The 123,734-nt window shown below is 44.4% G+C and overlaps 5 protein-coding genes across 10 annotated transcripts; 3 read left to right on the top strand and 2 right to left on the bottom strand.

The window, feature by feature from the left end:
• Window positions 1-3,560: 3,560 nt before the first annotated feature.
• On the bottom strand, window positions 3,561-29,140 carry ELMOD3 (ELMO domain containing 3). 5 transcript variants are annotated; one of them, XM_033171862.1, is made up of 11 exons: window positions 29,045-29,140; window positions 26,750-26,827; window positions 24,760-24,829; window positions 22,214-22,279; window positions 17,479-17,570; window positions 15,981-16,104; window positions 14,086-14,208; window positions 12,469-12,599; window positions 7,962-8,038; window positions 6,218-6,345; window positions 3,561-4,912 (listed from the first exon to the last, which is right to left on the bottom strand). In XM_033171862.1, the coding sequence occupies exons 1-11, from the start codon at window positions 29,057-29,059 to the stop codon at window positions 4,689-4,691; spliced, it is 1,128 nt and encodes a 375-aa protein (XP_033027753.1). In that variant the 5' UTR covers window positions 29,060-29,140; the 3' UTR covers window positions 3,561-4,688. The 5 variants fall into 5 exon arrangements, with proteins under 5 accessions (XP_033027753.1, XP_033027751.1, XP_033027756.1 ...); XM_033171860.1 differs by lacking the exon at window positions 29,045-29,140 and adding an exon at window positions 28,838-28,958; XM_033171864.1 differs by lacking the exons at window positions 3,561-4,912; window positions 6,218-6,345; window positions 29,045-29,140 and adding exons at window positions 6,437-6,523; window positions 6,806-6,854; window positions 28,838-28,958.
• Window positions 29,141-35,555: 6,415 nt separating this feature from the next.
• On the top strand, window positions 35,556-63,261 carry LOC117059972 (all-trans-retinol 13,14-reductase-like). Of its 2 annotated transcripts, XM_033171954.1 has the most exons (11): window positions 35,556-35,772; window positions 39,324-39,506; window positions 40,316-40,557; window positions 42,057-42,258; window positions 43,394-43,591; window positions 46,079-46,198; window positions 54,997-55,135; window positions 57,595-57,704; window positions 58,568-58,734; window positions 59,735-59,894; window positions 62,644-63,259. In XM_033171954.1, exons 1-11 carry the CDS (start codon window positions 35,613-35,615, stop codon window positions 62,787-62,789), a joined length of 1,827 nt encoding a protein of 608 aa, XP_033027845.1. In that variant the 5' UTR covers window positions 35,556-35,612; the 3' UTR covers window positions 62,790-63,259. The 2 variants fall into 2 exon arrangements, with proteins under 2 accessions (XP_033027845.1, XP_033027846.1); XM_033171955.1 differs by lacking the exon at window positions 59,735-59,894 and having other exon boundaries at window positions 62,644-63,261.
• A 7,383-nt stretch (window positions 63,262-70,644) lies between these two features.
• On the top strand, window positions 70,645-91,064 carry LOC117059971 (all-trans-retinol 13,14-reductase-like). Its single transcript, XM_033171953.1, has 11 exons — window positions 70,645-70,876; window positions 74,636-74,818; window positions 77,004-77,245; window positions 79,732-79,933; window positions 80,602-80,799; window positions 81,789-81,908; window positions 82,840-82,978; window positions 84,389-84,498; window positions 86,357-86,523; window positions 89,526-89,685; window positions 90,789-91,064. The coding sequence occupies exons 1-11, from the start codon at window positions 70,651-70,653 to the stop codon at window positions 90,932-90,934; spliced, it is 1,893 nt and encodes a 630-aa protein (XP_033027844.1). The 5' UTR covers window positions 70,645-70,650; the 3' UTR covers window positions 90,935-91,064.
• A 4,014-nt stretch (window positions 91,065-95,078) lies between these two features.
• Window positions 95,079-101,171, top strand: LOC117060296 (caspase-3-like). Its single transcript, XM_033172511.1, has 4 exons — window positions 95,079-95,280; window positions 96,607-96,779; window positions 98,977-99,106; window positions 100,921-101,171. The coding sequence occupies exons 1-4, from the start codon at window positions 95,079-95,081 to the stop codon at window positions 101,169-101,171; spliced, it is 756 nt and encodes a 251-aa protein (XP_033028402.1).
• An 8,800-nt stretch (window positions 101,172-109,971) lies between these two features.
• On the bottom strand, window positions 109,972-117,938 carry TGOLN2 (trans-golgi network protein 2). Its single transcript, XM_033172030.1, has 4 exons — window positions 117,784-117,938; window positions 114,399-115,417; window positions 112,554-112,637; window positions 109,972-111,435 (listed from the first exon to the last, which is right to left on the bottom strand). The coding sequence occupies exons 1-4, from the start codon at window positions 117,896-117,898 to the stop codon at window positions 111,430-111,432; spliced, it is 1,224 nt and encodes a 407-aa protein (XP_033027921.1). The 5' UTR covers window positions 117,899-117,938; the 3' UTR covers window positions 109,972-111,429.
• Window positions 117,939-123,734: the final 5,796 nt, after the last annotated feature.

The raw sequence follows: 123,734 nt of genomic DNA, 5'->3' as shown, positions 1-123,734 counted from the left end.
CTGCAGGAGCCACCCAATCCAGCTCCAGGTGGAAGTGAATCCGCACTCTGATTGGCATACAGGAGTATCCCGGAAATTAGCCAATCACGTGGGGGCCCATTGTGTAAATAGTGTATATAAAGCAACGTTTTGGGGGAACTGCATTCCTCACTACTATGAGCTGAATAAGAGCATGAATTCACACTTGACTCTGAGTATATTTCAATTCAGCTTTACATGCTGGCAAAAAAAAAAAGTTTAAAAGTAGGTGGACATCCAGGAAGAGAGGACTTTGGCAATCCACCTGCCATTGCACCCAAGTGTTCTGACTTTACAGTGGTACCTCGGTTTAAGAGCAGCCCTGTTTACGACTATTCGGTATACGAGCCCCGCAAAACCGGAAGTAGTGTTCCGGTTAGCAAACTTTACGAACAGAACCGAATGGTGGAAGGGCACCCGGTGGTGGGAGGCCTCATTAGGGAAAGCGCGCCTCGGTTTAAGAATGGCTTTGGTTTAAGAACGGACTCCGGAACGGATTCTCGTAAACCAAGGTAATAGAAGGGCAGGGTAGGCAACTAGATCAGAGATCACATTGTTTCAGTGATCCCTTTGAGAAATGGAGGAAGTGTGGCCATGCCGCAGGAATAGATTTGGAGGAGGACGTCCCTCACACAAGTGTTGCAACTGTTCATTTTTTAATTCTGTTTCCTCCTGGAAGGAGGTTAGTGTGGAGACAACTTTCTTTATGCACATCAGAGATAAGAATATGGGTCTATATATACTATCAGCATGGCCTGTTAGCACGATAAGGCTCTGAATCTGATCAGCCTTGTACCAAAGTGTCATTCAAAGCTTGCATGCAATACTGAAGTTTGCAATGCCATCTGATCCCAAGCAAATCTCCTCCGAAACAAACCCTCCAGCGTGCAACTGTGCATTTAGGTGTTATATATTGTTGTTGTTCAGTCGTTCAGTCGTGTCCGACTCTTCGTGACCCCATGGACCAGAGCACGGTGTTATATATATATATATATATATATACTATATATATATATATATATATATATATATATATAACACCGTGCTCTGGTCCATGGGGTTATCTATATATAATATATTATATATATATATATATATATATATCTCTGCATATTCCAAATTAACTTAATTTACTCATTTATTCATCTACTTAATATATACCCCTATAAATCTGCAGGTTATTACAATAATCCTGCCAATGATCTTATCTGTTTACAGGGTTTTTTTTGTAAATATTCAATAAACTATTTCCATTCTTTTATGAAAAGTTTGCTATCTTGATTTCTTCATTTGCCATTTCTGCATATTCCGTTAAGTTTTTGTATCCATTCTTCTTTCCCTGGGACTTCTTCTTTCCAATTTTTGGGCAAGTAACACTCTTGCCACTGTAGCCGCATACATGAATAAATTTCTATACAGTTGGGTAGTTCTGTCCCTATTATTCCCAAAAGGAAGGTTTCTGGGTTTCTTTTACAAACATGATTTTAAAATCTTTTTCAATTCATTGTACAGTGGTACCTCGGTTTTCAAATGTAATCCGTTCTAGAACACTGTTCGAGCTCTGAAATTTTCGAAAACTCAATGTGGCATCTACACGTCTACAGGTTTTCCACACCTATCAGCTGATCATCCATTCCCACCCACCCTTCTGAGTAATACCCCTCCCCACTCCCTCACTATATTTAAGGGTCTGGTGACTTCCGTTTCAGTGTATCTGAAGAAGTGTGCATGCACACGAAAGCTCATACCAAGAACAAACTTAGTTGGTCTCTAAGGTGCCACTGGAAGGAATTTATTTTATTTTGTTTTGACTATGGCAGACCAAAACGGCTACCTACCTGTAACTGGATCAATGTGGCATGTTAGACTTCCGAGGCGTGTTCGAAAACTGAAGCATTTACTTCTAGGTTTACCAGCGTTTTGAAAACCGAAATGTTCATCAACAGAAACGTTCAAAAAACCGAGGTACACTGTATAACGAATATCATTCCCAGTAAGCTTTAACCTTACCACAAGACCATCACATATGATAAAAAGAACCTTCTTATTTTTTACATTTCCAACAACTTATTTGATTTGATTTATACTTTTTTGCCAATTTACTCGATGTTAGGTACCATCGATATAACGTTTTCATACAATTTTCTCTTGGACAATAACATGCTGTAAATTTTTATCCATATTCCACAATTGTTCCCATGCATCCCTATCTATATTATGACCAATATCTATTGCTCAATGTATTGCTGAGGATTTTATTTGCTCATCCTCTCTCTCCCATTCCAATCTCTTATTACATTTTAGATAGCAGTTTTACATTACATTCGAACAGATCTCTCTCCAGCTGTGATATCCCTTGTATCCTATCTTCTTAAATACTTCATTCAAATGATATTGTATCCATGTTGTTAATTTTCCTGATAATTCCTTAAATTCTTTTGATACTCTCCTCCTCTTGTTTTAATAAATTTCTGTAAGTTGCCCACCCTTCAATCATATTGTGTTCTTTACTGCTATAGCTTCCAACGGTGAGAGCCAAAGTGGTGCATTTCTTCTAATAGATTTTTTGTATTTATCCATACTTGGTACAATTTTTTTCCTAATTATATGATTTTGTAAATCCTTGATGTCTTTCCTTTTACCATAATAGAAGCGTGCTAACCGAAATATTATCGTGACGTCTAAGTCCTAAAATATGTGAATTCTCCAAGTCACCCATTCCTTTAACCAACAAAGAAAAGATGCTTCATAGTATAATCTCATATCTGGCAGAGAAACCTCCTCTCTCTTTTGCATCTATCAATATTTTATATTTTATTAATGGTTTTTTCCATTGCCAAATATATTTAGAAATATCTTTTTGCCATGTGTTGATGTTTTGGCCAATCTCCAAAACTGATTGAAACAAAAATAACCTTCTAGGTAATACATTTAGGCTTTTTTATATTTCGGACACCATCCTGACGGAGGGACACAAAGGAGCTGTGAGGGGTCGCGGGGGTTGGTGAGGTATAAAGGGACGATGGAAGTTGGCAGAGGGGTTGCAGGCAGGGTAGATGGAGTTGGTGAGCAATGTGGCAACCAGTGCCTCTATAAGTACATTTATTTAAACTCAAAGGTGACATGGGTGGCACTGTGGTCTAAATCACTGAGCCTACTGGGCTTGCCAATCAGAAGGTTGATGGTCTGAATCCCCACAATGGAGTGAACTCCTGTTGCTCTGTCCCAGCTCCTGCCAACCTAGCAGTTCGAAAGCACACCAGTGCAAGTAGATAAATAAGTACCACTGCGGCGGGAAGGTAAATGGCATTTCCATGCGCTCTGGTTTCTGTCAGTGTTCCATTGCGCCAGAAGCGGTTTAGTCATGCTGGTCACATGACCAGGAAAGCTGTCTGTGGTCAAACTCCAGCACCCTCGGCCTGAAAGCAAAGACGAGCACCACAACCCCATAGTCGCCTTTTACTGTCCAGGGGACCTTTACCTTCTTTTCTTTTTTTACCTTTTTATTTCAATGGCATGAAGAAAACAGACACATAGCTTAAGGTTGAAGATTGTAGTAAGTTTAATGGAAAAGCCCAGTATCAGTCAGGGCTACAACTTTACATACAATACAGCTGGTAAGCCGGACAGGATGTCCGAAGGAGATTATCGCAGAGTGAAAATGAGTCACTGGGCACCACATGGCAGCTGCTGAAAAGCTCAGTGTGGCCGTTTCAACCACATTACAAGAGTCATTCATATGTTAGCCAGTCATACGGTAAGCCTAGTAGTACCACTGCTACCATCCCTCCCCCCCCCCCAGCCATCTGGGGAAACCGAGGTGTAGTAACCACTGGGTTTTGCAGATGGTTGAAGGCCACATATTACAGTTGCAGCTGCCATATGGTACGTTTTCACACAACTACTGTGTCGTTGCTGGTTGTCTGTGACCACCCTCAATAGCATATAAGTCGGGTGCTCACAATTTCAGTACACATTCAGTGGTTCATGTTGACAATCCCATTTGAAAAACAAAAGTCACACACACACATACACATCCTGTGGGTTGATATGTCACAGCAGGTGCACATCAACTGAGAAATCAATGCTTCCCAGTTGACGGAAGTAAAAAGGATTCAACAGCTTTGTGTCTTGTATGTTCCCCAGTAATGATAATAATAATAATAATAATCCTAACTGAAGAAATTGTAGGCCCACAACTAGCCTCTGGTTGCAGCAGCTCAAGGCTCACATTAGCTCGCATTCAGCAATGCATAAACATAGGTTTCTTAGCTCTAACAAACCTCGGGAACCGGAAGAACGTTTTATTTTCAGTGTGCGAGAGGGATTTGGAAATTCAGATATACACTCCCGCAACAAAAGAAAGGTCAGCTTCACAGCTTTAGTGCTACTAACTGGGATGAATGGATCCTGCCCAGATTGCTTCATTCTAGAATTGAAGCAGTTTGCTCTTAATCCCAGACTCCACCCCTGGGGCTCTCGCTATACCTTGCTTAGCGCCTCTGGCCCAAACTGAAGCCCCCACACTTCTACTTTAGCAGCATTCCAAGACCTTCAGCCCTTCCTGTGAGCCTTTTTGCAGCCGGGCCACACAGCTACTAAGAGACCATATCAACCGGCTTTGTCGACTTATCATGTACAAGGACTTTCCCCATTTCCCTGGGACCAGATCAGCTGTCTTGCTCTCTCTCCGACGTCGGCAGGTCACCTACTCCAGTAAAATTCAGCTCCTTACTGTCAGCTCTCACAGAGTTCAGGTTCGAACCGAGAACCTCCGAGGTGAAAGCGTTGACCTGAAAGCCGTCTTCCCCCGCTGAAAGCGAAACCCCGTTCATGTAAGTCTCCAAATGTCTCAGCAGCTGCTTCGGGTTTCTTTTAGCAAATGCCTCCACTTCTGCAAAGAGAGAGAGAGAGAGAGAGAGAGAGAGAGAGAGAGAGAGAGATGATATCTGGTAGGAACATGTTCTGAAGAAGTCAAGACACCTTGGTGGTGCTGGTGCTGGAGGAGACTCTTGAGAGTCCCATGGACTGCAAGAAGATCAAACCTTTCCATTCTCAAAGAAATCAGCCCTGAGTGCTCACTAGAAGGACAGATCCTGAAGTTGAGGCTCCAGTACTTTGGCCACCTCATGAGAAGAGAAGACTCCCTAGAAAAGACCCTGATGTTGGGAAAGATGGAGGGCACAAGGAGAAGGGGACGACAGAGGGTGAGATGGTTGGACAGTGTTCTCGAAGCGACTAGAATGAGTTTGGCCAAACTGCGGGAGGCAGTGAAGGATAGGCGTGCCTGGCGTGCTCTGGTCCATGGGGTCACGAAGAGTCAGACACGACTGAACGACTGAACAACAACAAGGAACATGTTCTGAAGAAGTCAAGACACCTGGGTTAGAAAATGGTTAGCCAGTTTGACTTCCAGCTTACCTTCCCTGTGAGGAAAGGCCACTTTTGAGCTTTTTAAGCCAAGTGCGGGGTTGGTGGTGGTATCAAGGTAAAGGTTTATAAAGTTATGAAGAAGAGCATGGAAAAAATGTACTGCAAACTTGCACAGCTATGAAAATGACATTTTGGAGGGGAGTCTAGAAGCCAAGTAAAAGTTGCTTTCCAAATTCTTCCAGTCTCTCCAGAGTTTAAGCAGCCATGGTCAGGGGAGTGTTCTGCAGGTTCGCGATTGTATCTTACAAACACAGAATTCAGTACTGGGTGCAGAATTTGGCAATCCAAGAATCACATTTTGGAGTCCTGATTTTTAAAAGAAGGCAGGAGCTTTGAAGATGCACTAGCTTGAAGATGCAAGTACAACTGAAAGCTCAGAAATTTATTACATTTATATACCACCTTTTCCTTTTCCTAAAAAAAAACTGTGGAACTGTATAAGGAATATGCAAACTTAGGCACATTTATTTAATTAATTAAAACACCTGATTAATCAACTAGAATTTCTTTAATTAGGTGTCAGACCTAGCTTCAGTTATGCAAATTCAACAAAAGCCAGCACATTTGCTTTATTTGCCCAGTTATAAACTGACACATAGCATTTGCATGCAGAACCATATTAAATAATCAACGACACAAACATTTATCTCCGCACATGAGTCTGACCATGGCAATCAGCTCTCCCACAAAAGAATGTATATGCACGGAACAAGGAATTATTATACTGTATATTTTCTTTCTTTTGAACAGGACGAAAACAACCCACCTTTTAGAACAAAACCAGAGTCGGAAATAGTCTTTTGTTGTGCTTTCCAGATGTTGAAGAGGCGCAAAAATACAGCCACGTACAAATCATTTAGCACTGCAATGACCTGCTGCCTTCGATTACACTCTCTGAAAGAGACAAGTAAAACAAATTTACTCCCAGGGTCATCTTCCCTATCACTGGGCCTTATTAACAGGAAAAGACAAAAGGGGAAACAGCACACAAAGAGCTGCTTTATATCAAGTCAGACTTCTGGTCAATCCGGCTCAGTAACGTCACTCCATATTGGCTGGCAAAGACTTGCATTTCCGTCGTAGGATTGCAAGAAGCTTTGTAAGCTAAATTTCAAAAATCATTTTAGATATGAAAGTTTAGTGAGAAATCTAGATATTATAATTTTAAGCAGTGGTTAAGTAGCGAAAATATAGAAATTAGTAATGAATGTAAGAAAATCATAAGGAAGGTTTGATAGAAGCCAGGGCTTTAAAAAGCCAAAATGTATAAGATGAGAAGAGAAATTGTAACGGAGATTATTATTGTATTATTGTAAAATGAATAAAAATGATTTGGCAAAAAAAAGACTTCCATTTCCATCATTAAGAGCATGCTTTTGCTTGCCAAGAAACATTTCATTTTGCTGGGGGGAAAGACAACACTCCTCTGGAATTTAAGGTAAAACAAGGGGGAGTTCACATATACCCATGTCAAAAGAAATCCTGAGATGATGGCCCAGCGGGTGGCGCTGTTGTCTAAGCCACTGAGTGTCTTGGGCTTGCTGATCAGAAGGTCAGCGGTTCGAATCCCCACAACAGGGTGAGTTCCTGTTGCTCTGTCCCAGCTCCTGCCAACTTAGAAGTTAAAAAGCACGCCGATGCAAGTACCGCTGTGGCGGGAAGGTAAACAGCGTTTCCATGTGCTCTGGCTTCCGTTGCACCAGAAGTGGTTTTGTCCTGCTGGCCACATGACTTGGAAAGATGTCTGTGGACAAACAGCTCCCTCGGCCTGAAAGCAAGATGAGCACCGCAACCCCAGTCACCTTTGACTGGATTTAACTGCCATGGGGTCCTTTACCTTTTTATTATGTGTGCTAGCCATGGTCACTGTCCCTTCCCCCAGCATATGGGGATAATAATATGGGTCTACCTTGGAGGCTCACAGTAAGGGTCACTACAATACTAGGTGTACATGAAGCACTATGAAACCCATCCAACGCGTGGTACAATGCATGTATCCGAAGAAAGAAGATCTTGGCTTACAAAAAGCTTAGGCAACAATAAATGTGTTAGGTTTGAAGGTACCACCAGAATTCTAGGCTGGTTTTAATTTTGTAAGTGCCCTCCTGGCAATCTTTCCTCCTCCCCTTTTCCAGAATCGACAAAAAAACGGTCGCCAACTTCTGCAGTATGGACTGGCAAGGAGGAGGTAGCCTTTCCACATCTTGGAAGAGGATGAATAGGGTTGTCACATGTTGTTCTAAAAAAGTCTGGCATCTCAGGCACTGAGCATGTGTGAAATGTCCCCCCCCCCCCAGCAGAACAAAGCTTTAAAGCAAACGCACAAAGACCTAAAATGTATTCAATATATTCCCAACATTTTACAGAAGCGGTACTTAACTTCCACGCCAATGTAAATGTTTTCATTCTTCTTGAGTTGCATGGTTCTATATAGCAATGAAAACAGCGGCACAACTTGAACACAGCTCTACCATGCCATCCGTAATAAAAGAGATCTGCAACGAACTCACCTGGAAAGGCGTTCTTCCCTCAGCACTTGGATTACAATACGAGTAATATTGACAGACATCACACAGAAAGGGAAATTCTGTAAAGGAAATGGAAATACATTTTTTAAAAAGTGTGCCCTGCCCCTAATTAACGGGAAGTAAAATTCATACTACTTTTTTTTAGTTCACTTATACAGTATATGCCTGGAGGAAACCCCTACACAGAGATTTGGGTCAGTTTCTCTACTTGACCTTACATTTAAGAAGCGAGTCAAATTCAGGCAACATGTTCTGGTTTTAGATTATGACTCCGTTCAACAGATATGCAGATTTGATTTGCTGCTTTTATAAAAATCAAGTGTGGCCCATTTGACCTGAAGTTGTGGCATTTTCTCTGTTCAAACCATCTCAGAGCAAGGCTCTGGTCGCAGCTCTGGTTATCTTAGCTGCTGTCTCACTGGTGCTGTCTCAACCACAAACCCGACACATTGGTACTGCAACCTAAGTGGTGCCTTTAGAGTGCAGAACACAGCATCTTACAACATCCCGTCAGCTGACCCCAAGCACCAGTCCAGCTCAAAGGGCCTTTTAATGTTCTAGCCTCAGAACTTGCTTCTTGGTCCAAGCAACTCGAGTCCTCGGAGAAGACCTCGCTTGGCTAAGTTTTCTACTCTGTTCCTTTGCTCTGTTCCCTCTGCTTTTCAGAACCGAACTTTCGTTTTATTGATTTACATGCAGTATTTATTTTTTAAAATAATCATTAACAGTAAGAGTTGAACCCAGACATAGTCAATCTCACGGCAGACCCACTGAAATTGTTGTCAATTACGTTTTCAGTGTATCTAACTCTAAGCATAACTATGTCTGGATCAAACCCTTCGGAGCTTGGCTTTCTGTCATTCTTGCCCAATGTTTAGGGCCAGCTGTACCACTGGGCATGGTAAGACAGCGGCTTCAGGCGGCAGATGATGGGGGGCAGCAGCAAGGTGTTGGAAGCACACAACAGTGTGGAATGCCACCTCCTAAACTAACCTGCTGCCCTCAAGAACAAATCATGCCTGCCCTGGACTATACAAATGAAAAGAAAAAATCAACACCGTAAAAGATCCCTGGACTATACGGCATGCCCTTGACCATTCTGACTGACAAGCAAATAGCACTGTGGTCCCAAAACCTTACCCCTGCCATCCCTTACTGACTTTGCCTATTTGCACTCACAACATAGTAAAGTTGTAGTATACTGGAGAAGATCAGATATGTGATTAAAATCATGTTTTCACCCTTCATGATTATCGGTACTTCCTCAACTTGCTTAGAAACTAGAAAAGGGACTGGGGTGGGCCTTTGGAGGGAAAAGGGAGAGGAATTTCAGGCTCATCCAGCAGAGGTCCCAGGACCTCATTGTTCTTCTGCTTCCCTCCACTGGGGGACCCTGAACCAATTCTGCTTTCCTGACGAAGGATAAGTATTAAAAATGCAAACTCCCCTCACAAAACCCAAATCACATAGCCAAAAAGAAATCAAGAAAACTCTAGTACCCTGGTATAATTTATTGTAAATTAAAGAGCAGCAAGGCTCCAGTGGGGCTGATTGCAGAATACTAACTTCACGTCAATGGGAAAAGTAAGACAATTTGGAAAAATGCTGTTAAGAGCAGGGAATAAAGGTAAAGGTAAAGGGACCCCTGATCATTAGGTCCAATCGCAAACAACTCTGGGGTTGCGGCGCTCATCTCGCTTTATTGGCCGAGGGAGCCGGCGTACAGCTTCCAGGTCATGTGGCCAGCATGACTAAGCCGCTTCTGATGAACCAGAGCAACGAACGGAAACGCCGTTTACCTTCCCGCTGGAGCGGTACCTATTTATCTACTTGCACTTTGATGTGCTTTCAAACTGTTAGGTTGGCAGGAGCAGGGACTGAGCAACGGGAGCTCACCCCATTGCGGGGATTTGAACCGCCGACCTTCTGATCGACAAGCCCTAGGCTCTGTGGTTTACCCCACAGCGCCATCCACGTCCCAAGAGCAGGGAGTACCAAATCATAAATCCACCAAGCGCAGCTGACTAACCTGCCAAATAGAAACATAAAAAGATATGCTAGACCACCCTGACCTGACCTGATGACCTTCAGAAGTTTTGGACTGAAAAAGTAAAAGAGGTAAAACTCCCATCAGCACAGCTGGTCTGGAAGGCACCTGGTTCACAAAGCCTCCACCAGAGTGACAGCTGAGATGCTAATGGTTCTTTTTTCTGGACCTCCAAATGCCTCTGGTGGGACCAATTTTAGCAAATGCCTCTAGACACAATGGGAGCATCAGCTACATTTCACCATCTTATTATGCATTCAGTTTCCACCCTGTTTCCCAGAAATGCCTTTCTATGAGCTAATGGGAAAGGTGGTGCTTAAATTTATTTTATTCTCCCCCAATAATTTATTCATATTTTTATTTGGGGGGGGGGAGAAGAGAGAAACATAAGCAAGATCATTTCAGCATGAAATGTCGTTGCACTGAACATACAAATATCAACCAGCCTCTTCAATAAAGAAAAGGGAAAGAAATCTAATGCCACCTTTACTGCAAAAAGATCTCTGCTTCGGTCAATCTAAGATATACCAACTAATACCATATGACCATACTTTCCACAGCAAACTATGGAAATTTCTTAAAGAAATGGGAGTGCCGGATCACCTCATCTGTCTCCTGAGAAATCTCTATTTGGGACAAGAAGCTACAGTTAGAACTGGATATGGAATAACTGATTGGTTCAAAATTGGGAAAGGAGTACGACAAGGCTGTATATTGTCTCCCTGCTTATTTAACTTATATGCAGAATTCATCATGCGAAAGGCTGGGCTGGATGAATCCCAAACCGGAATTAAGATTGCCGGAAAAAATATCAACAACCTCAGATATGCTGATGATACAACCTTGATGGCAGAAAGTGAGGAGGAATTGAAGAACCTTTTAATGAGGGTGAAAGAGGAAAGCGCAAAATATGGTCTGAAGCTCAACATCAAAAAAACTAAGATCATGGCCACTGGTCCCATCACCTCCTGGCAAATAGAAGGGGAAGAAATGGAGGCAGTGAGAGATTTCACTTTCTTGGGTTCCATGATCACTGCAGATGGTGACAGCAGTCACGAAATTAGAAGACGCCTGCTTCTTGGGAGAAAAGCAATGACAAACCTAGACAGCATCTTAAAAAGCAAAGACATCACCTTGCCAACAAAGGTCCGTATAGTTAAAGCTATGGTTTTCCCAGTAGTAATGTACGGAAGTGAAAGCTGGACCATCAAGAAGGCTGATCGCCGAAGAATTGATGCTTTTGAATTATGGTGCTGGAGGAGACTCTTGAGAGTCCCATGGACTGCAAGAAGATCAAACCTATCCATTCTCAAGGAAATCGGCCCTGAGTGCTCACTAGAAGGACAGATCCTGAAGTTGAGGCTCCAGTACTTTGGCCACCTCATGAGAAGAGAAGACTCCCTGGAAAAGACCCTGATGTTGGGAAAGATGGAGGGCACAAGGAAAAGGGGACGACAAAGGATGAGATGGTTGGACAGTATTCTCGAAGCTACTAACATGAGTTTGGCCAAACTGCGGGAGGCAGTGAATGATAGGCGTGCCTGGCGTGCTCTGGTCCATGGGGTCACGAAGAGTCGGACACGACTGAACGACTGAACAACAACAACAACCATATGACCATTTGCATTTCTATGAAGACCTAGCCTGGATTCTCAAGGCCAATGCCCAAACTTCCACTCAAAAGAAAGCAGCATAACCCATCAAAATGTTATGCAAATACCATCAATCCTGGATCAGAAAGCTGTTCAAACAAGAAGGTTTCAGGCTGAAGGTTCAAGTTTTGGTAGTAAAATCTAAACTGGATAGTTAAAACAATGGTGGGACACCTGTGGCACCCCAAATGTTGCTGGACTTTAATCTCCACCATCCCTGAGTAGTTAGTCGCCATTCCGGCTGGGGCTGAGGCATCATCCAACAACATCTGGAGCGTCACAGGTTCATCATCCCTCTCATCTACAAGTCTTCCTAAAGCACAGCTAAAGGCTCATGAAAGATTCAGCCAGAGATTGTTTGGATACTGGACACGTTATTGGGGGTGCACAGTATGGCAGACAGGAATAAGATTATATTGGGGTGGGGAGGGAAGAGTAGAAGGAAAGGAGAGATGAAAAAAATTAAATGGCTGAATTCAGAGCCAATGACCAACTGTGCTTTGCCATTACAGGCATGGAATTTTTAGAGACTAAAATACCCTAATTATTAGAACATGAGATCTCCCAGCATGTAGTCCAAGGAGATGTAGTTAAAGAACCGAGCCATTTCTGGGAGGCAGTTCAGACACAAGCAGTCGACACTCTAGGAATCTTTCAAGCTGATGATTTAGGCTGCTAAAAAATAAAGGCCTTCCGTTATAATCACTAGGAGACCAGGCTTGCAAAGTTATCTCTCCCACAGGTTTTCAGTAACATTTCAAAAACCCAAGCTCAGAAAAAGGAAACGTGCCTGTGTTTCGTGATGGGATAACTTGAAAATCTCTCGAGCTACGGGTAATATCCGGGAATCCATTACAAAATATAGTGTTTGCATTAATCCTAGCATTCCAGTCCCACGTAGGTCTGTGCCAGGATCCATCCCTTAAGTATAAAACAAACACAGAGGGACAGTTAAGCCACGGCAATAAACGCTCTCACACAGGCCATATTTGTGAATGATTGCATGCATAAAGCTACATTAGAGGACTGTTAATTGCCAAGGCAAACCCAGAAAGGCAATGCTAAAATTAATGTGGCCTGATGAAAGCTTGATGCTCTCTCTCATGAACACCCAATACATCATTTCCATTATGTAACCATATCTGAATGACTCCAAATTTGAAAGCCACAGGAAAACGGTGATTTGAATTACCGAATGAAACGTTCTGGCCTGTGCGTTACAGCTTATCTCTAAGGTGAATGCGATATGGGACCAAGCTATCTAAAAAAGACCATCTGCTCCCTGAATGAAGTCTCCCACTCAAATTATTCAGAAGTCTTTCTTCAAATGCCTCAACTTTCTGAGGCAAGGCACATGGAAACAAAGTATTGGCACCCCGGTTGTGGAAATGACTCCCAGAGACATTCAGCTGGCACCCCACTCTTCTCCCAAGTTTTTAATTAGATGATTCTATTGCCTGTTGCTGCATCCTTGTTTTTATTGATGCTGCTTCCGGTATTCAACAACTGAAACAGGACAGCAGTCAAAGGAGCCCCCAAAGCCCCAAAAGTGTTTCAGTTGCTTTTACTGTTGTCCTGTATCTGTTGTTGAATACTTGCATTTGCAAGCTGTAAAGCGATACATACATTTTAAAAGAAATAAAATAACTTCCATTCCCTCCAAGGTAATGTGATGTTAATATTAAACCATAAAGGTAAAGGTAAAGAGACCGCTGACCATTAGGTCCAGTCGCGGACAACTCTGGGGTTGCGGCATTCATCTCGCTTTACTGGCCAAGGGAGCCGGCGTACAGCTTCCGGGTCATGTGGCCAGCATGCATGACAAAGCCGCTTCTGGAGAACCAGAGCAGCGCACGGAAACGCCGTTCACATTCCCTCCAGAACGGTACCTATTTATCTACTTGCTTTCGAACTGCTAGGTTGGCAGAAGCAAGGATCGAACAACGGGAGCTCACCCCGTCGCAGGGATTCAAACCGCCGACCTTCTGATCGACAAGCCCTAGGCTCTGTGGTTTAACCCACAGCGCCACCCGCATCCATAACAGAATGTTAAATAAGTAACTCCTTACGAATCACGTTTATAATTGTCTGTGGAAGCAGGCCTATAAAACAACTGCCCAAACTCAAAATATTCGGGTTTTTGAAACGTTACAGTGGTTCTCGCTGGATGTTTAGGTTAAGGATTATTTCGAATAAAGTGTCAAAAAAGGAAGTGTGAGCAACTTTTAAAAGGTTTCTGCTGTATCCTGCAAACAAGGAACTCACCGATCTTCCCCTGCAAAGAAATGTACGACCCATAGATCTTTCCTGGGGAAAATGCATGTTCCTCTTCCACGTTACAGCAAAAGCAAACGTCATGCCATGCCAAGCTGGTATAAAGAATATTGTTCATGTACTTCCTTCATACCTTGAAATCCCAGGTCTTCCCAATGGGCTCCATAACGGGCACAATCAAAACGGGACCCCGTTAGTTTCTTGTAAATCGTTTGCAGGATCCTCATGTGCACTTTTTCATTGTTATCCAAGCCACCTGTTGAGGGAAACGGCAATTATTTTCTCTACATAAATGAGCTTATACTCGGGACACCTAAGGCCCAAGTTTAATCCTTGGCATCTTGGCATAAAGATCTGTTCTCTTCCAGGCAGTGGCCTCGAGTGTTTTTAACTCAAGTGAGGAAGAGTGCAAAGAGCAAAAGAAGCAAAGCAAAATCAACTAAGTCCAAGGTCAGGCATCAGCAAGACCATCTGAAACAAGGCTTCAGGGTCTGATAAGGCAAAATCAACTGGAGGGGACCACAAGGGTCATGCAGTCATGCAGTCTGATCCCCTGGAACCCAGGAAAGTCAAGGCAAAGCAGGCAGCGGCCTACTTGCACCCATGTGATGTTCAGGCAGAAGAGACGTATGAGCAGGCTCAAATCACATTACAGTGGTACCTTGGTTCTCAAACGCCTTGGTACTCAAACAACTTGGAACCCAAACACTGCAATCCCAGAAGTGCTCCGGTTTGCAAACTTTTTTTGGAAGCCGAACGTGCTCTGTTTTGAGTGTTACGCTTCCGATTTGAGTGCCACACTTCCATTTTGAGTGTTACGCTGAGGTCTGTCTGTTTTTGCTACTTATTTTGAGTTTTTGTTTTGGCGGCTCTCTTTTTTTGTGACTGTGTGGAACCCAGTTCAGCTACTGATGGATTGATTGTGTGACTGCAGTACATTGTTTATTGCTTTCACTTTACGGATCAATTGTCTCATTACATCGTAAAATTCATGTCAAATGGCTGTTTTAGGGGTTGTTTTTAAAATTCTGGAACAGATTAATCCATTTTGCATTACTTTCTATGGGAAAGAGCAATTTGGTTTTGGAACGGACTTCCGGAACGGATTAAGTTTGAGAACCAAGGTACCACTGTACTTCAGCAGTAGGAAAACCCAGATTTAAATAGAACTGGCTGTCGAAGGGCAGCAACACAACCTCCACAGGCTGACAAGGCGCTGGTCAAAGGTACGCCTCTTGGGCTGCAGCTTCTAGGCCAGTGGGGACACCCAGAGCCATTTCTGATGGCAATTGCCTCTCCCACCAAGACACCACCTCCTCTCCCAGAGATGGGGAGTTGGGACTGCAGGGTCACAAAAGCATCTCAGGCAGCAGGGAGAGAGACCTCTGCCCAAACCGTTGGGAGAACTGTTGCCAATAAAAGCAGGGAAGAAACAAAGGACATATAAAAGCAGTCTGCTGTGACTTTATATCAGGGGTTGCTAAATTCCAGCTTCCATCAACCCCAGCCAGCATGGTCTATGGCAGGCATAGGCAAACTCAGACCTCCAGATGTTTTGGGACTACAACTCCCATCATCCCTGACCACTGGTCCTGTTAGCTAGGGATGATGGGAGTTGTAGTCCCAAAACATCTGGCAGGCCGAGTTTGCCTATGCCTGGTTTATGGTCAGGGATGATGGGATCTGGGAGTCCACCTGGAGGGCTAGAGGTTCCCCAACCCTACTTCACAGGACTGGATAAAACAGCTTTATACCAAGGTCAGACCATCATTCTATACAGCTCAGTGCTGTCTACACTAACTTGGTAGTGGCTTTCCAGAGTTTTCCACAGGAACCTTTCCCAGAGATGCCGAGGATTAAACCCGTGGCCTTCTGCAGGTGCTCTTCCCTGGAGCTGCAGCCCTTTCCAGATACAGGTATTTAAGACATGGCGATATTAAGTAGGCTGACAGTCAGAAAACCAGCTGAGCACTGGCAACAGAGCCACTGGGAAGATGCTATCCTGCAGCCACAGGAAGCAAAACTTACACTGGGCTATCGCCAAGGCTAAGTCCCTCTCACTTTGCAGCTGCTGGTGGAGACGGGGCGGGCCAAAAAGGAAATGGGCAACGGCGGCCAGTCCTCTCCTTCGCACTGTTGGCTGAATCCTTTTCTGAAACGAGGGAAGTTAGAAAGAATTTAAAAGTGTGATGGTACATAGGCAAAGTCCTCCCTAACAACACTGCTGAGAAAAGGGCAACAAACCACTACTGCAACTGACCATAATTAAGAGATCTTCATTGACTTCCAGGGTTGTTGTTTTTCCAAACTCAGTTTGGCAAGGAGCGTTCTCCTCGAAGGCAATCTATGCATTATGTGCAGCTTACATTTCAGACCATAGTTTTCTCACAGGCAAAATCCTGGCCTGATCTCCCTCATACCCTGGGCTAGGTAACAAAAAGGAACATTTTTAACCTGGCTGCAGACTGACATTACGCTTAGTAGACCTTCTTCCTGTTTCCCTGCCAAAGAGAGGATTTTTTTTTCTGTGGTTGACAACCACTCTGGAACTCCTTCCTTAAGCATACCTGCCAGGCTTTCCTCACTCCCATCTTTTAGGCATCAGGCAAATTCTATTTTCATGGACCGTTTGGTGATACCTAAGATCTTTTTACTGCCTTTAGCTATTTTTATCTTGTTGCTCATTTTGCTGTTTTATCTTTTGTAATGTTTCTGGGTGTTTTGAAACAGATAGGTGGGTTTAAAAAAAAAATACTAGTTTGTTTGGTTTTGTTTTGTTCCTTGTGGGTGCTTTAAATCCCTTAGAGAAAGTAAATTGTACTACAGTGCCCTATATCAGATTTGTTGTTGTTGTTGTTGTTGTTGTTGTTGTTGTTGTTATAGGCCACCCATCTGACTGGGTTGCCTGAGCCACTCTTGAGTGGCTCACAACAAAAGATTAAAAGCCAATAAGACATAAACCATCTAAAAGTCAAACAGTTGTTTATCTGTCTGCCAACTGATGGGAGGGCATTCCAGAGGGTGGCTGCCACTACCAAGAAGACCCTCTGCCTGGTTAGATGCAGTCACCTAACAATACAATCCTTCAACCATTTAACTTGGCTTCATTCAGTTGAGGTTAATGAAAATACTAACTGTTACTTTACTTATAGGCAACAAGTGTGTGTGTGTGTGTGTCCCTGCTTAATATCAATAGGCAGGGAGTTCCGAAGCAGAAATAACTTGAAAACATCTAACCTCTCCTGTTACAGATACCTATAGCCTAGAACACAGCATGTTATAGCCCTACATATCTGTTAGCAAAAAGGAGATGGGGTGGTAGAAAGGAGGGGAACTAGCTAAATCATGGAGATTTAAGCTCCTGGGCTCTGGTAATTCTATCTCTCCCTGACAAAATGAAATAGGAATAAGAGTACCTCGGAAGTGCTTTAAGGGCCAAACAGGAACCATCAATGCAGCATTTTCAATGCCTGAAATATTTAAGCAGTACGGCTGTTTAAATCAATCCTAGTTGGCACATACATACCCTGCAGTCTGAGAGATCTGCTGTTTGGAAGTATTGCAATGCTTCATTGAAAGAGATTAAGGGTATTGGCCCTGGAGGCCTCTCCACAATTCCTACAGTCACAAAGAAGAGAAGAGCATTTACTGTATTTAATTCATGTTCATTCTACTGTTCCTCCCAGTGGTACCTCACAATATTAAAACATTTAAAACAGCAACAACAACAACCATCAATGCCACCTATTTTTGTACTGGAATTTGTGTTATATTTATTTACCCATCCACACATGATCTGAAACCAGGGAGAAACAGTAGCATAGCCAAGTCTTCTGATAACACCTAGTTATAGCCAAGAGCATCCAAAGGATCTCTTCAAGTTGAGTGAAGACGCAGATGAGATTCAACATATGTAAGTGTAAAGTGATGCACACGGAGTGAAAAATAAAATCTTAAATTCACATATACAGTGGTACATCAGGCTACATACGCTTCAGGTTACATACTCCGCTAACCCAGAAATAACGCTTCAGGTTAAGAACTTTGCTTCAGGATAAGAACAGAAATCGTGCTCTGGCGGCGCAGCGGCAGCGGGAGGCCCCATTAGCTAAAATGGTGCTTCAGGTTAAGAACAGTTTCAGGTTAAGAACGGACCTCCGGAACGAATTAAGTACGTAACCAGAGGTACCACTGTATGCTGTTGGGGTCTGATTTGTCTGAAAAGGTCTTAGAGTGGTAAGCAGATAACTTACCGGTAATCAAAATGTCAGCTCGTATTGTAGTTAGTAGTGCGAGCTCAGAACTGGGAATCATTAGGAAAGGGATGAAAAATACAACTGCTAGAATCATAATGCCCTTATATAAATCAATGGGGCAAACCCATTTGAAATGGCAAGTGCAGGTCTGGTTGTTTCATTTCAGAAAGGATACTGTCCATAGGGAAAACATAACCATAAATTACTTTTACTTCAGGTTCAAGCTGCTTAATACACTTATGTAGATGACAGTGTGCAACTAGCTCAGTGTTACATGGAAACAAACGCAGGGACAGGGAAACTAGGAGCGCGCACCCTCCATGCTCACCCTTTGCAATTTGAGCTGAAGCCATAGAGAAAGTGGAAGCAGAGAAGAGACAACATAAAGCATCGTTTAACAGGAGTCCTTGTTGTTTAGATCGCTCTCTTACCATTTTCAGCAAGCGGAAGCTTTCGGCTGAGCCTGCTTGTTCTGCTTTGCGAAAGACCACAGAGTTCCAACTTCTGCAGCAAGAACTTTTGAGAGCAACGCAAGCAACAAGGCTTTGGTCTCGAGCAACTTTAATGTTTCTTCTTTAAAAGGCAAGCAATACCAGGGTGTGTGAGAGAGAGCTACTGTAAGTTGCCCTTAGAGGCTCGCCTTGTGCCTTCATTACTGATCTTTAGGCTCTTCTCTCAGTCCTTTGGCTGATTAAACAATCTACGGCCTTTTAAAGCAGGGAGCAGGGTTACTGTTTTGCTTGTTATTATGTTATTGTTATGGAAATAATAAAACTGAAAATTGAAATGTGTTTGAGAAGGGCTGAGTTTGCAAGAGAACCATGAGAGCAGGGGCGTACCTAGGGGTTAGTTAGGTTGGCCTCTGCCAAGGGTGCAGGCCCAGGTGGAGGGCACAAAAATTGCTCAATTCCAGTTTGGCTCAACATGGCTAGGAGCCTGCCTGTCTGCCAGTCCGCATGAACTCCCCAGGTCATTCCTCTGCTGCTCTGGGAGGCCAGACGAGGTGCACAGGCTCTTTCTGGCTGCCTCAGCGGAGGAATCCAGTTGCTGGTGTGAGACATTGCAGCAGCCCTTGCAGGACCCCCTCTCCAATTAGCCGGTGGCGCTATAAGAAGTGCGAGTGGAGCGCCCATCAAAGCTCAGAGAGAAGAAAGGTGGAGACAGCGGGCAAGAGTTGCAGGAGGAGGCAAAAGGGAAGGGCGGAAGGCAGGGAGGCAGGGAGGTGCACCAACAGAGGAGCAGAGCAGACCCAACCCCAGTGGATGCAGAGGAAGTCACTGGCAGAGCGCCAAAGGCGACAAAAAGCTAACTTTTTGAGTTTCTGGTCCATGGGAGCACTGATACATCTCCTTGCCAAGGGCGCAAGGGAGCCTAGGTGCACCCCTGTGTGAGAGAAGGATGGAACAACATGCAGGAGATATTTCCTTAACTGTTAAGAACAAAGGAAGGTGGGAAATATAAGGAAGATGCTGTGCCTCGTGATTAAACCAGTAGAAGCTAGCAGAAGGAAATGTTGCTTGCAAATGTATAAATGCTTGTGTTTTTGTCATTGGTGTGCTACCCCTCAAGTACTTGCGGTTCGGGTTGTATTGCACTGGCCATGCAATGCCTTAGTAAATGTCCTCTATGACTGACAACAGGAGTCTGGATCTTACAGGCCAACCAGGCTGAACCCACAGGGTACTGGGTATGCATTTTTGTGTTTTTATACTGTAAACCACTCTGTGATCCCTCTTCAAAATATATTTCCTGCTCTTCTCACAGAAAGTAAGCGAAGGTTTCAATCGTGGGTCATCTATCAAGTACACCTCTTTCAAAAAACAAAACAAAACAAAAAGGCCTTTAAGAGGGTAAAAATCCAAAGTGGATTCGTGCAGCAAAACTTAAACAAATCACCAGTAGATTTCTTTCACCTCTACTTAGTTGTCTTATCTAAGAGCCCAATTACGTGCCCATTTACTTGAAAGTAAGCCCTATTGGACTTTTTTCCCTGTTGGCATACGAAGGTGAACCCAGCTGTGGTTATTGGAATTTTGCACGGCGTAGAGAAAGAACTTCTCTCCCTTCCTAATAACATTGGAGCCTGGAGTCCTCAAACGAAGCCGAAAAGTAGATTAAGGACAGATAAAAAGGAAGTGCTTCTTCACACAGCTAACGGTGGAGTTTGCCGCCACAAAGTTAGCGGTGACAGCCATCAACTTAAGATGGCTTTGAAAGAGGATTGGACAAATGCATGGATAAGACTATCAAGGGCCAGGAGGCGAAAAGCTGCCTCCAGGATCAGAGGCAGTGTGCCTCTCTGCAGAGCAGTTGCCGGGGAACAACAGCAGGAGGGGGATACTGCCCTCCTGCGCTACTTGTGAGCGTCCCAGAGGAATTTGGGATGTGGGAACTGGACTACATAGATCTGTAGTCTGATCCAGCAAGGTTCTTACGTTCTCAGCAAGCATGCCTGGGATCAGAGCTGGGGAAAACACAATAAATGTTTAAGCAAGAGGATTAGATTGATTCAAACATGTACTTGGTTGTGTTTGTTAAGTAAATTATGTTACCTACAATTTGTTTCCCCCACCGAGAAGCGTCAGCCTGAAATGATGCATATAATATGGCCACAGGCAGATTTCAGATCCTGCTCTTTTATGGAAACGATAGGATTTTATGCAGGAAGCCTCACCGCAATCTCATTAAGGCTGCAATCTGTAATCTTAACCTTTAATTCTACAATCAATTAAAGAATGAAGCCGCTTTAACCCTGCGGTCCTTTCTGCATAAAAAGCAGAGCTTCGGTTTACATACCACAGGTTCGGTTAGAATCCCATTCTGAAATTCTGGTCTTGATGACAAAAAAAAAGTGTGCCACAATTTCAGCTAACCCAGCACTCTTTTCAACACGGACCAGGAAGTTTGCCTTTTTTAAAATAGCTTTTATCAAGCAGGTTCATTATATTATAAGCTAAATAGTCTTATGTACTCTCTCAAGACCCCATTGTTATCACTTTTAATGCTGGCCCATTTCAATTAATGAACTCTGGATAATTCACTCTTCACATACTCCATGGTCGCAGGGTCTGACTCTGTCTGCCTTTAATAACTGTACGTCTTGTTTTTTTATTTAAAAAAATCTATACCTAAATATTGATAAAGAACAATGTTATTGGTCCATTTAAGTTTTTTGCTATCCAGAAGTTTTGAAGTTTTGAAGGTAGAATTGAGAGGGTTGAAGCAACATTAATCCTGATGCAGTTCTCCCTGCCCCCCACATTAAATTGCATATATATCTGAATATGAAGCATATAGTAGGTGTATGTGTATTACACACACACAAACACACACATTCAGAAACGCCATGGTGGGAGAATGATTGCATAGTGCACATACAGGCATGGTTTGTATAGAATATTAAATCCATGGTTCTAAATTGTGGTTTGTTTGTATGTCCAAACCCACCCCAGCTAACTAACTATAGTCTCTGTGTTAGGTTTCTTGTGACATCCAAATCCATTATCCCCATTTTTTTTTTTGATGCCATGCCCCAGGACATGTGACGATGATACCAAGCGATGATACAAAACAAACCATGGTTACTTTGCTCATTTATGAGACTGATCCTGGTTTGTTCAACGAACGTGGTTAAAGTCACACCAGAGCTATTCATGCAAACACAGCCACTGAGTTTACCTACTAGGTATATCATATACCTACTAGGTATATCCCCCCATTCTCATAGCGCTAAACATACCAATAAGCAGCAGCTTATTTAATTGACTGGAGAAAATACTTGAAGCACTAGTAACTTAAACATAGCTAATACTTTAAAACTTGATAATTCCCAGACTGAATCACATCCAACATTTTTACACCCACCACATACTATTCTTAGACATGTTTCCTGCTCTTTGACAGTACCTCCAGCACTTGCTTTTCTTACAGTCATCTCAATTAATCTATTGCCATGTTTAACTGGTCCCAACAGCAAAGGAAATGCCATTGCAGTTGCTTTCATACCTTCCGAATGGATGTTTGCCACACTGTCCCATTCTTCTCGGGCTCGCAGAACCTCCTCACTAATATCTAGCAACAAAGAGAAAGAGAGAGATGAGACAAAACATCAGACTGGCAACTATGGAACCGCTTCCAAAAGAGCAGTCTTAAGGTGAAAAGCAGCTTCTGTTTTTTGAAAAAAATAAGTCCTTGCCTTGACTGACAATAAATTTTGACCATTTTGTGCGACAAGCCAGGGAAAGGGCCACAGCTCAGTGACAGAGCATCTTCTCTGCAAGCAGAAGATCCCTGGCATATGCAGAGAGGGCTGGGAGAGGCCCCTGCCTGAAACCTTGACTGAGCTGCTGTCAGTCAGTGTGGACAATAATGAACTAGATGGATCAATGGTCAGACTTTGTATAAGACACGTTCTTATGTTCCTAAGGCAATCTGTTTGTACTGGATAGCAGCTAATGTCTTTCCTCCATGACAGGTACGGAGCCCCAGCTTCTGAGGCACAGCAGCAGGTGGGCTGGTCTAGTGGGCAGGTGAACAGAGGCAGCGGGTGAGGAGCCTGTTGGAAACAGGCTCCGTTCCCCCTCTGTGCAGGCTCCACATGTGCCCCCCTGCTGCCCGGTCCACCAGGAAGGCGCAACACTTGCGCTGCCCCGGGTTCTAGCAACCCACGCTACGCCACTGAGAGGAAGAGATGAGAAGCAAGAGCCAACTCCAGTGACTTGGCCAAGAGGCCAGCTCCACTGGGCTCCTCTCTCCCTTAACTGTCACCTAGCAGCAGCCATTCCATCAGGCAGCAACAGAGGGAGAGATGGGAAATGGGGTCCATGCCATTGGATCTGAAAGACCAGTTCCATTCAGCTGCCGCTTTTACTCAGCTGTCATTTGTAACTTTAAGAACTGGTGCCTGAATTTGTGGCTTCCTCACCTCTCCATCACTCATTTTCGTAGTCGTGTCTTTCAGAGTGTAAGCTGCAGAGACTGTGTTATGTAAATCAAACTCTGATGCACGGGGATTTCACTGGACACAAACACACCCACCCACAGCCAATGATGACTGCTCTCCATTGCTATCATGAAGGCTTTGTACTCAGAGCAAACAAGTTGTCTGACTTATCTGCTATGAGCAAAAGCTGTAATTACACAACTTTCTCATTAAATATCATATATATATATATAATCCTTCAAGCTGCATGTTTGTTTGTTTTCACCTTTCTCCGTAACCGCTTGACCGATCGGCTTCAAATTTGGACACAACATGCCTTGGCCATATGGGAAGGATCTTAGGTACCTAGATTGTAAAAATATCACACCTTTCTCAGGTAAATCCGTGAATTTGTGCAAAAAAGCACCCTCCAGTGGACGTTAAATAGCAGGGCACACAACACCCGTTGCCGATCCCTCCCCCCCCCCCCCCGAGGAGGATGGTCACTGCCACCATCCAATCAAAACAGGCACGCCGCCTGCAAAAGGCAGCCCACACACAAAGACAGAGTTTGGCTTTTAGATGCCGCCTGCAGCAGCTATAGAGAGAAGCCGCACCATAGCCACGCCGCCCGGAAATGTCCCGTCCGCCTTTTGGGAGGGCGGATGGATCGGTAGGAAAGCTAAGCCACCCGCTAACACCGAGATAGCCTGCTGATAGAAGCAGCAGATACACAGCGAAGCAACGGCACAGTCAGGCCAGCTGCAAATGTCCCGTCCACCATTTCCGGGTTCGGGCGGCCTAGCCTGATACTGTACAAACAGATATACTGCCCTCCAATGCACATCAACAACATCAAACCAAGACATACAAACAATTCAAAAAAAAGGAATCAGAAAATACAACAATACTAATAATGAGTTATATACACATAAACAATAACGAGCAAGAAAAGAAAACCAAAACAACCTCAACTTCAACGCAAAGACCTATGGTAAGACATTAATTTCTCTTTTATACTGCATCTTCCTTTCCCATTACACTAAAGCAGCCACAGCAACACGTGGCTGGGTCAGCTAGTAATAACATGAAAAGAGACCTGCTGGATTACACCAAAGCATCCTGTACCCACAGTGGATAACCAAATGCATATAAGAATCCCACAAACAGGACCAAATTCCTACAGGCCTCTCCCCAGCAACATTTCCCGGCAACTGGCATTCAGAGGCATAATGCCTCTAACAGTAACATTCACTAGGTTTCACTCAAGGGCAACACTTACTTACTTTGAAATTTTGGATTCCACCTCTCCACAATGCTCTATGGCAGCTTACAATAAAATACCCATAATAATAATACAACGATGCCCATAACCCTGCCCACACTCCAGTCAAAATAACATCCAGGATTAAAATATTGTTTAAGAGCATCCGATTCCTAACACAGGAACTAAATTAGCAAAGGATGGTTTGGTTAAGCTCACCCGAAGAATTAAAACAATCTTCTCAGTGGGATCAAAGGTATATGACCCAGTTGCTGACAGGATGATGACTATAGCTCCTTCGGTGTGCCATCTCATCAGAAAAGAAACAGAACTCACAGCGGAACATTCAGCTAACTGGAACCATACCTGCTTCTCTGCATCCGTTGGGTGTTGCTGACAGAGACTGCAAGAGTCCATTCTGCTTCAAGGCAGAAATCTGAAAGAAGGAGAAGTCATCAGAATGTAAAATGCCACATTAACCTGTTGATGGACTTCTTCAAAATATTGTCAAGGCTAATGCACCTGAATGCCTTTGGGCTGAGATTGGGGCTACTTGGCAAATTGCTACCACCAGCTTCAATTTAAAGTCAGCTTTGGAATTGCTGCCATCCTGTCCGACGATTTCCATGCAGACAACTAAGGGATGGCAGAAGCAGCTAAGAAATCATACTAGCATGGAAGAGCTAACTGGGCTGGGTGAGAGAAAATGAAGACTCCAACCACTATTTCTTAGAATGAACTGCCCCCAAATGTTTTGTTGATATAGCTCTGGCTGCGGTCACTCATACCCTAATAACATTAATTCAGACGAGACTACTGCATGTGTGGCTGCCTTTGGAAAGTGTTTAGAAATAGCAAGTGATTCAGACTGTGGGAGCAAGAGTGTTAACTGGAGCCGCCCACACAAAGTGTAGTACTTCAGTTTTATGTCAACTGCACCGGTGTCTGGTAGGCATTTAGGCCCAACGCACAGCGCTGGTTTTGACCTTTAATGTACTAAGTGGTTTGGGGCTGGGACAGCTTCTCCCATGATTCTATCCACTCACTTAGATCATACTTGGTGCCCTCATCCGTCTCCCCGTCACATGAAATGTAAGATTATGCTGTTCCATGAAACAGGGCCTTTTCAATGGTAGCACCTAAATTGTGGAACTCTCATCCTGGACAGACATACATGGGTACCTCATTGACAGGGTTCAGGTGACAGGAAACTATTTCAGAGGACACTAGATAATCATTTGGCTGGCTCTGGCTGTGATCACGGCAGTAATCTTTATAATGTGGCTTTTTCCAGCTGCATAATGCTATACTGCTGCTAAGTTGCCTTGTAAATACCAACAGATGGAAAGCTGGGTTACATTTTTTTTTAATTGCAAAGGACTTTACATTGAAAAGCGCTATAGACATTGTGAACAGTGCAGTTGTGTATCAATTCATCCATGTCTGCCATTTCAAATGCTGCAGGTGCTCTTGTAAGAGGCTGCCCTTCAAGGTTTTGGGGAAGGTACGGCTGACCACAAGGAGCAATAGCTGTCTGCCTCTTATAGAAATGGGCTGATCTAAGCTGCCTCCTACTCTACGTTCCATTAAAATTCCCAAGAACTACTAAGGGTGCCTGCTTAAAAATACCATATCTGCATATTTACAAGCAAACTATTAGTTGCACTGGAGCAGCCTTCCCCAACATGGCACCATTCAGATCCTTTGGACTACAACTCCCATGAGCTCCAGCCAGCACAGAAGGCAGAACTAGTGCAATGAAAAATCCACACCTTACTACGCTGGCAGAAACAAAATTCCTTATTAATATTCCATTACTGCATATTTAAGTATGTTGGTTACAGGCACTTGACCACACTTACAACTTTCAACAATACAGGTGAAACTCGAAAAACTAGAATATCGTGGAAAAGTTCATTTCTTTCAGTAATTCAACTTAAAAGGTGAAACTAATATATGAGATAGACTCATGACATGCAAAGCGAGATATGTCAAGCCTTTGTTTGTTATAATTGTGATGATTATGGCGTACAGCTGATGAGAACCCCAAATTAACAATTTCAACTTTGGGGTTCTCATCAGCTGTACGCCATAATCATCACAATTATAACAAACAAAGGCTTGACATATCTCGCTTTGCATGTCATGAGTCTATCTCATATATTAAACTCCAGTAGCTAATGAAAACAATTGCTTACATAAATGGACTTTTCCATGATATTCTAATTTTTCGAGTTTCACCTGTATATATAGGGATCGGCTGTCTGAACAGCTGGTGCAGCATAGCGGCCAACAGGGCAGGCCAGGAAGTCTCCAGTTCAAATCTTGCCTCACCCAGGTAAGAGATTACACTTACATGCAAAGCTTTGTACGCTGGAAAAGAAACCACTTGTTCTTCATTCTGGTAGTTGCCAGTGCTGCATCGGTTCATACCCTAATGGAAACAATGAAATCAGAGTCACCAGAGAATGAATTATCACCTCGGAGTCCCAAAGGCACCCAGGTTCCTATGAGGAAATGGAGAACATGGTTAAGCTTTATGCAGAGCTGCACCGGGGAACATTTGTCGGTTGTTTAACATAACAGAAACTGAAGAACAAGGAACCACACTTTGGATTTAGTGCGAATTGCGCAGGGCCAAAAACCGCTATCTGGTCACCTAGTCTTGGGGGACCAATTTAAGAGCAAAATAGTGGTGGTTGAATACAAAAGGCAGGGGGGGAATATTTATGTATGAGTGGATGAGAGATGCCACTCATGCAAACGCCATCCAAGAGTACTCAGATGAAAACAGCTGTACCTGCTTTATACTGAATGAAAGAGAACATCTCCAAATCCACAAACCAAAGCAGATGATTGCACACAGGACCACCTGGCAACCACGCAAAAGCTGCCCTAAGCTCTTTTGCATCCTATTTCTCTATCAAAGAAAATGAATACAGAGTTTCCACCCCAAGACATAAAGCATATTAGACAATCGTTAAGTTTAGATCAGGAGTGGGCAACCTGCATCCTGCCCGATACTCCTAGACTAAATCTCTCTTCGTCCCCAACCACACATGATGTTGAGTTGGGAATCCTGAGATTCCCCATTCCTGATTCAGGTATGTGTTTGCTAAACGCCAAGCTCATTTTGAGTATATTATCTTAGTAGGCCCTTACAAGACATCTAGCCCAATGTTGTCATCCCCATATTACAGATATGAAGACTAAGGTCCAGAGAAGGTGGCTTATTTTAAACACACACACACCCAGCTCAGTTCACAGCTGAAGTAAGATTTGAACTTCTGCCTCCTAGATCTCATTCTCTTAGCCACTATCTCTCATACCACAATGCCATGTTTCCCCCCCCCCCCTAATACATAAAGATGTTCTAATTTTCAGATTTCCCCAAAGGTTCAGTACATACTAGTGAACCTGCAGTTCCCAACGCTGCAAAAAGGGTAGTGTTCCACCAGATGGAGTTGGAAGCTATACTCTCCAACCTAGGAGCTTCTGGAGAAGCCTGTGTGGATATTCAACATTTTTGGGCAACATTTTTCCTCCTAATGCAACTATGCTTTTAACAACTGCACAGGCAGAAACCAAAAGGTACAAGCATCTCATCTGGAGATCTGCAGCTTACCTTCCAACACACCCACCCATTTTTTTTTAACAACAGGGAAAAAACAGTTGCAGTTTCTCCAACCCCCTTCCCCTCTGTGTTGTAGCAAGATGTGCTGCACAGCAGGCAGGAGGAAGGCAAAGGGGGCAAAATAAAAAGCCTTGGAGAAGCATCAGTTGCATCGGGCAATTTGAAGGTGCACACATGGCCTTCAGGTTGCTGCCTAGGGGAAGCCATTCCTATTACAGTACTTGAATATCCATGCCAACCATTTTGATGGCCAATTCTGGTTGAAGGGAGGAAGAGAAAAATAAAAGTGTTACCAATTGCTTCTTTGGCTTTCTTCACGACATGCATATCAGGGCTTCTTTTTCCTTTTTTTGCAGCAGGAACTCAGCCCTGGCACCTCTCAGGTGGGCACCATTGCCAATCTTAAGGGAACGACGGAGGTGTTCACAAGGAGTTCCTGCACCCCCCCTCCCCCCCCCCCCCAGAAAAACAGCCCACAAAATATACCCGCTAAGCTCACAGTGAACACAACAAGCCTCCTCAGAAAAAGACGTTGGCTGCTATGAGGCCAATCTAAATTCGGCAAAACTGGCCAACCCACCCCCGTGTCACCCCTCCCCCCCCCAAAAAAAACTGATTTCCCCCCCCCCGTTACTCCCCTCCCCCATTCAAACAGCCCCTCCCACTGTGGCCCCCAAACTATTAAGTCCTACCTACCTTTACTCGCCCCCCAAAAAATATATATATCCCCGCCCACCATGGCCCCCAATCCAATACGGTTGTCCTGCCGTCCCCTTCCCCCTTTTTACTCTTTTCCTTAAGGTCAGATACCTGGGAAGGAAGGGTAACGCACGCAGACACACACAAGCCCGTACACGCCCCCTTCCCCCTATATAGCGACATCGTTGCATAGGTAGTGACACGTGTCTGCTCATTCCCACATTCGCAGTCGCGCGTCACGCCCCCCCAAGTCTCCCCCAGTTTGCCCTGCTCTTGCCCTCCCCTCCCCCACACACATCTCCCCCACGCATAACGCACCCACGGAGGCGTCATCCCCGACAAGCCGGACCGAACGACGGGCTTCCCCCTCCCCCCCGCCTCAGTTTTTCCTCCAATCTGTGCTCTGTTGCTAACCCCCCCCCCTCCTGTAACACCCACACAGGCAAACGCGTGTGCGCGTCGCTTTGCATGCCGGGAGTTGTAGTCCCAGCGTCCTCGGATTGGACAGAGCAGCCTTTCCTTCTTCATTCCGCCGCGTAAAGTCAGCTGCTGGGGGGGGGGGAGGTGCGTTTGCCGCTTCGCTCTACCACGATTGAGCTTGCACGACTCCCCAGTCCGATATTATTATTATTATTATTATTATTATTATTACTACTACTACTACTACTACTACAACAAAAACAATAACAACAACAACAATAAAAAAAAATATTTGTTCTCCAGCCACTCTGGGCGGCTTTCAACAAAGATTAAAAATACATTAAAATGTCACACATTAAAAACTTCCCTAGCCCTGCAGAAGGTTGTTGTTGTTGTGCATGATCAGGAGTGAGCTCCTACGAAAAGCGTCTCTTGCTAAATGTAAAACGAACTGTGAAAAAGACTCCGAATTGAAAAGTGGAGAGAGACCATAGATGTACCTTTTCCCCTCTCTATCTGTTTGTTTTGGATCACGCACACAAAACTCTTAATAAAATCTAATTTTAAAAAACCAGACACTCAAGGCACAGGAGTATTTCAGTGCCGGATTTACGTGTAAGCTAAACAAGCTATAGCTTATGGACTCACTCTCTTGGGGCCCCCAAAAAATGTAAAGGGGGAAAAACTGGATGTACATTCCAAAATATAAGATAAAAAAAACAAATAAAATAAAACCTACATGCAGCAACAGTGTTTTGTGTTGTGTAGGCTCCTATGATGTACGTAATGGCCCCCGCCTGCTAGCCTGCTCCCTAAAATATCACTGGTTTGCACATTTCTATATACAGTGAGAGATTTTACTTTCTTGGGCTCCATGATCTCTGCAGATGGTGACAGCAGTCACGAAATTAAAAGACGCCTGCTTCTTGGGAGGAAAGCAATGACAAACCTAGACAGCATCTTAAAAAGCAGAGACATCACCTTGCCGACAAAGGTCCGTATAGTTAAATCTATGGTTTTCCCAGTAGTAATGTATGGAAGTGAGAGCTGGACCATAAAGAAGACTGATCGTCGAAGAATTGATGCTTTTGAATTATGGTGCTGGAGGAGACTCTTGAGAGTCCCATGGACTGCAAAAAGATCAAACTTGTCCATCTTTAAAGATATCAGCCCTGAGTGCTCACTGGAAGGGCAGATCCTGAAGTTGAGGCCAAGTACTTTGGCCACCTCATGAAAAGAGAAGACTCCCTGGAAAAGACCCTGATGTTGGGAAAGATGGAGGGCACAAGGAGAAGGGGACGACAGAGGATGAGATGGTTGGACAGTGTTCTCAAAGCGACTGGCATGAGTTTGGCCAAACTGCGGGAGGCAGTGGAGGATATGGGTGCCTGGCGTGCTCTGGTCCATGGGGTCACGAAGAGTCGGACACGACTGAATGACTGAACAACAACAACAAATATACAAATAGGGTGCCTACATTCTGCATGTGCAAATGGCTTTAGATACCTAGGCTACTGTATTATGTCCATAAATTACCATATAGCATATATTCAAGACAAAAAACTGACAATTTTTTTGTTGACAAAGGACAGCTGGACATATAAAGGGCCCCATTACCTTCAGTAGCTTAGGGCCTCATCAAACCTAAATCCAGCGCTGAATATAATACTGGCGTTCATCAGGCAAGAGGCAGGCCTTGTGAAATTATTGTCCCGGAAACTATTGGTATTGTTTGAAATTTATTTTTGTTGCAATATGGTTCTTTAGAATCATTAGATACTATTAGAATGAATGGTTATTAGAACATGCCTCTGGCATCTGCGACATGCACCCTCTTCTTGATCAGCCAGACACAGCTGGATATGGCATCGGGACTCAGGATTAGATGGTTTCAAAGTGAGATTTAGATGGGGGGGGGTCAATTGAGGGCTCTTAACCACAATAGCTGGCACTTAGGTATTATAGTATAATAATAATAATTTATTTCTTATACCCCACCCATCTGACTGGGTTGCCCCAACCACCCTGGGCAGATCTAGCAAAAATACAGGAAAAACAACAACTGTTAAAGGCTTCCTGAAATAGGGCTGCCTTCAGATCTCTACAAAAATTTATGTTGTTGTTTTACTCTTCAACATCTGCTGGGAGGGCGTTCCACAGGGCAGGCAGCACTACCGAGAAGGCCCTCTTCCTGGTTCCCTGTAACTTCATTTCTCGCAGTGAAGGGCCCCAAAACTGGACCTCAGTGTCCGGGCTGAATGGTGGAAGTGGAGATGCTCCTTTAGGTATACAGGGCCAAAGCCATTTAGGGCTTTAAAGGTCAGTACCAACACTTTCGGTTGTGCTCTGAAACGTGCTGTAGGTCAATGTAGATCTTTTAGGACCAGAGTTATACAGTCCTGGCACCCAGATGTGGGGTATCAGAGTTTTAGGGGTAAATTAGGGGAGGTATCAGAGTTTTTAGGGGGTTATTATGCAGAGGTGGGATGGGTGGGTTGATAGCAGGTTGATAGTTGTTGTAAGTTTGATGTAGATGTTCAATTTCATTGTTCAGCATTGGACAATGACAATAAAGATTATCCTATCCTATCCTATCCGCTCCCAGTCATCAGTCTAGCAGTCACATTCTGGATTAATTGTTGCTTCCGAGTCACCTTCAAAGGGAGCATCAAAGGTTTTATATAAATGTTTTAAATAAAGTAAATAAATAAAAACTGTGCATACATTTGGATCAGACAGTAGGTACCTGGTTGGTGGGGCTTAATTCTGATTAAATGTGCATGTGATCAGAATACACCTCCCACCCTAGTCTGAGGAAAGAAAGTAGTAGGGTTTTTTGTGTAGTGTACTGTATTTGCATATAGAAGGGTAGCTATAACTTCGCAGTTTCTCTATAAATCCATATATCACAGGTGCCTCCAAACGGCCACTGAAGGAATTGACACAAGCCTTTTGATACTGGAAAAAATTGTTCCCTTTAATAGTGATGGAGGAGAGCCTAAATTCATTAGATGTTGCCTCTAGTGGGGACTTTACTGCTTTGTGTCACTGATGTCACAGGTATTATTAGCCTTTGACAAGCCTGTAAGTTCAACCATAGTTGAAACTGAACAAGTTTTTGCGACAGGCATAATAGCTACAAGCACTTGCATGCATCCAACAAAATATAGTCCGGCCATATCCTATCCATGTTTATTCAAATGTTTAAATCACCTGAAGACCACAGAGGCTTCAGAGATCACCTGGAATCCACACAAAATCATTCCTCTAAGGGAGACCATTCTATAAATTACACAGGGGAGCAAGCCCAGGTTTGGCAGGAACCAGCTAAATCTTGCTTGGTTGAGGGCTGCGGGCAACCCTGGTTCCTGTAAGTGATGTGTGCAGTGTTTTTTATTGAATTTGCATGCTGCATTTTAGGTTTTAGCTTATGCACCCCTTTGTGGTTTTAGCATAAACACCTTAGGTGCACAAACTTTAAAATGTCATGATGAAAGCAGCTGTGTCTTGAGTTCAAAGGTCTCGTGCAAATTTCCTTTGGTTTACTCCTTCCCTCCACATGTACATCTCCAACAAACAAACAAACAAACAAACAAACAAACAAACCAATATCTTCCTCTTTGAAAGCCTTACATGTATCTTAAATACCTTTAGAGTGGTGTTTAAAAAAAAGTGCATCAGTATCATGTTTTGTTTTGATGTGCCTTAATGTGCCTTTTAATTTTAATCTTTCTTCATTTAAAAAACAACCCTGAATGGGCAAATCAGCATTTGTATCAGCTATAACTGTCAATGGCATAATATGTAAGACACATAAATTAACTATGGGAAATGGAAGCTTATTGGAACACGTCCTGTAACACAAACCATTCTATATAGTTATGTGGGTAGAATTTTTTTACTATAAAATCACAAAATCCTTTCAGTAAACATCAACAAAAATATTCATTCTTGGGCAATGGTGTCTTTAGTAGCTTATGCGCTGCTCCATAGCCTCTCAACCCCTGTATACATCAAAATTCCCTCTCTGATCCCTTCAGCAACACACCAGCTTGATTTGTGCCCCTTCACAAACTCTGTTGCTTAGTGTTGCAAAGTTGAGGGGAGCAACTGGTTCAATAGCAAAGTACAGTCAAACCTCGGTTCCCAAACGCCTCTGTTTTGGAACTTTTCAGCTCCAACAGTAAAGTGTTCCAGTTTTTGAACATTTTTCAGAAGCCGAACGTCCAACACAGCTTCCGCTTGAGTGCAGGAAGCTCCTGCGGCCAATCAGAAGCTGCGCCTCAGTTGCCTAACATTTCAGAAGCTGAATGGGCTTCTGGAATGGATTATGTTCAACAACCGAGGTTTGACTGTATATGCTTCACACGCAGGTGTTCCCAAGTTCAATCCCTGCCATCTCCACTTAAAAAGGACTTTACTTGACTGACACCTTGAAGAGCAGCTGCCAATGAGCTCTGGTTCAAGCCCTGGCTCTGACTACTGCAGACTTTTCCTCTTACCCTCAATATCTCACTCATGGCTATCCGGCACTCTGCTGCCAACATCACCCTGCTGGTGTCTGTCTTCCTCCTGCCTGCACCCAGGTCCTGAAGAAGCTTCTAGTGCAGTGCTTTCCAAACTGTGTGTCCTGACATGTTAGCGTGTTACCCGCAGTGTATAGGTGTGTCACCCAAAGCTCCCAGCTCTTCTCTCTGGGATGGAAAGGGGTTAGTTTTGATAGATCAGGGGTGGCCAACTTCCAAGAGACTGTGATCTACTCGCAGAGTTAAAAACTGGCAGTGATCTACCCCCTTTTTTTGGGGGGGGGTTCATGTAAAAGTTGTTGAGCTTCTTTGGGATTTGGATTTGAAGAAGAAGAGTTTGGATTTGATATCCCGCTTTATCACTACCCGAAGGAGTCTCAAAGCGGCTAACATTCTCCTTTCCCTTCCTCCCCCACAACAAACACTCTGTGAGGTGAGTGGGGCTGAGAGACTTCAAAGAAGTGTGACTAGCCCAAGGTCACCCAACAGCTGCATGTGGAGGAGTGGAGACGCGAACCCGGTTCCCCAGATTACGAGTCTACCGCTCTTAACCACTACACCACACTGGCTCTCTTTTGGGGAAGAGGAAAGCAACATTGAGCTTTTCTTTTTAGGAAGGAAAGCCCTATTTTGGTGGTTCAGGTCATTTTAGGGGTGCAGGGCAAAAATGTTGAGCTTTTTTTAGGGGAGCCAAAGTTTTTTTAGCTTTTTGGGGGGCAGCCACTGATCTACCAGTGATCTACCACAGACGTCCAGTGATCTACTGGTAGATCACGATCTGCCTGTTGGACATGCCTGTGATAGATCAATCCATCAACCCCTGATGGATGATTTAGAAAGGATTGGGCCCAGCATCACTTTTGCTGCCCATGTGTGCCAGTATCTATACTCAGCAGAGTTACATCTCAATGCAGCTCCTTCCTTGGAAGCATCTTCGGGGTTGAAGGTACACACGCAGTAAGCAATAAACACTCATGGACGCCATAAAGATTCAGTCAAGTGTAGAGGTTTACTTGACAAGTATAAAAGCATATTGGTAGCAAATATACCTCTATATAGGCATTCACCACTGACATGGTCAAGGCATGCTTAGAGTCCAGCAAGAGTCCAAGACTCTCTCACCTCAAGACACAAGCAAGAGACCCACAACAAGTTATACAACAAGTTACAAAACCTTGTTATCAGTACTTCCTTCACACTGTGCATGTCCAAAGAACCCACAGAAAATGTCCTTGCATGGACAAAACAATCACAGCCTTCTGCTTCTTGAAACTTTATCTCTTTCCAGAACAAATTATTCTCTTGCACACAGAGAGAATATCCAACAATCTTAACCTCCCGTTTGCAACTGAATTACTGTGTCACAAAATGACATGCATGTCTAAAAAGTGTGTAAACAACATGAAAAGTTTGAAAAGCTCTGTTCTCATGGCTAGTCTGCAGGTCAGGGAAGGGGAAACCCGTGGCCTCTCAGTGTCGTTGGACACGAATTCCCATCATATGTATTCTGCGTTTCAATGTTGTGTTTTGATGTTTTGACCCTGTGGGGTATACAAATTTAATAAATAATCATAATCCCTGAGCATTGGCCATTTTGGCTGTGGCTGATCAGAGTTGAAGGCCAGCGGAACCTCGAGGGTCACACAGGTCCCCTGGCCTTGCGCAACCCTGACAGGTCTCTCATTATGTCGATGCATCCTCCGCTCTTCCACACCTTTCGCCCTCGGCTCTCCAAAGATCTCCTGGCTGCACTTTCAGAGGATGCCTGGCACTCCCTTGTCCCAGGAAGAGGCTGGACTGCGCCTTTAAGGGGCAGGAGTGCGCGGGGGCCAACCTACTAGAAGGAGGCGGCGGCAGCGGCAGCTGGTGGTGGTGCTAGGTCTGCGCTCTTGGAGCCGGCGTCTCACTTTCGCGTCCTCGCAGCGCTTGCCGGGGCGGCCATGTGGGTGTACGCGCTCGTGGGCACGCTCCTCCTCCTGGGCATTTGGAGAGCTCTGGGCACCCGGAGCGGCTCTTCCAACCCTTTCCGGGCAGATTCCAGGCGGCCGCCCGCGCCTCTGGTGACCGACAAAGATGCGCGCAGAAAGGTCCTCAAGCAAGGTAGCCACCGGCCAGCCCCAGCTAGCCAGCCCCGGCGTGGGGCGCTGCCAAGCTGGCAAAGGGACCCCCCCCAAAAAAACGGGGCTGCTGGGTGGGGGATCAGGTGGCGCGTGAAAGATGCCCAGTGGTGGTAGAGCGAAGGGATCAATGCATTCCTAGGAATGTTTGCTGCGGATTAAGGCGCTTTTTCCGTGGGGCTCCCTGGCTGGCAAGAGAGCACAGGGCTTCAGCCTTTAAAAAAAAATCCTTTGAATGGAAGAGAGAGATTTAGCCCTATGCAAACTTTCCTGGGAGTTGATACCGTTGAACACTGCGTAAGTATCTATGGGATGCTGTTGTACAGCACATGTTTAACTTTCCAACTGGCATCTGTGAGGTGTTAAAAAGCTTAACTTCAGTTGGCTTGTCTCATTGGAGTTTAGTTTGCTTTTGAGCAGGTCTTTTATAGGCTGTTAACTTCAGCCCTCTTTCTTTGATAACTTCTTAATTTTGGCTGGAGAGTTTTCTGATCTCCATCATTTTGCTAAAACTACTCTTGTTGCTGTAGTGACATTAATTTTTTTTTTTAATGACTGTAATTTGAAACGCAGACCCTGGTGTCATTTAGCCAAGACTGTAATGGAACTAAACATTATCTTGAACATATTATGTCTCTAGTTACAGGTAGCTAGCCGTGTTGGTCTGCCATAGTCAAAACAAAATTAAATTTAAAATTCCTTCCAGTAGCACCTTAGAGACCAACTAAGTTTGTTCTTGGTATAAGCTTTCATGTGCATGCACACTTCTTCAGATACCCCTGAAGAAGGTCTCTGATAGCTTCCACAGTCATTTCCTATAACATTGTTGCCTTCCAGTCAGAGGTCCAATACAGCCAACCCCTCTTCCCTCTGGCAAAAGTGTGAGTTGGAAAGATTGAAGTGAAAGAGGGAAACACAAAAATACCCACTTGGTGCATTCCCCCAGCATGTGAGAGGATTGCCCTTGCCAGCCTCATCCCCGATGACTGTACAGTATGTTTTGGGAACTTGAGTGCAGATCCTGTGATATACAAACATAGAGCTCCTTCACACAAAGAAGGGTGGGATCTGATTGATTTAGCATCAGTGGCGTAGCGTGTGTTGGCAGCACCCGGGGCAAGGCAAGGATTGTGTGCCCCCTAACCTCTTTGCAAGCATTGCGCAGAAGGCAACAGGCAAATTTCGCAGCAACCCTGTGGTGCCCCTCATAGAGGTCACCGCGTTCGCCCTCTCAGCTCAGCAAGCTCCCAGTGGGAGCGGCAAACTGGCTTTTCTTGGCGGGGTTGGTGGCGTCCCAGCAGTGCTGGCACCACAACCACAGCTGGCCTAGGAGGAGGGTGGCAGAGAGCAGGCTGAGGCACCAAGCGCAGTCCTTCCCTGGCTGCCTCACTTTGGCCACGCAGCACAAGGCCAGGTGCTGGCGGGTCCCAGGCGAGTGGGTGACTCTCCTCTCTTTTCTCCTGCCATGGGGCATGCACCTTGCCCAAAGACACACACCAGGTGGGAGGCCCCAGGGAAGGACCGGCGCAGGCCAGGAAAAGTCTGGGCTCCAGCTGGCAGGTGTTCCACCCACCCAGGGGCAGGCATCTGTTTGCCAGCCGTGAGGAGAAGGAGGTACCGCCACAGCCACGAAGATGCAGCCCAGGCTCTGCTGACCTCCCCATGGCTCCAGAAGACGTCAGCCATGCAGCTTTGATGAGAGAACCTGTCATGGGGGTATAGAAACTTCTTCTGTAGAGTGTTGTCAATACAGTGGTACCTTGGTTCTTGAACTTAATCCATTCCAGAACTCTGTCCAACTCCCAAAACTGTTCAAAAAACCAAGGCACAGCTTCTGATTGGCTGCAGGAGCTTCCTGCACTCAAGCAGAAGCTGCGCCAGGCATTCGGCTTCTGAAAAACGTTCAAAAACCAGAACGCTTACTTCCAGGTTTTCGGCATCCAGGAGCCGATTTGTCCGTCAACTAAGCTGTTCGAGAACCAAGGTATGACTGTATGCATGTTCTTTAGTCTGCATTCTGTCCATCCTCATCTGAATGTTTTAGAACCCTGCTCAAGGAAATCTCCTACCAGCCAAAGAGCGGCCTGGCCACCATTCTAGTCTGGGAAGAATGAGGAAGCGAAACTCTTCATTTGATAAAATGTGGTTGAATTAACTTCACCTAGTGCCTTGGAAAACAGAAAAGTTGCACTCCAGGTAGTTGTCACTCCCTGCTTCCTTTCAGCTGTTCCTCCAGATTAAATGCAAATCCACATTTATCTGACAAAACGTGTATAACCATTTGATTGTAAGAGAACCTTTAAACAGATTACCAAAAAAAAAATTCTCCAAAAAAACCCCCCAAAGGCCAGGTATTTCAAAACATTCAAAAGTTGATTAAAATCAACAGTGTCTAAAAAGAGAATAAAGCACACATAATTCTTCATGCTCGGATAGGCTTTCCTAAACAAAATAATGTTTTAAACAGGTACCAAAAATAATACAGCTAAGGTTCCTGCCCGATGTCAATAGACAAGGAGTTCCAAAGTGTTGGAACTTTGATTGGGAGCTGCTCAGCGTGGCTGGGGAAACTCAGCAAGATGGGCGGGGTATAAATAAATTATTATTATTATTATTATTATTATTATTATTATTACAACATTAATTTTTGGGGGGCAGTGCCAATCAGGACCCTGGCATGGAGGGCAAAGGGTTCAGCCCCCACTGCAGTGCCAAACAAGATCAGCTGAATACCCGCTATTGCATTGGGGAGGAAACTCCCATTGGAATGAATTGAAGTGGGATTGTTGTTGATTTTTGGCCTGTGAAAATAGCATACACAGGGAATCTGAGGCTGCAGCAGAGCAAAGGGCTGAATCCTCCTCCCCATACCAGGGTACCAATTTGGGGGACTGTACCTGCGGTTCATTCACACAATTCCATGAATGGCATTTCATCTTGTTTGATCCTAACTTGCCAACAGTGAGGGGGTCTACTTATTAAAATGAACTGGACTTGGGCAAGGGCTCAGATGCGTATGCTCTAGTTCAGTTGCACAGCACAGAATTCCCAGTGGGTTGTACCCCTGGTATATATCTTTCCTAAGCTACAAATGGTTACCTCCCAAACACATCTGATAAAATGACGCTTCTGTGTCTCCACACACCCCTGCTTTGCTTCCAGGAAATTCCATCATTTATCCTAAGCAAATTGCAGTTGCTGGTAGCTGGGGTGCTTGTGTGTGTGTGTGTGTGTGTGTTGTGTGTGTATCTCAACCTTCTCTGTTGTGGTGGATCTGAGAGCTCCTACACACAATCTAATTTTGGCTGTGATGTGGCAAATTAAGATAACCAGCAGGAAGAGGCGAGTGGGAGAGGATTATAGCAACAGGATTACTTCGGAGGTTGGGGGGTCAGGGAGAGTGGTGTGGGAACAGGGCAGGGATAATACATGCCAGATTATGTGGCTTTTAAGTTCTTATGCTATAGCCTAATAGCTAGCCCGGCTACATGATACCGTAGGAAGCTGCTCATGTCTTCTGTGTCTGTCTTCCAGCCTTTTCCAGGGACAAGGTTCCTGACGGCCTGGACGCCGTTGTCATTGGAAGTGGCTATGGGGGCCTGGCGGTGGCTGTGATGCTCTCTAAAGCTGGGAAGCGCGTACTGGTCTTGGAGCAGCATGGGAAGGCAGGAGGCTGCTGCCATACCTTCAACGAGAAAGGTTTCGAGTTTGACGTAGGTAAGGTGACCCGCACAGTCAGGGAGTGGGCCTGAGCAGTTACGACTGAAGCGGCGGAGCAAACTGATCGGGCGCCTGGGGTGGTGCGCGTGCTCTGCGCCCAGGAGCGGGGCCAGCCGCCCACGGGGGCACTGTGGGGCCTCCAAGGAGTCTGCCTGCCTCCTCCCACTCAGCCGTCCTACAGCCGAGGGGGAGGCAACGGGCGGACTGTTTGGGGCAGCGCGGAGCCTGCAGGTGTCCAAGCCACCACGTCAATCCCAGGAGAGATGTGCAGCTCAGGCACGCTGCAGGCCCCGTGGTGAGTGCCACCCAGCATTTTGTGTGTCCCCCCCTCAGTGGTGACACTCAGGGGCGATGCACCCCCTTGCTATGCCCCTGCATACGTGTAGGGATATTGGAGAACTCTCACAGAAATTGCCAATGTTGGCTTATTCATTTCCTATCCAGAAAGGAATTGATTGCAGCAAATACCATCTGCTGCAGTTCGACTCCTGACAAAACTATATTTCTCTCGCTGTCTGCTACACATGAAGTTGGACACAATTATGTCATCGCTACATTGCCCCCCATCCTTCATTTAAATGCAGAGGAAGCAGAACGCAAATTGCCAGGGCGGAGTCAACAGTGATGCAGTGTTGCGTATCATTTGTGGAGTAAAATCAGTTGCTTGTTCCACCCCGTTACCCAAGCAGACCTACTGTGAAAGATGCACAGCACACACACAGCACACCCAGTTCTAAAATTTAGGACCTAATCTCTTTCGTTATCACTTTTCCGTTATGACTCTTGACCCATTCATTGCCTTCCAGGGATCCATTACATAGGGCAGATGCAGGAGGACTCCATCCTACGTGTGATGATCGATCAACTCACGGACGGGCAGCTCCAATGGGCCCAGATGGACTCTCCCTTTGATACCGTCATTCTGGGAGACCTTGACAGCTGCAAGAGGTATTACCTGTACAGTGGGGAGAAGGAATATGTCAAAGGCCTAAAGAAGCAATTTCCTGGCGAAGAAGCTAATATTGACAGATTTGTGACACTTGTCAAGGTAATCGTTTTTTTCATTGCGCCTTGGTGAAAGACCTTTGATTTTTTTATTATGGCTGCAAAGTCTTAAACCCATTTGTTAGATTAACTGATATTTTTGACACTTTTGAAATGCAATCTAGAACAAAGTAAGCGCCGTTGAACTCAGCAGAGCTTACTTCTGAGAAGGTGTTCAAAGGATTTGCCGTAGATGAACTAAAAAGGTGCCCTGGTTCACCAGACCGGGGATATTTTTAAAATACAGTTGCATATACAAATTGCAGAAAGCAAGCAGCATCTTAAGAGGCAATCCCTCTTCTCTCCAACACAAGGAGATGCCTGCTTTGACGTATATGTTCACTGTTATGTATTGAAGTTCTCACCCTAGGCCACTAGGGGTGTGTGTATATAGTTCATTCTGTTGCAGTTTTCACTCAGGTCCACACATGCAAATGAGGGATTGAAAGTGACGTTCAAGGATTGGGTAACTACAGAAAGTTGTTACTGTTGCTTGTAGCTGAGTTCTATATAAGCAGGCTGCTAAGCCCTTCAGTTTTGTGCTGTTCCAGCCTGAGAATAAACAGAGCTGCTTGGAGAATCACTGTGTCGTCTGCTATGCCCACCCACTATTTAATATTCACCATCTAAGAACAAAGGACTATTTCTTGCTTTAAAAATGCATTTACCGACCTGCAAGGTTATGCAAACTCAACAGATTAAGCAACTACAAGGTCAGTTTAAATTTCTTCAACAGCACTGCAGCCTTATATTTTTATTGTGGGTGCTATAGTGGCTATCGAGGATCCCCAGATGTTTTGGGTCAGTGTGAAATTTGAGGACATATTCTGGGAGGGTCATCACAAAATGACCGTCGAGGAGTATGGCCTGTCACAGAGAACAAGTTATGTGACAAAGAATATTTGGTTTCAAATACCTTCTTGACCGTGATGGTCCCGGGACAGCGCTGAAGCCAGTTTTTCTTTCTCAGCTGAATCTACCTCACAAAATGTGTAATTTTAAATAACACCTATATTCACCGAGGTTATCAAAAGGGCATTAACCAGCTGCAGCAAAAAGGAAGCAGCCTTGGACCCAACACAGAGGCTTCTAAATCCTGGAGCACTAATAATAATAATAATAATAATAATAATAATAATAATAATAAATTTTATTATTTCTAGGTTGGCTGGTTCTGAATATCCACTGTGCTTTCTGGACAAAGGAAGTTCCCTTCTTGGTCCCTCTAGTCAAGTATCAAATATTCCGTCTAACAGCAGCTCTCCAGGATCTCGGGGAGGGGGGGCGGAGGGCAGTCTTTCCAACCACTATTGCTATTATCAGATAGCTTCTGTTTTGCCAGTTGCTCTACAACCGCTTCTGTCTTCCTAGCGAATGTCGAAGTCCTCGGTTCTTGTGCTTCTAACGCTGAGGTCTCGTGCTGCGTCTTTCAGGTGTGCATTAAACGTCATCTCTTTTCTCTCTCCCCCCGCCTCTCCGCCCTGCTTTCCTGCCCTCCCGCAGAGAGTCGCCAAAGGGAGCGCCCACATGGCAGTTCTGAAAATGCTCCCGATGCCCTTGGTCTGGTTTCTGCACTGCACCGGCTTGCTGGCTTTGATCTCCCCTTTCTTTAGGATGATATCCAAAACCCTGTCGGAAGTGGCAGCTGAGTTCACGACAAACGCAGACCTGAGAGCAGTGTTCAGTTATATCTTCCCTACCTATGGTAGGTGATGCTGTCCCCTGCTGCCTCAAAGGCATGTGCATCGTAAATTTATCATATTAAAGGGCAATCCCTTTGCCCCTTTTAAGGGGGCTTAAACTTGTAACTGTGGGTGGAACTAGACAATGCAAAGTATATCAACGTGGCTGCCATTGAAAGTGGTGGTCCTGAGTCTCTTCCTACCCTGGTATCATTCAGTAAATATCAAAAGTACAACATGTCATTGTGTTGAATTTCCCTGTGCCTACAAATGGCCACAAATGAAGTGGAGAAGCTCAGCAGGGTACCATCCTGTTTTTAATTTTTACACTGGAAGCTGAGGGAAAGTGTTGAGCCTATGCAAACCAGCCATTATCCTGGTTAGTTGAAACCAACTTTTCTTGTTCCATATAAACCAGGAAACTGTTTTAAACGCTGCTTAGTCAGACTATCCCTTTTCTGTATGAGCCTTCTGAAATGTGAGTGTATTTCAGATTTTTAAATATATATATATAAATAAGCAGCAAATGGTTAGCAAGCTGATGAGGGGGCGGGAGACAGGTAAACATGTTGGATCGATGCTCTTTGTCAGCTTAATAAACTTGCTTCATATATCTGAACCACCCCTTGAGCAAAATGTGCCAGAAAACGTCAGCAAACGAAATAAAAGCCTAGGCAAATAGAAATGTCCCTGGCTGGCCTGAGAGTGGCATCAGAATAGGTACCAGGTGAGCCTCCTTAAGAAGAGCATTCCTATAAGCAGGAGCCACAACCAAAAAGGCCTCTATCCTGTCCCCATTTGCCTAACTTCAGATAATAGGAGGGGGCAGAGGAGAGCCTCATGGGATGAATGTAATGTTTGGGTAAGGAAGTAAAAAATATCCTCTAGGAAATAAAAAAAGAGGCAGCTCTTATGCAGACACCCCCAGCCCTGAGGCCACAAATGACTATCTTTGATTAGACATGGCATTTTGTGGTGCCCTGTGAACTAATATTTTAATGGACTTAATTTCCAAGCTGGTGTGTGTAGACTTGGACCATTCCTGTGTAGACCTTGCTTGGAAAGGACTTCAAGAGGTTTTTTTTGGGGAGCGGGGGTCTAAACCACAATTACGATTTCAGTTTTCTGATTGAATAATCCTTGTTCTGTGTCTTACAGGAGTGATTCCGGAGAAGTCAAGCTTCCCTTTGCACGCAATCCTTGTTGATCATTTCTTGGAAGGTGCCTGGTACCCTCAGGGAGGCTCCAGTGAAATTGCATTTCACTCCATCCCCATCATTGAACGTGCCGGAGGGGCTGTCCTCACCAAGGCACCCGTGCAGAGCATCTTGGTGAACTCGCAAGGAAAAGCCTGTGGTGAGCTCTTTCTCAGAGCTGTTTTAGTATAGCAGCTGAGAGTCTGGATTTCAAATTCCATCCTGGTCCCAGTGTAGCAGGAGAGAGGAACTCCAGCTCCCATCAGCGCCAGCCAGCATGACTCATGGTCAGAGGGGATGGGAGCTGTAGTCTCCCACAGGTTTCCATGCATTATTGTTTCTGCCATGAACTCACCTGGCTAACTCAGGTAACCTTTGCCACATCTCTCCTTCTCCACCTGCAACATGAGGACAATACTGATCTGTATTAGAGGATTGCTGTGTGGATTATAACAGGGGTGGCCAACTCCTAAGAGACTGTGATCTACTTACAGAGTTGAAAACTGGCAGTGATCTACCCCTTTTTGTGGGGTTCAGGTCAAAGCTGTTGAGCTTTTTTTGGGGAGGAGGAAAGCCCTTTTTTTAAGCATTCAGGTCAAAGTTGTTGTTGAGCTTTTTTTTAGGGAGAAGGAAATCCCTGGTTTTGGGTGGTGCAGGGCAAAAAAATTGAGCTTTTCTTAGGGGAGCCAAAGTTGTTGAGCTTCTTTGGGGGAGCCAGTGATCTACCACAGACATCCAGTGATCTACCGGTAGATCACGATCTACCTGTTGGACGTGCCTGGTTATAACAAGAAGATCTAGAGCGTTTTGCATTGTGCCTTAAGCATCCCGTGTAGCCCAAGGAATTGCTGCGTGGATGGGGAAGAAATGGGAAGCCACTGGGCTGGTGTACAACCCCTTGATCACGCTGCTTTAATTTCTACCCCGAGAGATTCTGGGGCTCTTAACCTTATTTGCTTTTCCATGCAAGAGCTCCCTGTTGTAGGAAGTTGCTTTACTGGTCCATCAAGCTCAGGATTGACTACAGCAGGAGAGGGGACCACTGGCCTGGAGGCCTAAGTACTCTTTTCAGGCCACACACCCCTCACCCCCTTGAGTGTTTTTTTATCTGGCTGCTAATGCATGCCTGGATGGAGGGCGCTGTGGTCTAAACTGCTGTGCCTCTTGGGCTTGCCGATCAGAAGGTTGGTGGTTTGAATCCCCGTGATGGAGTGAGCTCCCGTTGCTCTGTCCCAGCTCCTGCCAACCTAGCAGTTCAAAAGCACACCAGTACACGTAGTGAAGGTAAATGGTGTTTCCGTGCACTCTGGCGGGAAGGTAAATGGCGGGAAGGTAAATGGCATTTCTGTGCATTCTGGTTTCCGTCACAGTGTTCCGTTGTGCCAGAAGTGGTTTAGTCATGCTGGCTACACAACCTGGAAAGCTGTCTGCAGACAAACGCCGGCTCCCTCGGCCTGAAAGTGAGATGAGCACCGCAACCCCATTGTCGCCTTTGACTGGACTTAACCGTCCGGGGGTCCTTTACCTTTTTGCCTTATTTAGGAGTGTTTATGTGCAGAAGCTAGTCTACTGTACAAAGGCCAAGTTCATTTTTGATCTGAGGCTGGCTGGAAGGGAATGCAACCCTTGGGTTGAAAATAGTTCTGTATTCCCACATTGGCTGGCTGCAGCTCTCTTGGCTTAAGGTATTGGCCTGGTTTGAATGTGGTCATAAACCATGGTTCATAGCTTAGTATGAACAAGCTTGTCACTCAGCCACTCCCTCTCTGCTTTGCCCCTAGAACAAGCAGAAGTAGCAAGCCATGAAGCTTGTTGTGACATCTGAATGGAGATCACATTTGCTTTCTCCCAAAGCAGACGGCAATCTGGAGGCCAAGAACACACCTTGGCTTCTAATTGTGATTTGTTCCACAGTCAGCAGGCGAACCATGGTTTACTGTGACATCTGCATGAGACCATCATGTATAAGGATTGAAATAGGAACTTTCCCCCTATTTTCTGAGCTCAGCTGCTGGGTGTGGAAAGAGAAGCCTTTAGAGAAGGAATGATCGCATGCTCTTGCTTTCAGTTGCATTTCCCAGGATGCATTTAACTTGCAGAAATTAACATCACTCTGCCATTTGCCTTGCCTGAAATTTAGGTATGCCAGTCAGTCTCTTGTGAAGGACAGGGGAAGAGGAGACGCTTAGCACCTTCATGTGAACCAAGGCAATAAACAATCCTACCAAAGCTCTTCCCACCCACATTAAACTTCATTGAAGGTGTTTAAGCTGCTTACATGCTTAAACCCTCCCTCTTAATTTCACTGAGCCTCTTTTGCCAGTTGAAGGATTGCCTGTAATATTGATCGCCCTCCCCAACCCTTCTTCCTCTGACCATCTGCAAAATGAGGGTGATTGTATTGGCAAACCTTTCAAGGTTGCTGTAAAAACTAACAGGAAACCCTTGGGACTTGAAGGTGCCGCCAAAAAGAAGCATTAAAAACACACGCACAAAAACCCTCACCTCCTTACCGGCTTTCAGCTATGAGTTGTCATTGGTTGAGACTTCTCTGTGATCGGCAGGAAAGGATTTCTCCCTGCTCTTTGATTAGAGCAATCAAAAAGAAACTTTACCTGGTCTGAACACTTTTTGGTCTTATTTTCAGGTGTAAGCGTAAAGAAAGGTCGAGATGTTGTTAACGTCTATGCTCCTGTTGTGATTTCTGATGCTGGCATCTTTAACACCTATGAGCAGCTTCTGCCAAAGGAATTGCGAGCTTTGCCAGGTAAGAGGACACAGCACAATTTGTGGTACCTCTGGTTACGTACTTAATTCGTTCCGGACGTCCGTTCTTAACCTGAAACTGTTCTTAACCTGAAGCACCACTTTAGCTAATGGGACCTCCTGCTGCCGTTGCGCCGCCAGAGCACGATTTCTGTTCTTATCCTGAAGCAAAGTTCTTAACCTGAAGTGTTATTTCTGGGTTAGCGGAGTATGTAACCTGAGGTACCATAGTACTGGGAACACTGTGCACAGTCAGGGCCAGATTCAGGTTTGATGAGGCCCTAAGCTACTGAAGGTAATGGGGCCCTTTATATGTCCAGCTGTCCTCTGTCAACAACAAATTGTCACTGTTTTTCGTGTTGAATATATGCTATATGGTAATTTATGGACCTAATAGGTATCTAAAGCCATTTGCACATAACAAAACATGCATTTTATCAAAGTAATTGTTGAACTGAAATACAATTAAGAAGAAGTATATTAATAGTGAAATAATTATTAAGCTCTAACTGTATGTAGGTTTTATTTTATTTGTTTTTTATCTTATGTTTTGGAAATGTACATCCAGTTTTTTCCCTTTAATTTTTTTTGGAGGCCCCCAAAAGAGTGGGGCCCTAAGCTATAGCTTGTTTAGCTTATGCATAAATCCGGCACTGCACACAGTCCTGCAATTCCATGATTATAGCACCAAAAACTATACAGGCACTCCTTGTTTTTTGTGGAGTTTCCCTCCATGCTCATCGATGGAGCGGGCGTAAGCCTGTTCTGCCCCACCCCGTTCCATCCCTTTTCATGCTGTGTTTATGACATTTTGGGGTCTGTACTTCCTGGTTCTGCACCGTGTGAATGTGCATGATCGCGCGCCATTCAGGTGCACCTAAATCAGGAGTTGCCTGCAGTGTGAATTTCTTTTCTTTTCTTTTCTTTTCGCGCCTAATATATAGCTAAAGACCATAAAAGATGCAGTAATAAAATGACCAAGCTATTGCAAGTTGGAATGAAATGACAGTAGAGGGTTCACCTAAAAGACTCCCTTTCCAAGTGCTTGACAAAATTTTAAACACTGTGGGTTTTAAAATATTTGATTTACCAAAATTTATATATCACTTACTACAGTACAGGGGTAGGCAACCTAAGGCTCATGGGCCGTAAGCGGCCCACGGCGGTCATTTAACCAGCCCCCGAGCCGCCCCCGAACTGAGCCGCCCGCTCGGCAAGTCCAGGGACTCGCTTCTGTGCCACTAGAAATCACTTCTGCACAGAACGCCAATGCCGGAAATTATGTCTGCGCAGATGTCAGAAATCGTGGGCGCGCACTCTCACATGTGCATGCAATCCAGCCCACAGAGGGATCTTTGCTGGAGTGAACCGGCCCAGGTGAGGTAAACCTTGCCAACCCCGACTTACTAGATCAAAAGGCTTCTGAGTGGTTTAAGATAGTCAGTAAATATTCCAACAAACAAAAAAAACAAGAACCCCAAACATGTTGTTGTTGTTCAGTCGTTCAGTCGTGTCCGACTCTTCATGACCCCATTGACCAGAGCACGCCAGGCACACCTATCCTTCACTGCCTCCCACAGTTTGGCCAAACTCATGCCAGTCACTTCGAGAACACTGTCCAACCAACTCATCCTCTGTCGTCTCCTTCTCCTTGTGCCCTCCATATTTCCCAACATCAGGGTCTTTTCCAGGGAGTCTTCCAGTATAGTAATTACGAAACATTTCTACTTACTAAAACCACGTACATGCTAAGGTACGTGCCTGGTTAGGCTTGCTGAAACAAAAGGGGTTTTAGCAGGCTCCTTATAACTTGTTCCTAAATGAAGAGCATCTGCATACCCTGGGCAATGCATACCCCTTTTCTAAAACATTTAGGGACCTAAAGTGTATCAAAAGGGCTACCTCTTACAGCTGAGCCTGCCCAGTTATTGGTATCTAAAGATGCCTGACTCTGGGTGTCCCTACCTTCTGAGGTAAGGTGGGTGACTACTAATTAATTTAACATCAAATTGCAAGTAGTTCAGCCTTCAGAGTTGTGACTTCCACTATGGAACTTGCTGACTTTCTAAAGAACGGTTTTTTATTTGCTGCAAATGGCATTATTGTCAGTATTTAACAAACAAAATACATATTTACTTCGGGGGGGGAAGGACTACTGACATTCCTGTTGACTGCAGTTCAACAGGTGATTGCCAGGAACCAGGAACCCTGTAAAAGAAAATAAACTGCAAAAATGGTACAAAGGAGTACTAGAATGTTTTGCCTTAGTGTGCCATATTTTTCCTAGGCTTTCCCCCCTCCCAATCATCTTCCAATTTTAACTATTTTAATCTGCTGCTGTTCAGAATTTTGTTGCTGTCTTTCAATAATAATAATAATAATAATAATAATAATAATAATAATAATAAATAGTAGTATGTTTTAATTGAAAGGTGGGACAGAAGTTCTAGAATGCCATGTTCCGGCTTGCCGTCTGATCCCCACTATCAGAGGCTTCGGGTCAAAGGACTCGAATTATGGGGCCGATTCATAAGGGATAAAGGTGGGGGTAAATATGAGGTGAATTTATGCATAGGCTTTAATAGGCTTCCACTTTTCCAAGACTTCCTTTCAGCTCTAATAATACCACGTGTGGTTTTTCTTTCAAAATGGCCAATCCTCTGTTTCGCTAGCACAATCCTTCTAAATCTCACGGGAGTTTTTTCAGACTTACCAGTATGCCCTGGAAGGATCAAATTGTAAGCAAATTTTAATAGCTTTGAAAGAAAGGTCACGTGTTGCTCCTAAGGCTCTTGATATGAACACAGTGTTGAATAGAAAGATTTCCTTTAACAAATGAGCCTTGGATGAAAGGGGGAAAGGCTGCCAAGTGCTTAACATGAGCAGTGCAATGTTGGGTAGTGCAGAGTACGGTATATAAAAGTTACAGGTAAAGCTTCAGGTTTTTAAGTGGGGCAGGAAGAAAGCTGCAGCCCAAAACCCAGGATGGCTTACAATAAGCTTACGATTGACACATGAGGTAGGTAGGTAGGTTTATTTCGACCATGTGGCCCATATCACATCGCAAAACACATTCATCATAATACGCACAGAGTAAAACAATTTAACAAATTTAAACAATACAGTACGAAACCAATTTTAAAACAACCCATTTACACCCTTCCATCTAAGTCACACTGAGATCTGAGTAGTCCAACTGAACTAGTTTAAAAAAAAAAAAAAAAATCTGTTAAAATTAATTTATCACCTATTTTATCTCCCCGATAATAGGTCTTTTAGCTCAATTATTTTCTGCATTGTCATAAATTTGAAGAGAACCATTCCTCTTCTTTGTAAATAGCACATTAGTCAAAAACCTAGCGACCATATGGGTTCTATTTGGTTCCTCGTCATTTAATAAGTAAATTAATTTAGCATCCTGAGTTCCATCTTGGGTTTTCTTCAAAAGTGGAACCAAAAATTTGGACCGAGCTGCCGAATGAATTGGACAGCAAAAAAATATATGCTGTAAGGATTCTATGGAACCACTATTACAGTCACAAAGGAGGGAGATTTGACCATTGGAAAGTCTATTGCCCAAAACATTTGATGGGAAAACATTAAATCTGGCTTTTATGAAGGCATACCTATACCTCACAACAGAGAGATTGGTTAAGTAGTGTGGTAGTTTCTTTGGTGGTAATAGGCCTAAGTTAGATGACACATGAGGAAAAAGTGATGGGGAGGGGAGAGGGAGGAAAGCAAGTTGAGGCACCGGTTCTTATAATGACCAGCCAGGATGGAAACAGTTCAGGAAGCCTGATGGAATAGCTGCTACTAGGTAAAAGTTCATGGAAGACCAAAGGTCTTTTCCCACCTAAATTAAGCTGTTAAAATGAGGAACATTAATCAAGAATGGACTTGTGTGTGTGACAGGACCGTGAACTTAGTTTGATTCTTGTCGGGGAACAGGCAGCGCCCAGTGGGGCGGTGCAGGGGCTGCCAGGGGATAGAGAGCCCCAGCACCGCGAGGATAGCAGGGGAATCTCCAACAGGAGTGACAGGCAGGAAGGTAGCCCAACGGAGAGGGGGCTGGGGGATGCTCCAGAGACCCAACACCCACTCAGCGGGCACAGACAAGAGGGAGCAACGACAGTTCCATCGCCCCAATTACGTAGGGGTGTCAAACGTAAGGAGGAGAGTGGGGGTGTCCAAGTTCTTATGTTGGGGGCGCTCCCAAAAAGCGCCACTTCCAGGATCTGAAAGTGACTAAGCTGGTCATGGACTTTTGAGCTCTGCACTGTACATATCTGCACAATAAAACCTGTAAATATACGGGACCTGAGCCGAGCCTCTTTACTCGCGAGGAACCACAGCAGAACCCTTCCAATTCTAGTACTGAAAACAAAATCCTCAGCTCAGACTGCCCTGTTCCATGTCTTATGCACCTGGCTCTGGTTGGTAAATCTTGGGAGTTCTTCTAGAAAAACAAAAAGACGTTGTTCTGACAAGTCTGAAGTCTGTCCACCATTAATCTAAAGAACCCCCAAGAAACCTATGCCACACCAGAAAACACTGGGTACTAAATATATATTATGCCACATGCTTCCTGATGGTCTGAGCATCAAGTCAGCAAAGTGTGTTACGGTAGATATTTTACAGGCAATCGATAGATGTAGTACTACAAAACTCAAAAGTGTCAAAGTCAAATACATGCTTGGGTGACAGCCAATGTTGTCATGCTTAGAGCAGTCCTACAGATGTCAGTGAACTTCAGTTATTCAATTAATTTTAATGGTCATCCCTGGGATCGACTTAATTAGAATGCCCCTTGTGTTGAATGACCTGTGCCCAGTTAGGTCTTTTCACTCCATAACTTTAATACTAAAACACTGTGGTGTGCGTCTGAAGCATCTTGTGTAAGTCATACATTCATCTTTGGTTCACTTGTTGTTGTAATTGCAAATTGCTTTATTGATAATAGTAAAAGGATAGTGATTTTGTCTTTTGTCGTTCTTTGCTTGTCTTTTTGTTTTTAGTGAACGTTGGCCAATCCCATCCATTCCAACCATGGCCCTGCCTACGAAAAATACACAATACTACACTGATCGTGCAAAAGGGGGTGGAGAACCTGCAGTTCTTCAGATGCTGTCAGGACTTCGGCTCCCAATAGCCGCAGTCAGCATGGTCAATGATCAGGGATGATAGGAGTTGTAGTCTAACAACATCCAGAGAGCTGCAGGTTCCTCAACCCTGATGTAATAAAAAAATTAATTTGCCCTTCCTCTGAACTTTACCTTACGCTATTCTCCAGTGGATAAAATTAATAGGTATTGTTGTGTATTGATTCAAGGGTTATCATATCTGTATTACTATTGTCTGTATTCACATTAGGGGAAAGTAACTGCCTTCCTGTTCCAGAAGGAACAGCTAGTATTGGTTCATTCAAGTTGCTGTATTTGGATCCTCAGTCTTATTGGTTCCCACCAAAACGCAGCTTTGTGATTGCTTGAGATTCTTCCCTCCAAAATGTATGCTTTCTAGCCAGTCTTCTGTCCCTATAAATGTAGCTTCCCTCTCCTCAGTTCCCCAGTCTTGTTTGCCTGATAAAGAGTGTTACATGAAGAGGCTGTCTCCTGCGTGTTATGTCAGAGAGCTGAAGTCACTTGCTGAATCACTCTCCCCACGCTACAACAGGTATGCTACATAATACCTGGTGGTAGTGGTTGTAACATAAATATTCTTCCAAATGTCACTGAAAATCTGCTCCTTGTAACAACTTGGCCATGCCCTTTACAATTTGCAATACTTGCATATAGGGGCAGAATTCAGTAAAGGGTTCCATTTGTTTTCAAGGATATTGATATTGATACCTAGATTGATAGATGCACAAACCTGTTTAATTAGTGTAATGTGTACAAGCAGCGGATACCTTTCTCTTAAAAGTAAAAAATAACCCTGTATTTTATTGAATGAACAGCCACACGTAAGAGGATTTGAGTCTCCTTCACGTCAGTTCCTGCGGCAGCAGTTGTTTATCCTTGACAAAGAGAACTTGAGGTGATAAGTTGACACAAGATAACAGGAGTCCTAGTGAACTCCTGCAAGTTCTTAAACAGTAAAAAAATTAACTTGAGATGTCTAAGGCTAATGGGAGATTTAACTTGACCTTCTATGTCACCCTGATTCTGTGATTAACTTTTAGCAGGAGATTATGGACCTGCTCACGCAAAACCATTTACCCTTAGTCAACCTCCCTTTCAGACAGCTACTCCTGGAATTATCCTTTTTTCAGGAGTAAAAACAGTTTTGACCAAATAGGAGTCAAGATATGAGACAAGCATTGAAATGAAGTGATCCTCTAGGACACTTTGAGAACAATTCTTATTTGCAGATCCACTGTAATATTCCAATAGTTCAGAGGTTTCCATGAACTGAAAGTTGGAATGTTGAATTAAATTAGGTTAAGTTGCTCTGGTCCATGGGGTCAAGTTGGAATGTTGAATTAAATTAGGTTAATTCGGATCATCTCATTTGTCTCCTGAGAAATCTCTATGTGGGACAAGAAGCTACAGTTTGAACTGGATATGGAACAACTGATTGGTTCAAAATTGGGAAAGGAGTACGACAAGGCTGTATATTGTCTCCCTGCTTATTTAACTTATATGCAGAATTCATCATGTGAAAGGCTGGACTGGATGAATCCCAAACTGGAATTAAGATTGCCGGAAAAAATATCAACAACCTCAGATATGCTGATGACACAACCTTGATGGCAGAAAGTGAGGAGGAATTAAAGAACCTTTTAATGAGGGTGAAAGAGGAGAGTGCAAAATATGGTCTGAAGCTCAACATTAAAAAAAAACTAAGATCATGGCCACTGGACCCATCACCTCCTGGCAAATAGAAGGGGAAGAAATGGAGGCAGTGAGAGATTTCACTTTCTTGGGTTCCATGATCACTGCAGATGGTGACAGCAGTCACGAAATTAGAAGACGCCTGCTTCTTGGGAGAAAAGCAATGACAAACCTAGACAGCATCTTAAAAAGCAAAGACATCACCTTGCCGACAAAGGTCCGTATAGTTAAAGCTATGGTTTTCCCAGTAGTAATGTACGGAAGTGAGAGCTGGACCATCAAGAAGGCTGATCGCCGAAGAATTGATGCTTTTGAATTATGGTGCTGGAGGAGACTCTTGAGAGTCCCATGGACTGCAAGAAGATCAAACCTATCCATTCTCAAAGAAATCAGCCCTGAGTGCTCACTAGAAGGACAGATCCTGAAGTTGAGGCTCCAGTACTTTGGCCACCTCATGAGAAGAGAAGACTCCCTAGAAAAGACCCTGATGTTGGGAAAGATGGAGGGCACAAGGAGAAGGGGACGACAGAGGATGAGATGGTTGGACAGTGTTCTCGAAGCTACTAACATGAGTTTGGCCAAACTACGAGAGGCAGTGAAAGATAGGCGTGCCTGGCGTGCTCTGGTCCATGGGGTCACGAAGAGTCGGACATGACTGAATGACTGAACAACAACAACAAAAGTTGATCACAGTGAAGTAATACTGGGGAGAAATAAAGCAAGGTGCAGGAAACTTTCTTATTCAATCAATCAATCAATCAATTCTTCATTGTGGTCCAAAGACCCACAAATAGATTCCAATATGATAAAATCACATTAAAAGCACACATACTATTTGGACAATGAATAAAACTAGGATTGTTTCAGACTTTTATCTAATACAAAGTACTCTCTGATGCTGACCACCTTAGAAAGAAAGTTAGCAATTATAAGAGATAACGCTGGGAATCTTATATTCTAATAGGTACCTAACATAGAATTCTGCAGGTAGGAAACTTTCTTATTGTAAATAAGGAGCCTAACACCGAGTAAGCTGGCAAAAATGTATAAACCTAAATCAAACAAGTGTTGGAAATGTAAAGAGAAAGAAGGTTCTGTTTATCATATGTGGTGGTCTTTGTAATAAGGTTAAAGCTTGCTGGGAAATGATATACAATGAATTGAAAAGGATGTTCAAAATAACTTGTGTAAAAAAAAACCCAGACACTTTTCTTTTGGGAATTATAGGGACAGAACTACCTAAATTGTATAGAAATTTCTATTTAAAAAAAGACAAAACAAATGACAAACATACAGCCATAAATCTGAAAGTTCTTACATACGGACTTAATGTTACCCTATTTTCTCTTTCCGATTCTTATTCTATTCTAATAAACTTCCTTCCTCCTCAAAGTGGTACTCCCCACTCTTTTTGAAATTTTTTGTTAGGCTGTTCCCTAATTGCATCCATAATTTTTGCCAATTCAAGATAATCAAATAATCTGCCTTGCCACTCTTTTTTTGTTGGTACTGTTTCACGTTTCCATTTTATTTATTTATTTATTTATTTATTGCAATTAAGAAGGAAGGAAAGAGATGGGGATGACTGGGTCATAACAGCAACAAATTACTCTAGAAAGGCAGTTTATATTACCTTGAATGTGTATGACTAAATTCATTCAGATATACCTCATACGCTCCTGGGCTCAGTTCCAGGAGTTCCTCTACCTATTGGTTGGAGAGCTCGACTTTCAAAGCTATAAAAGCAGTTGTTTAGCACATAAGTGCACACATTGAATCAAATGAGGTGCACCTTTTGGGGGGGTCCGTGAGGGGGGGCGAGGTTGGCTTAAGAATGTTGCTTTTGCTCGCAATTTCCCAATCTAAGATGCCGGATGGTGCTGTTTTGATTCATAATTTTACTTCTAGAGCTTACCTGCCTCATCTTCCGCCATTTTGCTTCCCTCTGTTGGTCTTTGGGCAGGTGTTCAGAACCAGCTCTCCATGATGAGCCATGGCGTAGCAGGAATCAGCCTCTTCATCGGAATGAAAGGTTCCAAGGAAGAACTGGGATTTGAAGCTAAGAACTACTACATCTATCGACACAACAACTTCAGTGAAGCGTAAGGTGTAACCTTGCTACCGAAGCAGCTAAGAGTTAGGGGAAATTTGAAATCTATTTGACCACAGCGATATGGAGGTGAAGAGAACCTTGTCTCAACTTTTGGATCGTATGGCCGAAATTGTAGAAGTTCTATCCAGGATGACATCACCCTTGGCTCATCCTTCAGCTTACATGAAACCAGTGCTTTTTTTCTTTAAAAAAAAAAATTAGGAGTACTCTCATTTTCCTACTCATGTTGAAATACTCAATGAGGCCAAACTTAGAATCACAAAATGTTTAGGGGTATGCGTACCCCTGCGTACCCCCAGAAAAAAAGCACTGCATGAAACCAAAATGACCTAGGAGTTTCCTAATGAGGAAGTGAACATTTGGGGACTTTTTATTTGAGGGGGCGAAGGAATAAAGTGACCCAAGGAGGGGTAGGTAGTGAGAGAAGTCTGTCAGTGGACTTTTCTGTCCATCACCCAGTAGAACCGATTAGCAGGAGACAAAAGAAAATGCTTGTTCGTTTATTGAATAGCTAAACTATGGAATTAATCAGGCAACAGTGTGGTGCTGTGGCTGCTAACTTTTTAGAAGGATGTTTTTTCCCTTTTTCAATAACCTCTAAGTGGCATTTGGCTGCTGCAGGTAAAGGAAACCACCATCTTCAGAGGCAGTATAGCAGTGAATACCAGTTGCTTGAGGGCAACAGCGAGTGAGATCTGTTGCCTTCATGCCTTGCTGGTTGGTTTTTGGAAGACATCTGACTGCCACCATGGGAAACAGAGGGCAGGACTAGAGGGATTATTTTTTAAAAAATCTAGCAAGGGTCTTCCCATTTCTGGTTTTCCACCTCCACACACTGCTTGTTAAGGCTGGTTTTACAAAATTATATGAATTTAAGGTTAAAGTACTGAACGTCTTAAATCTTCTAGGACAGGCATCCCCAGACTCGGCCCTCCAGATGTTTTGGGACTACAGTTCCCATCATCCCTCACCACAGGTCCTGTTAGCTAGGAATGATGGGAGTTGTAGTCCCAAAACATCTGGAGGACCGAGTTTGGGGGTGCCAGTTCTAGGAGGTAATAATATAAAATAAATAGCATGATTATAAATGATAATAGCACTAAAATTAATGATACAAGATCAAAGTTCAGTTTCCAAACAATAATACTAGAATTGCCGAATCACGCTAAACAGATAGCCAAATCTTATGAAATGTCTCATTCCCAGAATTTATAAACCAGGACGACTTTTCTACAAACTTGCTTGTTTGTACCCTATCTCGACTTCTTGGGGGGGAGGTAATGTCAGTTTAACTGGCTCACTTTGCATATCACGACAAATCATAGCTAATTGTTTGTTTGCCATTACAGTGGTGCCCCGCTAGACGAAAATAATTCGTTCTACGAGTTTTTTCATAGAGCGAATTATTCGTCTAGCGAAGCGGCAATGGAGTGCTGAGGTTTTCTTTTAAAAAAAAAATCGTCTTGCGAAGCAGCCCCATTGACTTTTTCGTCTTGCGCGGCAGCTTCTGCTAGACGAATGCCGTTCGTCTAGCGAGTTTTTCGTCTAGCGAGGCATTCGTCTAGCGGGGCACCACTGTATTGTGGAGATCCGTCATGCTTTGCTCCTTCCCTCAGACCAGCAGGATTGGTAAGCCAAGAACAGACTTGGCTTTATGGTTTGCCATCATTTGTGAAAGCTGCCATTGAGAGTGTTGTTTTATTTGTTCATATATACAACTAATAACTGTATACAAATGCTGATTAGATACTTGCCAGTAGTTGATCAATAACATTCACTTAGCAGCCAAATTTTAGCTCCCTTGGCTGTCGGAACAGCCGTGACGACCGAGCAATAATGGCGACTTCCCGGCCGTAACTCAGGAACGCATCCAGGTTTGCCTCCAATGGTGATTAACGACCTAAGCCTTTGGTGAGGCTTCAGGCACGTTCTCCGATACACACAGAGTAAAACAATACAGTGGAATGATCCAGAAATATGTACTACTTTGCTACTTTATTTCTAACTATGTAGGACAGAATAGAATACATGTCTGCTCTCTGTGAGAGACAGTCCGAAGAAGAAGGAACAAAGGAACAGGGAACCAGTAACATCAACATCCGTCTCCCGTCTCTCGTGTGACTTCCAACAATCTGGTGCTGGAATGTCAATAGAGTCTTGTGACTCCCAATAACTGCACAGTGGCAGAAACAGAAACCTAACATTGGCTACTGTGTCCATAGCTCCTTGTCTTTGTTCTTGTCTGTAGAAAAAGCACCTGAAATGACCTCGCACAATGGCTTTATGGAGTGGGCCTCTATGGTAGATGCAGAACTAAACTCTAGCACTCTAACTTCTAATTCTCTTGACTCTATTTGGATTGGGTGGATCTCCAGCATCAATAGGATAGTTTGATAATTTGTACACTTTATGAAGTCAAAGTTCAGAGTAAGTCTTCTTTCTTGATAGGTTCGTTACTTACTTTAATTGTTCGAGAGAAACTGCTCCAGAGAATATTCCCTTGCTATACATTGGTTCTCCATCGGCTAAGGACCCCCTCTGGGAGAAGAGATACCCAGGTATGGGTGCTGTTTGAACCAGCAATGCAACATCATGTTTCTTAAGGGGTGGGAGGAAATGGAGAAGAGCCAGCGGGGAGGGGGGGCTTTGTAGCCCAGAGTTGGGCAACCTGTGGCCCTAAAGCTACATGCAAATCTTAGCCTGGAATGAAAGGAAGAGGGAAGGAAGAGAGAGAAAGGGTGTCCCACCTGCTTTGGGTTATGATCCTGCCCACTACTTGGTTTGGAACTCGCCCACTGCCAGTGAGCAGCCCCCAAGAGATTATCCCCAACAAGGGGGGGGGTTCTCTTCCCTTGACACCCTACCACTACCACAGACTACCACAGACGACAGAATCTTGGAAATGCTGAGAGCAATCTAAAGGAGAGTGGATCTTAGGGTCCAGAATCATGCTGGGCCCATGACTTACTTTGTTAAAGGGTTTGGATTTGACGTAGGGTGATGGGCTTGAGACATGATCATGAATGGGCTGGGATACCAGATCAGGGAAACAAGGTGGCATAGTCACAGAGGCCAGATACCAGACTGAACAGTTGGGCCCACTGAGTGAGGCCAATACGATTTGTTCAGATAGCCAAACCAGACTAGGAGGAAGAACTTTATATGCCTCTCCATTGGGTTGCGAAGTCAGATAGCCAATTTCAGGCTAGCTGACAGTACTCAGGTCAATACAGCTTGGGTCACTGGCCAAAGGCCCTAGAGTGCTGATGGTTGTATGAGATGAGGTGTCACAGAATGCCCAGGTTTGTGAAACGTGCACCCTTGACACCTGACAAATCTTCTGCAATAATCTGGGGTGGTAAGGTGTCCCTTTGTGGCAACCACATCACTAATAAAACACCTTGTGCCCTTTTCATTATAGGCAAGTCCACTCTAATTGTCCTGGCAGTCGCAAAATATGAATGGTTTGAGGAATGGAAGGAGGAAAAGGTGACTAAGAGGGGAGCTGAGTATGAGGCCTTCAAAAACTGTTTTGTGGACAACATAATGGAAACGGTTCTGAAATTTTACCCTCAAATAAAAGATAAGGTAAGGGCGCTCCTTGTCTTGCACCATCAGTTGTGCAAACGGCAGCAAAGAAGAAACTTTTCAGCTCTCTTTAAATAATTTCTAGCATGGTGTTTTAGAAATTGTTTGCACACAAAATCCTAGTTTTGGCATAGCCTAAGGATAGTGTTGCCCCCATCCTGTTTAGGTCAGCTGAGGTTAGAGATAAAAAAAATTCTTTCCAGTAGCACCTTAGAGACCAACTGAGTTTGTTCTTGGTATGAGCTTTCGTGTGCATGCACACTTCTTCAGATCTGTGCATGCACACGAAAGCTCATACCAAGAAGTGTGCATGCACACGAAAGCTCATACCAAGAACAAACTCAGTTGGTCTCTAAGGTGCTACTGGAAAGAATTTTTTTTATTTTTTGTTTCGACCAAGGCAGACCAACACAGCTACCTACCTGTAACTGAGGTTAGAGATATTACTGATAGCTTATTCAGCAAGCTCATGAGATCAGCTAGGGTTCAGGATGAGTGTCTCTGATCCTTTTGTTATTCTCTTAGAAGCAAGGCCTGCCTTCTGCTTTTCATTATAGTTTCTGTCTATCTGTTGCTTTCACTCTCTCTGTTTCCATTTTTCTTCTTTAATTTAAAGCCCCAAGGTTTCTTAAGGAGGTGGTACAGTTCCTGAGATGTTCTGGCCCCAAACTGTGAACAGTATGGGACCAGAACATCTCGACCAAGTTTAAAATACTGTAGCAGCAAGAAGATTGCAAAAGTCAAGATGGACTTGGAGGAAAACGTTGCAGTGTGGAATGTTCCCATTCAGAGCACCAGCCAGCCAGCCATGCTGTTTTTGATGATATTCTTTATTTTATTCCGCTTAACCCCTTCCCAACAGACAGGCAGCGATCCCACTGAGCATACTCCCTGTCCTCCCTGTGCTGTCCTTAAACCCTTTTAAAGGTTTCCCCTGATCCTACTGAATAAATAACAATAAACCTCCCTGGCCATTTGATCTGTCTCTTTCTCTGTACAGATTGAGTATGTCTCTGCAGGAACTCCTCTCACCAATAAGCACTACATAGCTTCTGTCCAAGGAGAGCTGTATGGTGCAGAGCACAGCATCTCCCGCCTCCAGGTGGAAGTCATGGCCACAATACGCCCTCAGACCCCTGTCCCAAACCTCTACCTAACAGGTAAATGCTACTTCCTTACCAATTCCAGCCTGCTACAACCCTTCACCGTTAGCCTTATTTAACTTCTTTAGGCTTTCCCATCCCGAGTGCATAGAATAGATGATGTTTCTGCACTAGCCAGTGTGGTGTAGTGGTTAAGAGCGGTAGACTCGTAATCTGGTGAACCGGGTCCGCGTCTCCGCTCCTCCACATGCAGCTGCTGGGTGACCTTGGGCTAGTCACACTTCTGTGAAGTCTCTCAGCCCCACTCACCTCACAGAGTGTTTGTTGTGGGGGAGGAAGGGAAAGGAGAATGTTAGCTGCTTTGAGACTCCTTAGGAATAAAGCAGGATATCAAATCCAACCTCTTCTTCTTCTTCTTCTTCTTCTTTGGAAAATAAGGGTTGTCTACTCAGAGTTAGGCCCATTGATAAGCAGGGTTAACCTAGGCTCATTAATGGCAGCTCACCGGGTCCCGACAATGGGCGACATTTGTGGCCCGGCACGCATCCCCGCCATCTTCTTGGAGCCATGACAGAGAGTTGGGCTGTTGCTCCACCCCCTGGGCTTGCCACGGGGGCTTCTGGGTTCCCACCAAACCCAGGTGCTTTAAACCAGCCAATCCGCAGTGGGCCGAGGGGGGGGGGAGATAGAGGCGCGGACCAGGTGAGCACAGACTTCGCCCCCGTCTGCTCCTTAGGCAGGCCTGACACCTGCCTGCGCTGGGGAATGAACATTGGTTGCGGGCTGTGAAGCAGGGCCTCCAGGATTGATTGGCGGCCATCTGATTTTGTGGTTTCAGTTGTAGGTAGTCTTGGTGGCGAGATCACGAGTTCGCGGTCTCGGGTAGTGGTTTTAGGCCTTGGGCGGAATCCTTTAGTTCATCATCCAATTATAAATGGGGTGGCGTGGTGACGCACCCCTCCTGTGGCGGTGATAACAGGGTCCCCATTAAAGAGGATCGTGAGGAGAGTCTAAGGCCACGGGCATATAGTGGTGGGTGACAGAACTCCCATCAGCAACTTGGAATAGGGGCCAGCTGTGTAAACACACATTTTGCAGTGCCCCCATATTCATGACTAACCCTGTCCGGAGGGCTGAGAGAGATACACACCCAATGCCTAAGCCAAGGTTTCCCTACATCTGAAATGAATAAAAGTTGTGTCCATTTTAATCCCAATTATGTTTCATGTGTTTTCATTGATGTATGGTCTGGCTCCCGGGAGAGGGGGGGTGTCTACTCTTAAGTGGCGCTTAGGAGCAGAAGCTACATTGGGGGCATTCTCTTCCTCCAGCCTTTTTGCCCTTGGGGTGCAGATGAGTGAATGAACTGGGAAAGGAAGAATGGGAATTAACCCAAGCAGATGTTGTTGGCCGTTTCCCCTAAGCCACGCCCACCTGCTCCACACATGACATGATGCGACATGAGGGGAGGGCCAAGTAAAGATGGAACTGCAAAGGAACTACTGGGAGCCTTAAAGTGCCTAATGCAAGCCCTGTGGGATTTGTTTTGCTCAGGGGTCTTGAGTTCAGCCAAACCCTGGTGCAGAGAGGAGCTTGCAGTAGGGGCTGAACTAAATGTGGATCACCTGGTAGCTGGAGTCTGACCACCTGTCAAAGTTGCCCTTGTGGAGTGGGAAAGCTTTGGGTGCAGCCATCAGGCTTAATCCAATTCCCCACCCCTGAGTTATAGTGTACCCAAGGCCATTGCTCCTTTGTAGAAACAGCGCACACTTTCTTCTTGCTTCACAGTAAAAGTACTTTGGTGAGTTCAAAGCAAGTGGCTTTCCTCTACGATTGCAGATGTAGCGATGCCATCCCTATACAGTGGTACCTCTGGTTGTGAACGGGATCCATTCTGGAGGTCCGGCTGCATCCCGGGGAATTTGCAACCGGAGGTGCTGCTTCTGCGCATACGCGCGGCACATAGAGTGCTTCTGCGCATGCACGTAGGGCGAAACCCAGAAAAATACTTCCGGATTTGCTGTGTTTGCATCCTGAAAGATACTGATACAGGGTAGTACCATTGACACCTGTGCCACCTAGTTTAAAAGTTAAGCCAACTTTGTTTGTTTCCTTAGATTCAAACCGTCAATATCTCATACTTACAGTGCAGGGGACCTGGAGAGTTATAACTTTATCTAATGCGATGCTGCATTGATTACCTTTCCCCCCCCCCCCCATGAGTACAATTTTTAAAACCCCTCTTGCAAAGTTAGAAGACGCTTTCAGTCTGGAGGGACGATTTTGCCCTAGTCCCTGGAATAGCAGGAAGCCACTCCCAAGGGTTAGATCTTGTTCTAACATGAAAATGGCATATTAAACTCGATTAGAAAAATAGAATGAACCAGGTCTTAGGGTGTCTGGGTTTCTTTTTAAAGATGCCTGATCTTTCTGTGTGTCCCTTTCTTAGCTTTCCCTATCGGCTATACAAGGTGCCTTAAGGAGTTTCTGCAAGTGACCTTCTGCATAATATAACTCAGCTGCACTTTGCAGCACTTGAGGTGCTCTCCAAAAGAACATTCCTGGCTATTGACAAGAGGGGTGGTGATGAGGGAAAAGACAGACAAGAGTAAAGACTGACAAGAGGCAATTATGGCCATGCTCTCTGTCCGTAGAGCATGAGACGCTTAATCTCAGGGTTGTGGGTTTGAGCCCCACATTGGGCAAAAGATTCCTGCATTGCAGGAGGTTGGACTAGGTCACCCTCCTGGTCCCTTCCAACTCTACGATTCTATGACTCCTCCTTGTCTTTGTTTTCCCCTGCCAGGTCAGGATGTCTTTGTTGGTGGCTTCCCAGGAGCACTTCATGGAGCCATTGTCTGCGCTTCTGCCGTCCTGAAGCGTAATCTCTACATTGACATCATGTGGTTATATGGAAAAATCAAAGCCAACGGTGCCAAGAAGAAAAACTGAGCCTTCAACCTCCACCTCAGAAAGAAAATTTGCTCCTCCTGCTATGTAGACTACCCGCTACCTGGTTTCTCCATTTCCCCTCCATGGGATGTCAACAGAGTCCAAAACTAGCCATATACCTTGGTTCATTATTGCAGAAAGTTCCAGTTCATGAGTCTCGCTGTGGAACGGGTTGCAATTTAGTACGTAGGTCCATTGAGCCATTCTGATAGGTTTGTCATGACAGAAATGAGGGCTCTACCTTCCAAGTCCTCACAGGTCAGTTTTAAGCATCTTAGTGGTACCCTAATCGGGGTGGCACTGGCAGGTATATGGGCTTCAGTGCCAAGGAGAAATGCTGAAGCTTCTAGAGGCACCATTCCCTGTATTTGGGGTGACTGACTGAGAATTTGTTGTCCCAAGTGATGCAGACCTGAATTGTCCTTTCTCTATAGGGAAGGGTTCCCCTATCAAGTACCGTAACACAGTGGTAGAAAGCATGTTTTAGATGCAGTGGGTTCCAGTTAAAGGATCTCAGGGAGCAGGAAAAGCATTTTCTTAAGACCCTGGGATGCTGCTGCTACTTGATCAGAGCAGCTGGTCCAGTACACCTGACTTGTTTTTAAGGCAGCTTCCTATGTCCGTGGTGCTAAAGACCAGGGTGCAGCACTCTTACGAAATGGTACTGGCACATTCTATGCTATGTATTGGAGCCATATAGGCTAGATCACTTGTAGAGAAATAAGCCTAGAGAAAAGGTTAATACAAAACAGGTGATAGAAATGTAAACCAATTGCAGAGGTTTCCACAATTGCATAAATATCCACATTCACAACTGCCGTTTCCCCAGTTGTCACATTCAGTGGAAGTAGATGCAACTGTCTCCATGTTCCATCTGGTTCATGTTCATACTTTTTCATGCCATGGACATATGAGGAAAATAAACAGGCTTAACAGAGAAGAATGGGTGGCTTCAATGAGGGGATAGGGCGCTTGTGGCAGCGCACAGTGTAAACCTGTAAGGGCCTGAAAATGTAGAGCAGTGTTCAGGCAGAAATGACGCACAGCATTTTGCTTCCTCTCTCCTCCCCCACCCCGCCCCAACACCTTGTTATTTTTTTAAGATTGGGGTGGCTACAAATGTTCTGTTCCGCTTGCAGTTGCCACCTGTTCATAGCACACCAATTTTTAAGGTTTGGGATAGAGGGTTGTGCGAGAAAAGTGAAAATTTAACCCAAATACAGTGGTACCTTGGTTCTCAAACTTAATCCGTTCCAGGAGTCCGCTCCAAAACCAAAGCATTCCAAAACCAAGGCGTGCTTTCCCATAGAAAGTAATGCAAAATGGATTAATCCGTTCCAGACTTTTGAAAACAACCCCTAAAAGAGCAATTTACCATGAATTTTACTATCTAACGAGACCATAAAATGGAAGCAATAAACAACGAACTGCAGTCACACAATCAATCAGTAACTGAACTGGGTTCCACACAGTCACAAAAAAGCCGCAAAAACAGACAGACCTCAGCGTAACACTCAAAACGGAAGTGCGGCACTCAAATCGGAAGTGTAACGCTCAAAACGGAGCATGTTCGGCTTCCAAAAAAAGATCGCAGACCGGAACACTTACTTCCGGGTTTGCATTGTTTGGGTTCCAAGTTGTTTTGAGTACCAAGATCTTTGAGAACCAAGGTACTATGTATGTGTTCCTCTGCTTGAGAACGCAAGGGAAATCCTGCTTTTGAGCATTCTGTTTCCCACAGCAGCCAGCCCCATGCCTGTTGCCAGCAAGCTTGGTTCAGCTGAAACTGCATATGCAGAATTATGTGTTTGTTTTAGCTTTTCTCTGAGCAATGAGTAAAGTACTATAGCAAAGGAATCAGATAAAGCTGTAATAATTCAAGCCATCCTCCCACCAAGGGAAGCCCTTGCTGTGGTTCCCACCAAATGCCCTCCTCTCTAGGAGGCATTGTATGGGGAATTTTCCACAAAAGCGGGTGTGCATAATGAGCACATCCCTGGATGCCATGAGTGCAAAAGCCCAATCACGCCCTGGAATTTCAACCATATATCATGCAAGTAGACACCCTTATCGATGAACACGAAGAAAGAAACATCCTCCAGCAAACATCCTCCAGCAAACTCAAAAAATTAGAATATCGTGGAAAATTCCTGCTTGGCAGGGGGTTGGACTGGATGGCCCTTGTGGTCTCTTCCAACTCTATGATTCTATGATTCCATTTATGTAAGAATTGTTTTCATTAGCTACTGGAGTTTGATATATGAGATAGACTCATGACATGCAAAGCAAGATATGCCAAGCCTTTGTTTGTTATAATTGTGATGATTATGGCGTTTGTTATAATTGTGATGATTATGGCGTACAGCTGATGAAAAGTTGAGATGGTTACTTTGGGGTTCTCATCAGCTGTACGCCATAATCATCACAATTATAACAAATAAAGGCTTGACATATCTCGCTTTGCATGCCATGAGTCTATCTCATATATTAGTTTCACCTTTTAAGTTGAATTACTGAAAGAAATGAACCTTTCCACGGTATTCCAATTTTTCAAGTTTCACCTGTATTCCACTGGTAATTAGACTAAGTTTCAATTTTCCTGACTGGAAAAAGTTTCCACCTTTTCCCAAAACTTGACAGCTCAATCAGCTGACAGCGAAGTCTGACCCTTATGACTCAGCCACTTTCCAGTGGGATAATTGTATGGTGATTTCTGTACTTTTTATCATTTAACATCCTTTCCTTTCGGCCAGTTTTGCTAGAGCTAAGGGTGCAGAGGGAAGTTCCTTTGCACAATCGAAGGTCCTCTCACTAGTGCATCTGTTTAGTTGGATGCTGCCCATCATCTTTGTTCAGGGCTGTAAAAATAACTTGCACATAACCAAGAATTCTGTTGCTGGTCATAAAGAGCAAATGGCTTGAGGAACTGGAGCAGATGATTTCAATGGCAAAGTCAATGCAATTTGTATGTTAGTTTAGGTAGAGAATATGCATGTCAGACTTTTATGGAAATGTACATGGTACCCGATATATGTATTTATATAGAAATGTATTCTCTTCCCCCCCCCTTTGATTTATGGTTTCATTGGTTTATTAAAACTAGATCAGTACTTTCCCCCCCCCCCTTGCTGTCCTTTTGTGGGGAGGGGCCATCACTCACAAGGCCGGACCATAGCTCAGTGACAGGGAATGTGGTTTTGCCTTCAGAAGATTACAGGTTTGCCCTCTGGTATCTCCAGTGTGGTGTAGTGGTTAAGAGTGGTAGACTCGTAATCTGGGGAACCGGGTTCGCGTCTCCACTCCTCCACATGCAGCTGCTGGGTGACCTTGGGCTTTGAAGTGTCTCAGCCCCACTCACCTCACAGAGTGTTTGTTGTGGGGAAAAGGAGAATGTTAGCCGCTTTGAGACTCCTTCGGGTAGTGAAAAGCGGGATATCAAATCCAAACTCTTCTTCTTCTTCCAGAAAGAGAGAGTTCTTTCATATCACCAGCTATTTGAGAAAGCCATTTTCAATCAGAGATGGACAGTACTGGGCGAGCTCAGCTGGCATAAAGCCGTGTTAAATGTTTTGTCTCTTAGTTTTGTAGAAGAATACAGTTCATGTTTTACAGTATGTGTTTTCTATAGAGAAAAATATATATATAACATGTGGACCAGCTCTGTGTCTCGGTCTTGCAATTGTTTTGAACTACTTTTTCTTTTTTTAAAAAAATGCATCTTTCTTCCATCCTGGAACACAAGGCAGTGATTTGCATGTGGTTCCCAGGCAGTTACCTATCAGGGTACTCTGACCAGAATCTGATTTGCTTTAGCTGCAACAAGGTGGTGGCTTCATGTGTCTTCAGACCATACCCTACACCGAAAAAAAGCAAAGGAAGGTGGAGTAGAATTAGAGTCTGAAACTCCATATGGGTGTCAAATTAGAGGCAGGAGGACCATGCTGCTGGTGAAAAGATGTTGTTGTTGTTGTTCAGTCGTGTCCAACTCTTTGTGACCCCATGGACCAGAGCACGCCAGGCACCCCTGTCCTCCACTGCCTCCTGCAGTTTGGCCAAACTCATGCTAGGCACTTTGAGAACACTGTCCAACCATCTCATCCTCTGTCGTCCCCTTCTCCTTGTGCCCTCCATCTTTCCCAACATCAGGGTCTTTTCTAGGGACTCTTCTCTTCTCATTAGGTGGCCAAAGTACTGGAGCCTCAACTTCAGGATCTGTCCTTCCAGTGAGCACTCAGGGCTGATTTATTTAAGGCTGATTTGGGGAGATTTGGAGTGTGGATTGAGGATTGAAGGTGGTTGCAGGTGGTTAATTCCCTTTGCACGCTACACAGGTTGTTGTACTCTGAGCACAGCCTAGTCCTGCAAAGCAGGATAGCAGCTATTTTATCTTTCACATTGCACACAGACACTAGGAGGGTAGGAAGATCCTGGGCTCTCCTGTGGTGGTGGTGGGAATTATGCAGCTGCCTTGGAGTGGGGGGCAAAACAGTAGTGATACTTCATCTGCCTGGTCCAGAAGGAACAGGTGGGGGGAGTTCAGGAGCTGCTCTATGTTCCCTAGAGCAGTGATAGATCACGTTATATAAGTCTGGAACCTTTAACAGTCTTGAGGGCAGACCTCTTTAGGTGGTAAATGTATATTCACTGACTGCAAAATGTGATAGCTGTGGCCCTGTTGCCCCACACATTTTGCTGAGTGCAAACTCTGGATGTCTGCCACAAAGTGCTGTCCTTAGTACAGCACCACTGCCTTAGAGACAAAATTATTCCATCCTACAAAGATATCTAGACACCCTGGGGAGTGTGAATGTGGTGTGGTAGTTAGAGTATCAGATATGGGCTGGAAAGGGGTATCCGGGTTCTAAATCCTAGCTCAGCCATAAAGTTCCCCGATTTACAGTACCTTGGACCAGTCCCACACACAAAATTAGCCTAGTCTGCCTTTGGAGGATATAGCGGAGGTTGGAGAACTCTGTATGTTGCATCGGGATCTTTGCAGGAAAGGCAAAGGTTTGTTTTTGAAGACTTCTCTATAAATAAAGTCCACCTAAATAAAGTCTCCTTGGCCCATGACACTCTGTTGGACCAATCTTTATTGAATTTTGTTTATTTTACGTATTTATAAACTACTGCACAGCCCAAAGCCGCTGAAGACAAAAGTGAGATGAAGTACCAAAAATAAATAAAAATATATGTGAGCTCTAAAAACGAAACCATTTCTACAGATGGTGTTTTGCCATGTGGCAAAAAAGAAAAGCAACAAGCACTTTTTGTTTAGACACACTTTTTTTTAATTGCTTAAAAAAAAATCTGACACCTGTTTTATCTACCACAGCTGTCTGTTTCCATTATATAGTCTCTGTTTTTACATAGTCTTTTATTATATAAAAATATTGCATTGTAGTTATTTGAATTGTTAGCTGTTAGCAGTGGTGTGTAAGCACTGGAAGGTGATATAAGAATGTTTGTATGAATGAATCCACTGCAGGAGTTGCCGGAAGGAGCCGTACAAGGCATCATCCAATAATAATAATAATAATAATAATAATAATAATAATAATTTATACCCCGCCCATCTGGCTGGGTTTCCCCAGCCACTCTTGGCGGCTTCCAACAAAATATTAAAATACAATAGTCCATCAAACATTAAAAGCTTCCCTAAACAGGGACCATCTTAGGGACCACTAAGAATTTATGTAAGGTTTACTCCCTAGCCTCTTCTCCCGATATCCCTGCTCCGAGTTTTCCTTCTCCTAGATGGGCCACCTTCCCAGGTTGACAACCACACCTGCCCCTAAAAGTGGCATGACAGCTGCTTTAAATGCATAGTGCAATGAGACCAAAAAGGTCTTGTAGCACCTTCTCTGCCCTCTGCCCTGTGTTCCATTGTCTGTCAGGTCCAATCTCATGTCTATGCAGAATTCTGCTGCCCAAGCCGCCCAAGTCCTGCCTCTCCTGCTCCTCCTTAAATCCCCAGGCTGACTTCTGTCCTCTCTGGACCAGCTTTTCCAGCCTTTCCCTTGCTCTCCCCTTCCTTATCTTTTTGTTGCTGTTGTTCCTGTCTCCTGATAAACCTCTGACTCGCTGGCCTTCCTTCTTCCAACCCTGCCTCCTTCTCCTTCTTTGGTGATCACACGTAGCCGAGTAAGATTGGCTTCCATGAACACAGTCTTAACAGTGAGTCCGTAAGTGACTGTGGAGGCCAATTCTGGATTCACACATCCTTCCATGGTGGGGACATGGGTTTCTGGGCAGGAGTTGATCACTGTGAGTGTTTGCCAAGCATGCCTTCCTCTTAGCACGTTTCTCCCTTTCATCCTGAGTTCCAGCGTCTTCAAAGCCCATGACACCTTTGGTAAAGGCTGTTCTCCAATTGGAGCACTCACAGGCCAGTGTTTCCCAGTTGTCAGTGTTTATACTACATTTTTTAAGATTTGCCTTAAGAGAGTCTTTAAACCTCTTTTAGTTGACCACCAGCATTACGCTTTCCATTTTAAAAGTTTGGAATAGAATAGTTGCTTTGGAAGATGATAATCAGGCATCTGCACAACATGACGAAGTTGATGTTGAAGAATCATTTCTTCGACACTGGTGACCTTTGCTTCTTCCAGTACACTGGCATTAGTTTGCCTGCCTTCCCAAGTGATGCGTAAAAATTTTCGGAGGCACCATTGATGGAATATTTTGAGGAGTTGGAGATGGCATTTATAATTGGTCCATGTTTCACAAGCATACAGTATGGTTGGTAGTACCATAGCTTTGTAAACAAGCATTTTGGTTTCCCTGTGAATGTCCTGGTCCTTAAACACTCTGCACTTCAAGCAAAATTTAACAATTCCAAAATACAGATGCGCTTTCACTTTCGCAAGATTGAATATACTTCCTTCGGCTGGTTGATTTCAAAAAATTCCACTGGAAAAACGGTTATGTCCATTTGGAGATGGCAGTATTGAGTCAGTGGCTCCTGTGCTTCTGGCTTGCGCTCTTTATAAAGATTTGAGGAGTGAGGTTATTGTTATTGTTGTTGTTGTTGTTGTTGTTGTTGCTGTTGTTCAGTCGTTCAGTCGTGTCCGACTCTTCGTGACCCCATGGACCAGAGCACGCCAGGCACGCCTATCCTTCACTGCCTCTCGCAGTTTGGCCAAACTCATGCTGGTAGCTTCGAGAACACTGTCCAACCATCTCATCCTCTGTCGTCCCCTTCTCCTTGTGCCCTCCATCTTTCCCAACATCAGGGTCTTTTCCAGGGAGTCTTCTCTTCTCATGAGGTGGCCAAAGTACTGGACCCTCAACTTCAGGATCTGTCCTTCTAGTGAGCACTCAAGGCTGATTTCTTTGAGAATGGATAGGTTTGATCTTCTTGCAGTCCATGGGACTCTCAAGAGTCTCCTCCAGCACCATAATTCAAAAGCATCAAAAGCATGAGGTTATTACCCCTCTACTATTGTCCATGCCAGGTGGCTCAACCATTGCTACCGTGTCCTTACTTTTAGAAGATCAAGATGATCAGGTGACAGCAAAAACTGCAAGGTTTTTAGCGGGGGCAATTAGAATAAGATCTAATATTTGATTATTGCTAAAAAAAAACCCAAATATATTTTCTAAGTTTTTACCTCTACATCTTGTTTTATTGCTATGGCTAGCGGCTTATGCAAATAAAGATTCCATCTGTCTGATCTCTGCACTTTAATCGCGAGAAAGCTGCGCTCGCAGAGCTCACCGACCCTCAACTGTCCAAGGTCTCCCGCGCCCTCGGAGGATGTCTGTGGCGCTCCTCCCAAGTTCAAGAGCAAGGCTGAACTGCGCCTTTAAGGGGCAGGAGCGCGCGGGGGCCAGCCTACTAGGAGGAGGCGGCTGCTGTATGTCTGCGCCCTTTGAGCCGGCGTCTCACTTTCGCGTCCTCGCAGCGCTTGCCGGGGCGGCCATGTGGGTGTACGCGCTCGTGGGCGCGCTCCTCCTCCTCCTGGGCATTTGGAGAGCTCTGGGCACCCGGAGCGGCTCTTCCAACCCTTTCCGGGCAGATTCCAGGCGGCCGCCCGCGCCTCTGGTGACCGACAAAGATGCGCGCAGAAAGGTCCTCAAGCAAGGTAGCCACCGGCCAGCGCCAGCTAGCCTGCCCCGGCGTGGGGCGCTGCCAAGCTGGCAAAGGGAACCCTCCTCCAAAACGGGGCTGCTGGGTGGGGGATCAGGTGGCGCGTGAGGCGTGAACGATGCCCAGTGGTGGTGGGCAGCTCGGGAGTTCTTAACTGCACTCGCCGTGCCATCCTGTGCATGTTTACTCCAGAGTAAAGTCTGTGTTCAGTGAGGTTTACTCTCGGGTAATAAGAGAAGGACTCCTGCTGGTTTCTGTTGCTCAGTGCCCTGTTGAGTTCCGCTCTTACTTTGCGCGCCAGAGTTCATCAATCTGTGCGTTCCAGGAAAAAGATCTGAGTTAGAGGTGCAAAAAATCATTCTCTGCTGCCCCCTAGCTCTTACTGGGCTGTGACTAGTGCAAACTTCTCCCCTTGTACAGGCGTAGCCAGGATTTTTTTCTGGGTGTGTGTGTGTGTGTGTGTGTGTTCAGGCCTTTTGTTGGGGAGGGGCAGAACCTCAGTTAGCTATGTATTTTTATTGGGGTTTTTTGTTGATTGGGGGGGCAGCTGCCCCTCCCTGCCCCTGCTTGACTGCCCCCGTGTCCCAGTGTCTCACTTTGACCTTAACTCTGCCCAACATTTTGCTCCCACAAGCACCCCCCTGTCACTGTTATCATCTGACACCCTTCCTTAAATCCTTAGACTGACATCCTGTCTCGTCTCAAATCCCACATGTGCTTCCTTTCCCTACAGGTCACAGGCCTCCCTTGGGTCTCTTTACGTGAGCTCCTGGACCTTTGCTCTCCCAGTTTGTCAGCACCTTCCTCTGTCCAAAGGTTTCCTGCCCTCCACGCGTGCCAGGAACTCTCCCGGACTACCACACGGTGTTCGGGTGCGACTTAAGGGGTGGGAGCACTCTGGAGCCGGCCTTTAGGGTGGAGGAAGTAGCAGCATCCCTGCTAGTGCCTTCAACAGCCAACCTCCAAACCTCCGCAACACTTCAGGGATTAAAATGGTGGGTGGTCCTGCTCCCCTCCTCCTTGCCATTTCCAGAGCTTTCAGCACTCAGAGCACCGCCAAACACGCAGGCCCAATTTGGCGAGGCTCCCCTGCCTTGCAGTGGATGTCATCCCCGCTTGCTGGTGCTGGTTGCCAAGGTCCTGTGTGCTTTTACAACCATCACCCCAGTCAGACGAACTCTTGCCCAACCCTGTTCATACCACAAAGGAGAATGATATCAGACTGATGCCAGGTGGTGGTTGACAAATGGACAGCCTTGCCTTGTTGTTGTTCAGTCGTTCAGTCGTGTCCGACTCTTCGTGACCCCATGGACCAGAGCACACCAGGCACGCCTATCCTTCACTGCCTCTCGCAATTTGGCCAAACTCATGTTAGTAGCTTCGAGAACACTGTCCAACCATCTCATCCTCTGTCGTCCCCTTCTCCTTGTGCCCTCCATCTTTCCCAACATCAGGGTCTTTTCTAGGGAGTCTTCTCTTCTCATGAGGTGGCCAAAGTACTGGAGCCTCAACTTCAGGATCTGTCCTTCTAGTGAGTACTCAGGGCTGATTTCTTTGAGAATGGATAGGTTTGATCTTCTTGCAGTCCATGGGACTCTCAAGAGTCTCCTCCACCACCATAATTCAAAAGCATCAATTCTACGGCGATCAGCCTTCTTGATGGTCCCGCTCTCACTTCCGTACATTACTACTGGGAAAACCATAGCTTTAACTATACGGACCTTTGTCGGCAAGGTGATGTCTTTGCTTTTTAAGATGCTGTCTAGGTTTGTCATTGCTTTTCTCCCAAGAAGCAGGCGTCTTCTAATTTCGTGACTGCTGTCACCATCTGCAGTGATCATGGAACCCCTAGATGTCAATAATTCCTGGGCTTTGGGGGAGGTCAGCCATCTTGCCTGCTGTCTGAATCTGGTCCTTCTCCTGCCCTGTCCCCCACCCTCCAGTTTAGGAGAACTAATCGCATTGACCCCAGAGGTCAGCCTACTGTAAGTTGGTTTCACTGAGGTAAAAAAAATGCACACTAAGCACAAAACACCCCATGCGTTCAACTGTGTGCTCAGTGAGCATGAAGAGAGAGAGAGAGAGCTGTTAATGAAAGGGCTGGTGCTGTGCTGTTTTTATTGTAATTATTTGTATGTTTTATTTGGGGTTTTTTCCTATGTTTTCAGCTGTTCTTATTTTTATCTACAAGTAGGTAGCCATGTTGGTCTGCTGTAGTCGAAACAAAAAATAAAATAAAAATAAATCCTTCCAGTAGCACCTTAAAAGGTAAAGGGACCCCTGACCATCAGGTCCAGATGTGTCCGACTCTGGGGTTGCAGCGCTCATCTCGCTCTATAGGCTGAGGGAGCTGACGTTTGTCCGCAGACAGCTTCCGGGTCATGTGGCCAGCATGACTAAGCCGCTTCTGGCAAACCAGAATAGTGCACGGAAACGCCGTTTACCTTCCCGCCGGAGCGGTCCCTATTTATCTACTTGCACTTTGATGTGCTTTCGAACTGCTAGGTGGGCAGGAGCTGGGACTGAGCAACGTGAGCTCACCCCATGGCAGGGATTCGAACTGCCGACCTTCTGATCAGCAAGCCCTAGGCTCTGTGGTTTAACCCACAGCACCACCTGGGTCCAACTAAGTTTGTTCTTGGTATGAGCTTCCGTGTGCATGCACACCACCTTGTGTCCCTGTCAGGGGAAAAGGAGCGGTATAAGTAAATTTATAATTATAATATACATTATACACGTATTGACATACGCATGTTGAGCTCTTGCATGCAATGAGGGACCCTGTTTGGCCTCATGTGGATGATGTGTAGCGCCCTTCTCATGGTTGCCAAATGACACAGCCAGCAGATGTGCGTCTAGTCCGTACGTCGGCATCAGGCGCCAACTCCAAGCCCCACTTATCTGGCCTTCAGAACTCTCACCTGTCCTCGCTTTGCACCTCAAAGGATTTTGCCTTGCTGGAATATGTCCTGGGAGTCTTAGAATGCTTCTTGCTTGTCTGGGTGGAGGTTAGAGAAAGGGAGGAGGAAATGTGGCCCTCAGGCTGAAAAAATGTTCTCCACCCTTGGATTAGTGTGATGTAGAAATCAAATGGCTGCCTAGTTCTTTCTCAAACAGTGGACTAGCTACCGTTCTTAAGCAGCTGCCTAAGCAGGAATGAGTAAGGGAAGGCCTTCGTTTTATATAATCTGGTTAAATTAACTGCAGCTTGTGCCTTGTAAAACAGACACGATGTGCCGCAGGTGGCTTTTACCTTTCGGTTGTCACTTCACATTAATGGAAATACAGCCAGCAGGCAAGGAGTATGGAACTCAAATTCGGATCAGTCATGCATATATAAAAGCTAAATGTTACTTTACCGGAGTCATCGGTTCTCACCCTTTGTCAGCTGGTGCTTAAATGTGTGTTAAGTTTTGTTGATTCTTGAAAATAAAAAATATATTTCAAAAATATATATATATATTTCAAAAAAAAAAAAAAAAAGACCGGTGACAAAATTATGAGGTCCTCGGTGCCTTTCTTTTTAAGATAATTTTGTACATTGCGCAACAAATCTTTTTTCTTTAAATGTGAACAGTAGGAAGCTGTGATGGGCAGAATCAGACCAGTGCTACATCAAGTTTGGTACAGTTGTACCTCAGAAGTTGAACAGAATCCATTGGGAAGTCCGTTCGACTTCTGAAACGTTCAACTCCCAAAGCATGCCATAGGGAATAGTAGTTGTTCATAACTTTTGTTTCTCTTTCCCCTCCAGGCTTCTCCAGGGACAAAGTTCCTGGCAATCTGGACGCCGTCGTCATTGGAAGCGGCTATGGGGGCCTGGCAGTGGCTGTGATGCTCTCTAAAGCTGGGAAGCGTGTGCTGGTCTTGGAGCAGCATGGGAAGGCAGGAGGCTGCTGCCATACCTTCAGCGAGAAAGGTTTCGAGTTTGACGTAGGTAAGGTGACCTAGTCAGACTGGGCATGGGCCAGAGCAGTTATGACTACATATATATTGGACTTGTAATGAGAACTAAATCTTGCTTGTACTCCCAGTATGTTTCCGAGCACAATTCAAAGTGTTGGTGCTGACCTTTAAAGCCCTAAATGGCTTCGGCCCAGTATACCTGAAGGAGTGTCTCCACTGAGGTCCTTCTGCTGGTTCCCTCCCTGCAAGAAGCAAGGTTACAGGGAACCAGGCAGAGGGCCTTCTCGGTAGTGGCGCCCTCCTTGTGGAACGCCCTCCCGTCAGATGTCAAGGAAAGCCCGTTCAGGATCTCACTATGTAACACGGGCGTGCTTAACACGAACACCCCCCAAAAAAACCCAAAACCCGGAAGTAGCGCGATTTGAGCGCTTCTGTGCATCCAGGGTCACACGCGCTCTGGAAACGCTTCCGGGTTGCGGGCGTTTTTAACTCGAACGTACACAACGCGGAGCGTGTGCAACCCGGGGTATGACTTTATCTGACTTTTAGAAGACATCTGAAGGCAACCCTGTTTAATGTTTGATGTTCCATTGTGTTTAATATTCTGTTGGGAGCCACCCAGAGTGGCTGGGGAAACCCAGCCAGATGGGTGGGGTATAAATAAATTATTATTATTATTATTAATAATAATAATAATAATAATAATAATTGCATTGGCTTTATATGACCTCTAAATGGAACCAGTACACTGCATTTTGTACCAGTTGATGTTCCCAAATCATCTTCAAGGATGGCCCCATGTACAATGCATTGCAGCAGTCAAATCAGGAGCTTACCAGAGCATGGAGTACAGTAGGACTGGCTTTGGGTCTTGGTTCAGAAACTGCAGCTAGCGCAGAATACTTTGACTTGTGGGGGCAGCTTACCAGTAAAAGCAGCGCTGAATGCTCTGCAATGGCTGCCAATGTGCCACCAAGCCAGATTGAAAGAGCCCGTGTGGTGTAGTGGTTGAGAGCGGTAGACTCGTAATCTGGTGAACCGGGTTCGCTTCCCCGCTCCTCCACATGCAGCTGCTGGGTGACCTTGGGCTTGAACTCGGACAGTGCCTAATGCTTTTCTGAGTGAAGGATAGAAAGTAGTTTGCTGTACACGGATAACATTTAGATTGAATTGTTCTACCCATGTTTGTCTCTGGCCCCACCCACTAGTGGTATGTGGCCATTGGAAGATTGCCCAGAAGGGAGTGTGGCCCTCAGGCTGAAAGGGAGCAACTGCCTTGATCTAACTTGACATTCTCTCCCTCACTTGAGTGCGCTCTCTCTCTCTCTCTCTCTCTCTCTCTCTTTCTCTTCCTTCCCTATCCTGTCCAGCTATCCGCGTACTGTGCTTTAAAAATCCCCTGTACGCCTGATATCCAGCGTCCTTAAATCAAAACTACCTGTGCCACAACCAGAAAGCAGGTAATGTGTCAGGCCCACTCTGTTGGACATACTGGCTTGTGGTTCCTTAAATTTATTTTTAATATCTTCTGCATATCCAGATTAACCTAATTTGCTCATATATTCATCTTCTTTAAATATACACTCTTATAAAACTGCAGGTTATTACTATAGTCCTGCCAATGTTTTTATCTGTTTGCAATTTATCTGTAAATATTCAATGAACCATTTCCATTCTTTTACAAAAAAAAGTTTGTTATCTTGATTTCTTATTCTTCCGGTATGTTTCACCATTTCTGCATATTCCATAAGTTTTTGCATTCATTCTTCCTTTGCTGGGACTTCCGTTTCTTTCCATTTTGGGGCGAGTAACATTTTTGCCGCTGTAGTAGTGTATATGAATAAGTTTCTATGCAGTTTAGATAGTTCTATCCTGCGATCCCACCTTTCCATGAAAAAAAATTAAATCAAAGTTCCAAGTATATATATATTTTTAAATCAAATAAAAAAATAAGCATAACCCTAACAGCAAAGCAGTAAAACAGCATTTTAGTTACCAAATCAATTATTTCAGATATTATACTGGTATTTTATTAAGCTAGTTCATTTTATTTATTTAACAAAATGTATATGCCGTAAAATCTCTTAAGCAGTTTAGAGAAATATCTCATCCAAATACCAAGTCCAGTTTAGTATACCCTTCCCGGATCCTAAAATTTAGGAGCTAATCTGTTGCTATTGTTCTTTCACTATAACACTTTGTGGGTTGTCTTCCAGGGATCCATTACATAGGGCAAATGCAAAAGAATTCTTCCCAGCGCATGATTATTGACCAACTCACGGACGGGCAGCTCCAATGGGCCCAGATGGACTCTCCCTTTGATATGGTGATTCTGGGAGATCCTGACAGCTGCAAGAGGTATTACCTATACAGTGGGAAGAAGAAATATACCGAAGGCCTAAAGAAACAATTTCCTGGTGAAGAAGCTAATATTGATAGATTTGTGACACTTATAAAGGTAATCCTTTTTAAAGTGGTTCTGGTGAAAGGCCTCTTAAACTGGCTATCGAGTCTTAGTTGGTTTACATTAATAAGGTTTTTTTTAACCAAAAAAACCCCAGTTTATTTATTACATTTATATAGTATATTTTCTTCCAAGTTGCTCAAGGCAGTGCACACGGTTCCCCCCCCCCTCCCCATTTTATGCTCAGAACAACCCTGTATGGTAGGCTGGGCTGAGAGACAGTGAGTGTACCTAAAATCACCCAGTAAGATTCCATTCAGCTATGGCCGCACTTTGCTGTTTGGCTCCACAGCCACTTCCTTATGCTTAGCAGAACAAAATGCTAAAATTCTCAGTCCTTGTGCTTGTAACACTGACGTCATCTTTTTAAAAGAATTTTTATTCAGTGTTTTTTAACAATTTAACAGTGTGGAACACTTATATGTTCTCGATCTAGATACAGTGGTGCCCCGCTAGACGAAAATAATTCGTTCTACGAGTTTTTTCGTAGAGCGAAGTGGCAATGGAGCGCGGAGGTTTTTGCGCCAAAAAAATAATAATTTCGTCTTGCGAGGCAGCCCCATAGACTTTTTCGTTTTGCGGGGCAGCCTTCCGCTAGACGAATGCCTTCGTCTAGCGAGTTTTTCGTCTTGCGAGGCATTCGTCTAGCGGGGCACCACAGTAACATAGAAACAAATAAGAAACATATCTGATCAAAATATTATAATAGTGGACTTCCGCTTGAGGCGCCACGGAAGATGGTTGAAAATTCCATTGCTCCTACTCTCATGGGGTAATTAGAGGCTGAAATGGGAGTAATCAGCCTCCCAAAATCTTCCCGGGGGTACCGGAAGACACTGTCTAGTGTCTCATCCACAGATGCCCAACAATTTAGCCCCGAATTCGGAAGGAAGTAGGGGCTGGGGGGCACTGGATGGAAAGCCCCCAAGAGAGTCCGGCTCTCCTGGACGCTGTCTCTGTGAGCAAATCAAGTTCCATTTCTTAAGATGATAAATTGGATTTAAGTTTTGGACATGCTTCGAAGAAGAAATTATTCAGCTAAATAACTCAGCCACTGAGGTGCCAAAAAAAGTCTGAGTTGAAGAAGGAATAACATCTGACTGGTATGTTGGAATGGAACTGAAAGGGGGGCGAGCTTCTTTTATTATTGTAACTTTGCTTCATTATATTATTTGGCCAAAAAAAACCCAGAAGAACCATTTATATTATTTACAACAAGCAAGAATGAAAAATTGGTATTCGTGGACCTAATATGACTTTAAAATCATAAACTGTGTGGAAATAAAAATATTATATAACTAAGGTTTTTGATCTTTGATTGGATCGGAAGAGGATAAAAGATTCTTCAATTTGTTGATATCAGACAGAAGCAGGATCTCATTAGCCTCTGGAGTCTCGTTAAATACTTTGGACGGTTTCCTGGAGTTGTGTCGTAGTTTTAATTTGGAAATCCGCCATATTGGAAGTCAAAACCGGGCTGCAGAACTATAAATAGTCATAGGGGGAGGTGAGCCTTTGATATGTCATTATATTTTTATTTCCGTGTGATTTGGTAAATCTCCCCTGAAAAGGCTAATGTTTGATGTAGCCGGTTTGAAGAAATTATGGAGCAGACGCTTAGATTTGATGTTATTGGGACCATGTGAAAATGGCGGCTGCCAGCAGCGAAAGACTTTTGGATTGATTTGGCAGAAATACCAGCGGGTGAGGAGACACTGTGAATTTATGGAAGGGAATCATAGACATAAAATCCACACAGAAACACATCCATTTGCTTTAACTCGCTTGTGGGAACAACTCAGAGGCTGCAAAAGAATGAAGGATAACAACAGAAACAACTAGAGGAACCATCGGAATGAATATGAGATGATGATCAGAGCCCTCCAAACTTCGAAGCATGGGAAGTCCAAAAAAAATAAATTATAATTTGGCAGAATATTTGGACTATTTGATATGTATACAGTATGTATAGTTTGGAATACTTAATGTGGTTTGATTTGATTGTTAAAGTGGAAAATTTAATAATAAGGATTTATTTATTTATTTTTAAAAAATATTGTAATAGTACATTGGCACCTCAGTTTTCGAACGTAATCCATTCCGGAAGGCCGTTTGAGTTCTGAAAGGTTCGAAAACCGAAAACTCAGCAGCTGACAGCTAGGCCTCAGGCGTGTTCGAAAACTGAAGCATTTACGGCATCCGTAAACCGAAATGTTCATCAACAGAGACGTTTGAAAACCGAGGTACCACTGTATAGCTATTTAGTTTAACATCAAGAACAGAAAACATAAAAGAGAGAAAGAAGGAAAGGGAAAGCAGGGAAGGGGAAAAACAAGAAGAGAGATGAAGGATGTGTTTGTTGAAAATCAGACAACATTTCTTATGTATGTTCATTTGCATTAAGACGGAGGTCTTCTGCTGCCTCTTTGAGACATGTGCCTCACTGTTTTTCTTTCTTTCTCTGCCCCTCCACTTTGCAGAAAACTGCCAGAGGGAGCGCCCACATGGGGATTGTGAAAATGCTCCCCATGCCCTTGGTCTGGTTTGTGCACCGCACTGGCCTGCTGGGCTGGATCTCTCCTTTCTTTAGAATGTCAGTCAAAAGTCTTTCACAAGTGGTGGCTGAGCTGACGGCAAATGCAGACCTGAGAGCAGTCTTCAGTTATATCTTCCCTACCTATGGTAAGTGATGCCCTCTCCCGCCATCTGAAATGAGCATACGTTATATAAGGACAGTCCCTTTGCCCTTTTCTAAGAAGGCATAAAGGATCCTCTTCTGTGTGTGGGTGGAACTAGACAATGAAGAGAATATCAACACGGCAGCTGCTGATAACAAGAGTCGGGGTCTCCTCCTTGCCCTCGTACCGTCCAGTAAAAATCAAAAGTATTACCTGTCATTGTGTTGAGTTTCCCTTGGCCTACAAATGACAGCCTATGAAGTGGGGGGGGGGAGCTTAGCACGATTACCTCTTTCATCTGTTGACATTGATCCTATGTCACCAGCAGAGATGAGACAAAGAGACACACGGGTCAATTTCAATGAAATGGATTATAAAAATGTTCATGCAAGTTACTTGCAATTTATTGCTGAGATGGAATAGTAACCAGCATAAGACCTTGACACAAGCAAAGATGAGCAAAACATTGTGGTTAATGGAAGCTACGAAGAGCACAGTAGCTGTAGAAGCCATAACATGCTTGGCTTTGTTTTGAGAAAGATGCTGATAGGAAATAAGTTTCTGATATGAGACCTATTCTGGCATTCAGAGAATATATATGTGCAGGAAAGCTGTATGCAAAGAAATCTTTTTCACCTTTTGTTTACACAGTTCTTTTGCTTTGTCTTACAGGGGTGATTCCTGCAGAGTGCAGCTTCCCTTTGCACGCAATCCTTGTCGATCACTTTTCGGAAGGTGGCTGGTACCCTCAGGGAGGCTCCAGTGAAATTGCATTTCACTCCATCCCCATCATTGAACGCGCCGGAGGGGCTGTCCTCACCAAGGCACCCGTGCAGAGCATCTTGGTGAACTCGCAAGGGAAAGCCTGTGGTGAGTTGCTGACTGGATAGAGCTCTCTGCAAGAGTCACTGTGATATGTGGCTAAGATACCAGGCTTATAACTCAAGCTCCTGGTTCAAATATAGACTCTGCCATGAATTAGCTCAATTATCGTAGGTAAGCTTCTCAGCCTTGCACCCTCCCCATTTCCGACATGGGGATAATACTGATCTGTCCTACAAGGTTACTGTTGTAAGGATTATAACAAGGTGATATTATGATATGAATGCTAATGTGCTATATAAATATGCACTTTAGTCTTAATAATGTTATCTGTTCTCTCCGAGCACTTGGCATAGATAGACCCACTTTGCAAGTAACACTAAGCCCCATATTCCCCAAATGCAGAGCTGTTTCTGTTCTGCTGCAGTTCAGCTTCCAACCAAAAAAAAACCCCATTATACAATCTCACTGTCTGATATGGTGAAATTTTACATAATTAATTGCAAAATTAATTTTGTATGGGTTGTGTTATTCCACACCATTTATTTCAATGCCAAGAAAACTCAGCAAATGGGGAAAGGGGAAGAGGAGACTCTTATCTTCCTAAGAACTAAGGGGATAAAGAATCCTGCCAAAGCTCTTCCCACCCACATTAAACTTCCTTAAAGACATATAAGCTGCTTACCTGCTTAAACCCTCCCTTTTAATTACACTGACCCTCCCGTGCTGGTGGAAATCATATCTGTATTTTTTATAAATATCCTCCAGCGTGCAAAACATCTACAAAATATGGCTGATAACATGACTTGCCTTGCAAGAATTAATGGAAACCCTTGCAACATTGAGGGCCACCCCCCCCCAAAAAAAAAACCTTTTTAAACAGTACCTCCTTACCCATCAGTTTCTAGCTTCTACCTAGAAATGGTCATTTGTTGAGACTTCCCTGCGACCAGCAGAAAATGATTCCTCCTTTTTTCTTGTTTAGAGAAATATAAAAGAAATGTTTTATGGACTATATACATTTTTGCCTCTTTCAGGTGTAAGCGTGAAGCAAGGTCAGGATCTTGTTAACGTCTATGCCCCTGTTGTGATTTCTGATGCTGGCATCTTTAACACCTATGAGCAGCTCCTGCCAAAGGAATTGCGAGCTTTGCCAGGTAAGAGGACACAGGACAATTTGTGTTCCCACTATTGTAGATGTATGGTAGACTTGTAATTGTGTGTGTGTGTGTGTGTGTGTGAGAGAGAGAGAGAGAGAGAGAGAGAGAGAGAGAGAGAGAGAGAGAGAGACCATAAAATGTATGGAAGAAGTGTTACCTTCAGAAATTATCTTCAGAAATTATCTGAAGAAGTGTGCATGCACACGAAAGCTCATACCAAGAACAAACTCAGTTGGTCTCTAAGGTGCTACTGGAAAGAATTTTCTATTTTGTTTCGACTATGGCAGACCAACACAGCTACCCACCAGTAACATAAAATGTAGACATCTTTGCCAGTTTTCATACAGCAGGGTGGGTGGGTGGATGCACACACACACACACACAGAGAGAGAGAGAGTGTGTGTTTTGTAATTCCAGCATTATACTGCCAGTAACTACAATTTGCCTTTGTGGGTTTGGTTTTGTTTTTTAGAAGGACTACATATCCTAAAGACGTAAGAGATCAAAATATACAATCCTCAATTAATTGTGTCCTATGATTCAACTGCTAGGAGGAGCTTGCATTGTGTGTGTGTGTGTGTGTGTGTGCTTAGCACTGAATGTAGCATAGCTGGTAAATGTTGCTTTCCCTAATCTTTCCCATAGTAGACTTTGTTGCTGTTGGGCTCCTATCAGCCCCAGACAGCTAGGGATAATGGGAGTAGAGATTTACCATCCGGAGGGCCGCTCTTAAAACAATAAGACATTCTTGTCCGTCTTCTCAAGCCTTTTGTGTCTTCCGTCCTCTGTAAGCCCAGGGGTTGCTTGACTTAAGACTGTTGTTTTCCTCCAGTTTTCCTGTCTAAAGCAGCTGTTGCTTGGATTCGTAACTCTGCTTCACCTGTCCCACTTCCTCCCTCCTTACACCCCTCTGTTCCTCTTTGGGCAGGTGTTCAGAACCAGATCTCTAGGATAGATCATGGCATCGGAGGATTCTGTGTCTTCATAGGGCTCAAGGGTTCCAAGGAAGAACTGGGATTGGAAGCCAAAAACTACTACGTCTACCCACACAACAACCTCAATGAAGCGTAAGTTGCAGCAACTGAGAACTCAGTTGGTTTGCGGTGGTTTGGTTTGGCTTTTTTTAAATGGCAATACAAGTTAATCCAGCAGGGTTCTTCTTAGTGTAAGTTGTGTTCAGAGGGCAAATCAGTGAAGAATGCAGCCAGAGGTTCAAGGCATGAAATCTTAGTGCACCAATTCAAATTAGATACTTGTCAGTAGGGGTGAGTAATGTCCATTTAGTTCCTTTAGCTGCTGTACCCACAGCCCCTGTTGGTGCTGACCTTTAAAGCCCTAAACAGCCTCGGTCCTGTATACCTGAAGGAGCGTCTCCACCCCCATCATTCAGCCCGGACACTGAGATCCAATGCCGAGGGCCTTCTGGCGGTTCCCTCACTGCGAGAAGCAAAGCTACAGGGAACCAGGCAGAGGGCCTTCTCGGTAGTGGCACCCGCCCTGTGGAACGCCCTCCCATCACAGGTCAAGGAGATAAATAACTACCTGACATTCAGAAAATACCTGAAGGCAGCCCTTTTCAGGGAAGTTTTTAATGTGTAATATTTTTGTATCTGATTTTTGTTGGAAGCCACCCAGAGTGGCTGGGGAAATCCAGCCAGATGGGCGGGGTACAAATAATAAATATTATTATTATATGTAGGAAAAGCACCCCAAACAACCTTGTGCATTGGCTCTGAACTCAAGCATGCAAAATACACTTTACTGTGTTTGGGTTGGGTGCATCTGAATTTAATGTTCACGTCTTTTTCTACTGGCTCAGCCAAACTTTTTTCTTTTTCTTAAAAAGAAAACTGACCGTGAATATTGAGAACTACAATCTGTTCACAGGTGAATGTTTTGGATTTTGGTGCAGAACGTGGCTCAGATCAGCACAATGGATGTGGCCTTTACCTCAGGAAAGATTGTGCTCAGGGATTGAAAAGAGACACTGGCAACTAAAAGTTTTGGCCTAGCTAGCCAAAAATCATAGATATTAGAAACTATGCCACGTTTAACTGTCCTGAGATGATAGATAGATAGATAGATAGATAGATAGATAGATAGATGATAGGTAGATAGATGGATGATAGGTAGATAGATAGATGATAGATGGATGATAGGTAGATAGATAGATGATAGATAGATAGATAGATAGATAGATAGATAGATAGATAGATAGATAGATAGATATTGCCTCCAGCCTATATTCAGATGTTTAAAAGAGATGATAAGAAAAATATCACAGTGATAGAATAACACAGTGAAAGAAATGAATGTATGTAATGGGAAAATGCATATATATATATATATATATATATATATATATATATATACACATACATACACACACACACACACACACACTCTATAATACAAAACTGAGACTTTAATTAAAGTTTTATGAATCAAAGCTCAGGCAAAGTTTTCCTTCTTGATAGGTTCACTTCTTACATTAATTCTTCAAGAGAAACTGCTCCAGAAAAGATTCCTTTCCTGTATATCGCTTCCTCGTCAGCAAAGGACCCCCTGTGGGAAAAGAGATACCCAGGTATTTGAACAAGTGGTGCAACTTTATTCTTTTTTAAAAGGGATGGGGGGCGGAGGGAGAAGATTTGGGAATTTGGGGCTCCAGGAAGGCAAGTAGTAGCCCTTGGCTTAATTTCATGTATGTTACCAGGAGGGAGGAAAAGGTGATAATAGTAATAATCGATTACTTATACCCCGCCCATCTGGCCAGCCCCCCCCCCCCAGCCACTCTGGGCAGCTCCCAACAGATGATTTAAAACACGATAAAACATCAAACATTAAAAACTTCCCTAAACAGGGCTGCCTTCAGATGTCTTCTAAATGTCAGATAGTTGTTTATTTCCTAAAGTTGAAGGGGTGATAGAAATAAACAGAAAAAAGAGATGTCCTGCCCAGTTTGGAGTCTGTTCCTGCTCACCACTGTAGCCCTGAGGAAATGTGGACCTTAGCATAAAAAACAGTTTCCAGCCCCTAATAGAAGACCAGCCTGGCCAATGGTCCATCTAGTCCAGCATCCTCTTCTCATGGCAGATGCACATGGGAAGCCTGCAAGCAGGGCATGAGCACAACAGCACTCCTCCCACCTGGGATTTTCTGCAATTGGCATTGGGGGGGGGGGCATCGTGCCTCTCAGCCACGGAGGTAAAGCACAGCCATCGTGGCTGGTAGCTGTGGATAGCCTTCTCCTCGATGAATTTGTCTAAACCTCTTTTAAAGCTGTCCCAAGTTGGCAACCATTGCTGCCTCCTGTGGGAGGGAGTTTCATCATTTAAATATGCCCCGTGTGGGATTTTTGTGTTTTTTTAATCCATCCTGTTTTGCTTCAGTCTGGGTTTGACCCAGGATGGTGGGCGTATGAGCCAGAGGCCAGAGACATGGTCATGAATGAGCTGGAGATCAGATTATCAGATCAAGGAAACGAGAGCTGATAGGAGGAGGCCTGCTCAAGGACAGGCTGGAGGCACTGGCAAAGGAAGGGGGTACGGTGGGTACGGTTTGCCCCGGGTGTCATCCCTGAAGGGGGTGACATCACTGTCCCACCCCCCAGGGACGCTAGCCCTGCCCCTGTGCACTGCTCTGGGTGCCAGAGCAGCTAGCTCCGCCTCTGGCTGGAGGTCAGACAGATACTGGACTGGATCACTGCAGCAGCATAAAGAGACAGATTCTGCATTATTACACAAAGGGGGAAATTACTTAAACTACCAGCCTAGAAGAAAGGGTTTTGTAGGGCCTGCTTCCAACAGTCAAGAAGGAAGTTTCTGCACGTGCTGCAGAGGGAAGTGAGGGGCAGATGGGACTCAGCCTGGGAAGGTAACCCACCTAGGAGAAGGAAGACTCTGATCCTAAACCTCCGCTGCCTTGTGAAAGAAGAAAAGGCTAAGGAGTGAACCCTATACAAATCCAGAGTAGAGTCCCTAAGGCACCTTGTCTGCCTCCTTAAGCTGGTGCCAAACATACTGCTCTGTTTTCCTTTGGACCACATCAGTGAGGCTGAGAAAGGGGGTCTTGTCCTCTGGGCAGCCCAGGAACTCCCTATGCACCCTGGGAAGATCACTTTGGTGCTGCTAAGGCAGCTTTGTGACTTCGCCCTGTATGAAAACTCTGTTGTTTCTCAAGACAGATGGATTCCAGCAACTGTTTCCTCTTCAAAGAGCTGTAACAGCTGCTGAGAGCATTCAGGCCAGTTCTGCAGCCTAGAGGGCACCCTTGCTGTATGGAGCCTAGCTGCGCCTGTGGCGGAAGAGGCGTAATGCCACAGGAAGCCCCAGCATGAGTCATATCCTCACTTGACACCTTACAAATCTGTGCATGTAGGGTTGTGATATGCCCCTTTGTGGCAACTGCATCACTAATGAATGCTTCATATCCCTTTATTATAGGCAAGTCCACTCTAATTGTCCTGACAGCTGCAAAATACGAATGGTTTGAGGAATGGCAGGAAGAAAAGGTTTCTAAGAGGGGAGCGGAGTATGAGGCCTTCAAAAACAGTTTTGTGGACAACATAATGGAAACGGTTTTGAAAGTTTACCCTCAAATAAAAGATCAGGTAAGACCACTTTTAGTGTGTCATCAAAGTCAGAAAAGAGCCAGCTTCCCAGGTCTGTAGATAACTTTAAGGATGTTGCTTTTTGGAATTGTTTGCATAAGCACCTGGGTTTGGCATTCCTTATGGAGACCTTTTGAGGTCAATGGAGGAGAGATGGTCAACTGTGTTATGGAACAATGCCATTTGGATTCGTTACCCAGCAATGGTCAATAACCAAACCATGGGTAGCAAAGCAAATTATTTTTATTCTTGTACAAGAATGGTGTCTTCTCTACCTCTTGATGTAGAAGAGAGAGACCCCAATCCAACAGCAACACCAGCCTTTATAATTTCACATAAGCTGCTCAAAACCCCGTTCCCTCCCAGCTTGCCCCGTCTTTTATGCAGAAGTTATATCCCGGTCATAATGTTTGATACAAGAGTTTGGATTTGATATCCCGCTTTATCACTACCCGAAGGAGTCTCAAAGCGGCTAACATTCTCCTTTCCCTTCCTCCCCCCACAACAAACACTCTGTGAGGTGAGTGGGGCTGAGAGACTTCAGAGAAGTGTGACTAGCCCAAGGTCACCCAGCAGCTGCATATGGAGGAGCGGGGATGCGAACCCAGTTCACCAGATTACAAGACTACCGCTCTTAACCACTACACCACACTGGCTCTGATAAGCAACCTCGTACTTTATTTCTTTCTGGTTTCCATTCCCATAAGCCTTCTTCTTATCTTACAGTTAGCAAGCTCTTCTTTGATGCTAGGGACGCGGGTGCCACTGTGGTCTTAAACCACTGAGCCTCTTGGGTCGGCGGTTCGAGTCCCCCGCGACAGAGTGAGCTCCTGTCGCTCTGTCCCAACTCCTGCCAACCTAGCAGTTTGAAAGCATGCCAGTGCAAGTAGATAAATAGGTACCGCTGCAGCGGGAAGGTAAACAGTGTTTCTGTGCGCTCTGGTTTCCGTCACGGAGTTCCGTTGTGCCAGAAGTGGTTTAGTCCTGCTGGCCACATGACCTGGAAAGCTGTCTGTGGACAAACGCCGGCTCCCTTGGTCTGAAAGCGAGATGAGCTCCGCATCCCATAGTCACCTTTGACTGGACTTAACCATTATAGAGTCCTTTATCTTACCTTTTACTTTACTTTGATGCTGTTTCTCATCCTCGGTGTGAACTTTGCTTCACACATAGCTTAACCACAGCTTCTTCCACAGCCTTGTGGTTATGAGAGTTCCCGTTATTGTCTGGAACATTTTCTGTGGGTATTTCATGGTCAAAAAAGGAAACTAACAGTTGTTGCAACCAGCAGCGTTGGTTTGACTTTCCTCCTCCCCAACCACCACCACACATTCTTTTAATAAGCAAGAAGTAAACTGAACTCTGCTTCAGTCCTGTTGACCACTTATTTGATGTTTCACTGGTTCCGTGTTTGTTCAGGTCCAAATAACCCTTTTAAAGCCTTAAAACAGTTTTGAGACCAGCCTGCCTAGGACCTTTGTTCCACTTTGGAGCATAGCCGTCAATATTTCCCTTTTCTTGCGAGGAATCCTATTCGGAAGAAGGGAATTTCCCTTTAAAAAAGGGGGGAAAGTTGACTGCTATGCTTTGGAGTTCAGGTCCACCACTGCCTGAGATAAAGGAGAGGGCCTTAGCAGTTGCGGTACCCAGGCTCTCGAGAGAAGTACACCTGGCCCCGTTGCTTCCTGCTTCTAGGCAGAGAGTGGAAGTTTGGTTTAAGTGGCTTTTTTTTCAGAATCTTCGTTTTATTGTGTATTCTGTTACTGCGTTTAAACAGGTGTTACTTTTGCTAGCTTGCTTGTCTTTAGGCTGTATTTTGCTTCCTATAATCCTGGTTTTTATGCAAGGCAGCTTTTATTTTATTTTGTCATTTGCTTTCTGTACAGCCCTTCTGCCAAGGCAATCATAGTTGAATATACTTAATGAATAAACGAACATTACGAAAGGCAAGTGGGACATGCAACCAAGAGTTGCCATGTAGAGTGTTCAAAGTTAGGGTGCTGGCCAGCAAGCTTTGGCTGACTGATCCATTCTGTTTCTCCACCCCAGCATTCAGTTTGCATTCTACAGGCCCTGAGCACTCATTCCTCCTTCTCAATGCTGCCTTCTTCTTTAATAACTTTTTTTTGTCCTCCTGCAAACCTTTAAAAAAATAATTTTAAATATTTTATTAAGCTGATTTCAGTTAAAAGAAATAAAGCGATACAGAAAACAAAGAAGGAAAAGCGAGAGAGAGGGAAACTGCAACAAAGTTACCAATAATAATAATAATAATAATTTATTTGTATCCCGCCCATCTGGCTGGGCCTCCCCAGCCACTCTGGGCAGCTCCCAAACGAATGTTAAAACAATACAGCGTTAGATATTAAAAACGTCCCTAAACAGGGCTGCCTTCAGATGTCTCTTAAAAATAGGATAGCTGCTTATTTCTTTGACATCTGATGGAAGCGTGTTGAAAATAAACACACACAAAAAGCAATATACGATGTTCCCATATATTCTTGTATAAATTGGCATAGTGTTATTGTCCTAGTGCTTATGTAAATGTTAACAGCCTACTACATTTTGTATAAATTCATTCCAAATGTTATCGTATTTATCCATTCAGAGTTCCCCCAAGCCTGCTGTCGCCTGCAGTTGTACGGTGAAGGTGCCATTTTGGATACGTAAGGGTCAATGTTCAGAGAATGGGTTTAGTGTATAGTATGGATCAGGGACGAAGAATCTCTGCCCTCCATCGGCTACGGCCAGTGGTCAGCGATGATGTGAGAGTTGGCATCCAGCAACATCCACAAGGTCAAAGGTTCTCTGTCCCTACTATGTAGAATAGGACTCTTCCAGAAACATGGCGGTGGTTTCTTCTCTTCTGCCTTCCACCGGGCAAACAGGTCTTGAGTAGTCCAATGGAGGTGGAGGAGTAACTTTTCTAATTTTTGTCTGATGAGGTGAAAATGAATTGGCAATAATAATGCTCCCTGGACACTTGATCTTTCTCTGTTCAGATTGCGTGTGTCTCTGCGGGAACGCCTCTCACCAATAAGCACTACATAGCTTCTCCGCGAGGAGAGATGTACGGCATACACCACAGCATGGCTCGCTTTCAGCCGGACTTCATGGCAACAATACGACCTCAGACCCCTGTCCCAAACCTCTACCTTACAGGTAAATGCTACCTCCTCACTTATTTCAGTGTATCGCAACTGTTGGCTGTTATAATTACCCTTATTTCTTTCAACCTGCCTCATCTCGAGGGCATAGAATAGATAACTTTTCTGCACTCGGCCTGTGTTCAAGATTTGGGGATCTTGTTGCTGATTGGTGAGGAAAATAAGGCAGCAAAAGTGAAAAACCAAAACAAGAGCAGAGTTGGGTGTTGCTGTTTTTTTCAGTGGCATGAACACGACACAGTAGCACAAAAACTACATTAGTGGGGTGAGTGGGCCAGCAGAGGAGGAATAGTTTCCTAAGTGGGTCTTGGTTGGCATTTGAGTATTCTCTTTCCAGTTCCTTATACTTGCCCCAGTTCCTGAGGCCTTTGGTTGGACAGGTGGACACAGAGAACTTTTTTTAAAAAAAAAAATATTTATCATTTCCAATTTTACAATATCTGCACAAATCAAGACAAACAAATGATACATTGCACATTGACTTCCCTCCCTGCCCCTTTCCAGTTTTCCTTTACTGCTGCATATTCTAATTGTTCCTTATTCTTTCTCCTCCAGTTTTTCCACCGTTATATAATTTTCCTCCATTATATAATTTTATTGGGCCCACCCAATATTTTATTCCAGTGGGCACCCCTGCCCTCCACTACTTTATGTACCTTCCCCCAGTGGGTTTTGTGGGCACACAGCCAGAGACTGCACCTGTGTGGAAACTTCCTAGGCTGCTTCCTTTTCCATAGGGGGCAGTCGTTCAGGAGGACAGTCTAGGGGTCAGTCGTTCAAGAGAGGCTGGGGGAGCCCTTGGCCCTTCACTCGCCTGACCCACTTCTTCTTCTGACCCATCCTGTGCGCCACCCTCCAGCTCTGAATCTTGCCATCTGCCTGGTACAGGTCCCTGCAAACCACTGCCCAGCCCTCTCCTGAGTCAGCGTCTAGCCGGTCCCTGACATCTGGCTACACAAGTGCCTTTTTGTAGTGCCGTGACGCTCTCCCAGGCAGAAAATATGTACATTCCTGGCTGTTGACAAGGGGATGTGATGAGCAAGAGGATAGACCGAGCAGAGACTGATAAACGGCAGTGATATCTTTGTTTCCTCCTAGGTCAAGATGTCCTTTTAGCTGGTTTCCCGGGAGCCCTTCACGGAGCCCTTCTCTGCGCTTCTGCTGTCCTGGAACGTAATCTCTACATCGACTTAATGTGGCTATGCAAAAAAATCAAAGCCAGCGATGGCGAAAAGGAAAACTAAGCCTTCGGTCTCTACCTCGCAAATGAGATTTGCACCTCCCTCCTGCCTTACTGGTGATCTGAAAGCTGCTTGCTTGTCTATGTTCTTCATGTCCCCAGCAGGGGATGCTAACTGGTGCCTTGGTGTTTTTATTGCGCTCCGTTCTAGTACTTGAGTTTTTGTATTGGTATGGGGGAAATGAGCTGCTTCACCCATGCAAACCGCATGTGTACCGAAAAGAGGCACAAACAGGATGGCACATTTAGATAACACACATAACACTTCTGCAATCACAACTGCACTTTCTTCAGCTGCCACTTGATAGAAATAGGTGCAACTCTCTCCATGTTTCACCTGGCTCATGTTTGTGCTTTTTGACGCTCTTGTAGACCTATGTCCACGACAGAGAGAAGAAGATAAACAGGCAGAATGGATTGCTTTTAATGCATTTCATTATAGGGGAAGCCAAGATGTCTTGTTACACTATCATCATCATCATCATCATTTTATTTGTATGCCGCTTTTCCACAAATAGAATTCGGCTCAAAAGCGGCTTACACCAAAGAAAACAGGAATACATCTCAAAACCAACCAGTTCAAGAACAATTTTATAATAATATAATAAACCAACAACATAATAACAGACATAACATTTGAAAACTCAGTGTTTCAGTCCTATAAATATAGCATTAACAACATTACACTTCCTGGCAATAGCAAAGTAACGGTTTTGACACATTCACCTTCGCCTTAGAAACACCTTTTCCAAGGTGTTTCTTGCAGTATAAACATGCAAGGACCAGAAAATGTAGGCTGGTGTGCAGGATAAGTTGAACCAGGGCATTTAGTCTTCCCTTTCCACACACCCCATCTAATCTATGTCTCCATTCCTTGAGACAGATAAGCACCTTGCTCATGCTTCCTGTCCCTCCCTTTCTAATTGCCCTAGTATTAAGGCAGGGGTCAGCAACCTAAGGCCCATGGGCCGGAAGCGGCCCACAGAGGTCATTTGACGGGCCCACAAGCCGCCCCTGAACTGAGCTGCCTGCGTGCTGCGCTAAACCAACGCGGCACAGGGACTCACTTCCACAGCACCGGAAATGGTGTCTGTGCATGCACAGACACTGAAAATCGTGTCTCCACACGTGCAGACGCCATAAACTGCAGGCAGGCGTGATCCGGCCCACGGAGGGATCTCCATGGGACCAATCCAGCCCAGGCAAGATAAACCTTGCTGACCCCTGTATTAAGGTCTCTGAGCTTTTGCAGTAGTCCCAACCTCCGTCATATACCTGTACACTGAAGCTTTCTCACCCCAGGCTTGCATTAAGTTCAGACCTCCACTGCATGCTGCCTGGTCCCATAGCACTTGCCATCATTCCATAGAAGACAATCTCCCCACAGCTCTCTTCCTCTGCTCCTAAAGCGGCTGGTCAAGGCAACAGGGCATTACATAGCATTTGTAACAACAAACCGTTTTGTTCTTCTGCACTTCTGTACTGGTCCTTCAACCAGCAAGGACATTTTAATTGCTTTCCGCGATATTGTGTAAATAAACTATTCATTTCTATTGCGTTAGTTGGTACCTATTTATCTACTTGCACTGGTGTGCTTTCAAACTGCTAGGTTGGCAGGAGCTGGGACAAAGCAACGGGAGCTCACCCCGTCGCAGGGATTCGAACTGCCAGCCTTCTGATAGGCAAGCCCAAGAGGCTCAGTGGTTTAGACCACAGCGCCACCAGCATCCAGTCCAGGTAAGTGGCATTGATACCGGTGACAGGAGAGTGTTTCCATCCCATCCAATGCGTTGTCCAAATCCTGGTTTATGGTTTGCCTCGCTCTGCACAAACCATGAGCTGCAGCCAATCATTGTTCGATGGCTTACTGCTAATGGTATCTCTGGAAGAGACATACCATGAGCCTGAATTCAAGCGACACACTTAAGCTGAGCCATGGCTCCCAGCAGCCGGGTCAGAGGAGGAACAAAGCAGTCACAGTCTCTTCAGGAGTCCACACATTCTCACTAAGCCCTAATTTGGCTTAGAGTTTAGAACTGAGCCTATGACTCCATGCCTGGTTCTTAGTTAGGCCAAGACTTAAAAGTTGGCCAATTGTCCTGCACCCAGATGCCTCGCAACAAGATTTCTGCTCATCTCTGGGCTGTGATAGACTCATTTTGGACTGGATGCCTGATCTCCTTACCAACTGCTCCTAAAGTTCCTTAGCAGTCAGGACCTAATCTCCTTTGGCTGTCAACATTCCCCTGCTAACAGTTTTAAGTGCCCATGACCGTACTTAGCTCAATTTCTTATTGAAGTAAAGTAAATCAATACACACCAGATGGAATTAAGATTATCTATGTTGGCTATTGCAACAGCTTAGCTAAATTGGTTTAAAATAACATCTTTAGCTAAGCTTGGGCACACGTAAGCATTTACACAAGAGTTGGTGAACTTATTGTGTCTGTAAGAGACTTGTTTCTTCTATCCAAACCTTTGGATTTCCTCCACTCCTACCACCTTAGGATTTCATCCCTTCGCAGCAGTCGTGGCCTCTTAATACTCCCCAATTCGGAAAGTTAGCAAGAGTCTCCTCTTCCAATGGCCTGCGTCACAAATGGAGTCTTGGGCGGTGTGACACACTGTAGAAATAGCTCTGAATTGAATGGTTGGTGAATGCTGGGCTAAGACATCTTAGGAGTTCCTGGCAAGATCCTAAATGGGCCCATGAGGCAGCAACCTTGCTGAAGCCAAGTAGCCATTGGAGCCAGGATGGAACACTGGCCTACTAGGAACTCTGTCTATGCTGCCTTGAGTTCTGTTGGAGTATAAATTCAGCAAATAAATCTAAGGGGGTCTTAGCAGCTATGCTGAAGAGCTGTGTGGCTGCACTTAAAGGAAGAACTTGTGCATACTTGGGAAAAGGTCTGAGCCGGAGTATGGACCTTTAAACCACATTCAAAGCACATTTCCCCTCTCAGAGACTTCTGGTTGCTGCAGTTTGCCCCTCACAGAGTTATAGTTCCCAGCAACCCTTAACAAACTACAATGCCCATAATTCTTTGAGAGTGTTACCGGTAATAAGTTTTGATGGATGTAATAATGGAAAACCGATTGGTGTAGTTTTTGTAAAATGTGCAGGGTTATAAGGTATGTAAAATGAACCATGAAAAGAGAAGAGGGGAAGTCATCGATATCTTAAGTATGTAAAATGTTTATCTGAAATTGTTAAACAGAAAATGTAATTGAAAAATCATATTAAAAAAAATAAATAAAAGATAAGTCTTTGCCCACAGGCTCTCAGTCTAATGCCCATGTTACAAAAGAGGAAGGGGATTGGAAAAAATAAAAATAAAAGCAAGAGAAATCAGACACCAATTCTACTTCCTAAGCAATTGTCTGCACAACGTCTTCTTTTGTGGTGATGTATTCAGTACGCAGTGGGTGTACTAGGTGTTAAAAGGAAACAATGGAAAAGGTAAATCGGAGAAGCCAAACTTCAGACTGGGGCCCGGAAGCAGCAAACACAAGCTCTTCCAACGGTGCCTTCCAACAGTGCCATTCTGTGATTGTATTGTGGAACGGAGCCGACTTGTGGGCTGCAGGTCAAATCTCACATGCCAGCAGGTGCCCCTGCCCACCCTGCCCTGAGGCAAAGAGAGGAAGAGAGGGCTGTGCCCTTGCATGTCTGGCGAATGGGTGTGCTCTGTGTGCATGAATGCGCAAGTGTGGCCAATAGGCGTGCCCACACTTGGGCATTGCCCACCGCTGGCATGGAGCCCTTGGAGGGACGGCTGAGAATGCAGCCCCCAGGCCCAAAGACGCCAGTCACCCAGGCTATATTAGAGCACATTAATTAGAGCTCCCTGGATTCTTTGGGGAAGCCACTGGCAGTTTAAAGTGACATGTTACTGTTTTAAATGTACAGTGCACTTACGGCCTGTGTTCCTGTGTCCTTAAGGGGTGGCCTTATGTGTCTAATTGGCACTTCATATCATGCAACCAAGCCCGTCTAATCAAACACATCATGGTTTTTCTTTCTTAGCCCCACCCTCAAGCTGAGTCATAGTACAGCTCAGCGGAGCAAAGATTACATATATATATATATATATATCTACAGGTGTGTGCACACTTTCTGTTTGGTGACAGCGGACGTGTTTCCTAGGATGGCGAGCAAAACGAAGAACAGGGCTCTGATCATTGTCAATTACGAATTCCACGGAAGAAATGCGGGAAGCGGACTCACCCCAAGACCGGGAGCCAAGAGGGAAGCAGACAGGATTTTCAAAGCGTTATCCAAGTGCCATTATGCCGTGAAATTGCACGTTGACTTGACGGCTAAGCAAATAGAAGAACTTTATGAGGAAGGTATGTGTACGGCTTGGCTTCTGTCGTGTTTGACAGCCCGGAACGTGTCCAAAGAACAGGGCTTCGGTTTCTGGAAATCACAGGAGGAGAGAAAGCTCTTGCACTCAGGTTCTGCTTATGAGCTTCCCGTAGGTATCTGGTTGGCTGGTGTAAGAACAGGGTGCCGGACCTGATGGCATACCCTCCAACATTTCTCCGATGAAAATAGTGACATCCTATTCCATCATCATAATACTAATAATTTTACTCTTTATACCCCACCCATCTGTCTGGGTTGCCCCAGCCACTCTGGCCGGCTTCCACCATATATAAAAACATAATAAAACACTAAACATTTTTTTAAAATTTAAAAATTCAGGGCTGCCTTCAGATGGCTGGGGGGGGAGTTGTTGTTGGATAACTCTATACCCTCCGACATTTCTCTGATGAAAGTAGGGACATCCCAAGGAAAAGTGAGACGTTCCAGGATCAAATCAGAAACTGAGACGGCTTCTGTAAATCTGGGACTGTCCCTGGAAAATAGGGACACTTGGAGGGTCTGATCTGATGGGCCACTGGCCTCATCCAGCAAGGCTTCTCTTGGGTTCTTAGAGCTGGGTATGTTTACTCTGAAGAAGTGGCAATTTTGGAAAGACGTAATGGTGGTCTTAAAATATCTGAAGGGCTGTCATTCAGAATACACAGCAGATTTTTATCCTCTGCGGTTCCAGAGCTGGAAGAAATGAGTGGAGCAAGATTTCACTTTAGGAGAAATGTCCTACCAGCAAGTGCTGTTCAGAGGCCTTGGGAGATGGCAAGCTCTTCTTTTCTCAATTCAGATTGAAGCCAGTTTAGGGAGGGTGGGGTGGGGGTGGGGGTGGGAGGGGAGGCATCAAAACACAGTATTTCATAAGAAACAACAGGATAGATAGTGGATCGTGACTAATGTCTTCGATACAGCACTTCCTAAACCAGCAATGAGTGTGCACCGATGCGGAGTAAACAGGAGTGTGTAGCCTATATTTTTGTGTTTGGGAAATAGAATAGCATGCCAATACAGGACTGGTTGTAGGGCATCTGCTTCCTGGTCTGCCAGATTCAGCAAAAATATATTCGTGCGCCAATTGCTAATCTTTGCAAACAACGCATCTGAGAGGTTTGTCACAAACGCAGATCGTCGAGATAGCAAGACCCATTTTTTTTGAACTTGTTGTTTTAAATTACTGTGTGTTTTAATCCGGATCGTGAGCCAACTTTGATACAAGCCTGGAAAGGTGGAGTATCAGTTTGGATCGTAAGATAATATGAATGGTGGCAGAGTATAACTCCGTGCTGTGTCTTTTGCAGAATGTCACGCAGATCACGGGGACTTTTTTGTAAGCATTCTGTCCAGTCACGGAGAAGAAGGGATTATCTATGACTGTGAAGGACAGCCAGTTCAGCTCACGCGTATTTTCCGGATATTAGAACCTGAAAGGTGCCACAAACTGGCTGGGAAACCCAAAATCTTCTTCATTCAGGTAACACCTGCAACTGCAAGCTTGTTGACTTCAACCTGTGCAAACAGTCTGTGAGGATGATGGGGGAAATTCAGACAATCTCTGTAGCTGCTGGCTTGTGACTTCACTGTTTAAACGGTCACAGGGATTATGAGCATGGGGAAAGTCTTCTCTGTCCTGTAAGCTTGCCAGCTTTTCTGCAACATGGAGTATCGAAACATAACAGTGGTGGGGAAAGCACAGTCTTCAACCTTTCAGAAATGAAACTAGGGACATATTCATAAACCCCAGATCTCTTACCAAAAACCACTGCCTGGGGCACACACATGGGCGCACACAGAGAAATGGCACGTGTTCCTAAAAGCTCTACCGACTGTTGTATTTGTTTTAGCAACCAAAAGCTAGCTAGGATGTTGGAGCTGCTACAACAAAATGTTGCAGTGTTCAAGGCTCCTGTTCAGGTTTCCATCCACTCCATTCTGTTCCTCCTCTCCTTCCTTGGTTTCCCACCCTTTCCATGCACTCACTTCCAGCCAAGCAGTGTTTTCCACCTATATCAAGACACATAAAAAAATACATGAAATGCTTCCTTAACCCATGTAAAAGCTTGCATTCTGGAAAAAAGCTACTCAGAATGAGCTTGGTTTCAGTTCTAGAGTGTATGACTCAAATGCCAAAAGGAAGAGGAAAAGAGTTATTTTCTTGCCCATTTGTCATCAGCGACTAACTCATTTTGTTCATCAAGGAATTATCGGCATTAACTTTACTGCATTTCCGAGACTCATAGTATCAGTGTAACCTATATTCTCTGAACCTTCCCGGATGTTTGACTCATCATGGCTGGTGTCAACATGGGGGATTTCCTCCCAAAGGCAAATACAGGTGTACCTTGGTTTTAGAACAGCTTAGTTTATGAAGAACTTGGAAACAAAACACTGCAAACCAGGAAGTAGGTGTTCCGGTTTGTGAACTTTGCCTTGGAAGCTGAACATGTTCCGTTTTCTGTTGCGTGTGTTCCATTTGTAAATTGAGTCTCCCGCTGCTAAGCAGAGGCTTCCTGTTGAGTCTGTCGGCTGTTGAGTCCTGAGCACCCATGCAACACAGAGGTGATATTTGCAGCTTCTGTTTTTTGCTGCCTCTTCTTTTTGCATTTTTGACTGTGACTTGTTCTTCGTTTTATGGGACTGACTTGTGACTGTGGCTTGGGACTTCATTTTTGTGACTTGTTTTTGGGACCGTGTGGAACCCAGTTCAGCCACTGATTGATTGATTGATTGATTGATTGGTTGTTTGGTTGGTTGATTGATTGTGTGACTGCAGAAATGTATAAAAGCGACTATCATCAGTGGATATAAGAAAAAATAATAATTTTAATTTTTATCACCTACAATTCTGTCTTTTTTATAGTACAGTACATTGATTATTGCTTTCATTTTATGGATCAATGGTCTTGTTAGATAGTAAAATCCATGTTAAATTGCTGTTTTAGGGGTTGTTTTTAAAAGTCTGGAACGGATAAATCTATTTTGCATTACTTTCTATGGGAAAGCATGCCTTGGTTTTAGAACACTTTGGTTTTGCAACAGACTTCCGGAACGGATTAAGTTTGGGAACCAAGGTACCACTGTACCAGCTTCAGAAGAGTCGTCCTTCTCAAGACCACAGCAGGGAGGAAAGAGTTGCATTTCCCCTTCTCCCAATACAATAATTATAATTTGCAGTTTGAGCCCTGAACTGAGCTTGGAAACAAATGGGAAGGCAGCAAAATTGCACAGCAAAGGGATCATGCTTCTGATAAATGTGTTGTGGGACAGGGGGAAAAAAACCTCAAAGCAACAAATGAAGGCAGAATACAAAGGATCTAGGCTTTATTCTCTGGGTTAGGCACATAGGACAAGAAGGATGCTTTTAGAAGCACACACAGAAACACTGAATAAAAATATAACTCTGGTGGGGAAAGCACAGCCATAAACATTTCAGAAATGAATATTCACGAACCCCAGTTCTCTTACAAGTAATCACCACCCAAGGCACACACCCCAAATGACACACATTGCATAAAGCTCCATTGCTTGTTGTTTTATCAATAACAGATTTCCAGTATTGTTTGTTTAGCGCTAGCTAGGATGTTGGACCTGCTGCAACAAAATGTTGCAGCGTACAAAACTCCTGTTCAGGTTTCCAGTCATATAGCGGTTGCACTTGCTGTGCTTTCTAGGCCTGCCGTGGAGAGGAAATTGATCAAGGTGTTTGGCTGCAGACAGACAGCGGTGGAGCACAGACTGAGTGTTTCTCAAACTATCTCTCCATTCCTCAAGACACTGCAGTGATGTATTCTTGCAGTCCAGGTATGTGAGTCCTGTATTTCTCTCCCTCTCCCCCCCCCCCCATAATACCAGAACAATTCCTTTTCAACATGCATAAGCTATGAAATTCATTCCCACAAGATGTCAGGATGACCTTCAACCTCAACGACTTTAAAGAGTTATTAGACATGTTCAGGTAGATTAAGGCTGTACATTGCTCATTAGCAGGATTATTGTAATAACTTGTAGTTTTATAGGAGTATATATTTACAGTAGATAATTAAATGAGCAGCTTAAATGAATTTGGATACGCAGAAGATATTACAAAAATAAATTTAAGGAACCGCAGAAAGAGGGGGAAGTCAAATTTCGAAATTTTAAATGCATTGTCAAACTAATGAAATGTATAAAATTGAAAAGTGTAAATAAAAAACTTTAAAAAAATTAAAAAGGAAAAAATAGGGGGGGGCTGTCTGTTGCTACTAGCTTCAAAGCTCCAACCTACAGCAGTACCCTAGCTATGGAGGGGGGGCTAGCTGGGTTTCTTTGCCCCTGATGAAGGGCACCATTGATGCTCCACCCCATACGCAAATGCATGTCGGGGTGTGTGCCAAACTGGGTCTTTGACCCGGGTGAAATAAAGCCTAGTTTCTCCTCTGCCTGCAGTGTCGGAGGGGGGTATGCCTCTGGATACCAAACTGCTGGGATCACAGAGTTCTAGAGTTGGAAAGGACCACGGGGGTCAACTCTTTCCAACCCCCTGCAATGCAGGAATCTTTTGCCCAACATGGGGCTCAAACCCAAGACCCTGAGATTAAGAGTCTCATGCTCTACCGGCTGAGCTATGGAGAGCGCTATTGCACTCAGGTCCTGCCCATAGGCATCTGATTGGCCGCTGTGAGTACAGGATACCGGACTGGCTCGGCCCAGCAGAGCTCTTCTTTATGTATGCCTAGCAACCTAGCCCTGTACAAGATCGAAGTAAATTTCACCCAAGTATGCCCAAGTAAGTGTGCACTCTTTATAAAGATTTGAGTAGTGAGGTTACTACCCCTCTATTACCCCCCTAATGCGGGTGGCACTGTAGTCTAAACCACTGAGCCTCTTGGGCTTGCCAATCAGAAGGTTGGCACTTTGAATCCCCACAACGGGGTGAGCTCCCGTTGCTCTGTCCCAGCTCCTGTCAACCTAGCGACTTGAAAGCACACCAGTGCAAGTAGATAAATAGGTACCACTGCAGTGGGAAGCTAAATGGCATTTCTGTGAGCTCTGGTTTCAGTCACGGTGTTCCATTGCGCCAGAAGTGGCTTATTCGTGCTGGCCACATGACCTGGAAAGCTGTCTGTGGACAAACGCCAGTTCCCTCGGCCTGAACGCGAGATGAGTGCCGCAACCCCAGTCGCCTTTGACTGGACTTAACCATCCACGGTTCTTTTACCTTACCCCTCTATTATTGTCCATGCCGGGTCACTCAACCATTGCTACTGTGTCCTTTCTTTTAGCAGATCAAGATGATCAGGTGACAGCAAAAACTGCAAGGTTTTTAGTGGAGGCAATTAGATCTATAATTTGATTATTGATGCAAAACCCCAGAATGGATTTTCTAAAGTTAAGTTTTTACCTCTATCTTCAGTACATTTTATTTTATTGCTATGGCTAGTGGCTGATGCAAATAAAGATTTTTTCTGATTCTGAAGTGTGCATATGAATGGCTAGATTTGTGGGGTTGTGGCTGAAATGTACAAAAGTAGCGCTAATAGAAAAAGCATGACTGCTGCAAAGAAATTTGTCTTCAGGGCACCACCTTGCTGAAGGAGACCAGGGATCTTCATGTTATTTTTTCCTCGCGTTCTCAGGCTACGCTTCGTTCATCAATCGGTGGGAATCCATGTTCCTCAAGGCCTTACTGGAACTGCTAGAAGGAGAGGGATGCCATTTTGAAGTTGCCCGTTTGATGACCCGAATTAGCTGTAGAGTCGCCTTGGACTTCGAAGCGAAAGGGAAACACAGAGGGGGCAAAGAAATGCCCTGCTTTGTCACCAAGATGGTGAGAGAGGTTTACCCCTTCTCACAAGGAAGACAGGCCTCAGGAGATCTCTCCAGTTGAAGAAGCTGGCACTGACCCTGCTCCATGGAAAATGTCTCAAGGAGTATAGCAGCAACGAAGCGTAAGGAATCAGCCTCATTCCTTGTCTGTACAAGGACTCCTGTGAAGCCAGGAAGCGGCTCCACCATGCGAAATGTGTGATTGTTGCAAACTGGGCAATAATGGCCTGTTTGCTCTCCAAAGAAGCGTGAATAATACAAGTACATCTGATAGGATGGAGGTTTATAATACAGTGGTACCTCTAGTTACGAACTTAATTCGTTCCGGAGGTCCATTCTTAACCTGAAACCGTTCTTAACCTGAGGTACCACTTTAGCTAATGGGGCCTGGGGCAAAGTTCTTAACCCAAGGTACTACTTCCAGGTTAGCGGTGTCTGTGTCCTGAAGTGTTTGTAACCCAAATGTTTGTAACCCAAAGTGTTTGTAACCCAAAGTGTTTGTAACCCGAGGTACCACTGTATGTGTGCCTTCTGCCCTTCCCTCAGTTTTTAAAATCTAATTTAATGAACCTGTTGCCTAATATCTGAGGTGGCCTAAACACACAACTTGTCCCAGAACTAAGAAAAGGGAATTCCTGCTCCCTCTGCTTCGATGAAGACCTCTGGAACCTGCAGCAAAACATTACAGCATGGAGTGCTCCTGTTCAGGGTTCCATGCCTTCTTCAAGGCTACTTCATTCCGTTCCACCACCCCAACATTCTGCACTCCATGCCTTCTGAGCATGTTTAGCTACCACTGGGCTGCTTTGAGGTTCCCTACCTCTAGGGCTTCTGCTAGAAAAAGAAAATATATCTCAGCAGAATCTGTTTCCCTCTGCCCTATTGATACCACCCTATTGGGGTGCTATGTTGCATACTTAAAAGATCCACGCTTGGAAAAAGACTTCATGATCAGTATATAGAACAAGGTGGCCCCATGTGCTACTGAGACAATTCTGTCCCTGAAATATTGCCATGGGACAGTCCTCTGCCAGAAAGGCTGTCCAGTCCCAGTCAGGTTTAGAGAAGTGTAAGAACAGAGATCAGGAGTGAACCTTGAAGTTGTCCATCGACAATGAGTACCTGGACAGCAGACTGAGCAGGCCTACAGCTCACCTGGTCAGTCCTGTTCCTCACTGTAGTATTGTTTCCATTTATAGTAATTATTTGCATCTGTACATATAAATTTCTTTATAGAAATGTTATGCAAACCTGTGTCTGTTTTGTCATACGTAGACAGCCACCCAAATGTAGGCTTGCGTGAGATGGCCTCCCTTTGCAATCCCAACTTTCTTGTTTACTTACAGAATTCCATTTGCCTCAACTTATCCTGTTTACCAAGGGCAGCTTCTATTCTCGTTCAGCTGTTTCCGATGCCTATTTCACTGTCCCTGTTTTTCCCTTTGTTAAAATCATGTTGCCGCGACTGTCGTTCTTGAGGGTTCAGCTTCTTCTGCACGGTCTCCAAAGAGGAGAGAGATGGGCACCATTCAGAAGGCAATAATAAATCATTGATTTATTATTGCCTTCTGAACAACCCTCCTGAGGCAATTTGCACACGAAATTATTAAAACCAGTGAAACACGCAATAGCAGCAAATATATTTAAAGCGAGACTGAAACCATAGCAAAGTACCATATTTTTCCGTGTATAAGACTAGGGTTTTTCCCCCCTTAAAAAAAATGTCAAAAATTAGGGGGCGTTTTATACATGGATACATCTCCCTCCATTTTCTAAAATCTGAGTCCCCCAAAATAGGGCGCATCTTATACATGGGGGCGTCTTATAGATGGAAAAATATGTAGATACTTGTGATAAACACCCATTTTATCCAGTTGGGGAAGCCCACCAGAACAAAAATGTCTCCAATTGTTTCCGCAAGGCAGATTGTGGACCCCTGTCGTATCTTGAAAGGAATGCTATTCTACAGAACAGGGACAGCCACACTAGGCACCCAGTCTGGGTTACTGCATGTCTCTAATGCAGCTGTGAGGAACTGTTGGTCCTCCAGATGTTGATGAACTGCAACTCCCATCCGCCCCAGCAAGCATGGCCAAATGGTCAGGGATGATGGGAGTTGCAGTTCAGCAACATCTGGAAGACCCCCCCCCCCCCGTTTCCCACACCTGCTTAATGTGGGCTGTGTGTGCATGAGCACTGAGATTCCAGGCACAGCCTTCTGTTTAGCATGTAATGAAGGGTGATGCTCATTTCTAACAGTTGATAATAAGCCATGGTAGGAGATTTTTGGTTTTTCAATAAATCTTTAACCATCCACCATGGGAAAGAAGACAAAGTCCCTACCAGAGAAGAATGGCAAGTTAACCCGATGGATTTTGCTGAAATGGCAAAGCTGACTGGAAAACTCAGAAACCAGGACATCAAAAGCTTTAAAAAAGAATGGGGGAAACTTATAATTTATCTCAGAGGCCACTGCAAGCAGATGGAAACATCAGAAGGATTTGAAACCCACTTGTAATGTAATACTATGGATTGAAAAAATATAGACTATGGAATAATATGCAGTTGTAAACGTTGACAATAGGACCCATGGAGGGGATGGGGAGAAGTCTTGAGATTCAGAGTAATCTCTATATATAGTAATCTCTATATATGGATATGCATTTGGAATGTTGAAAGTTTATATTTGTAAAATATAAAATCAAATAAAAATGAGTTCCAGTAAGGTTGCAACCCTGCCTTCCAGGAAGAACATTACAGCAAGGCAGAAATGATCCTGACCTCAACCACCGCCAAGGGAAGGGGCAGTTGCAGGGAGTTTGCACCCCTGTCCCTCTCTCTACCAGAAAGAAAACTCAGCTCCACTGGCTAGTTGCCCTAGCAATTAGATTCTGATTACACTCGGCTTTCTGCCACCAGACAAGAAAATTAAAAGACTTGTCATGTGCTTACTAAGAGAACAGTCCGAGTGTAGTTTTATTGGGTGTGGTGCTTTACTGTAAGCTGGTTTTATTGTGTTGTGTATTTTAAACTGTTACAACCTGCCCAAGCCCTAAGGGGTGAAGTGAGATGGAAATGGATAATGGATTATTCTAAAATGCAGGACACATGATGTTGTTCTTGAGCTACAAGAGGAACATTGTGAGAATGCATGTGTTCGTATTCAACACTTGTGCTACCCTGGCTTGGCGTCTCCAAATCTAAATTTTAATTTAAACTCCTTAGGATAAAGACTTGGTTTTTGCTTATAAAGAGCCGTGTCTATCGATCTTCCGTAGATAAAAAAATGAGTGAGATGGATGGATGGATGGGCGAGTGAATGAGTCTATTTCTATGCTACCCTTCATCACAAACGATTCCAAAGGTGTTTTACACACACAAATCAATAAAACAATAAAATATAATAGCATAAACCCCTTATGGAAATAGCAGGCTGAGATCTTGAAAACCTAAAGGCTTGGTAAAATAAAAACAGTTTTTGCCTGAGGGATAAATAGAGTAGGCATCAGGTGGCCCTCTCTGGGAAGATAGGCAAAATTCACGAAGGGTAGCTAATAATCTCTCAAGTAGCGTTAGAAACTGGGATATGAAAGCTAGGAGCTAAATGGCACCTTAAACCCAAGTTATGGGCGCCGCAATGGAGCGTCTAGGCACGCTTATTTTAATAAAAAGAATACAAAGCTGAAAATGAATAAACTGCAGCTAAAATCTTATGTTCATTTTTCACATGGTCTAGTCCTCATCTGAAGACTGCAAAAATACAAACCCACACTCCCCCTGCCCGCCCCCCTAATATTCTTATGAGGATCCCTTCTACGGTCTTCAGAGAGTGGCTGGAAGTGGGGAGTCAGAAAAAGGTCCTCCTTTTCTTCCAGCAGGGCCAGTTTTAATCTGAAATCTTAGGTTCAGAAACTGCTCGCATTAATGGAATTCCCCATCGCAAAACGCGCCTAGAACAATGGGAACGCTGCTCTCAAATTCACTAGCCCCTTTTGCAACCAGGATGAAGTTCAAAGTTTGTGATTTGATTTGATAATGGGATTTGATAGTATGTGTATTCCACTTTTCCAACAGCGATGTTGAGCTCAAAGCAGCTTACAATAAAAACAATGGCATTTTTTAAAATAGCAAGAATTAGTGATGGTGACAGAGAGGGACCTCCAGTTTCTACATCCTTATTTCAATGTGGGAAAGGGTTTTGTTTTTGTTTGTTAAGAAAATAACTGCATATATATATATATATATATATATATATATATATATATATATATATATATTCTAACTTTCCTTCAAGGAGTTCAAGAAAGAGTATGTGCAGGGCTTTCTTGAGCCAGTTCTGGCACCTCTCAGGTGGGCGCCACTGCTTTTATAAGAGAACAAGGGAGGCATTCATGGTGAGTTCTGGCACTTCTTTTTCTAGAAAAATAGCACTGTGTATCTGGTTATCTTATTTTTCACCTGAGAGACAGTGAAATGTCCCAAGGTCACCCAGTGAATTTCATGGCTGGTCATCCAGATGCTTGTTATAGGAATTCTAAGGTCTCAAATATAGAATAAATGTTGATAACTGTGCAAGGTAAACACACATACATGAGTATACAAACCACATGTCTAAAATAGTACAGGAGAGCAATCGAAAAGCCATCTTGGCTCTCCTTAAGATTCTCCAGTGTCCCAGAGAACAAGGAGAGATCTTACGCACATACAACTTACGCACACTTTGGACACGAGGCACAAACTCTTCCCCCAATATCTCCTCTCCCCACATCACACATTCAGCCAGCCCTTAATTGCAGTAGTTGTCAAGGCTTGTTTTCGATGCTACAAGGCAAGAGAGCAGCTGCTACCTAAATATCCTTTAATCCTATGGTAAGAAAGGCACTTTCCCCCTTTTTTTGCAGTTATAAAGTTTCTGCAGTGGTCAGATGCACGTCAGGCACCACGTTTCTGGCTAGGATCATGCTGAAACTATCCAAGAATTATCTGGGCTCCAAACGCTAGCTAGATGCCTGCAATCCACTCGACTTCATTCTGTAAGGTTGCCATAAACAACTACAGGAACGAACTTCCTCTCCCTGCTATTTACTGAGAAAATAAAACCAGCAGTTAGCAACTAAAGCTGCCGTTTCCTGCTCTGCCTTGTGTTTCCAGGAATAACATTTAGGTGATGGTGCCACTATACCAACAACAGGAGGCAAGCACCAGTGTCACCCAGGTTTTAGTGCCCTAAACTTTGCACCCTCCTGACAAAGTCTGTCTGAGCTTTGCTAATCGGCTCCAGCTAATCAGATCAACCTGCAGGTGGCCTGGTTTGCCTTATCTTCAAGCATGTTTATAAAATGGGTCCCAGCTCGGCTCTTCGTTTAAAGTGCAACTGTGCTTTAAAACAATTGCACAACGGCAAGGCGATGTTGGCACCAGTGCTGTCAAGTATCCCGTTTCCCCCGGGATTCTCCCTTATTTCAAGCAGTTTCCCACTGCTCTCCCTTATTTTTTTATTTCCCTTAAATTTCCCGTTTTTAATGGAAGCAGCTCCACCCCTGCTGGCCAGGGACTGGGTGGGAAGACCTCGCCTACTTGGAGAGAAAAGCCTCAGCCCTCAAAGCAAGTGGGAGCCATTTCCCGTGCTTACAGGGGGGTGTATTCCTCCCCCTGCATCAGCCCCTATCTGTTGACGCCGAGCCCCTCAGCTGGCCAATAGGGTTAGCTGGCGGGCGGAGCCTGGCTGCCTTTGAGCAGCTGCTGCTTCCTGTCCTGTTTTGATGGGATCAGACAAGACGACGATGGGGCTCCATTGTGCGGAGCACATGGCTGCCCTCCTCTTTGCTGGCTGCCCTCCTCTTTGCTCCGCTCCGAGCCCGCTTGGAGTTTACATTGCTGCTCCGCCCACTTTTGCTTCTGGCTCCGCCCACCACTGACATGTGACTGTCCCCGGGATAGGTGAGACTGCTGATCCCTTATTTTCAAATCCGAAACTTGACAGCTATGGTTGGCACAGCCCTAAAATAGGGGTGAGGAACCGATGCCCTTGAGGGAGGGAGGCGGCTTCTGTTCTGGCGCCCGTTATTTTAACGGGCCGAAACCACTAGTTATCATATAAATTGGCAGGCAGGAGAAAAACAATGCTCTCAGATTTCTGCTGTAGACCACCTTTTTCTGTGACGTAGCTATGATGTATTTGGGAGGTGGTCCTGGGTTACACCCCTCCTGTGACGTTTGTATGATGTTTCTGGGGGTGGTCTTGAACGGCAGCGTGGGCAATTTCATATTTCTATATATGCTCCTTTGTTCTAGGTCTTTTCCCTGCTCTCCTGTGTGGGGCAAACACCGTTGCAACAGCCTTAATAAAGATCAAGCTTACTAGCTGGTTTGCTTCTAAATATTCTCTGGTTAGCCTCTGTTATTTACTCCTACCCAAAGGACTCTGCAAGGGCTCTTGTGTACCCCTTAAGGAATAAGGGCAGATTTTTGTTTATTACAAGGTGAACATACAGGACATCCATACCAACTGAGGGCTAGGCACCCCAGGCCAGTGAAACTCCTTCTTGCAAAATGAGGACCCTCCTGCAGCACAAGGAGTGCCTCTGGCTGCTAACCAGGTGGTTTGGTGGTTCAAGCCCACCCAGGGATGGCTGTGGGCAGGATTCCTATATTGCAGGGGGTTGGACTGGGTGACCCTCAGGGTCCCTTCCAACACTACAATTTTGATTCTACCCTACCCCCCCTTGCCCCCCTGGATGAGGCAGCACTGGAACCATTTTATTTTAAAATAATAAAATCAAAGGATCCTAGCTGTTAGGAGCAGGGGCCTCGGCCACTCCTCATCCTGCATGTGATTTCCTAGGTTGTTGTGGGATTTCCCAGGACCCGACTGGGTTGCAATTACTGCACTCTTGTTGACTGAAAGCTAACATAACCTCAATCACTTGGGCCATGTGAGATCTACCTCATCATCGGACTTTCCACTGGTGACCTATTGTCAACAAACCAGGACTTCCCTTAGGGGAGTGAACAAGCACAAGCTCTGCATGCAGAAGGTGCAAAGTTCATTCTTTACGGTGGAATCTAGACCTGCTGTGGCCTGGCTGTTTGGCCCTACAGTAGGATCAGCAAACAAAGTGCCTGCCAGACATTGCAGACTACAATTCCCATCATTCCTGACCATTAGCCACACTGACGAGGGCTAATGGGGATTTTAGTCCAAAATACCTGGAGAGTACAGTGTAGGCTACACCTGTTCCAGACCATTATCAGCTTGATCTCCCTCCGGGAAGCTAAGATCCTGCCAACCAACATGAACACACAAGGTCAATGTGCTAAAATGACACCAGGAAGTCAGCAGCTTTCGCTTTGTTAAGACTTGTACATTTGCTTTTGTGCTTGTTAACAGGTGAAAGCCAAACCGATGAACCACCTGCCAACGAAACTGCTTTCTCCACCCTACAAAGTTAACGGAGATTGCATTCACATGACTGAAAGTAAATAGCATTATATGGTTCTATAGGGATGGTTTGGGGTGGCGTGACTTGCATCTCCACAACTCTCACGTCCTTGTTTCAGTCACAGGAGTGTGTGATGTGTTTTCAGAACAAAGACGCTTAGATCTTGTAACCTTGCAACCAAAATAATCACAGGGCTGGAGCAACTCCCCTGTGAAAAAGCGTTACAACACCCAAGCTTTCCAGTTTAGAAAAAAGGGAAGGGGAAATTGGATAGTTGGAACAGAGTGCAGAGGCCTGGAGGAAAGATCTCATTATAATCTCTCTACCTAGCTATGACAGTTTAGAAATAGATGAACCACATTTCAAGAAAACAAAAGGTTTCATGTATCCATTTATTGAATTCACCACACAGGGAGGGAAATACAAATTATTAAAAAACAAGCCTGAACTTTCCCCCCCCTAAAGTGTCTTTTTTTGTTTTAAAGCTGCAAAAACCAGAAGCACACTTATGGGATCAAATAGGGAAGGGAGGTGACCTAAAAAAAATTAGGAAAGCCCCCCCACACACACATTTGACAAGAATATGACCCAGCAATGGAACTCGACTCAAGTGATGTTCAGCTTTTTAAAAAAGTGAACGCAGAAATTTTATGTTTAAAAATTTAGCCTTTTGCCTGAGGTAAAAATACCACAATATATATGAAAGGGGGGGGACATTCCCAGCTTTCTTTTAGAATTAGAGAAATAAGCACGGTGACAGAATCCACCCACCAGTGCTTTATTCACCAACAGCTCGGACTGCACTCCAGAAATTTACACTATGTGCCAGAAGAGGAACTTCATCTGCTGGTTGCAAACCAAGAGGTCATTTACTGGCCAGCTGGTGGTGGGGACATACAATATCTGCCCTCTCCATTTGTTGCGTGTTTCTTATCTGTATGTCTACTTAAAAATCAAATGGTTTACAGCTGGCCCATGGATTTCCATGAGATAGCAAAGAGACTTGGGTCTAGTCTACCCATGCGGCAGAATGAGGTGGTGGAATTGAACTGCACATCAGGCTGCTGGGGGGCTGCAAGGAGAGAATCGGGTTTGAAGGCTCCCCTGTGCTCATAATGGCCTGCAAATTTAAAATTGCACAGTAGACAAAGAGCTGGGCTAGATAAGCTCCTCCACTCCCAACCAGATAAGCAAGTTTCCCGCAGAAACTTCAAAAATGCAATTGCTCCATCTGAAGTGCACTCCATGCCACAGACTGGCTTCATTTCTGCAGGCAGAATCGGTTGAAAGGAACTGCCGAAAGGATGGGGACCCCACTGTCCTTCGGAGAAGTTTAGTGATAACTTGTGGCTTAACAGGTTTCATTCCATTTGAGAAAGCAAAGAATTTTGACAGGAAATACACAAGACAAAATGCAACCTCAGGCAAACATCAAAATTACTTTCTCATTCACATTTCATTTCCACTTCCTCATGGTGAATAAAAATAAAACCAGCCTAAAAGAACACTTGCAGTGTGGTGAAAGCCACCAAACCTAAACTCACATTATGTAGAACAGGCTGTTGTGCATTACAACCTGCTCTGTGGAATTACCAGAAATTCAGATTTAGGAAAGAAAACAGCACTTCTATACAATTACACACACACACACACACACACACACGAGAACTACCATTTTCAGTGGTGCATTGGTGATCTATTTTACACAAGTATCCTTCACAATTAAGAAGCAGTGCCTCAAATTAGGTTTCTGAAGTGAATAAACAATTTTAGACCTATGTAACAAGCAATTAAATTATTGGGTTTTTAGAAGTAAGGGTCTCTTAAGTGCTAAGACAGTGCATTTGTGACACCAAATAGCAAATATTTACATTTTATTTTCCTTGAAAATGATCGGCCAAGGGTATATAATCTTTAAATTATTTGTGGCCTTAGGTGGATTGGAACAGCCCCGGACACAACCGCCATCCTTCTGTGACATTTTGGAATGGGGATATGGCACTATCGATTTACAAATCAATTAAGATTCTTCTCTAAGGAGTTTGGCACAGAGTGAGGGGAGGAAAGGGATTCAAACACCCCCAACACAAAGTCTTTTACACCAGCAGCCTTCTGATCATTTGACGTTATAGTCTCTAGTGAATCAGAAATATACCAAATCTATCAAGAATTAGGAAGTCACAAGATGAGCATGATGATCCTGCCTTTTCACGTAATCTGACATCTCTAGCAGTTTTGTTGTTGCAACGTTGAATAATTATTTCTCAAAATTGCCATCTACAAACAGAAGGTGTCCAAATGGTCTGTGTGGCAAAACATGCCTCAACTACTGCAATGGAGCACAAAGGGAACTTCTGGTTTACTACCATGGACAGCAGTCGACAACCTTCATCAAAGTCAACTACAAACTCACCAGGTCAAGTATTATGAAAATGCCAGGAAGCTAGGAGGCAAGGAAGCCAAGCTCTGCATTCGACAGGCACAGTGCCTCCTAAATCCAGCCCTTTGACACAGTAGAAAGAATCATATACCACATCGTTTGGGGAGATGTACACACACACACTATCCCCTTTGGGTTCTTCTGTTGCAGTATGGGAGGGGGGGGGGGAAACAGTTCAACTTCAAGTAGCCAAAAGGTGTACAAACATTGGATAGAAAGACTGAGGCATAATCATTTCCAAAGTGCACGTGCACAAGAAAAAACACTTCTTGCTCCTCCCTCCCCCGGGGCACAGCAGCAGAGCTGATAGGCTTCGGAGTTGTACTCATTCATGACGGAAGGCAAGACTTCTTCCATGTTTTGTGTGTGCCCATACTGGGAACAAGGTTTTTTTTTTTTATTCAACACAGCATCATGTAAGAATTTCTGGGTTTACTTTAGATCTGCACAGAGAGAAAGGGAAAAAAAGAAGAAGAAGAAAACAGATTTAAATCAACTTACAAATGTACTAATGGTACTTTACACCAGATTCAAGAGAGAGAAAGACATTTAATCTTACACAATGTTGGGTATGTAAAGTTAGGTTAACAGATTTCTTACAAGTTTGAAAGAATGCCCTGAAGACCTGGGATGGCTAACCTGCAACCCTCCACAGGTTGTTAAACACATTAACATTACAGCACAAACGACTCATTCTACTATGAGCAAGGATAATCTTGTAAATCTTAATAAGCTACAGATTAATGCTACATCTCTTTTTGGCGCGCTGCATTTGTTGTAATTTACTCAATATGGAAGGCTTTGACCTGGCATATCCTTTATTCCAAGACCAGACTACTTCCCATTCTAGCTGAAGTGCAGTTCTATGCTTCCACCATAAAGCTTTTGCCAAACTCGCACAATAAGCATTCAACTCCTGCCTCTGATTTGGTCCTTTCAGTGTTGATTTGTTAGGACTTACTGCACAAACACAATATGTATCTCATGCAACTATATTCATGCGCCTATAGTTCTCAGTTGGTAATCAGTAAAAGAGACACACTATTTAAGAACACAGAGAAAAAAGGAGACTAGATATTTTTTAAAAGTTGACTCCTTTACCCTTACATTCACCTGCAGCTGTCTTTTGAGAGAAGTCTGGCTTGTATCAGGGATGGGCAACCTTTTTCAGCCCAAGGGTTGTATTCTCATCTGAGCAAGCTTTCAGGAGGCAGATGTCAGTGGTGGGTGAAGCCAGAGGCAAAAAAGGGCAGAGCAAAAACTAGGGATTTTAGCTTTGTACACACACCAGTCTATCCTATATTCAGGCAAAGAAGAGGCATTATCAGAGTTCAAGGAAACACTCCAGCCAGGCAAAAACACTCAATGATGGTGCAAAGCCAAGCCAATGAGAGGTGTGGCCTGGGGCTGCCTGTGGTCCCCAAATTTGAGGTTCCGCATCCCTGGCTTATATTGTACCTTTGTACAGATTTTAACTGCAGTTGCGCAGAGATACAATCAAATCCAATCTGGTCAATAACTTCAGAGGAGCTGCTTAAGAAGCTACAGGGCAAGAACATACCTTTGGTTCCAGTAGCTGATAGTCACTGGATTTGGGTCTTCGGGTTAACTTCGATTTTTTCCCTTCGAGAGCAAAGGCAATAATCTATGGGTGGAAGAACAAACAAGTAGATAAATTGACAGCAGCTAGAGTTAATTTATCAACATTTATATCCCGGTGTTTCATTAAAATGTGCAGACCTACAACTAAAACAGAAAGCACAGCATAAAACAAGATGAAAAGGAAAGTGGTCAGAAGATAGCAAACAGCAGGGAAAGCCAATGGGATGTCCTCTGGGTGTTCTTGGACAACAATTCCAATCATTCCAAGCCAGTAAGGCCAACAGAGCTATGAGAAATACAGTCTAACAACATTCAGGCTTACTCCCTAGTACACATTTATGACTACATATGGCTTTCATAATAGTTTTCCTCTCTTCCCACTTCATTCCCATTTATTTTTTCCAGAACTCTACATCCCTGACAAAAAAAAATCTCATTTGAAGTTACAAAGCAACCCCAGAAAGTTAGAAACATTAGGCATTCTTCTGGTTTCACTTCAAAAAACACTCTCCTGCTTATACTTGACTCTACTATGCCCCTCAAAATTTCCTGTGACTTTTCTTAAACATTACAAGCATGTAGGTGGAACAAGAGCACTGCTAAGTGCTTGTTCCTCAAAGTAAGAGGAACTGCATTACCCAGTTCATTACACAGGAAATCATATGAATTGATGCAATTATACCACTACACAGTATCTGAATCAAAGTTTCAACAAAAATCAGCAGCGGTTTCCAGGGTTCGAAATTAACAGGGAGCCAGACACATTTTGCACCTAAAGATTCTCCATTTGCAAGCACCTTCAAAAGTCTGGGTGCCATTTCTTTTCCGCATGGATGACACTCAAGGATGACTGAAACAAATGTGTGTTGAAGCCTCCAAGTATATGTTAAAGATAGACAATATGTTAAGGGGTTTAACAATAAAGAGTAGTGTTTTGAAAACTGTCGTACCAATATTTTTATTGCAAACGCCAAATTAAACATGCATTGACAATTTCTGCTAAAAATGTGATATTAACAATGTGTCACTTATGTGAATTGCATATTAATTCATGCTTATCAAAATAATAAATAAAAAGTGTTGCCGACACCAAAACCACCACCCCTGCAGTGGCAACTAGACATTCTGTTTTGGCGCCCACAACCCAGGTCCCCGAAGCCATTTGGCTACTAGCTTTTCTATCCCAGCTTCTAACAATGGCAGTTTCACTCGAGATACAGTGCTGAGTGAAGGCATTGTCATGCTCTGGCCCTCAAACCAATGTATCCTGGCCCTGGTCCTCACTGATGCATCACCCAGGCCTAAAGCACACCTCTGAGTGGTCCAAGAAAGTGGTACCACTACACACCCATGATGCATGTTGGAACCGGTGGATGCTAAGTTTACTATATTGAAACACATCTCCAAAGGACCTCCCTGGAAATGTGCAACGAGGTACAAATTCTAAAACAAAGTAAGAGAAGGCAACCCATCCCTACACGCCCCACTAATTTAATGGAAACTCTTATATTCTGCACCACTCAGGAAGATGGGAGAAAGTCAGACCAAAGAGCCAATCCTGCACAGAGAGCAGGGGGATAGATTAAAGGTGCTATAATTAGAAAAGCCAATTTATCACACAAATGTCAATGAATGCTTCTTGCCCCAGCCTTCACTTGAAAATAAGTTTGACTGAGAAATATACTGATCCTTCTTTTAATGAATGACCACAGCACTATTCTGTCCAGCCAAACATCTGTCACTACTGCACATATTCTGCCAAGCCCCAAGACAGGCTCACACTCACAAAAGTTAAATCACCCACCTTTCGTTTATTGTGGTAAGCAATATATAAGGCAGCAACAACAATGGCTGTGGTCACCAAATAGGCAAAGAAGTGGCTGTTTTCAGGTCCATTCTTGGGCGGTGGACTAGCCCGGGAGTTCCCCGTATCATGCTTAGGTTGGGGGTCTTCAAGAATGCCCTCTCCCTCTCCACCTTCGTTGTCATCCTCTTGATCTTCTTCAGACTGATTATCTTGAAAGTTTCCAGGGGCCTCTTGCTGTTGGGGAGGTTGCTTGGAATCAACAGGTTTTAGCTTATCGGGAGGAGGCTGTGGAGGAGACTCTTCGCCTTGGAAGTTTCCAGGGGCCTCTTGCTGTTGGGGAGGTTGCTTGGAATCAACAGGTTTTAGCTTATCGGGAGGAGGCTGTGGAGGAGACTCTTCGCCTTGGGAGTTTCCAGGGGCCTCTTGCTGTTGGGGAGGTTGCTTGGAATCAACAGGTTTTAGCTTATCGGGAGGAGGCTGTGGAGGAGACTCTTCGCCTTGGGAGTTTCCAGGGGCCTCTTGCTGTTGGGGAGGTTGCTTGGAATCAACAGGTTTTAGCTTATCGGGAGGAGGCTGTGGAGGAGACCCTTCGCCTTGGGAGTTTCCAGGGGCCTCTTGCTGTTGGGGAGGTTGCTTGGAATCAACAGGTTTTAGCTTAGCGGGAGGAGACTGTGGAGGAGACCCTTCGCCTTGGGAGTTTCCAGGGGCCTCTTGCTGTTGGGGAGGTTGCTTGGAATCAACAGGTTTTAGCTTATCGGGAGGAGGCTGTGGAGGAGACCCTTCGCCTTGGGAGTTTCCAGGGGCCTCTTGCTGTTGGGGAGGTTGCTTGTAATCAACAGGTTTTAGCTTATCGGGAGGAGGCTGTGGAGGAGACCCTTCGCCTTGGGAGTTTCCAGGGGCCTCTTGCTGTTGGGGAGGTTGCTTGGAATCAACAGGTTTTGACTTATCGGGAGGAGGCTGTGGAGGAGACTCTTTGCCTTGGGAGCGTCCAGAAACTAGATTGTTAATGGGAGTGCCTGAAATGAAAAAAAGAAAGAACTGGTTTTCAAATGGAAAAATCAAAACTGGAAACAGAACTGATCGAATCGAACTCTAAAAACCTTTCTAAGATGTATAACTTGTTGCTAGAGTGGCATACGAAAGACGAATTGGTTAAATCGACAATGATAGATTGGGCGAAAGATGTGGGTCATAACATTATGATGGATGACTGGGAGAGGTGTGGAAGAAAGGTATCAAATTTACAGCTTGTAATAGTTTAAGAGAAAATATTATGAAAATGCTTTATAGATGGTATCTGACACCAGTTAAGATAGCCAAGATGAATCCTACAATGACTAATGTGTGTTGGAAATGTAAATCTACGGAAGGTACCTTTTATCATAAGTGGTGGTCATGTCCAGGGGTAAATGCTTTCTGGGATAAGATTTACAATGAACTTAAGAAGGTAATGAAAATTACCTTTGGTAAGAAACCAGAGGCATTTCTTTTGAGCATGACCAACGAAGAGATACCCAGTCAGGATAGAGTATTCTTTATGTATGCCACAACAGCTGCTAGAATATTATTGGCAAGAAATTGGAAAGGCGAAGAGATTCCGACAGTAGAAGAATGGCAGATGAAGCTAATGGACTTTATGGAACTCGCCGAACTGACCGCGAGAATCCGAGACCAGAGGGAGGAGAAGGTGTCGCAGGATTGGAAGAAATTCAAGGATTATTTAGTTAAATGTGTAAAATTGAATATTTGAGCAGAATTAGCTAGTAAAATCGGCTTTAGCTTGTTTATGTCAGATAAAATAGTGTAGAAGAAGTTTAGATGTGAATGTTATAAATGTTTAAGAGTATCTAAAGATATTGAGTTTAAGTGAGAAACTATATTTGTTTAATTAATTTAAAGTTTATTGAGAGATATGGTAAAGGTTTATGGAAAAAGATACAAAGCCACCCAAATTATATATTAATTTTGAATGCAGTGGGGGGAACGGGGGAAGTCTCAATGTATGCAAAGAAGATAGAAAAAAGAAGATGATTGAGATATGTGTATGTTTAGGTATGTATATGTGTTTCTTCTTATGTTTATTGTTATTGTCATTGTTATTGTTGTTGTTTATTGTTTATTATGTATTTTTTGTATTTTTCTTTTGTTTATATATGGAAAATAATAAAATCTTTATAAAAAAGAAAAAGAAAAAAAGAAAGAACATTTAGTATGTCACACCATTTAGTTTGCACACAAATGTAAATATACTGCTGTGCTGTGCACCAGTTGAACCAGTATGCCACCTGGTGCTCAAACCTCCACTTTCTAAATCTCTGAAGGTATGCCTCTGTTGTCTTATTCCATGTTTTCCAAGCATGTTTTGAAGCATATCTACAACAAAAGCAAGCAGTGCAGCATTCTATATTGCAGTTCAATTGTGCATTCATCAAAGCTCATCTCATCTTCACAGTGCCCATTATCCCCTATTGCAAATATGGCCTGTGTCTCGCATTAACCGACTTGCACCTCACCATCTTCCCAAATGAAAGGGAAGCCACTTTCCCAGAGGCTCCAGGTTGCCAACTTTGGGGGGGGGGCAGCACCAGGCCTTAAGGAGTAACTACTGACTAACAAGCAATTTTAGGCAATGAACTTCATGGCTGACCCTGGAAGGCCTCGCTTGTCCCTAAACATGGTTGGAGAGCTCTGCTGTGGTCAGGGGTCTCCTGCTGTTTTGGCCCCACTTCAACCCCTACCCCGGGCTGGATTTATGTTTGATGAGGCCCTAAGCTACTGAAGGTAATGAGGCCCTTTATATGTCCAGCTGTCCTTTGTCAACAACAAATTGTCACCGTTTTTTGTGTTGAATATATGCTATATGGTCATTTATGGACCTAATAGATATCTAAAGACATTTGCACACAACAAATAGAAGCCTACACAACACAAAGCACTGTTGCTGCATGTAGGCTTTATTTTATTTGTTTTTTATCTTATATTTTGGAAATGTACATCCAGGTTTTTTTTCTTTAAATTTTTCTGGGGCCCCCAAGAGAGTGGGGTCCTAAGCTATAGCTTGTTTAGCTTATACGTAAATCCGGCACTGCTCCCACCCCCCAAAAGGCCTGTCCTGACCATACTACGGCGCCGCCTCCACAACCAGTAACTCCCCCCACACACCAATAACACCTTCACTTGGACTTAACTGCAGGCAAATGCGGGTTCAGAGTTCAGACCCTGAACCTATTCCCCACGGAATGGCCAATGGGGCGGAGGGGAAAGAGGTTAACTCGGTGAAGAGCGTCCAAGAGCGCGTGCAGAGAGCGGCTCTCCCTCAACGCCTTTCAAAAGGGGGGCTGGCCTGGGAGTGACACCTGCGGGAAACAAACTCCGCACCGACCTGAGTCAACAATTTGTTCCTTCCTCGAGGCATCCTTCTCTGTGTTCGCCGGCGCCAAAGCGCCGAAGGCAACCAGGCCGCATAGGAGCAGGAAGCCCAGCCACCCCGCAGCCATGCCGGTCTGATGGGGTTCCTTCCGCTTCTGGCCAAGGAAACGGAAGCGAGACGTCTACTTCCGGTGCGCCCCCCCCATTGTGCGTGCTCCTGAAGCCGCTGCTCTCGCGAGATCGGGGCAGGGCGGGGCCGACTCTCCGCCGCCAACGCTTGGGAGGAGGAGCGAAGGAGCGGGCCGATAGTAGAGCTACGAGAAGAAAAAAAGGGTAGAGTGACACGCAGCCCAGACTTTTGAGTTAAAAAAAAACAAAACCCCTGAAAAGCTGCCCTTGAAATGTATTGGAAAGCAAGACCCAACGACAGCGGAGGGCGAGCGTGTGGGATCCCCCAGCCTTGGCCTTTTTCCAAAGCAGCGCCTAGGGCAAGCAAAGCGAGAGGATGCGGAGTCGGAGAATGGAGCGGACTCAGCTTCTACAACTTGCAGTGAATTTGGTTTCAGGAAATTAAAAATGGGCTGCTTGCAATGCATGACAATGTACCATGATCATCCGTAAAATAACCCAGGGCATGCTGTCATTTAAAGAACACAAGCAATTGCTTCTTGTCCGCTGCGCACCCTCGCCTCCCCCCCCCCCCCAATCCCCATTTGCTCTATTATATGGTCTGAATGGCTGCAGCGCTTTTTTGTGGCAACGGTGCTTTCCCCCTTGCCTCCACTTGGAGAGGGACGGCGGATGTCGATCAAGAAAAGATCGCAGCGTGGAAATTTGTTAAAAGGCTAGCCCAGTGTGATGCCCTCCCATCAACCCCAAGCTAGCCCGGCCAATGGCCAATCAAACCTTTTGCTCACAAGCTGTTTCTCCAAAATTTAAAAAGAGGGCGTCCAGAGGAACTTTAAAGTGTATAGAGATGCAGTGCTCAAACTCAACCCCATAGCTCTCAACTTTTACCTTTTCTTGCGAGGAATCCTATTCGGAATAAGGGGGTTTCCCTTTAAAAAAAAGGAAAAAGTTGACAGCTATGCTCAACCCCCCTTGGAATATGATATGGTGAGGGACAATCCTGATGGTGTCACTACGAATTCCTGGCTGAGCTATCGGAAATTTAGCTCCAAATGAAATAGGTAGTCCCCTCCCGAGAACCAAAAAAGTATACTAACACCATTGAATAGGTTCCTACTGAAGAGAGGAATGGAAGCATTTTTTAAAAGACGAAATTGGATACCTGGACAAAGTGGAAGCGACAAGCATGGCCAATGGTCAACGGTGATGGAAGTTCTGGTTGGCAACACAATGGAGGGCGCCACGTTGGCTGTCCCTGAAGGGGCTAAATCGCAGCGTGTGCTTTTTAGCATCCTATGTCTTGAAAGGAGCAGTTAACTGTACAGTACTGTACTATGGACCAAGGGGCTTAGAGAACGGGGTAAATGTGCTAATAATCTCTTACAGCAACGCATGCGAATAAGGCCCTGTTGGCACCTTTTAAGACTTAGCAGGTTTCTGTTGGTGTAAGCTTTTGCCAACTGGAGTCCACTGCAGTACGATTGTCATCATGGAAGATACCAGATTTAAAGCACATACTGTACACGTCTGCTATATGTACATGAAAGCTTCTTAGAAGGTCTAAAAAATTACTCTGACAATGGTAATGGAGCGCCATCTTGTGGTCTATATGCTTCCTGAGTTCTTGAAAATCAGGGAATGAGTGAAACGCTTAGATTTTAGCATAAAGTGGTGGGGTTCTTTTTTGAGAGAGTTGTCAGATCTTTGAGAAGTTTGTCCTCGTGTCCCCTCCCCCAGGCTCATTACAGGGAATGAGTGAAACGCTTAGATTTTAGCATAAAGTGGTGGGGTTCTTTTTTGAGAGAGTTGTCAGATCTTTGAGAAGTTTGTCCTCGTGTCCCCTCCCCCAGGCACATTACATGGTTTTAAAAAGTGGATTAAAATATAATAATTGCAAACTCATTTGGATTGGGCATTTGCCCTTCTTTGGTTATAGTAGAGGCTCACAAATTTATTCTAAAGCGGAAAATAGAGAAGAGAAAATAACTAGACACAAGTGTACTAGCATCATTGTACTAAGATGAAACAATGTAATCTCCAGAGCCTTTGTTTGATTGAATAATGTTGGGAATGGGTGAGGAGACCATAACCCTCCAGATGTTGTTAATCCTCTCATATACTATCTTAATTACAAATAATCAATATAAATGTGGGCACCCCTGACCATTAGGTCCAGTCGTGTCCGACTCTGGGGTTGCGGCGCTCATCTCGCGTTATTGGCCGAGGGTACAGCTTCTGGTTCATGTGGCCAGCATGACAAAGCCACTTCTTGCGAACCAGAGCAGCGCATGGAAATGCCGTTTACCTTCCCGCTGGAGCGGTACCTATTTATCTACTTGCACTTTGATGTGCTTTCGAACTGCTAGTTTGGCAGGAGCAGGGACTGAGCAACGGGAGCTCACCCCGTTGCGGGGATTCGAACCACCGACCTTCTGATCAGCAAGCCCTAGGCTCTGTGGTTTAACCCACAGCGCCACCCGCGTCCCTAGTGGGCATATTTATATTTTGTCTCAATTTAACAATCATTACAGCTGGTGTAGAGTGTCGTAGTAATAAAAGCATGTCTATATGCTTCACACACTCACTCATTTTTTGCCCTTCGTGGATTAAGGCCAATTCAACACATATAATTATCACCCAAACTTTGGGGTGCTTCCAGGTGTGGACAATTTAGCAGCACCTCATCATGGCTGTTGTGCTTTAAGATGGAAAGGGAATAGCAACTCTGTTGCAAAATGTCTAACAATGTGTAGTCTAAGTGTGCCCCAGATGTTGGAAGCAGGGTGATCTGCATTGGGACCACGGTTTGTGATGAGAAGTTTAAATACCCCCCCTCAATTTACTTTGGATCACGATTACTCCACACTCGCTACAATTTAATGTCGGGGGACACACACACAAATTCAGCATGAAGGCAATGCCTTTCGGAAAGGGAAGACTTAGAGTGGATTCCTAGAGAGCAGTCGGACCGTAATGAAGGAAATGGCTCGAACGCAACCTAGAAAACAATTGACATTTAATATAGACCATAACCTAGTCACCTTCACCTGTGGAAGCACAGAGATAATTCTATTAAATTGCAAAAGTTGTATTTTCTTGAGTGAAAGGGGGAGAAAAAAGGAAGCTGTCACCATGACTGGGGTATGTAGCATTTCTTGCTGCCACAGAGCATTTGTAACAGGAATGCATAACCTTTTTTCCCATTGAGGGCCCAGTTTCCTTGTGGGTAATATGTTGGCAAGGTGTACCCCATTGGAGTTCATGGCCAAAGTCAGCATTTGGCAGAGCCAAAAGTTAGCAGGCTGAATTTTCTTTCTCTTTCTGCCACCCACACCTCACTCATACATGATATACACATGAAATTAGGCTGAATGCTACTTCTTTGGATTGCGGGTTGCCCTCACTTGATTTAAAGGCACTGGCCAGAATTGGAGCCTTGGCATTTTTAATCTTTAGAAATGAAACACACTGGAGCTCTTCCCATACTTTGGAGGATATATCCACATGGGTTGGGGGGTGGGGAGAGAGAAAGAAAGAAAGAAAGAAAGAAAGAAAGAAAGAAAGAAAGAAAGAAAGAAAGGGAGGGAATCACCACCACATCTTACTTGAGCCACAGGAGACTGCTAGGATTTCACTCATGACTTTGTGGTTTTGTGAAATGTCACGGTCTCTGCTAACTCTCTGAACAGCCAAGGATTTTTAAGCCTGCTATGCGAATCCTGATTTCCCCAAAACGGAAACCTTTGCCAAGATTCTTCTGTACGGAGCAGCAGCCAGGATGGGATGGCTTCAACAGCCCTACAAATGATACCTAATGGCCTTATCTTCCATTTCGCCACGCTTTTTAAATGGGTTTGCAACAACCGGTTACCAAAAATATTCATTTCCGTGAACGTGGCTATGGGCTATTGGAACACCCCTTTCAAAGCCGGCTCTTCCTTTACGATCAGCACGTTTCTTTTGTGCATGCAAGGGAGACCGTTTTTCATCTGGAAATAAAATGTAGAGAATTAGCATTATATTTTATTTTGCAGCTGCGCCTAATGAACTCATCCAGAAAAGATGAAGAGCTTGGAATAGTTCCCTCCATGCAAACACTGCTGAATATGCTCCCACATAGAGAAAACTGAGCCAGAGCAGGTGAGTTTATACTGTAGGAAAGAAATTGGTTAGCCAGAGGCAGCTAATTTGGTGCTGCTGAGTTTCAATTTGTTTGGCTGCCGTGCATGATGTTGTAGGCCACAATCTAGGACACTGAATGACTCACCTAGAGGTTTGTGCTGAACTACCAAGAATAGTTTTTTTTTCCCTTGGTCCACCAGCACCAGTAAGAGAGACACATCACGAACTATTAATGCTTGAATCCTGTGCACACTTATCAGGAAGTAACCCCCCCCCCGAACCCTTAACTTCTGCATAAACATAGAATTACATTGCATGATTGTGATCCCATGCAGACTTTACTGGGAACAGGTGAACAAGGAAGGAGCTGTTTCAGAGTATATATACATGTACGCTCAGGCGGCATGACTGATATTACATTAAATTATATCAAAACAAAATATAAAATAAAAAAATCCTTCCAGTAGCACCTTAGAGACCAACTAAGTTTGGAAGGATTTTTTGATTTTATATTTTGTTTTGACTATGGCAGACCAACACGGCTTTGTTGTTGTTGTTGATGTTGTTCAGTCGTTCAGTCGTGTCCAACTCTTCGTGACCCCATGGACCAGAGCACGCCAGACATGCCTATCCTTCACTGCCTCTCGCAGTTTGGCTGAACTCATGTTAGTAGCTTCGAGAACACTGTCCAACCATCTCATCCTCTGTCGTCCCCTTCTCCTTGTGCCCTCCATCTTTCCCAACATCAGAGTCTTTCCTAGGGAGTCTTCTCTTCTCATGAGGTGGCCAAAGTACTGGAGCCTCAACTTCAGGATCTGTCCTTCTAGTGAGCACTCAGGGCTGATTTCTTCGAGAATGGATAGGTTTGATCTTCTTGCAGTCCATGGGACTCTCAAGAGTCTCCTCCAGCACCATAATTCAAAAGCATCAATTCTTCGGCGATCAGCCAGCCTTCTTGATGGTCCAGCTCTCACTTCCGTACATTACTACTGGGAAAACCATAGCTTTAACTATATGGACCTTTGTCAGCAAGGTGATGTCTTTGCTTTTTAAGATGCTGTCTAGGTTTGTCATTGCTTTTCTCCCAAGAAGCAGGCGTCTTCTAATTTCGTGACTGCTGTCACCATCTGCAGTGATCATGGAACCCAAGAAAGTGAAATCTCTCACTGCCTCCATTTCTTCCCCTTCTATTTGCCAGGAGGTGATGGGACCAGTGGCCATGATCTTAGTTTTTTTGATGTTGAGCTTCAGACCATATTTTGCGCTCTCCTCTTTCACCCTCATTAAAAGGTTCTTTAATTCCTCCTCGCTTTCTGCCATCAAGGTAGTATCATCAGCATATCTGAGGTTGTTGATATTTTTTCCGGCAATCTTAATTCCGGTTTGGGATTCATCCAGTCCAGCCTTTCGCATGATGAATTCTGCATATAAGTTAAATAAGCAGGGAGACAATATACAGCCTTGTCGTACTCCTTTCGCAATTTTGAACCAATCAGTTGTTCAATATCCAGTTCTAACTGTAGCTTCTTGTCCCACATAGAGATTTCTCAGGAGACAAATTTTGTTTTGACTATGGCAGACCAACAGGGCTACCTACCGTAATTAAGTTATATGAGCCAGTGTGGTTGCGTGGCTGAGCTTTAATCTTGTCAATGTCTGTATAGGCAATTGTCAAGAGCCTAGATGGAGACAGGATTAACAATCCATTATCTT

The sequence above is a fragment of the Lacerta agilis genome, chromosome 15 (assembly GCF_009819535.1).
Source record: "Lacerta agilis isolate rLacAgi1 chromosome 15, rLacAgi1.pri, whole genome shotgun sequence".
Classification (NCBI taxonomy): Eukaryota; Metazoa; Chordata; class Lepidosauria; order Squamata; family Lacertidae; genus Lacerta; species Lacerta agilis.
The sequence above is the reverse complement of the archived record's forward strand: the minus strand, read 5'-3'. Positions and strand labels throughout refer to the sequence as shown.

What these genes read in the sequence shown, in the direction of transcription:
- TGOLN2 (XM_033172030.1), bottom strand. Translation starts at nt 117,898, where the DNA reads ATGGCTGCGGGGTGGCTGGGCTTCCTGCTCCTATGCGGCCTGGTTGCC. An exon ending in GGAACAAATTGTTGACTCAG is followed by an intron (nt 115,418 to 117,783) that starts GTCGGTGCGGAG and finishes TTTTCATTTCAG; the next exon opens with GCACTCCCATTAACAATCTA. An exon ending in CTTACCACAATAAACGAAAG is followed by an intron (nt 112,638 to 114,398) that starts GTGGGTGATTTA and finishes TTCCACCCATAG; the next exon opens with ATTATTGCCTTTGCTCTCGA.
- LOC117059971 (XM_033171953.1), top strand. Translation starts at nt 70,651, where the DNA reads ATGTCTGCGCCCTTTGAGCCGGCGTCTCACTTTCGCGTCCTCGCAGCG. An exon ending in CAGAAAGGTCCTCAAGCAAG is followed by an intron (nt 70,877 to 74,635) that starts GTAGCCACCGGC and finishes TTTCCCCTCCAG; the next exon opens with GCTTCTCCAGGGACAAAGTT. An exon ending in CCCAAACCTCTACCTTACAG is followed by an intron (nt 89,686 to 90,788) that starts GTAAATGCTACC and finishes GTTTCCTCCTAG; the next exon opens with GTCAAGATGTCCTTTTAGCT.
- LOC117059972 (XM_033171954.1), top strand. Translation starts at nt 35,613, where the DNA reads ATGTGGGTGTACGCGCTCGTGGGCACGCTCCTCCTCCTGGGCATTTGG. An exon ending in AGGTTTCGAGTTTGACGTAG is followed by an intron (nt 39,507 to 40,315) that starts GTAAGGTGACCC and finishes ATTGCCTTCCAG; the next exon opens with GGATCCATTACATAGGGCAG. An exon ending in ACCCTCAAATAAAAGATAAG is followed by an intron (nt 58,735 to 59,734) that starts GTAAGGGCGCTC and finishes TTCTCTGTACAG; the next exon opens with ATTGAGTATGTCTCTGCAGG.
- ELMOD3 (XM_033171860.1), bottom strand. Translation starts at nt 28,909, where the DNA reads ATGTCGCTATATAGGGGGAAGGGGGCGTGTACGGGCTTGTGTGTGTCT. An exon ending in GGCAAACATCCATTCGGAAG is followed by an intron (nt 17,571 to 22,213) that starts GTATGAAAGCAA and finishes TTGTGACTGTAG; the next exon opens with GAATTGTGGAGAGGCCTCCA. An exon ending in TATCCCATCACGAAACACAG is followed by an intron (nt 8,039 to 12,468) that starts GCACGTTTCCTT and finishes TTTCCTTTACAG; the next exon opens with AATTTCCCTTTCTGTGTGAT.
- LOC117060296 (XM_033172511.1), top strand. Translation starts at nt 95,079, where the DNA reads ATGGCGAGCAAAACGAAGAACAGGGCTCTGATCATTGTCAATTACGAA. An exon ending in AGAAGAACTTTATGAGGAAG is followed by an intron (nt 95,281 to 96,606) that starts GTATGTGTACGG and finishes TGTCTTTTGCAG; the next exon opens with AATGTCACGCAGATCACGGG. An exon ending in GATGTATTCTTGCAGTCCAG is followed by an intron (nt 99,107 to 100,920) that starts GTATGTGAGTCC and finishes TCGCGTTCTCAG; the next exon opens with GCTACGCTTCGTTCATCAAT.